Source organism: Cyclospora cayetanensis, unplaced genomic scaffold (genome assembly GCF_002999335.1).
Source record: "Cyclospora cayetanensis isolate NF1_C8 unplaced genomic scaffold, CcayRef3 CcayRef3_contig_110, whole genome shotgun sequence".
In the NCBI taxonomy this organism is placed as follows: Eukaryota; Apicomplexa; class Conoidasida; order Eucoccidiorida; family Eimeriidae; genus Cyclospora; species Cyclospora cayetanensis.
This window is the reverse complement of record NW_020312049.1, coordinates 1-132,750: the sequence shown is the minus strand read 5'-3', so window position 1 is coordinate 132,750 and position 132,750 is coordinate 1. Positions and strand designations below refer to the sequence as shown.

Below are 132,750 nucleotides of genomic sequence, written 5' to 3'. Positions count from 1 at the left end.
AGCAGCTCCACGCACTAGTTAACCCCCGCGCCATACACGCATTTGGTACAATGGCCAAAAATATAATATGACGCAAATAGGCGTGTATACGAATACACTGCTTCTGCTTCTTCACTACAGACTTACCGCATTTTGTTCTTAGGAACAAACTCGGTTGCCGTGTAGAGCACAGGAGCAGCAGTGTGGATGATGCGAAAGGTAATCCTAGAATCTCCCTTGGGAATTTCGTAGTTGGGGTTCTTTATGCTTTTGTGACATGCAGCGGTGAAGGATTCACTTGAGCCTACCATGTAACAGCCAACAGCTATCAGTACTCAAAGTTAGAGCCTCGCGAATCCCCCGACATGTGGACACCCCTCAATTTGACGATGCAACAAGCAACAAAGCGCTTGTTTATCACGCTGTACAGCCCTCAGAATGAGCGCTACAGTTATTTCTCTTTTACTCCAAAGCTAGCAATGAAGAGCTGCGAGGGTGGTCTGTAGGAGCAACCAGAGATTTCTAGACTACATTACCAGTATCAAGTGGATCAGGTGGCCTTACCAGTTTGAATTAGGCACTGTTCCTCCAAGAAACCAAAGATACCAGCCTTGGGCTTATCGAAAACCTCTAGCACAGATGCGTTGTCCGAATACACAATCATGGAGTGGTCAATTCCTTCAGCTTCGTATTCAGCTTTCTGAGTCATCATAAATGAATTGAAGAGAGCTCTCACCCCATGAGCAAACAACCTTGGGTATAGTGAATATTCTGCCGAAATTGGCTTTTAAGGTAGTAAGGCAAATTAGCATACTCATTTACTCCCGAGTCTGTTGAACCTTCTTATTATTTTGAGGGTCCTATTTACCTCTGCCTGGAATACTTGCTGAATGAAGAACTGCTGGAGCCTCTCATTTGCGTAGTTGATTAGGAACTGTTCGTAGCTATTAAGCTGGAAAAATTCAAAGCCGTAGATATCCAAAATCTACAAACAAGAGGAACGCACATAACGATGGAACGGTAATTCAGGAACTGCGTACAAAATTCGGATGAGAATTTCAGCTTTGCATAGCTTGCTGCAGCAGCATGCATTTTCTAGCGCCTCGCCATTCATATTCTTGCTTTGGTACACCTCCTTTAGCTCTCCACGGCAAGCCTTCACTACTCACTCCAATCCAAACTTTGTTTTCGTGGTCAAACTTGATCTTATCGTTGACAGATTCGACGATAAAATCGAAAAAAACGCTGTAAACCTCCTTCGCCATAGAGCGGCACATTACCGATGCCTGCTCTGCAGAAAGAGGGCTCTTAATGATATTTCCTCGGACTTCCACAACATTTACTGTTATGGCCTTCAACAATTGCAAAAAATACACACAACTGTGGGTAGTACAAGCTATGCCAGGATGTGAATACGTTTCGCCTTGTCCATAACGGAGACAGGATATGATGCTAGAATGTTATTCGCATTCATGAGAATCCAGACTTACCTCAAGCAGTGCCGCCTTGTCAACACCCAGTAGAGAAACAACTTGGTCAAAATCTGTCTCGTCTTGTAACTTCCCCGCTCTAATCGGATAGTAGAACATCGTAATAAGCATAATCTTATACCGGGAAGCCAAAACACATCCCTTACACCATTGGAACTCAAAAACTAGCCATATGAACTCTATGGATCACAGTCAAGCACAATTCTACGCAATGTATTCTAGAATGGGATTACTGCTGCCTTTACAAATTGTTTTCCAAGTAATATTTAAGGCGGCTACCAGACTGCCAACTGCCTCAAGCAAATGCATTTTGTAAAGAAAATGATAAGGACACATTCAACAGATCGGCCAAAAATGGCAGGGCAGACAGAGACACTACAAATGTACAGGTCTGTTGGTTCTAGCCATGCCCAACAGTGTTAGTGTGTCACAGCTCACTTGTCCGTTCCCATCGCCTGTACATTCGTAAACTTGATGTTTCCGCACATTAGGACTGCCGATAAGACTTGGAAATACGCGAGCTGTTCTTCCTTTGTGAAGAGAAGTCTGTGAAGAACATGCATCAGCCGTATAAGAGAGCACGTCCAAGCCGGGAGAAGAGTGGTATGATTGAAGTAGTGCACATATCACACGCAGGTATTTCTGCCACGCAGCACTTACTCAAGCTGCTTCCTAACGTCGGCAAATTCCTTGAGGTCGTTCACAGTTTCTACTTCGTAGCAACCACTTTTATTCAGGAACTCATACTCCTCAAGCCCCTTCAGGCCGCACTGCTTCTTTTCATCAGCCGAAAGACCCTTTATCATTTGGTAAAATATGTGATAATTACGCTCTCCCTGACCCTGGAACTCAATACGTGACAGTTCCAACATATAGTTGTTTATTAATCCGCCGTGAATACCCCCCGTCGGCGCGACTTCCAGCTTCACAAATCGACCGAAGCGCGATGAGTTGTTGTTCCGTAAGGTCCTAAGGAAAACGCACCAAAAAAACGTAAAAATCTGTATTTGATAACAGAAGTAGAAAAGCATGTCTCCTAGAAGTAACTACTACCACCGGGGATTAAGAAAACTGGATATTGTTTCAACCTGCGTTATGCAAGAACATGACTGCCTCACTTTGCGTTTCCTACGGCTTCTAACACAGGATTTGCACCTAAAATAATATCCTGAACTGTTGAGCCTCCAGCACCAGACTTATCACTGGCAAAATACTGCATGAGCTGCCTTGCGGTTTCGGTTTTCCCTGCCCCTGATTCTCCTGAAACAACACAAGACTGGTTTTCTTTGGTCAAACGCATTAAGTCCATTGCACACTGGGCCAATGCGTAAGTGTGAGGAGGAACATCCGTTGGAAATCCTCGGGATGTGTCGCAATTTTGGTATCGGGTAAGTGTTCCTGGCTCATACAAGCCAGGAATTGCCTTGAACGGGTTCATTGCAATCAACAGGCGTCCTGCATAAGTCTGCAAGGAAGACAAGGAATCGCAGATATGCTACCACACGTCTCTCTGGTGCTTCACACAGCCTTACACAACCATGTTAATAGATAAAAATAGTCCCATAGACGCATCAATACGAGAAGTGCGAGTCAATATATATCTCCGTTTTCAAAATTGCTAAACGAGAAAAGGGTCTGTCTGCATACGTAGATCATATCTCTGACGTATCTTTCCTTGATGATCTGCAACGCCGCCGCCTCGTTCGCATGAGGAATCTTGGAGAGATCATTACACGTCTCTGCCGTTATGCCAACATTCGCATTGAGACATTCACTCTGCTCGACAGTTTTTGTTCCCGCTCCTTCAACTTCCACGGTTAATGATGTGCCAGAGATAGCAGTCACTTTAGCCAGAGCATACAGCTCCTCCCTCTCTGGATCCCTTATCCACACCTGAGAGCCAATCAGGTATTCCCCGAGCTGCACTTCTGAGTATTTCCTCTCTATCTTCGGCTTGGGAGCGGGACCCCCAGCCTTCTTCCCAACGGCCTTAGTTGCCATTTTTCCAGATGAGAGGCTTGAAAGGGGGCAGTGTGCTGGAGAGATCGTGCGGAGCTATGCGTTCATCGCATGCCCGCTGCACGGAGCATTTCGAAAGGCCAATTCAAGTCTTCCATGGGGTACAGCACCCGTCTTCATAGCATTTCAGATATATCGCTTGTTCCAATCGCTATGATCAGGCTTAAGCACACAGATTTGGTAGGGGGGAAACAGGAGTCCACCGGTCCCCCAGACGAAATCCGGTGGTCCTTAGGCTCTGGCATGCAACAGCGTGCTCACTGAGGACCACCGAATGCAGGCTGGAGCCACAGCATTCAAAAAACAAAAAAGCCTTCAATTCTTGAGCGACTCTCAGGAGGTAACCAAGCTCGGATGGCAAAAGGGCTTCCCTCCGTGGCCGCTGCCGCCTCTCGCATAAGGATTGAAGGCTAAGTGAACAGGGCTAGCAGCACACAGGATTCTGGGTGCTCGAATTGCAATGGCGATCAACTGTAGGGTATTGTTTATTTATTCACTGCTTGAAGGTACTTTTACACCGAGTTCTGAACTTGAATTGGACATTTAAGTTACACATTGCTTTTCGCTAGCACCGGCTTCCACACAGGCTCGTGGAAAAAGGTGACATAGAGCTGCGAAGCTTCGAGTAACTTCGTCTTCGATTCAATCATTTCCAATAAATATATTTGGCTTGTTTTTTTCGGCTTGAGTTCGGTGGGTCTTTGCATTGTGTCTTGATCGAAAAACCAAGCTCGAACGAAGCAGTCCCACGCTATAACGAGCGTGGGTGTTTCATGGAAACAGTCGGCTTGAGAGTAAGTTTACAAAAAATCCTATAAGATTCATTCCTCTAATTTACATATAATGGGGTACAACTAAGAAAATTGCCTACTTCTAATTGTTGGGGCTGCTTGCGGGCACTCCGTATCTTGGCGAAATAGCGGCAGCTCGCCTTCAAGAACTTGGTCTCAGGTGAAGGCATATTTTGTCATTATCTACGTACCCGAAAGCCAATACACCACTGCATTGTGGTAACGTGCGGACTAATAATAAACAGGCACTCAGTACGTGGTTGTTTGTCCTTTACAAAAACGGCCTCAGTATCGGTACTGGTAATCTGTCTTGTTCATCCTAGAGGAAGACCATAAGACCCCTCATAAGTTTCCGCCAGAATTGTCTAGCTGCAGCGAGTTTATGGATAACTGTGGAATGGTCGCATTGCAACTCACACATCGCGAACGCCCCGATCTATCTGACGCCGTACAATGCTCGCAGAAACAAAATCAAAGGAAGGAGCCGCCCTTCATTGCTGGAAAGCCCATCGCCTTAGATGCTAGGCATCCGGTGCCCATCTGTTCGCTTCGAGGACTCCGCCACAGTCCAGTTGCATACATGCAAGGTCCAGCGCCCCGCGTTGCAGGCCAAGCTGCACTTGTACGAGCACAACTACGATATTCTATTTACTTCGTATTTAATAAGTACAGTATAGTAGTACCCCCGTTCTGCAAAAACAATAAATTTAGAGGAATCGCCAAACCATGGAATACTTACATATCCCGAATGCGCGACAGTACAGCAAGATATTTTGTGTAATTATTCGCGAATGCCATTAGGACTGCAGAGGCTGCAGTTACTTCCCACATGCTGTTGTCTGTTCTTTCATACCGAAATTTCGTGGGTTAGGGGCAAGAAGAGTGGAAGATCTTTGGAATAAAGGCGGGAACAACCTGTTCTTTGGTTTTAATCGTCTTTTAAGGCTGCAGGTATCCCTGTGTTGACCACAGTAGGATCAATGCACTTTCAGATATAGATGCACGCAGAATGGTTACTTGAGCAGATCTTATGTACATGCAACTACGGTTTTTGTGTTCGAAGGAACTGTGAACAACAATTATGCACAAGGAGCCAAGAGTTGAATCCTTGAAGTTGGCTAGACGTGTTATGTCTCTCTGAATGTACGATTCAGCTGATCTCAAAAAGACTAATATCGTCGTTGAAGCACAAAAATCACAGTCTCACGTAGTTGTTTGGGGGGCAGGATTCGAAGTGCAGCTCTGCGTTCCCTATGCAAATCCCATGGCTTCTGCTTGGTCTCTACCACCCAATGCAAAATGGAATGTTCATATTGTGCTGGCTCTTCTAGCTGTTAGTGACGATACTAGTTGTTCTGTGCAGGTGCAAATCATAATTCAGGCATAAAACGGAAGCCAACGGCACAGAATATCTCGAGTTTCCATATGCATACTTCGAGCCAGAAAGAAAACTACAGATCGCTGTTGACCAGTGGTCGAGGAGCGTTGCCGCGGTAACAGGTGATCCTGAGTTGTATAGGCCTGACTCTCATCTGAGAACATAAGAACTTCCTTCTCACCCATTTATGTTGGCTGGCATCCCGTATCCCTAGTGTATCTCACTTTTTGAGTTCTCAGAAGTTAATAGTGAGTGATAACGTGCAAAAGGTCTGTGCAGTTTCAGCGCCGCTACTAACGTCACAGCTAAAAATCCTGTATATACTGTCTGCTCTTTACTCAAAACAATGCTGCTTGCCAATGCCCAGTCCATGGCTTTTTCTACAGGTTCCCAGCATAGATCGTCATACCTGCCTTCAGGCTAACTTGCCAGGAAGTCGATGCATGATCATTTCACATAGAACTATTTGTCTACATCGCTCCATTCTTCTTTGCTGAATTTCTAAGCAGACATCAGCATCTCGTGTTCATGTTTTCACAGCATAACTTCTGAAGGATTGCTTTGCCATTAAAGGGATTCTAGAGCCCCTAGAAGGAGTGTGGAGCTCCAAGAAGAACGCAGAGAGCACCAACTAAAATACCAATTTCCCGTAAACTGCGTTACAGGAACACATCATGTGCTTGTAGTCAAGCAATAGCCAAGAATAATGGAACACTCGGAGCTGGAGAGCCTACCTTTGCCATGCAATTACCCAATACACTTTCAAGGGAGAAAATTGTTGGCAAGCGCTTGTTTCGTATGGCACCCAAGAGCCTCAAATGCCGATACTCTGCGCCGAACATTTTCAAGAACTCAAACATTGTAACTCCAAAAGATAACTCTAGCGCCTAGAAGGCAGCATGCTTGTCACTGCTTCAGTGGGAGCATTCATAGGAAGCGTTGCTACACATCTATACCATCGTAGTGGCAACGAATGTGTTGAGATAAACTTCAGCAAAAAGCCTTATGGGCATCAGACACATTTCATTAAAGGATTTTTTCGGCTCATCGCTTCCCAAGTTGTCTAGAAATGTGCTTGGTGCTGCCCAAGAAATATGATATTCGCAGACAGGCGCATTATTCGTTATCAGCTAACACTCATCTTAGGGCTCGGGTAAGCAAAAAGTGAAAACGTGGAGAGGTCCTCGCCTGACTGTCCATCTCTGTTGCTCTCGGCTCGATGAACCAGTGCTGATTATTTGATGGAATTGGCTGGATTACATGACATGAGTTTGTGCATATGCCAGAGATGGCGTTTTCCATCCGAGAAGCCTTTAGTGAAGGCCTATAAGCTTGGAGACTTCGAGAGGCCACCTGAAAGAGGGCAGCAATTCATTACACAGAGGTCCTAATCGTAGGAAACGCTCAAAAACATGTGCTCGAATTCTTCCAAAAAAGTGGGTTACTCTCACTTAACAAGATATAAAACCCCTCTCACCACTTGGACTCACTGTCATATCTTCTTGCTCGGATTTTTATTCAAAGAACGGCTCATAAGAGGCTGTGGGATTGGGGTTTCGCTTGCTAGCCTCCAATACTTCCCCAGCAAGCTCTCGTCCCTTAGCCATTGTGCCTCTTGTCTCTTGAAGTCTCAGATGTTAGCAGTCAGAGATAATTTATGCACAACGTTTATGCACTAAGGCTTATGCCTCAAGTCCACAAATGCCAGCTTCTCAGCCTCGGCATACGAGCTCGGAACAATTTTTTGCATTTCGACTGTGGCGTGGCAATACTTGCCAACGCGATGTTATGAAGGAGAAGCAATGAACCAGGGACTGGGCAGAATGGGCCTTGCTTGGGTCTCCAGAAGCGTATTTACGATGTTTCGTAGAAACCTGCCACAGCGACACGCTACGTACAACTAGCAATCCTAGACCGTCGCTAATAAGACTTTAGTCTCCGATTACCACCTATTATGGTGTAAAGCTAATGCAAAGGAATTCACTATTCTTATATTGCTTCATTCGCGGCAAAATTACTTATGAGATGTGCAGGGGCCGTAGCGGCCTTGTGTCTTTGGTACCACAGGGAGGCTGTATAAACCAGGATGCCGCCAGGCTGGGCACGTGTTAAGCGAAGCGCTGAATTTTCAGTCGCAGACTCATTGAATCTGAGACTGATAAAGCTCGACACTGAACTCAAACTTGGACTTGAATTGGTCCTTCGAAGTTCGAAAGGGGCAATTACTGTCCTTTGTATGCTCCGCGAGAGCCACAGGAACCGAATTGGCCAGACCCCACAGATAGGCTAGGCCTGGAGCCAGGGCTTATCACTTGCTTGACCTTGTGTTTGTAGAACTGCGGCAAACACATTTCCATGGTATCTTTTGACTTAGCGTAGACTTCTTTTGCTCCAAGGCTTCGCTGTGGCGGAAGCGCCACGCCGCTCGATGCAGCAGCAGCAGCACCAGCAGGACGGCTGCTGTTTACCAGTTAAAGGAGGGTCAAGCGACTGGAATCCTCTTCAAGACAATAGCCACGAGACGCATGCAACGGATATACAAGTGACGCCGTCACGTTTGAACCGTTCCAGATGTTGCTGCCTGCGCGCCTCCCGGGCCTGGGGCACTCCCACGGTTTTCACGGGAGCAGCTGGGGCAGCAGCAAGAAGCACCGTTTCAGCAGCATCAACGTGAGGCGTAATCATGTGTTTGCAGGAATCGTCTTCGTCCTGGGTGTTGCTTTGTTCCTGGAGCTTCCCGTCGCAGCGGCTGAAAATGACCTCGACTTTGTTAGCATGTGGCCACACGCCATAAGGCACTTGAATGAAGCTATTGGGAGGCCCCTTGGTCCCGTACTTAGCCTCAAACAGCCAGAAGCAACTCCGAATCCGGCGGAGCGCTCTTACCGAACGGACAACTCGCCAGGGCAGCAGCCGCTGCCACCCATCCATGCAACGTCAGGCACAGCACAGCAGCAGCTGTACCAACAGCTGACACAAGATCAGCAACGACTGAAACAGCCACAATCGCTGCTGCAGTCCCGGCTGATGGCGTGGCAGAAACCTTCAGGTCAGCAGTCGCATTTGATGCAACCGTTGCAGTTCATCCCACAGAACGACACGCCGCAACGATTTTCAGGTCTGCCACAGCAGGATACAACATCCCTGCGGCTTCGAACAGTTCCGCAGCAGGATACAACGTCGCAAAACTTTCTAGGAGACCCCCAGGCTGAAACATCTCGACAGTTTCTAGCAGACTCGAAGCAGGATGCGTCGTCACAGTCTCCAGGTGTGCAGCAGCAGGACTCTCTGTTGCAGCCAAACCCGCAGCCGCAGCAGCAAAAAAGGCGGCATTCTCAGTCTTGGCAAACATATCCCCCGCAGAGACACTCATTTGCCTCCGTTTTCGCGTGCGAGGAGAAAGCCCGGATTGCAGCAGAAGCAGAGGGTGTCATGCGTCAGATACGTCAGATTCGGAATTCCGTTAGAGACTTCGTGGCGGCTCTGAATAAGAAGGTCGCCGTGCGCGCGCCGACAGAGCGCGAGGAGTTGGAGCAGCAGGAGCGGGGGCAGGTGCTGACGCCACAGTTGGCCGAGGCGTGGGAGGCGTGGGAAGCGCATGAGTGCTTGCAGCCGTATGCCTTCGCTGCCTCTTTGCTGCACGAGCTGCAGGAACAGCGCTTAGAGGAGAGGCTTAAGGCGTCCAGGGAGGCTTTCGCGCAGTTTCTTGCGGCACAAGATACGGAGAGCGCAGGAAAGGACTCTGAGCGGCTGGTGCAGCAGCAGGAAGCTCCGGAGATCCCATTCAAGCCTGTAGATTCAGCACGGCTGCGTTTCACTTTTCTGGGGCACAAGCCTCTCTCTTCCATACAAAACGAGGGTGCTGAGGATCTGGAGGTACAGCGACTCGGGAACGAGCAGCAGCAGCAGAAAGATGGCCAGAGGGAGCAGCTGCATTTGGTTGCGATTCTTGATAGACAGGCACGGCGGCACTCCAAGGATATGGCGAAGATGAAGCGGCAGATTCAGGAGTTATTCAGCTGGTCAGACGCTTGCGCCATGGCAGCCGTTCGTCGCCTGAAAGCCGAGTTGTCCGAATGTGCGGCTGCTGCGACCGCCTTGCTTTCTGCCGACGCTGCTTTTGCCGCTTCCGCTCGTGCAGCGCTGCTTCAAGTGCTGCAGCTTCTGGGGGATAGGTCTACAGCACAAGAGGACCTCGAGAATTCGAGGCACGCCCTAGAGGCGCTCCTGGAGCCGGTTCTTGTTGAGCTGGAGGGGCAGCAGCTTGGGCTGCAGCGGCAGCGATTGCCGTTGCTCCAACGACTCAATCAGAGCCGCAGGCGTCTAGCCTTGTTGGTGGAAGCAGCCTCAGGAATAGCAAAGTCTGTTGACGGGGCAGCGATGCAAGGGGGGTCGTTCTGTGGAGAGCTCTTGCAGCAGTTGGACCGGCTGCAGGCACCAGACTCGGAGTCGCGGCTGCTGCTGGCGCATCAGCTGCATCACGAAAGGCTTCTGGAGGGCATGCGGGTTATCGCAGCAAGTCTCCGCTCCTTCCTGACGTTTCACACTGACGCTGCAGATTTGTCTGAGGGAGATCAAATAGTGCAGCCGCCGTGTTCTTCCAGCGAGCAGCTTGATCGCTTGCTGGCCTCGGCAGGCACGCTGCGTTCTGCGGCTCTAGAACTTGCAGGCGCTATTCGTTTGTCTGTTGGTCTCTTGAAGAAGGAGGAAGGGTCTTCGGAACCCCCATTGGTGATGCACAAGGAGGGGGATACCAACTCTGAAAGCGTGTCAGCGATTTCGGCAGAGGGCCTTTTGGAGGCCATGCAAAAACTGCAACACGAGGCGAAGCAGCAGATGGAGGCAATCTTGGAGACACACAAGCGTCTGGACGCCACAGCCGCAGCGCACTATGCCGCGAGAGGCGCAGCAGCAGCAGCAGCAAAGGCAGCAGACCTGTGGAGTATCGGCCCTCAAAAGCGGCAGGATTTTGATGGAGAGGCAACCTACAGCGGAGAGCAGCTCCAGCTAAGTGCCCAGAGGCCAGAGGCTGGCAACGAGAGCGGTATCGCTTCCCTTGTAGATCAAACGGAGGAAGCGATGGAGCTTGCACCCCCTCAGCATGCCACGAGTACCTCTTCGGCTACAAATGATGCTGATGCTGCTCCTTGCGTGGGTGCCTCTCCAAACGCATATGCTGGTGGGATCCCTGGATCTGATAATGCCCAGGCTGCGGCCGCTGCCGCAAGTGCGGCCACTGACGGGCTGTTCATGAGTGCAAGGACGTGTGCATCCGAGCTGAGGGATCGACTGGAGAACGCGATCGACATCTACAATAGCGCGAGACACCTGCTAGCCGTTGCATCTGCGGCTTCCGCCCAGCTTGTCGAAGTGGATGTGTATATTTTCAAGCAAAGGGAGCGGCAGGAGCGCAAGATGGTGGCTGAGGGCACCAGGGAGCAGCTGAGGCAGGATATCAAGAGACAAGCCGCTGGCCTCATGCGCCTGGCTGCGTTCGGATTGACAGGCACACGATAGACTAGATTGAGCGGTGGCAGGGGAGGTAGCACACATAGCAACCAGGGGGTCGCCTGCAAATAAGGAGCTTCCCCAGAGTCTTTCATATTGTGGATGTGCCTTTTGTCGCTCACGTCCAGAAGGCGCTGCCTCCTTTCATCCTCTCTGCAGATACTTGCCGTTCGACTCCTTGCAGTGTATGTAGATAAACCTCAGCGGCGGCAATACAGCAAGCGGTAGGGGCCAAAATAGAATTGTAGGTCTAACAGGGCGTCTATTCCAGAGAGGGCGCTGGAGCTGACGGAGAAACTTGAGAGTGTCATGACTTCTCCAAGGCCCGTAGTAGGCCCCAACCCTCCTCCGCAATGCGTCTTACTGCTACACAATAACCGTTTAACACGGAGGCCTTCCATCAGAAAGAGCCTGTATGGCAGTCGCTGCTGTTGCCACAGGTTGCGCGCCTACAAACAGACCCTTTAGGGTGTGTAGTGCTGCTTGTGCGAACTGTACCCGCATAGGCTGTGGCATTCCCGTCTCGGGCCAGAGTTTTGGCTGGCGCGACGACGTATCAGCTCCACGGCATGCATTCGATTTTCGGCTGCAGCTGTGTGGTATCGGGGAAAGGGATAGGAAGGCTGATGGCGTTGTAGGAGGTCTTCATTCGTAATGGTAGTGCTTTCATGCCTATCAGAGCTTTTTGGGCCCCTGCAACTGTGTGCAGAACTTCACACAGTATTGAGGCTTGGGATTCCAGGCACTCTAAGAGGCCTCTTGCAATGCAGTGCCACTCTAGAGGGCTCGATGTGCTTGTTGAACCACTTTCGCTGGAGCAGCGTTCGCCCGTTGGTTATGGCATTGTATTATCCCTGGCATTTGACCCGAGCTTCGCACGACGCCTGTGGAGGCCTTGCATTCCTTTCGTTGAAAAATCTAGGTCACAGGACTCTGAATTTGTCCAGTTCATAACGCAGGTTAGGGGCCTGAGCAGGTAGCTTAGGATGGCTGCCTCTTCGAGCAGCATGTGACAAGAGGTGCGGAGCCGCCTTCTTGGGGGCGACTGCTGTTCGGCCCCATCGACTTGCTGCACGACATCTCCATTGGTGTCTTAATAGCAGGAGAAGTTCCCCACGGAAAATAAGCTGGCCTGCTGGCTGTAGTACGGCTTTGCTCAGGGGGAGACAAAGCCCCTCATGGGGGCGTGGTGTGCACATTTTTCCTTTAGGCCCCCATGACACACAGAGATCTCAGTGGCGGCTGAAGGTTAAGGGGTATGCACAGCGAGCTAGAAGGACCACGCGCCGGGAGCAGTCCAGCTTAATTGCGGCTTAGAGGTGCAACTGCTTGGGCGAAAGGTGCATGCCTGGTGCATCGAAAAAGGAATTGGAGTTTGAGGTGTTTCGAGGGCTAAAAGTGGTTTGCGCTGTGATGGGCGCTCTCTGGCGATGCACATCGCCAAGGGACCTCAACTGTGGTACGTGGGGGGACGCAGCTTCAGGAATTCTGCCCCGTTCGACAAGCAGCTCTGTTTTTTGCTCATACGCTAGGTGATGTTTGTGATTTCCGAGAGCGCAGGGCTGCTCCTACAGAGGGCAAAAGCAGGACGCCAGGAGTCACTCATTGCCTGAATCGCAAAGCCCTAGGCCTACCAGCGGGTCTGTTCGAACCTACGCATCATGAGAAGGCGCAACCAATTTGCAGTGACGCATAACGGCACAGATGTTACTGTTTGCAGTATTCCTTATTCACGTACAGTACTTTCATGCCCTGGTGTAATCGCGTGAATCCCACTTTCATGGCTACTTTCTGGCTGTGGGCTTAATGGAAAGGGAGCTCGTTGCAAGACAACATGCACGTGTAGCAAACGACACACACAGAACACGACTTGGCAGAATATGCAACAAACGCGGAGCCAGCATGACCCTCGATACCTCCAAAACCCGCTGAGTGAAGGTGCTACGGGCGCAAAATATATAAATATGCACGATCATACATTCTGCACGCTAACCTGGACGTCAGCACTCCATAGTAAATCCGAAAATTTAGGATTGCTGAAGATGTGACACTTTACTTGAATTACCCCTCCCGGTTGTCTGCTCCAGACGGCTTAGATCCATATTGCGAAAGTCAACATTATGTGAGTGTACACCAGATGCGGCGTGCAGCCAGCTGCGAACGCCTGGAATGCTCTGACGGTGCAGTAAATCGCAACCTAGCTGTCACTCTCATTATGCCGCCAACCCTGAGGGGTTGAGGGCGCGAGCGAGAAGCTCTTCTGACAGGACATCCAACGGCAAGTCTGTATCAAGCGTTGTAATGGTTTTCGGCTAAGACTTTTTCATGATGGAGAGCCTAGAAGGGGAAGAACTACAGTAAGCTCCCAAGGGGTAGCAACTGTGCACAAGCTGAGGGAAGGCGCTCCACCAACAGAGTATGCACCGTTAAACGGTTTCAACTACTAAGCGATGTTGCATCTTTTCATCTGAGCGATTGACTTTAGGAAAGGTAGAACAACGCTCGCGCAGTACCCACGCCTCACACATGGAGAGCTTCAGGCAGTTTATGATTGGCCTGAGCATTGCAGGGGCCTCTCTTTGCCGTGTGTAGTTCCCTACCGTGGCAGGGAAAATTAGCCGGCAAACATTTTTAGCGTGGAAGGTATTGCCAAAAAACGCATCTTGAGCTCTGCCGTCAACACTTCGTGCCTCTTAAGCGTAGAGAATGAGGAACATCAAGACCAACGAAACGAGCCGTCCGTAACAACACAGGAACAGCAGTGGAAATAGAAACAAAGTGCTAAAAAGCAGCCACAGAAACAGCAGGTTTAAGGCCGTTTGCCGCACGCCTCTTGCCGCCCTGACTATACACCCACGATGCTCATAATTGCTGTACGCTGGCTTGTGAGCCACTTGCTGGCACTGTTCACAAGCGGAAAAAAACCAGCAATGCCAAAATGGCAGTATTAGAACAGGTGTGAGGCCTGAAGGGTTTCTGGTTCGAATGTACAGCTTCCTTACACAGACCTGCTTCCTGTTCCCCTTGTTGTTCCCTAGTCTTAAGCGAACGGGGTTGCGAAAAGGTAAGATAAGACCCCTGAGGGTGAGCGGAGCTAAAGACCCTTAGAACACGTAGACAACTTACCCCGTGGGCGCTGAGGAGAGCGAAAGAGTTGTGACGTGTGTCTGCTCACTACGATACAAGATCTTGGACAGTGTTTTAGCCGTGCGGCCTCTCCACTGCTACAGTACCTTCGAGGTACCCTCTAAAAGCATCCTAAAACAGCATAAAAGAAGCAAAACATTTCCGTCATGCTGGGCGCTAACCGCGAGAGTAGCAGCAGAAGCAGAAACAGCAGCAGCAGAAGTGGCAGCAGCAGCAGCAGCAGTTGGGAGCTGCAGCCCCTGCATCCTATACCGTCGGGTTCTCCATGCCGCATGCGCTGCCTTTTTGTTGCTATTGACCCTCTGGTTTTTTTGTCATTTTGTTAGGCCCATGCAGGCAGAGCGGCGCCTTATGCTTTCCTTATGGCGCCTCTCTCTTGCCGGGGTGCTGCCGCTGCACTAGTAACACTCCTCCGCGATTTCTACACTGCGTCGGTATGATTGTTCTCCATTTTCCTGCAGCTCCAAGAGGCCTCCACTTCCTCTAACATATTCCCAGTAGCTTTTCCACCCGCTGCTGCCGCTGACGCGGCATCCCTCGTAGCGGGGTGGACGGGAGGGAGTTGCAGTGGCGATTGCTCTGCGTTCCTCCCCTTGCAGCAGCGGCTGCTTCAGCTGCTGCTGCATCGAGAGTCCGTGTTTCCACTGTTTCGGGAAGCGTGGGTAGGGGCTGTAACAGCAGCAGCAGCGGCAACAGCAGCAACAATCAACGTAGCAGCAGCAACACGCGGCCAAGATGGCCACAGGAGGCGCATCCGCCCGCGCATGCGGCTCCGTGGGGTTACCGGGTGCGAACCCGTACAAGGCATTCTACTCCATGGTCCGGTCTAAGCCGGTAACACTTTTGAAGCAAACTTTATTACAGCAGCTGGCTCTGCACTTGCAACAGCTCCAGCAACAGCATCCGCTACCCCCCGGTGCGGACGCTGCGCAGCATTTGCAGCAGCTGCAGCAGCTGCAGCAGCAACAGGCGAAGCGTTATCTGTCGGATGGACCTGGCAATGCCACTGTGCTCTTCGAGGCGGCCCAGCGTCGTACAGACTCGGAGGCTCTAGAAGTCACGCGTCTTTTGGTGGAGGAGTTTGGAGTCGCGGATCCTCAGACCACGGATCGTATGCAGCAAACCTGTCTGTTTTATGCGGCAAGGGAGGGCCATGCCGAGCTATGCCGGTAAGTATGTGCATGTAGATGTGGTGCTCCCCCATGGTTTCTGCTCCCGTGGTACTTTGAGGATGTTTGTTTGCGGGGCGGGTGTGTGGGTGTGGGTGTGTATGTAAACACTCATGCATGTATTTACACTCTTGCACACGCTGTAGGCACACTGCAGAAGTGCAACCTGGTGCGGTCAGACACAAGGCCGTGGGGTTGGAGAGGCTGTGACGGTGGCTGTTTCTGTTTCTGCTGCTTCCTCAGATACTTGTTAGCTCGGGGACTAGATCCAAATCTACGCGACTCCGTTGGTCAGACGTGCTTGTTCTATGCGGCGCGAGAGGGGCGAACGGGCTGCCTGGTAGTGTTGCTTCAGGGGGGGGGCGATCCTAATGTTTTGGATATTAATAAGCAAACCTGCCTCTTTTATGCGAGTCGAGACAACAGAATCGAGGCAGTGAAGGCTCTCCTGCAGGCTGGCGCGGACCCTAATATAAAGGATACGCTGAGGCGCACAGCTTGGAGTTTTGCAAAGGGAAACAATCACACACAGATTTGCGCACTGCTCAAGAACGCATCGGCTACCTTCAACCCTGTGACGCATCACCCCTCACAGGCCCCGAGTTCAGCAGCTGCACTCGATCCAGCTGCAGCCACAGCGCAGCAGCAGTTGATGCAGCAGCAGCAGCAAGCGGCGGCACCTGTCGCTACAGTCGGAACTGTGGCAGGCTGCAGCAGCATGACCACGCCTCTGGATGCACAGCAGGTGCACGGGAGGAGCAGCAGCAGCCTAGGGAGTGCCTCTCTGGGGGGGCTGGGGGAGGACATGCATCCGAGGAAGAAGTACAGATTGCAGTATCAGCCGTTGCCTGCCGAGATGCCCGACGTTTGGGTAGACTGCCCTCATGAGAAGCTTGAGGAGTTCGAACGGTTGTTTCCTTCCCTGGCTGTGTGGCCCCCTGTCGCAGCCTCTGCATCAGCAACAGCTGCAGGTGCTCCAGTGCCTTCAGGAAGCGACCCTTCTGCTCCCGCTGGAAGCTCTGGGGGGGGCAGCCCAGTGATGGGGGGGGCGGTTGACTTGAGTGCGGCTGCATGCATTGGACGCTGCGAGGCGCTCATGCAGCAGTGGCAAGGGGGTGCCCACGCGTTGCTAAGTGGGCTTAGCAAGTATGAGGGGGCACACATCTTCGAGAAACCTGTGGACAGGAAGATGGCTCCAGGGTACTACGATGTGGTGACTCGGCCCATGTCACTGTCGTGCGTTCGAAACAAGTTGAAGAAGGGGGCATACAACCACCCCCATGCATTCCTCGCTGACGTCCAGCTCATTTTCGACAACTGTGCGCTGTATAATCAGCCGGGCAGCTGGGTCAACACAATTGGCAAGAACATGCAGCGATTCTTCTTGAACCAGGTAAGGTCTGCATGCCTCATGGCAGCGGAAGGTGGCTGTTTTCCCTCCTACGTAGGGTGCACTGAGTTCCTCGGTGTGGCTGTACAGCATGTTTGTTGCTCTCCGTTTGCATCCGTCTTTTCTTCCTGGGTCGTCTGCCAGTGTACCCCTTTGTATGTATGCGTGACACCCCTTGTTGCTCATGAGGAGTAAGAAGCGGTGGTTCCTCTCGAGGGAGGCTTCCCTCCATCGATACGCTCCAAGGCACTCGGGAGGGAACAAAAAGACTCCTCAAGGGGAACTGGCTGGCCAGTTCCCCTTGAGGAGTCTTTTTGTACACCAACGCAGCTAGCTAGGTGGGTCACTCCTTTGTTGCAGTCAGGTGCAACAACAACGGGCAGTGCGTGGGGTGTTGTTTCAGGTGGTTGTCATGCGTTTTAACGACTACGTGGCCGCGTTCAACCGCATCTACGCGGGGTTGCAGCAAGTTGCGCAGCGGAATGAACTACATCGGCAGCAACACCAGCCAACCACCCAACAGAACTCTGCACCCCTCAAGACAGAACACGCAGAGGAGGGGGCACCTTCAGCGGCCGACCTGCCATCTGCTGCAGCAGCGCCAACGGAGCCGTCAGCAGCGGCCGCTCCGACAATGGCAGCAGAGGCAGCTGCAGCCCTGGGAGCAACACCACCAACAGCTTCAGCAGCACCCGCAGTACCCGCCGCAACGGGAGAGGCGGAGACAGCGCCGCAAAGCTAAAGTTTCTAGCGATTTTATACCCCACTAGTGTTCCTTTTGTATGCACAGATGGGTGTTTACACGCGTCATCCAGTTGCATGCGTCGTTTTGGGGACTTGCACGCTTCAAGCGATGTCAATACTCATCGTTCCGCTTGCTTCTCACTGGAGTCTAGCACTGTGCAGAAGCGCCAAGTTGAGGCTGCTGGGAGCCTTTGCGGCTGCAGCAGCAGCTCTTGAGCATGTGCTGCAGAGGCAGCGGGTAGGACTGCCGTGTCAGCGGTGCGACAGTGTCTTTGTGTTACAGCAGTCGACATGCAGTGGGCAAGCACGGCTCTTCCCTCCGCTGCTGGGATGTCTCCGTCTCTCGAGGCTGGGGGGTTGTTAAAGAGGATTAACTGGAGCTTTGGGGTTGCGCCGCTTTTGGCAGTCGCGGCTGCCGTGCCGCGTAGAAATGTGCAACCTGGGGAAATATTGACAGAGAAAATTAGGGTCATGCGCAAGTGCATGCGAGGTTTGGGCGCGTCGTCCTAATTGGCTTTTCAGCACGAGATCACCGCTTCCTACGCAGTAGGTAACATGCAACGCATGAGCAGCAGTCAGTCTAGCAGCACGCTTACGTGTAGCATCCACTCCGCTTCGGCGTTCGGATCCTTAGAGGGCGCGAGGGAAAGTCTTTCCAGCTGTAAAGAGGAGTATTTACAGACATGAAAATACGTCGAGTCCACGGCTCGAGTGAGCTGTTTTTAGGGATATTTTTTGTCGGAATGCTGCTCCTAAGGTGTAAGGATGGCCAGCAAGGGAGCGGGGGAGCTTCCATGAAACGAATGCCGCCTAGCGACGCTTTCGGGTGAAGAAGTCTCAGACATCCATGCAGTAGGTAGGCGCTAGGGCGTAGGCTGGATGTTGCAACTAGGAAGGTATGCGTGTGCGATACGGCGGGTGAGGGCAGTTCAGAATTAACGTGTTCTCACTCTGAACTCGGCGAGGGCCTCGTGCTCGAGAATAACAGGATGTGGCCTCACGAAGACCGCGCAATACTTCGCGGTTAGCGCAGCCTCGAAGAGGGTAGCGTGCTTGCTGCAGCAGATACTCCTTCTCCCGCACATGCACGGAGCGGCACACTTGCAGGCGTTCTCCTGCTGCTGCTCTTGTTGGCTTAGCTGGGGCTGTTGCTGCTGCTGAAGCCGGTGTCCAAAGTCGAAGGCCACCTCGAGAGTTTGCGTTCCGTCGTCAAAAGTCAGCAGATTCGCCTCCTCGTCTACTCTGAGACAGCGAAAGCACACTGCCACACACCCTGAATGCTAGGCACTCACCACCAAGGAGAGAGAGTTCAGTTTCAACACGCAACAAGAGGCGCAGCAGCCTCTTTTGGAGGGTAATTGTGTAAGCAGAAAAAAGAGAGAGTTAAGTTTCAGCACTCAACAAGAGGCGCAGCAGCCTCTCTTGGAGGGTAAGTGTGTATGGAGAAAAAAGACGTTTCCAGCGGTGATGAGGAGACAGAACCGCCAGGCCACAACGGCCCATACGAATCGGCTTCCTGAAGGGCCTCTAATAGCTGCACGATTGACTCTTGCAGAAATGACAAATCTAGATGTGCGTTACAGGCCCCTAAAAGCCTGACTTGGTAATGAAGCCTTGCAGCCACAGGAGGTGTATCTCTTGGCCCCACAGAGCGAAGGCGATGCCTTTGGGCTTCTCCTTGAAGATGAATTCCAAGAGACGAATCTGCTGACACAGACAGACAGCTACACGTGGGGAGGCCTCGCCACTCCGTGGCAACACCTTATCTACCCATGGTCGAGCTGTGCATGCAGCGGTAACTCCTGTCGTCGGGGATGTAGCCGCTGGTCCTGCTGCTGCCTCGGATCCGGTTGGCGCTGTATCTGATGACTTGGCAGCCGCTGTTGCGGTGTCTGCTGTGTCGGTGTGTGTCTTGGGGGCTTCTTCGGAATTCGGGGGGGAAGCCTCAAGACCCCTCATGATATTTTAGCCCGCAGCAGCTGCTTGTGCGTGCTGAGAGGCAGAAAGGCCTTTGTTTGTTCTGCTGCTCCACATTCGTTCATCAGGAAACTCGCACAGCCGACCACCAGACATACGACTGACCCGGAAGATAGCCCCCAATCAATGGTGAAGGCTTCGGTCTCTCTATTAAAGAGGAGCCAGTTCGGAGGCTTGACATTTTACTGAACGCTACTACATATTTAGCCGCCTACAGCTGGCGAAACCGCTGGCGCGCCAGTACTACGGAGAGTTTTCTTAACCATGCGGCTCTGCATGCAGCATGCAACACTGCCACCAACACCAACGATCTTCTCCTTGCTGGTCAATGCTCAGAAACCAATGGGTAACAATAGTTAAAACATTTAGTTAGCTATGTGTGGTGTGCTTCAAGTCGAGCCGTCGGCGGCGAGCTGATATCTCCCGCTTGAGGAGGAACGGTGGCTGTCGCTCGCTGCCATTGAAAGCTGTGCTGCACTGCGCGCGAAGGCGCCGGTGCATGCGCGTTGCAGCAACAACAGAAGAATCGGCAGCAGCTGTAATATGGGACTGCCAGAGCTGCAACCGGGTATGCAACGGCTGCTTCTGCGGTACCTGGCCCTAAGCGACGAGCCTGCCGCATCGTATGCCTATCTCCTTAAACCAGAGCAACAGCAAAAACACCCCTGTGACGAAAAGGGCAGAGGGCTGTCCACAGTCTATCTGCAGGAGCAGCAGCAACGGCAGGTTCAGCAGCGACAGAACGCCACCATCCACTTGCCCAAGCTGCCACTGCTGCAGCGCGCACACCCCTCTCAGCAGGGCTCCTTGGTGACCGTCAGAGCAGCAGAAGATAGGCTACAGGATGCGCTCACATGGCGGCAAGATCACCAGCAGCAGGAAGAAGGTCAAGACTTTCTGCCGCCATCACCCCAGCGCTTCCCCTGGGAGCAGCGTCGCAACGCCCTAGAGGACCTTCGTTCTGCAAAAACACAAGTGCAGAAACACCACCACCATCAGGAGCAGCCGCAGAAACTTCCTGATGTTCAACATGCAATAGAAGGAGTTCAGTCTCAGGACAAGGCTCAGAACGGGCAGCCGCTTCAGCAGACAAGCAACAACACGGCGATCGCCACTGAGAGCCAGCTGCAGGAGCTGCAGCAGAAACTGCATCAGCTGCAGCAACAGCAGCAAACACTGCAAGTCCTAATAAAACAGCAGCACCCAGTGCACCAGCCCATGCCCTTAAGCGCAGCACGGCAGCCGCACCAACAACAACAGCAGCAGCAGCAGCACCAACAACAACAACAGCAGCAGCAGCAGCACCAACAACAACAACAGCAGCAGCAGCAGCAGCTTTTCCAGCAGGCGGGTCAGCCTGCGTTGCCGTCGGCGGCTTTAGTTGCTCTTTCAACTGCCGTTCGGCTTCCGCAGACGCAGCAACAGCAGCAGCAACAGCAGCAACAGCAGCAGCAGAGACTCCACCAGCAACAGCAGCAGCAGTTGATGCAACAGCAGCAGCAGTTGATGCAACAGCAGCAGCAGTTGATCCAACAGCAGCAAGATGCGCAACGGGAGCTGCGCCGCCAGCAACTGTGTCTCATACAGCTGGAGCAGCAGAGGCTACAGGTAAAGGGCCGAAAGCTGACGAATCAAGCAAGTGCACTGTTGCAACAAGAAATCCCACAACAACAACCCCACGTGGTGGTGGTCCGTCGACCTGCAGGCGCATGCGCCTTGGATTTCCAGCAGCCCCATGGCGATGCATGCACCGTCAACACCATCACAGGGGCAGGCCAGCAGCATTTGGTGCAGCTGCCCTCGGCAAGGAGCAGCAGCAGCAGCAATACTCCGTGCATGCACATGCCGTCTGCTCCGCCACCAGCTCCAAGTGCAGCCACACATGGCGACTCCAGTGAAGAGCTGCTGTTCTCTTCTCCCTCGCTCTGTCCTGTAAACTCCCCGCGGCAGCTGCCGCTTTTCGATAGTGAGAGCGGCGATGCGTCTGCCTTCGCTTCCCATTTGATAAACCCTAGGCCGTAGTCGCTCTTGCAACTCTGCCTCCAGACCCTGCCCTCCCGAGGCTGACAAATAAACCGAGGAGATGCAGCAGCTGCACCCTTGGCGGCGCGATCTGACAGCACCACCTCCATTTCTCGCAGGGGCTCCGCTTACAGGCGCAGTGCAGTTGGCTCTGCTGGTCAATCAGCTGTTTGCATAGAAGGGATGTTATTGCACAGCTCAGCCTTGAGGGGCGGCGTATATAGTCATCAGAGGGATGCTGGTGTACCTGCTGTAGCGGCTAGGCCTGCCCCTGCTCATGCAGAAACCTCGAATAGATTTTTGTGTGTCTACTACTTGTTTTGAGCGTCGAGCAGTTCTGAGATGCGGCGCCCTCGACGGGCTTTTAGTAGGGGTAGTAAAACTAAAGGTTCCGTCCCCCTGCCACTAAGGGCTTTTTCTTTGCCTCATATCTCCGCCGTGTAGACTGTTTCCTGTAAATCGCCGAGACTCGAAAACGCTTTCGTACGGAGTGAGGGCACACTCTTAAGTTAGCGGTATGAATCAGTAGAACTGTAGGAAGGTATCCATCCCCCTATGACTGGGAGGCATTCCTCAGGCAAGGGAAAATACACCAGTGCTATCGCTGCAGGGATGTTAGTAGTGCAGCAGCCTCTGAAAGACTCAGCGGAAAGGCTGTTTCCCCTAGCGTCAGAAAGCCTGTCGCTTCCTCGTCCTGGTAGCCTGTGTGTTGACCGCAACACCTACATCCATGATTTTAAGGGGACTTACGTGGTTCCTGCAAGCGACGCCTATACAAACATGCTCCCGCGCAGCAAAAGCACTGCCGCGCAGCAAAAGCAGTGTTCCGCTGCCACTAAAATAGGCAACACTGGTAGTGCTGCCCGTATGTATATTGGCCGGCTGCTCAAAAGAGCCACCGGAGAAGGCGCTGCGTTTCGGGGGCTTCTTTCTTTCGCCGAAAGGTGTCTAGTCACACCGAACTACTTTCGGGCCGTGCGGCGGCAGCAGAGACACCGTTCCTACGAGTGGTGCTGCCCTTGCTTTTGTGCAGCGTAACAGCCACTGGTGCTGCCTCAGTGAGGCGGTAGAGCAGCGGCGAAGAGTTCCTGTACATCGTTTGACGGGGGCGCCACTCTGGCGCACGCACTCGCCAAATCTTTTACCCACAGAGACAGAGGCCCTTCCAAAGAGCCAAGGCCCTTCAGGCTTTCAAATAGGCAAATGCAGTCTACACATAGCCTGTCTCCTAGGCTCCACAACCTACCTCCAGCAGCAGCCCCTCCCACGTCGGCGGAAGCAGCAGCATCACATGAAACGCCTTTTTCGTCAGCCGAGTAGGGCGTGCCCACCTGTGCACCACCCCGTTTGGCTTGGTCCTGAGCGGCATTACCGGGAGCGGCGGCAGCAAAGCCTTGCTTTTGCTGCTGCTGCAGCTTCGTACAGAACACCTCCGCCATCGCGTGAAAGGCCAAGGCGAAGAGGCGGCTGGTACACTCAAGAGGAAGCACTTTCACCAGAACCTGAGGAGCAGCGGCGGCATCAGCAGCACAAGAAGCTGCACATGCCTCCTCCTTGCAACTCAAACCCACAGCACTGCCACAGCGTGCTCCTCTAGTAGTAGCAGCAGCAACAAGAGTGTAGGACTAAGTCGGCTTGCCCGGTGCATTGAAGAAATGTCTTTAACCAGCTCGCGCAGCGCTTGGTGCGGCAAAGGCAGCTCTTTCTTCTGCGGCTGGACACCATCGGTGCTGCCGGTAGGCGCTTCTGGAACTGGGGGATGTGATGATGACACCCAGAGCGTTGCATGATACTCAAAGCGGTCCACGAGGATCGCCACCAGCTTGTCAAATACCTGAACACGAGGAACGGCAGGGGCAGGTGCTGCACAGACAGTCCCAGCCATTTTTTGTGCGGCAAAGGAGCTTCGCCCTTCGAAGAGCTCCTTTATTCGGTTCGGATCAACAGCACAGCGAGCACCTACAAGTGAGGCAGCAGCCACCGCCCCTGCTGCAGCAGAGGTATAAGCACCACGGAGCAGCGGCCTCGAAAATGCTCACCAATGACTTGCTGTGTGCAATGCCTTTCGCTGCTTGCTGCAGCCTCTGCAAGACGGTTCCACTCTGAACTCCGGAGGTTACGAGGCCGAGGTGTCTAGACACTGCACGCACCGCCTGTAAAGGCGCCAGTGGAGGGATGAAATGGCACGTTCCGTCTTTTAGTTCCTCTCCTGCCACGGCAGCCGCCGCAGCCGCTGCTTGTGCTGCACGTAATGGATCGGATGATAATGTGGTCGCGCTGCGTTGCTCTTCTCTTCGCACGAGGTGAAGGAATGCCGTGGCAGCGTCTTTCAGTTCTGTGTGTTGATGACAAGGTTGTTGCTGCGCTTCTGCTGCCGTTGCCCGCTGAACATCCGGCTGCTGCGTAGTACTTGTCACATGCAGAACCGAGAGGAGCTGTCTCTGCGGCGGCCTGCTCGTCTCTTCACTCTCAGGCTGTTGTTGTGGCTGCTGCTGATGCTGATGCTGCTGCTGATGCTCGCGCTGCTGCCGATCGACTTTTTCCGCAAGCCGGTCAACAAAAAAGAGGATACAGTCAAAAGATCGCGCCACCCTCGCAAGCGCGCCTGCTGTAATGCGTTGTAACCGCCCCTGCTGGACCGCACCGCCCTCCACCGTGAGGTGTACAGACACCCGAGCAAAGTGCAGGAGGAAGCTGGAGAGGGAAGAAAAAACGGCAGACTGTAGGGAGGGCAGCCAAGCTGCAAGAGAGAGGTAGTCACGGACCAGCTGCAGAAGTAATTCCCACACAAAAAAACGCAGGACGATGGCGTTCAAAGGGTCAAAGGCGCTGCTGCAGAGCATCATCACCACCATCAACCTTCCCGACACGGCAGCAGCACCGGCACCAACAAGAGCTGCTGCTGCCGCTAGTAGTCCTTACTGCGAGAGCAACGAGAGCTGACGGGGTAGCAGCAAAGTTTTCTCCTTCGAGAAGAATTCCCTGGGCTCCAATAGAGATAGAGGCAGCGCATATCCGAGACGGAGTGTCAGCAGCCGACAGGACGTCTCCTGTGGTGCCCTGTAGGAATTCCTTATGATGTTGCGCGTTATCGGTGCTCTCTGCTGCTCTATGTTTTTCTTGTTGTGCGGCTGCTCCTTCTGCAGAAGGTGTTGGAACCGAAGCAAAACGTAGAAGCTCTGCAAGGGGTTCCGCAAGGGATTGCTGCAGCGGCTGCTTCTCCCACGTTTCCTTGCGAAGAAGCACATCCAGCTGCAGGATTCTCGCTGCATGGGCTTCCTCCAGGACGCCTGAACGCAACGCAAGCTGCACACTCTCCAAATACATGAAGCCTGACCCTGCTGCCGTGGCTGCCTCCAGCGAAAATACCACTGTTGGGGGGAAGAAGGGGGAGCGGCTCCGCATCGATCGCCGCTGCAGGTGACCGAGCGACGCACGTCTGGCTTGCGACTGCACTTGTGGATAGAGGGACGCTGCCGCAGGAGCAGCGAAGTCTACGCGCAAGTTTTTCAGTCTGCTGCAGGCAACGGTGGAGCTACAGGCTGCCAGCAGCCTCAGCAAGCTGTTGCTGCCTGCAAAAACAAAGGTAAACAGTGACAGAGCTAGAACGTGTTTTTTCTCCCGTGTGGGCGCAGCAGTTTGTGCGCGCATTAGAAAAGGCGCAGCATGTCGGGAAGCAACGGCCGCTCGGTTGGTGCACAGAGCGTCTGTATCTCAGGCCTTCTTACCGCTGCATTCCCCGAAAAAAACCGGCTGCTGGCCATGTAAAGATGCAGCGGCTGCAGCTACGGCAGCTCCGTTGCCAGTCGCATGGCTGCTGTGGCTCATGCTGCTGGCAGAATCCGTCATAGTGCACTGGTTCTGCTGCTGTTGCTGTTGCTGCAGGAGGAGAACCGTAACGTTGAGGGACTGCAGCAAGATTTGTGCTACGCGCGTCCGCAGGCGCTGCTGCACGGCGTAAAGACACCCCAAAGCCTGAGGGTAACCGAGACAGCAGCAGCCAGCGCTAGAAAAAATGCTGCATGCATGCGGAGCCAACAAAGTCAGGAGACGAGACAGAAAGTGTCTCATCCTGCAGACGATCTGACAGGAAGCGCGTGCGCGCAGTGCAAATTAGGAAGGAGGCATGCAGAGCGACTCGGTAGGTAGCGGGACAAAAGGGCATTCTAAGCAGGAAGAGATATATATATATGTGAACCCTTTAATGCAGTAGAGGGATTGGAAGCGGCACGTTCGGAGCCTAGAAGGAAGATGAGGACAGAATTCCTCGGGCAGAGCAGCGCATGCAGAGCGCCTGAAGGTGTCGTGGATGCATCCCATGACACCGCGCTGAGGGAAGAGACGGGTAAGGAGAGAGGCAGCAGCCAGTCCAGACAGACAGTGGAAAAACGGACCGAGAGGGCAGTAAGAAGCATCTGCGTGAACTGACAGACACCCCCAATGGTCCCCCGATTGCATCGCGCCTGCAGAACCGATGCTATCTTCGCCATCAGGGTATCCAGGCACACCTGCGGAGGAACGCAGCATGCATGCATGCATGTCAGTGGTCAAACGAGAGACACCACCGCTGTTGCCGTTGTTGTTGCTGCTGCCGCTCCTCTCCCAGAAGAAAGAGAGCCACATAGGAGAGGAGGGAAAGAAGGAGCAGCATGTTTTCAATAGAGCCCTGTGCTGCGAGAAATCGGGAAGGACCAAAGGCGGCATGGATCGAGGCAGCAAACAGGCGGGCAGGCCTGGCAAGGTGCCTGGAGAAACAAAACAGTGGCATCGGCAGGGAGAAGGAGGCGCAGAAAGAAAGAAACAGAAAAGCGCATGGTACTAAAAGCCGGTAATTTGACACCGATAGGTTGTGTGCCTCACCTCCGCCACACGCACGAGGGCTGCTGCAACAACTCGCCAGTCGCGTGTGAGCGAGTCTGCACGCTGAAACAGCTTAGCGGCATCGTCTGTGTCTGCAGCATCTCCTTCGTCCTGGCGCAGTTGACCCTCTTGAAGAGACAGCCGGTAAGTGCCAAACTCGGCGGAGCGAAGCAGCACGAAGGACACCCACGTTTCCAAGCGGCAGGCTGCGCGATGCATCATCAGCAGTAGCGGCAGCCACACTCATGTTTCCGCAGGAAAAATCGAAGGAGTCTAAAACTACCGTCCACAGTGGTAGTATAGGCGCATATACGCAGCCTGGGGGAAGGCCGTTGCGGTCGAAGCTGCACCCGTTGTTGAGAAGTGTTGAACATAGGGGAGCTCTCTGCGACCACCTACGCTGTGCGGTTCAGGCGTTGAATAGGGGCATAGATTGGAAAATTTACCTACCGACAGAAAGAACGTGGCTGCAGACATCTCGGAAGACGCTACAAAACTCCCCGTGGCTCAGAGCCGCTAACGCAGCAGACAACTGAGCCGCACGGAGGCGCTGCTTCTGCTGCTGCCCCTCTGGCCTGTGGTCAGGCGCCTGCGCTTTTTCCGAGGGTGTGAAGGCTTCTTGCCTTCCGTCCATGAGGTCTGGCTGTGTATTTAAATCCTCCGAGGCTCCAGATTTGGCCTTTACCCCTGCCTGTGGTGTGGCCGCTACTACATCGTCGGATGGCGCTACAGCGGTGGGAGACGCGGTTAGTTGCCCTTTCGAATCTGCTCCAGCCGGACTGCCATCGAGCTTGTTTTGTTGCTGCAGATCCCGCTGCAAATCCTGCTGCACGTCTTTGTGTTTACATTCCAGCGGCTGTTGCAGCGCTCCCCTTTTGCTTAAGAGCAAGACTATGGTGCGTCTCATGAAGTCTCGGCAAAACGACGGAAGCCGCTGGCGCAGTTGCAGCAGGGACCGCTGCAGCAGCCCAAAGGGCAACAGAATCTCGAGGGCAGCACTCAGGCTGGACTCCGCTCCGATCTCCGCGCAGATTCTCTGAGAGACACAGCAGCAATAGCAGCAGCAATAGCGGCAGTAGCGATGACAGCGCCGGCACATGTATGGCCAAGCACCCGGAGATGTTTTGAGAGAAGCCGCCAAGGGAACTAAAGGCACTGGCATTAAGATAACGTCTTTCCTCACCTCTTCCCATGCAAAGCCCGCATTTTCCCCTCCCCGCTGCTGCGGGAGCTCCTGCTGCTCCTCGTCGAGCCTGCAGGCTGATGCCCATCCCTCGGCGTACTGCCCGTAAATCTGAAGTGCCGCTTGGTTAAACAAGGCAGCAGCGAACGAGGACGAAGTTGATACCCATGTGCCGCTGCTTTTCTCCGAAATTCGTGCTCCTCCAAAGGACTCGTGAGCCGCCATTGAATCAGCCCCCGTTTTCTCCTCAACGGCAGAGTTCCCTGCGGCAGCAGCTGCAGCCGCCACTGCAGTAGAAGGAAGCCTCAACAGCCAGCGATTGGAAGAAGGGTCATAAAGAGCTCGCCCTTCTAAGATTCCAGGCAACAGTGTACACTGCGTCCAGAACCAACTGCCTGCGCCTGCAGGTCTTCCAGTCGTGGCATCAGGGAGATGGTGACACGGCTTGGTGGTGATAAGTGTGCGTTCCAAGAGATCTCCGTCAACGAAATCGCGACCCTCTCTTTGCTGCTGCGCAAAAAAGAAGTGTAGCGACTCCGAGACGAACGCCGACTGGCTCGCAGTCTTGAGGCGCTGTCGATCCTCTGTGTACACTCGCAAGGGTGCAGAGCAAGGCCTCATATTACCTCGTGGACGCAATCTACGGCACCGATGGGAGAAAACTCGCAAGGTTAAGGCGCTGGCAGCGTCTGCATCAACTCCCCTGAGCTGCCAAAGGTGTGCAACGGCAGCAGTTCCAAGAACGAGGGTACTTTAGAGCTTTCCAACGGCGATCCCTCCACGATTCCCAGCAGCTCACCGTTAACCTGTGCCTTTAGCTGCTGCACGGCAGTAAGCCGCAGCAGATCAGGAGACAGCAGCTCTTCCGCACTGTGCAGCAGCAAGGCAGCAGTCCGCCAATCCCGCAGTTGCAGGAGCAACGGAATCGAGGAACAGAGAGCCCCTAAAGACTGCAGAGACTCCAGTTGTCGGTACAGCACACATTGTCGCTGGCGCTGTCTGCAAAAACAAGGGCAGCAGCCATGGAGGAACGCCTCCTCGGGTGCCATAACGGCGACTTCGACATGCACCAGCACACATCGAGCGTCCTAGTGCAGCGGCCAGCAAGGCTCAACAACAGAGGCTGCAAAGAATACACGCAGTCGATTCTAGAAGCACAAAAAGGCAGAGAGGCGCGGAGCACCAAGACACATACATGCCCGCAACACACGCACTTGGAAAGCGAAAGAACCTGCAAGCCCAACTCAACGCCGCGTGAGCGGACTTGCAGCAACTCCTCTCTGCAGCAAGAAAGACAGCGGCAAGAACACTCCAGTGCAGCTGCTCCTCTTGTACGTATACACATTGATGTATATATATTCGCTGGTACACAGGGGCAGCGCATCCGCTTCGACGGTAATCTGCGACTGCTACTGCTCGGCGACCCCCCACGAGACAGCAAACAGCGAACCGCGTGGCAGCTGCAGCACCTCCACCGACAAGCAGCATCTCATCTCAGCTGAACGGCAGAATCAGATTAGCAGCAGCAGCAACAACAACGCTATCTGCGCGCTGACCTGAGCTCGTGACACGAGGTGACCAGGCGCTGTGCCTGCTGCTGCATGCGGTGTATATTCCGAATGGAGGAATCGAAGAAGGAGAACGGAGGAAAGAGAAGCACCAGTCCAGATTCTACCTTATCCAGCCAGTCCGATAGCTAAAAGCACATACATCCATAATGCCTGAACCTTGATCCTGAAGCTCAAAGCGTGGCCTCTAGGTTGGCAGTGGCAGTCGAGCAACCCTTGCGAGGCTTCGACTCCTCGTTTCCACGCTTTAAACGACAACACCATGAACCCGCAAAGCAAAAGCAGGTGCAACAACTTTGCCTCACCTTTGCAAGCTGCTTAGGGAGCTGGTGAGAGTCGATGGAGAGGAGCTGTGAGACATCAAAGGAGGCACTGAAGAACACAGAGGGCATCTCCTGCAACAGCTGCTTTAGCAACAACTGCTGGCGGTCCTGCAGAAGCTTCTTCTGGTGATGCTGCGCCTCCTGCTGCTCTATGAGAGGCTGCGCAGGCAGTCCGATACCCCCTACGAGCAAATCAACGGCGGGACTGCTGAGACTGCACTCAAACGTAGCGTTGCTAATCGCTTTGCTACCGCTCTTGCTGCTGCAACTGTTGCGTTCAAAACGCGCGAGATCCTGAAAGAACAAGCCCAGACGCATCAAGCAACACACTGCGGCGCCGACTGTCTAGACAGTGCAGAAGCAGACTCCCCCCTGAACTCCTGCTCTAGCTCCCCCTCTGTAGTCTCAAGAATGCATGTCTCATGCCGTCCTTTCCCCCGCCGACTGTCTAGACAGTGCAGCAGCAGACTCCCCCCTGAACTCCTGCTCTAGCTCCCCCTCTGTAGTCTCAAGAATGCACGTCTCATGCCGTCCTCTCCCCCGCCGACTGTCTAGACAGTGCAGCAGCAGACTCCCCCCTGAACTCCTGCTCTAGCTCCCCCTCTGTAGTCTCAAGAATGCACGTCTCATGCCGTCCTTTCCCCCGCCGACTGTCTAGACAGTGCAGCAGCAGACTCCCCCCTGAACTCCTGCTCTAGCTCCCCCTCTGTAGTCTCAAGAATGCACGTCTCATGCCGTCCTTTCCCCCGCCGAGGCAGTTGGTATAAAGCTGAAGCTCTCAGACTTTCCATGTGTGAACCTACGTCGGAGAGAGAAGAGAAGAAACGTTCAAAGTCCGCAACACGGATACGCTGCTGGTGCTGTTGCTGCTGCTCACCCCCCAACAACAACAGCGGCATAAAGCTGCTGCTGTCTGCCGTTCCCAGGCTGCTGCTACCACTAGCAAAGGTTCCGAATAAGCCTCCACTCTGCTGCTGCTGAACAAGCGACGCAGCAGCGCATGCACAAAAGCCTAGTTGCTCTCCAAAATCGCCCCCCCTCGGGCTGCACAGCAGGAGAAGTACAAGTCGTGAGTTGCAAACAATACTCCAACAGAACCCATGAACGGCTGTCCATGCATGCTCCAACCTCTAAATATGAATTTGTAGCTTTCAGCCCTCACTTGCAGTCCTGCTGCGACGTTTACTACTGCACTAATGTGCTGAGCGTTTTCGATCTCCTGCAAATTCCTCTTGTGCGTCTCGGGTGCCAGTACTTCTGAGGCGTCAACGAACTCGCTCGCGCCAGTCGTGAAAGTACCAGCCTCGCTCCAACGAAGCGCTGCGCTTGACTTCGCTGAAGCAGCAGCGGGAGAAAACAGGGAAGGCTTCCCTGTTTTCTCGACAACAGGGGAGGCACCCGGAGACACTGAAGATTCGGAGCGTCGGGAGCGTCTCTTTTGGCCCCTCGCAGGAGCAGAACCAGGTTCTGAGGCGAGCTTTTCAAATGGGTGGATTCTGTAGGGGGTGTCTGCGTGTTCGAGCACAACCACATGGCTAAGACCCCTGCGGCTACTGCTGCAGGTGCTGGTGCTCGTGCTCGTGCCACTGCCGCAAAGGGCTGTACTGGGACTGCCATGGTGCGCGCTGTACGAGCTGCTGACGTTGCCACTATCTGAATTCAGGAAGGAAAATGCAGAAGTGCTGGTAACAGCGCCCTGCAGCCGCTGCTGCTCATGCAGCGGCGGCTCCTTCTCGGCCACCATGGGCTGCATCCGTCACTGCACCTGCCAGGCATGCTGCTGCTGCTGCTCTTCAAGCTTTTGCAGCTGCCGCTCTCTGTTTCCGCTGCTTTTGCTTCAGCTGTCGCTGCCTGCGCTGCTTCCTCTGCTATTGGAGGACCCTTCTTCGCCGTGACACCTGGGGCAACCGCCGCGTGCGGGATCAACGCAGCAGTGCTATGCGTTATTGCATGAGCTCTCTCAGACACACGATCTTGAATCTGCTCGTCCGCCAAGACTGGGAAGACTAAAGCAAAGCAGCTACTAGCGCTCCGTGTCAAACTACCACAGCGACAGGAGGCGTACTGCCTGATCGTTGGCGCTGTTGCAACCGCTGCTGCCTTTCGCGTGCCCCTAGTCTATTTTCATCAGCATCATCATCCAAACCTGTACTCAACGCTAGCTATTCACACACGACCCCGGTTTTGCTGCGGCTCCTGGGCTTGCATGAGTCGCGCGGATTCGGCTGCTGCTGTGGCTGCAGCCACAGCAGCAGCAGGCGGCTACTGCATGCGTTGCATGCTGTGGCATTACTTCTTGCCACCATCATATTTCTGGAGCCTGAATCTTTCTAGTTGCTTTCTAAGTGTTCCGGCACCGGGCGCAGCAGCAGCGATTGCTGCAGCAGTTGCGCCTGCTTCTGCATCGTCAGCAGCAGCCGCGCCAGCAGCAGCAGGAAATAACAGTAGAAAGCAAATGCAATGGCCGTACAAGGAGTACAAACAAGAAATTAAGGGCTCTAAGGTACTTTCTGTTTTAAGTATATTCTGTAGGGCCCGTAGGAAGGCTTCCAGCAGCGTGCTTATTCAAGGGGGTTGCTCCGCTGCCTGCCGCTGTAGCAGCCAGTTCTCAACTATATAGCATTGTTTTGTGGGTGTTGGTCCGTTTTCTAACGGACAAGCTTGCACGGGCCGCTGCTATTGCTATTGTTCGGCTCTGACTGCCAGTGGCTGCGGCAGCACCGCCTCAGCCAAATTCGCCACAGGGGCACCGAAGCACCTACAGGAGATTTGGCAGCAATACCAAAATTTCAGCCATATTTCAATAAACTTTGACTGCCGCAGCTGAATCGCCTCTCATCCGAGGAAGCGGCAGCGGTGGGCGCGGTATCTTTTTAGCAGCCGAAGCAGAAGCAGCAGGAGTAGCGGCAATCGTAGCCATGGCGGCTTCAACCTGCAAAGTGTTTGTGGGCAAGCTGCCTCACACGCTGACTGAGGTAGGTTCTTGCGTTAGATAGCAGCTTTTGAGTAGGTTCAAGTGCTGCAGCGTCTCAATAGCACCCTTCATTCCCTTCTTCTACTGCGGATACAACTCTGGTCCGTTGCACTGGGGGTGGAAGCACACAGGGGTCGGATAAACCTGCATAACATGCTTGTACGTCTACCCATGCTGTCACTAGACACTCCTGTCGCGATGGCTGGTGCTGTTGCTGCTGCTGCTGCTGCAGGATGCGCTGCGTACAAAGATGCAAGAATACGGCCAGGTGGCTTCTCTTTTCTACATGGCGGATCAGCTGCAGCAGCAAACTGGATGGGCTTTTGTTACTTTCTGCTCCCCCTCTGAAGCGCAGAAGGCCGTAGAAGCTATCGATGGACAGCTGACATTTGAGGTGACACTACAACAGCTGAGTTGCTCCCTTGAGATGGCTGCTCGCGTTTAATGTCGGGAAGACTGCTGGAGCACATATCTTCTTGCAGAATGTGTTGCGACTGCTGCCATTGGTGCTTATGCTGGCGCCGACACCTCTAACTGTGACTGTGAAGCCGCATACGCCACCCTTCAATGGATGCATGCGGGCTTGGGGAACTGACCTTTCGCCGACGTTGCCCTTACTGCAGGTGACGCTGCTGCTGAGAGCTGCAAGCGACGGCTTTCTCCGGCTGGCGTCAGCATCTGTTATTATTTGAAGCTGCTGCTGCGTTTAGGGGTTTGAAACTCCTGCCGAGTGCCGCATGGCCAATCAAAAACCTTCCGCCGCAACTGCGAAGAAAGAAGCAGAAAAAAAGGAACCCACCAATGCAGGTAAGCCATGCACTGCTTAGGCCCGCTTTTGCACTGTTGTTGGAAGTTGGAGATGCCTATGAAGCGGCAAACCCTCAACTGTTCGTTATAGGCAGCAGCGGTTCGTCCTGTGTTGTTTGCTAGATTGTGCGAAAGCTGCTGTTTTTGTGGCTGTTACTGCCGCAGCACCAGGACCAAACTCCCCGTGGCAACAGTATTTCACCCACGATGGCCATGCATATTATTACAACTCTCAGACAGGTAAAGGATAGCCTTCTGGCTCTTTCGTCCACGGACTGTTTTTTCTAGGCAGGTCTAAGCGTCGTGCTTGACGCTTTTCCCGTATATCCGTTGTCGCTTTTTAGCCATTTTCTTTCTCCCTCTCTTTTAACTCCGTGTATGCCTGCTAATGCCCACTTCCTTCCTTCACACACACTGGCAGAAAGCTTCCTCTCTCTGTATAGATTTGCACATGCATAGAGACCCCATTCTTCGCTCCCCCTCGTTCCGCAGAGCTGACTCCGTTTCGGTCCTTACGCCTCACTCTGTGTGTGCAAATTTTCCCCTGGCCTCTTACGCCGCCGCGTCAAGGCGTCTTCACTCCTGGCTGCCTAAGCTTTTGGTGTGGACTACTCCTCAGGAGTCACGCAATGGGAGAGGCCAGCTGAGCTAGACAAACCCCAGCCGTCTGCAGCGGCAGCTGCCGCTGCAGCAGCTGCCGCTGCAGCTCGAGCGGCAGCGTCGAGGGAGTCCGGCTCCCAATTTGGACCCCCTGGCGCAAATCTTTTTGTCTTTCACATTCCTAACGACTGGAATGATGTAGACCTTATCCAGGTTAGCTGTTCCCACGCACGGGGACGAGGAGGCCTGTATGACGGAATGGGGGGAGGGAATGAGGGAAAGAGTGATGACAACGGAGGAAAGGCACAAAACAGATTCGCCTAATCCAGAGAGAGACAGAACAAAGCATATAAGGGAGTGGGCAGCAGAGCAAGGCCAAGGGTGCCCAGAGCGGGAAATATGGAGGCTTCAGTTTTGTAGGGTGTACTTGTTTTACCGCTATCTCGTGCTAATGATTGAGAGGCCGGTACTTGTGTTGCTACTGCTGCTGTTGCAGCATTTCCAGCACTTTGGGGACATTGTTTCCGCCAGGATTCAGAGAGACGTGGAGGGAAGAAGTAGAGGGTTTGGCTTTGTCAGCTTCGCAGACCAAACCTCAGTGCGCTGCTGCTACTGCTGTGGTGTGGATGTTGGTGTGGCTGCAACCCTTCGAATATGCATAGGAACGGTCGTAGTGCTGTGCATGCTACAGCTGCTCTGTGCTTGCGTAATATTGTGCTCTGTGGTGTCGCGTATACACCCTGTGGCTTCAGGCGGTGCACGCCATCCGGGGGATGCATGGATTCCTTGTGGGCGGAAAGCATCTGAAGGTGCAAATGAAGAAGGGCGAGGATATTCGCCTTACACCAGGTGGGCTCAGAGGGCGAGGCTTATCCTAGAATGATCGGAAGCTTGAGGCATCAGCCTGAGCGTGTTCCGGTCCCCCATGCTGTCCCTCTCCTTCCCTCCATTGGCGTCTCCCTCCGTATTTCTAGCAGTGCTTTTCTGGACTGCTCAGTACACCAGTATCGGTGTGGTTTCGCTCTCGCTTCATGCGACTGTACCTGTTTCTCGCTGATTGTCTTTTTTTCTTGCCTCCGTGGCTCCGCTCTGCTTCCTCTCATGCTCTTTACTTGCCTGTCTGTGCTCGCGTCCTCCGGTATACGTTATCTCTCTGTCTGTGTTGTGGTGTGGGGGAGCGAGGGTTTTCGTCCCTCCTTCTCCGCCTAGGCCCTGTGCATCCAACTGCCTAGATCTGCTGCTGCATGATGCCTTCTCGCGTGCGTTCTCCCCCGGGGGACGGCCGTTCTTATGGCTTATAATTACATTATTCTGTATCGGTTCACACCTGTTTATATAGTTTCTTGCTGCGGCTGCTCCATTTGTCTTTGCAGCCCTAAAAGCCCTGCTGCCTGTCACCCATCAGCCGGGGGGATCTTTCTATGGCGGGGGGCCCTCTGTGGGAGGCAGTATGGGAGGTGGTGGCATGGGGGGGTCGCCTGCGCGCTACTCACCCTATTAGCCAAAATGTCCCCTTTCTCATATGCACGTTCGCCCCTCAACCATCTATGTGGCTCCTTCTGGTCACGGCCTTCCGCCTTTAGCCACAGCGGCAGCCAGTGCTGTGCCTGCTTTGGATGGAGTACACCTGTATGCTGTTGCATCCGGGATGTCTATCCACGTCGGGCCGTTACGTGCAGTGCTATGCAGTGCAGCGAACGGCTTTCACCTCTAGAGAGACTAACGCTCTTGGCTTATAAGACCAAACAAAATTGCACTGTCCGTTCACGAGAAGCAGAGTATGATTGTGCTACCACGGATGCTACTGCATGGCGTCGCCTCCCCGCCGAGCGCTCTTTGCCCTTGTTGACCGCTTGCATATCAAGGGAATACTCCGCACTGTCATGACCCTGATTCAGGGCAGTCGGGCGTGAACGGCGACGACACATTGTGGGCTGTGCTTCAAGGGAACTGGATACACGAGTGCCATAGGGGAGTGCCACAGGCAGAGCCTTTGGATGAAGGACCGGCAGAAGTAGGGGTAGAGACACGGAGAGAAAAGGGGCCGCTGTCTGACACACGCAGGCGCGATTATGCCTGGAAAGTGTGAGCCTGATTTAATGTGGCTGCTGTACACACGATACGCAAGTGCTGAGCCTGAGCGCCCATTGTCTGCCACTGTGCATAACCCGCTGCCTTTATGATGCAGCCCTCATGAAAGGCTTGAGGCCTGATGTGCGTATAGTGGTACTAACACGTTTGAGCAATTTATATTTGTAGCGCTACACAGGGTGTCGTCGGGATGCAATTTTCTCCCTGATTTTTGATACAAGAGCAATTCAAGAAGATCCGACGCGTCCCTCCAAGAGACCGCTCTTCGCCTCAGACTCTGTGCAGAGCGCACATGATAAGGTTCGTACCTGTCCCTCCAAACGTTGGCCACTCCCTGCTCCCTTCCGTTACCCAGCAGGTTCCGGTGTGGGGCAGGAGCGAAGTGGAAAGGCCAGCTGGTGGGCATGGCCATTGCTTCAGCAGCGCGCTTAGCATACCAAGTGAACTTTCACACCATCTGCGCTTTGCAACCAACTATGCTTTCATGCGCACAACGTCGATTATCGTTTTTTTGAGCTGATTTTACTCTGAGAGAAAAGCCTATGCCAACAACCGATGCGAAAATCTCGCTGCTATTAGCTCTACGCTGAATATAATGACTATACTAGAAAGTGTATATGGGTAGCAGCCTGGCCCACTGCAACGGGGGAGAAATTCAATGCATAGGAGTCTGGACGATCCTTGGAGTCAGTCGTGAATCCTGAAGTTGGAACCTACAGAGAATTGCGCTCCAATGGTAGAGCGCCTTTGTAATGTGGGAGGGGGATGTTTTCAATATTGGTTTACTTTCGTTTTATCCTACAGGCCTCAGCCTGCAGAGACATTGCACGCAGGGTTCTCGGCCTTCAAGCCACTCAAACACACACCTTGAAATAAACGTAAAACTGCATTTAATTAGAACTTTATTGACGTTGATATGAGGAAGAGGTGCTGCAAACGGTCCTGTGTACCCTCATGACGCACCGCGACCGCGGGTTTCCCATGGTCAGTACGGTGGGCGTTGTCCATCTGCAACCCTAGCTTCTAACCACTAAAGCCTTTACGCTCATATCTTAGCCCTTCGGAGATAATTTTGGCATTCGATAGGGAAACGTAAAATCAAAGGTGCTGCTAAAACCTCAAGGCTTTTTCTCTGCGTCCGACGTCTTCCGTCCGGTGTGCGGACTCACAGGTCATGCGCGTAGCCTGAAGGGTTCTCCAGCCCTCAGTGGCTTTCTGGCTAGTCCAATAGCCTAAAACTTGCTTCCACAACGCTATACACGTGCTGCATTGCCAATCATTCAGGAACTACACCACTATTAAGGATAAAGTGCAAGGCGCTTGCCATCCTAAAAAGGAAACAAAAGTGGGGAGGGGGGGAACGAGGAATCGAGAATACTTATGCTTTTCGCACAGCCGTACATGCAGAGAGAGGGAGTGAAGGAAAATGGAGGGAACAAGTGGCTTCGGAGATCCTTGCCCCTCAGCCGTCCCACTGCAAAAGGGGCCCTTTGCAGGAAGAACGAGGGAGGCCCTAGCTGCAACAGCAGGTCCAAACTTCCATTTGGAGCCGGGTACGAGGAGATAGAGACAGGTTTCCAGAAACAGGGGCAAAACGATCTAGCGTGAAAATGAGGGAGGGTAAGGCACGAGCAGACAGCGACTCAGAAAGGGAGGATGACTAGGTGAAATACTATCTCACTGTTAAGGGCTTCTACGCATGAGAGTGCTCTCTGCGTAGTCTTGTGTCTTGCCAATCGCTGAACAGCCCGTTGTTTGGAAAAACTTGTGCAGGGTTTGGATGGGTGTTGTTGGTGCTGATATTGGCGGTTGTTTTGCAACTCTTTTTTGCACTTAACGTGACGCGGGCCAGAATACGCTTTGGAGTACAGCCTCCCGATGTCTACGCCATTAAGGGTAAGTAGCAAATGGGTGTAAGGCAACTTGTGGCTCCAGATGCACGTGTTTTGAAGCATCTCTTGTTAGAGCAGGTGCCACGGTGAAATTCGGCGGAGGCATCTCCATGAATTTCGTGAACCTCTAAGTGGCAAAACAAAGGCCCATATAGAGCACGAGACCATGCAGCAGCAGGAACTGATGGTGCAGATTCACGTCTGTGCCTGCATGTGCATACTGGTGGTTACTGCGTAATTAATGTAGGGGTGACAGGAAGGGGAGGAACCTTTTCTGACGATGCAGCAGACTCCACGCTGCTGCGTCTGTCAGCAAAGGAGTGTGATGTCTTTAATTGCTACCAAAGGGCCCATCAGGCTAGTTCCCAGGCTGTTGCTTTTGCTGCTGCCTATGCTTTTGCTAATCTAAAAAAGGAGACTGCGTTCCTAGACTTACGATTGCTACTTCCATGCCTTGTGGTGCGGCTGTTGATGTCTCCGCATTAGTTCCGCTCGCCTATTGCTGCTATCGCGGCTCAAATGATGCGAAATCAACACCTTGGCAGTAGCAATACTTGAGCTCGTTGTATCTGCAAGTTTTCCAGCCTTTTTCTAATACACCTGTTACTGCTGCCGCACGCGTGGCCATCGTGATGTCATGTTTCTGCGTACAGCACTCAGTTGAGATGTACACGATTTTCATTCCTATGCTTTTGACGGGAGGCCTCGGCTTCCCGCTCACATCTGCCCTTGGAGGCCTCGTGTTTCTCCTAGGGACGTTTGTCTATGCCCTAGGATACTACACAGGTGAATCTACTTATTGCTGTGGCCGGCTAGTGAAGCATCACACTTCTTGATTTTTACTTGGCTACACAGATGGAATGCAGGTGCAATTTATAGGCCCTGAGCGATGGAGGCGTTGTTTGCTGGTCAGTTGGGCTATGAGAACGTCTGTTCTGTCCAATGTGGATCAGTGTTTTGTTGTACATTGGCCCTAGTGCATGAGGAGCTGACGACTCCCCGATTATGCCGTTCTTGCTATTGGCGTAGTTTTACGTGTGTCCCCTGATTGCCTCAGGGGAAGCTACCAACCGACGATGGGGTGCCTTTCAGGTCGTCGGATTGGTGATCTGTTTAAGTAAGCCTCCCATTGCCAGCGGGAGCAGTTCTAGGAGTAGCCACAGGAACCAAAGGGAAGTCAAATATGTTTTTGTGTGGCACTTCTCAGTTACCACTTTCCTTGAGGCCCTTCGGCTGATATGGCTCGGCTGAACGACCTATGCCTATGCCAAAACAGCAGTCGACCCAGAATCTGCTACAGCATCAGCCACGCTGCGGTCGTGGCCTTTTTAAAAGGCCAAGGAACTGGCATCCCACCACACTGCATGTTACGAACATTCGCAAAGATTCCTTCCTACGCAGTCGTGCATGAAAATGTAAAAATGGACATGCGTCTGTGAACACGCATGCCCGTAGGCTTAGTTGTATACGTGCGTACATTCCAGCATGCTTTGGTGAGCGTGCAAATACAAACACACATTGCGCTTACGACAATTGGTTTCACCAGAATGCTCTGATTTGTATGCAGCCAAAATTTTTGTACAAATATCAAATGAGTTTATGCATGCATGCATCTGTATTTGCTCATTTCACGTATATTCTTTGTTTTGTATGTAGGGGAAGCCTTCCCACGGAGCTCCTATGATTTGGGGCTTTTTTGTCACCGCTAGAGCACTTAAGCGCAGCTCCTCACATTTTTGATGCCTCCTGCGGATTCTTTATGGCCCCTGGGGATCCGTTCATCAACTGCGGACTCCTGCTCTCCCTGGGGCCCTTTAGTGACTTTTGGGGTCGTTGGGCTTCCTGAAACTCCTACAGTAGCGGATCTACGCAATCGAGGAAAAGCGAATATTAGATCAGAGATATATTGCCGTACAACATGCCTGGGGGCTCTATTCTATGTGAACAGGTATATATATATATATATATATATGTATATATATATATATACTCCAGTGAGAAATCAGGAGCTAACAAAAATTGCATATTCGCGAGATATTCCGTCCCAGCTAATGTCCACTGTCCCACATATGGCTAGCTCAATATCTAGCCAATTAGCTAGCCACACAACTACTTAGGGAAGGAAGGCGCAGAGGTAATACATGACCTCCAGAACCCAGAGAGCCAGTCCTTCCTAGCAAGTTATTCCGCTCGAGGAGGATTCTCACGTGTTCAATGTTTACATCTCTTTTAATACCACCCCCGTAACGCATTTTTGCCTTTGTTGGTTGCGTAAAATGCTATTTGAGTAAGCGGTTGCCCCCTCTGTGCCAGTAAGCGTTTGTGTAGCTTCTACTCAAGAGGCGGACACACCGCTTAAGTGTCATACCCTATTTTTCACGTGGTCGGTCAAGCGCGATAGGGTAGGTCATTATTGCAGCGGGCAAATCTACACTTAAAAACTTGTTTACTAGTTATGGTTAACTAAGAAAGAATCGAGTAACTGGATGCCCTTCGAGATTCGTTTTGCTGCAGAGTACAGGAAGGTCGATCGCAGAAAATAGAATATTGTGTGCTACATGCTCTACGCAGCTAACTGGGAGTGCTCCAAGTGTTTACAGGGTTCAACTATGCTCATTTTAGCAGTCGCTCTCCCCTCACGTCGAAAACTTTGGAAGCAGGCGGGGAAGGAGACACTGAAGTTCACTTGAGAGTTATTCAATACATTTCTATTAAGTTTGTGATGAGTCTAGAGTAAAGTATCTCCCTACGGAGGCCCTGGATGAGGCGGTACATCTTGACGCTCGCTACCCTCACCGTGCAAAACTCCAGCATGAGGCAGGAAAGCCAGCTATGGTGCGCTTTGCTGCACCGTATAAGTACTACGAGGATTCACTGCTAATTGCACACAGCATCTAGCGCATACGCGCCCAACATTGCGTCTTCTTGTATTGAGCTTGTTCAGGGATACGACAAATGACAGGTACGAACAACCGAGTTAGCTCGGCAATTTTCGCAAATTCTTAATCTAATACAGTTAGTGTCGTACGAAGTGTGTAAGTGTGGCTCTGTCCGCCGTATGAGGGCCATACATAAAAAATTTCACATCAGTGAAGGTTTTAAAAACCCCAGGCTTTGAATTTAGCTAGACTTTGAGTGCTGCGGTTATTTCTAACATTCATTTAAATTGAAGGGTTTGAGATGTTATCTGTGCGAATATTAACGAGTGTGCAATATTTTTGTGCCACAACCTGTGCTCCGAAGCTTCAATGTGGCCTCCTTCCTGTTCAGTGGAACAGTGGTAGGGAAACACTTGAGCACCACTACCATATCAAAAAGTAACTAAATCCATGCCATTTGTAAAAATAAATGCTGAACGCCTGCTCAAATTTCACCTCTACGCCAGCGTGCATCCTCAGTTGGGGCTTGACACTGGAAGATAATGCATGCGCGCGACGCAGTGAAATGAGAAAACTGTTTCCAAGATGACAAAAGAAATGAAGCACCAGCATGGTATTTTAAGGACATTTTGCATGTTTCTTACGGTATCTTCTGACAGCAACGACAGATCGCACTGCCTTGAAATACATGGCAATATTCTCACCGCCGGCGTGCCTCTCAGCTACACTTTGAGCTTGTTCGTTGTGCGCCATGCTTCCCTATTACTCTTGTAGTACACTTAAGAGAGGAGGTTTATCCGAGTGCCGGGGGAGTCGTGCTTGGTGTTGAAGTCCGTCGCTGACTTGCCAGAAAGTTTGCTTCCTTATCGATCAAAGGGCTTGGCAGCTTGATTTTTAAATTAAGGAGTCACATTCGTTAATTCAAGGCATACTTCTACTGCTGCCAGTAGAGTTGTCCGTGCACACGATCCTTTGTGCAGAATCGAGTACCTGATTCGACCGTGCTTACACTGATTCTGTCCCAAAACAGGTGTAGATGCCATCAAGGAGAGATTTGTAATACTTCTTGCGCGCAAATCTTCCTTTAAAGTCTGTGTGTTAGTCGTGTGGATTCTAATGGCCACGATGCTTGCACCCCGCTTGCCCGTTCTCCTTGAAAGCCCGGAACCGTGACCCAAGTGCCCTGCAAGACGAAAGCTTTTTTCATAAGAAAATGGATAGCTGCTGTACCACAAGCATTCACACGTGATAGCCCCCAACAGATAAACGTGAATAAGTGCCGTTCACAACAACACGGACGCACGCCGTACATGTCGGTGCAGTATGGTGCCGGCTTAGCTACTCAACAAACAAAGTATAATAGCTGCTAAACTGTACAGCCAGTATATAAATAAGCCCCAGGTAACTGTGCAATAGTTTAGGAATCGCTATTTCGAACTGTAGCCTCGCCCGGCAACACCCACTTTCCCAGCGTCTCCATAGAGTCATCAGGTGTTTAGGCTTCTTCAAACAGCCACTGTTGAATGTTCCGTGAGTGGGTGAATATCAGGCATTTCTAGACAGTGCAGCGCATTCTGCACTATTGTAACTGTCTCAACAACAACATCTACGGTTACGACGAGCGCTAGCCAAAATGCACCTACAATCCTCGACGCTCGCTATCGCACTCTCCTGACAAGCCTATGGGCAACCATATTTTATCATAGGTTTCGAGCTTATAGTAATCTTACAGAAATTCGAAGAGCGCCACATGCTCGGGGCTAATTGTAGCGTGAAGCTGGACGCGCTGGTGGCAAGCAATCCGAAGAAGCCTCATCGTCCCCGGGATCGAGCCAAACAACGCACGAACCGCGCTGCAGAGCTAGGGACACACACAGTCCGACTTATGAGATTGTTTGACAGTCTTATCTACCCTGTATTATACTATTCGCCCTTTACATTGTGACTTCCCATGCAACGGCGGTGTTTCCTCACGTGGTGACAGGGGATTCTCAACAGCTGACCCCTACGTTCCGGTGGTCGGCTGACCAGAGGTTCAGCTGCAGTATTGTCTTGAATTGAAGTACCTCCCTGAATTCATATATCGTTCTATTCTGCCTCATTATAATTTTCTATGCCCTTTAGTTAGCATTTAGCTATCCTACACTCATTGGACCACATCGACAACTGCAATTCACCAGCTGCTTATGTGCTACAACATCTGACGTTTTTCACAACCATGAAGCATACTCAACATGTGGCGGCGTTGGCTGCCCTTGCGGTTATCTCTTGTCTTCTGAAAGACGGAGAGGCCTGGGTAAATTCGAAGGGACGGTATAACGAGGCCAGTGAATCATTGGGAGCACCTGAATCGATGGTCGAGGCTCAGTGGGGTTCCGTGTACGTGGATATTCCTGGAGTAAAGAGGTCAGATAAATCGCTGAGTTTCGTTTTCGCGAGCCTTACCGGAGAAGTGGAAGAGGAGTTTGATCAACTTGACGGTTGTGCAGCACATCAGTTCGACGTCAGGCCCACCAAAAATGGATTTTTTCTAGCGGTCAGCGAAGTACATAGTGAAGATCAATGCCAGAAGACGTGCTCGGAGACATTGAAATGTGCTGCAGCAGTTTATCATCAGGAAACGAAGGTATGTAACTTAATGTCGGATGTGCAGTCACTAATCAAAAGCGCAACCAGCACTGTTGTTGTGCCAAATTGTGACGTAGAATGTCTTGCAGTAAGCAAGAAGTTCAATGGTAATGGGACTTATCTAGGCACTGTTCCCAATGCATTCATATGTCAAGTATTATGCAAAGGGAATCCTATCTGCCAAAGCTTCTCATGGTTGAAAAGCACACGTGATTGTATCTCTTATGGGAGTGGCCCCGATTTACAAGACAATGAAGATGCCATCAGCGGATATAAGAATAGCTGCTCCTCGAGCGTCAAACCAACCGACTACGCCGGGAGCTGCACAGTTGCCGATATTAGCGCTATAGGGACGAACATACACTACCTCGGAAATGTTCACAGCATCAAGCAGTGCAATCATTTTTGTCTACTCAACCGTGGTTGTGCATGGTTTACATTCAATTCACAAAGTAGATGGTGTTATCTCAAAGAATTTAATGGAACTGGATATCATGATTGGCGGGGAGATCACACCGGGCCCAGACTTTGTGACTCAAGTTGCTTGCAAAAGGATATTGAAGTGACAGGAACACCGGTCGCTACAATTTACGGAGTAACTCAAATGCTGAAGTGTCACTTTGAATGCTCTCAAAATACGACATGCATGGTATGGAGTTGGAACCCTACAACGTATGACTGTTCCCTGTTCGGTGGAGATGCCCCCCATAGTCGCCGTTTTGCTGAACGCTTCTGGAGCGGTCCTAAGGAGGCGTGCCCTCATGATAAGCTGTATGAGCTACCCGGCCCAAGCTGCGCAATCAGAGGGGTTAAATATGGCATGGAGCCATTTTCCGTTGCCAGTGCTGGCAACGCCGGGGACTGTCAGAAGAAATGCCAGCAGTCGTCATCGTGCGAGGCGTTCGCATATGATACTACGACGGAGAAATGCGAGCTGCATCTGGCGAATGCTATATTGAGCAAGCAAGAAAGTAACACTTTTATTTCTGGTCCCAGAACATGCGAGGGTTGCTATGACAAGGATTTCGAATATATAGGCGAGACTCTACAGGAGATAAGCAGCGGCTTTCTTTTACCGGATGAATGTCAACTGATGTGCCAGGCCACCACAAACTGCACATACTGGTCTTTTTCAGGGGAGACATGCAAGCTTCTTTCTAAAGGACATAAAAAGTCCAATACTTTGTTTATTAGTGGGCCAAAGTATTGTGATGGCGTATGCGATCTTAAGGGCATGCAAGCACCCCGAAAAGTACATGGTTACCTCAAGGAGCTGAAGAATAGAAGCTTAAGCCAATGCAGAGAAGCGTGCAGAAATGACAGCGGCTGCTCAGTGTTCACACGTTGGCAGTCGGGGCATTGCTATCTCAAAAAAAATGGCTGTTTTGTTAACCAAATGCCGGATGAGGCCGCAGTTACTGGATGGAATAATTGCTCCACCTGCTTCCGGCAAGGTGTAGGCTACGTGGATAATGAAGCCACTAAGCTTTGGAGTCTGATGGCGGATAATGCAGAAGAATGCCGCGAGCGGTGCAATATGATGGAATCTTGCAGTTTGTTCACGTACGACGTGAAGGCCAAGATGTGTTCACTGCTCTCCGGAGATGCCGGGGATGTGCAGGGAGAAACCCTCGTATCCGGTCCCGCGGTTTGCCAAGCAGATAATTCTTGTTTCTCCTACGGGATAGTGTACGAAGGCAGCAATTTTGAAAAGATAAAGTCGTCAAGTCCGGAGGAGTGCCAGGCACTGTGTGCAAGAAATAGCCAATGTAGGTTTTTCACCCAAGAAGACGGGGTTTGTTACCTCAAGAGAGGACATGACCAAGGCACCTTCTACACAAAGCCTAAGGCTGGCAGTACTTCAGGACCCAAGAGATGCACGCAGCCAGACGGATTATGCGAAGAATCCAATTATGATTACCCTGGGAGTGACCTGTACCCGAATCCGCCAAGGACATCCAATCCACAAGAGTGCAGAGTGGCATGTTATAAGGATCCGCTGTGCCGTATCTGGTTATGGCGCAAGCGGGATAACGTCTGCTGGCAGAAGAGTATATCTTCCTTCTCCATTCGGTCGCAAGTCTTGCAGAATACAGAAGGTGGTCCGCGTCTGGGTTGCGCGAAGTGCGTACGCGCAGGTATTCAGCTTAATGGAAACATCATCAAGACGGAAGAGCAGTCTTCATTCACTTTATGCCAGTTGGCATGCGAGCTTAATAGCGAGTGTAAGTTTTTTACCTACCAGAATTCTAGCTGTAAATTGATGTCGACAATGGGAACAATTTCATCGGCGGCCTATGCGACCACAGTATCTGGTCCAAAGCAATGCTAATATTGGCTCTTCCGAAAGGCGTCGGGGTAGCCATTATATCGGCTTCTAGCGTTATACTCACACAATAGCCGCGTACGGTGTGAAATGCATGAATACGATCTTTTGTAAAAGAGTGTTCGTATCCATTTGAGCTTCAGCTTCTTCGTGTGAATTTATATCTACGATAAACGGCAGGCAGAACTTTAAGGGAAGTAAAGTTGTGTCTTGCGATCTATTGTTCATACTGAAGAGCGCTCCTGGAGAGGTGCCGTGAAAGTGAGTCTTGTTGCACTTGAGCGTTGCTTTATCCGCCCGAAATCCCGCGTAAATGTTACAATGTGACTTCCTGCAATAAGCGTACTGAACCACGAACAAAAGGCGCTGCGTACCTACGGCGGTAGTATTCCGCCTTCTGGTCAATTTCCTTCACGTTAAAGATAAACCAAGGTTACCGAAGGTTGTGGCATGTACGTCAAAAACAAGGGGATTTGCGAACGCAGGGCTGCAGTAAGCACGATACTTGGCCTACAGGGCTTATGACCTGTAGATATCGAAAGTTGGTCAAAATAATGATTACCTGAGGAATACTAGCTAGAGCATCAATAGGCAGTCGATGATTGTAACACCGTGCCGCCTGTCTGCTCGTCGACTTCCTGGAATATGGTATTCCGAATGGCTACGCTATGTAGCTAACCCTTGCGACTTAAGGGGGTCGAAGGAGAAACTGAACTGATCTTTGCCCCCCTAGTTGGCTCAATTTAGCTTTCTGCAATCGGTTGGTGACACCGCACACCGTTGGGCCTGGAGTGGAAGGCTTCTGCACCTAGGGGGATAAGTGAACTGTCATGCACCCAGTATGCATGCGTGCTTTTCGGTTCGGACTCAGAATGGTGATGGTGGCATTTTACTGCTCTTGCGTGCCACATTGTTTCCTAGATGCCTTTAAGTACCCGTGATTTTAGTACTTTTGCAAGACGCTTCTATGGGAACTTTCTTAGTAATCTTGATCAGCCAGTCGGTGAAGCTTCGATCACACCATCGGGAAACAAACAGTGCAACAGTTGGTGTCGTGAGCAGGTGGTGAACAAAGGTTTTCTTCAAGCCATGCAGAAGAATTCTGTGGAAGCTGGAGCTCGAAACGCTATATCTACACAAAAAGACGTACGTATAGCAACGCATCGCTAAGCACTGCTAAGCAATGCTTCCTGCTGCTACTTTTGCTTTCTACGGGTATCCGGAGCAGTGGTCGCACTACTGAAGTCAAATGTGCCCAATTGAGAATATCAATCCTCTAGATATATATCTGTGTGGGGCTCATTATGCAGTCACTTTATGATATCAGCAGTAGCAACCTTGCAGCAGCAGCCACGTCTTCCAGCAACAGTGTTGCAGCTGGATAGCACTAGCCAAAGCTGCCCCGATAGACACACTGCACATGCTGTGTATCACAAGGGCACAGGCACATCAAGAGCTTGCACGCAGTTAGCCATCTAGTTGTAAGCTGCTCTTGTAGAGCGCCACAATGCACTTGGACTCTTTCTGTTACACGAGTAACACTTAGGTAAAAGTTGGTAAGGAATATATACTCGGTTTGTCCGTATTATATCTTATTCACTTCAGAGTACTGTTGGATCCATACAAGAAGACGTCACGCTGCATGTATTTTTACGTCCGGGGCTATGTGCACATTGTGAATGCTGGGATTGCATCAAGGGTGCAGCTAAACGTCCCGTAGTTGTCCCTTCCCTTTCATGCCGGGAACTATGAGGGACATGGACAGGAGAAAGAGGAAGTTCTTCTGAGTAGCACTCAGTAACGTTTGATTCGGTATTTATCGGTTATGGGGTTAACTGTGGCTCTATGGAGACCGTATATGGAGCGTTACTGCCGTTGTGCGCATCCTCTCAAAATGCCGTTTCCTGATGTTTTAGGGCTGAGAGCTCATGGCTCAAGAGAGTTATTGAACTTAAGCTAAATACATTGCATTTTGTGTTGTAAGGGACCCTTTGTGATTTTCGTTGCACCTAGGTAACAGCTCTGGTCCTGAAAAGCACCAGCCCCGCCCGCACAGCCCCAGTGCTTGCCCCACATGGCATGCCACATGTTCAGGGCCTACTAAGCAAAATTTACAATATACAACTTGTAATTCAAAGCTCTGTTAAAATTTTGCTGAATGCCTCTTTAGTAGAAACCAGGGTGCATTGAAGTGTATCAGGTGTGAGGTTTAGAATTTGGGGTTAAGGGCTTAGGATTGATGATCAAGGCACAAGGAATAAGGCTCCCCCCGCCTTCCACTGTTCTTCCCTGTCTGATGTATGAACTCCCCTTGTGTCGGTTCTTATGAGCTTTGACAGGCTGTTCTTCTGGTTGAGAGAAGCCTTCCCCAGAACTATCGCAGCAGATGCTGTCGGGGCATGGAGTGTAGGTTCGGGGAATTAGGGTCTCAGCCTTGAACAAAATGAGTGCGACCTTTCCACTAACAACGCGTCGGGCGGCTGCACGGGTGTTGTGCATCCAAGACCCTTGGGTTGCTTCCCGTCCCCTGGGGTTGAAACAGCAGATGAAGCCACAGGGTCTCTTGCCTTTTTGTGCACGTACCTCTGTTTTTATACGCGGTTTCTGCAGCAGCAGCAGCAACAGTGCGGAAGGTCGAGGTTCCCGAGCTCAGCAACAACAGCAGCAGCAACAGCAACAACAGCAGCAGCAACAACACGAGCAGGAGCACCAGGGCCGCCATCGCGCACGAAGCAGCAACACTCACCACACTGGCACCAGCAGTAGCAGTTTTATCCGCATGGTCCTATCTCAAGTGCAGGACGATTTGCAGAAAAATCCAGAACTCAGAAAGGCGGTAGAGGACCTCAAAGCTTCTGCCCTGTCGAGACAGACCCAAAGCGTTGGCTCACGACTGCAGGATGCCGCCACAGCAGCTGCACAGGCAGCAGCAGCAGCAGCGAGCAGCAGCAAAGAGCATACGGGGCGTGTGATGGAGCGCTTCCAGCGGGTGCAGCAGCAAGTCTCGGCAACCCAGCAGCACCTTAGAAGCAAGGCAATGGAGCATGAGACCTGCAGGACGCTGGGGAGACACAGCACGAAAGTATTGAAAGGTGCTGCCGCTGCTGCCTCCGCGTTGCAGCGGCTGGCAGCGAAAGCGGTAAATGTATTTCAGGACGAGCCGGTTGCGAAGCAGAAGGCGGCACAGTGGAGGCAACGCATGGCCATCCAGCGCTACAAGCAGCAGGAGGAGCAGCGGCAGCAGCAGCAAGCAATGGAGCAGCAGGACGCCTCAAAACAGCGGGGGCAGCAGGAGCAGCAGCAGGAGCGAGACTCCTTTTCAGAGGTGCCGCAGGAGACAGCCCTAGTGCTGTCCAATGAAACGGCTTGGGATCGATTTGGATCACGGCTACGCGATATGCCCTTCCTCCAAAACTTCTTCGGTCAGCCGCGACACCAGCAGCAGCAGTAGGGGCCCCTTTCCCTGCAGGCTGGCGATAGGAGCGCAACCGTTACAGTGCTTATGCAGCACGAAGGAGTAATTTAGTGGTTTTAGCGTCGCTTGTGCGTTGCAGAGAATCCGTTGGTGGGCCAGCTTTTCAAGGAGACGGAGATAGCGGCCTCTATTCGGGAGATGAAGGCCATAGATCCATCCTTCAGGTTCGGCAGAAGAGTTTCTTTTTGTGTACAGAACACCGCTCGCTGATATTTGTGGATACCGCTTCACCCCTTTTCGTGCTGTTTGTGCAGTGGTGTCGTCTCTGTGCGGCTCTCGATCGCTTGCACCTTATAGCTGTCCTGCGTTTCAGACGTTTTCCCGTCGTCGTTTTTTCTGCCCCTGAAAATAGTGCAGTTGTTTCCATTGTTACTGCTACTGAATATGCAAGTGCCGCCCCGGCTGTTTGTCGTGTTGCTACAGGCTATCGGAGCTGCATGAGTTGGTACAGAGCGTCGTGGCGGAACATATGGTTAGCGCTTACCTTATGGGAGACGAAGAAACGCTCAGGCTGGTGAGATGTTTTCTCAGGCCATCGTGGTCTTTATTGTGTGCTGACGTACACTCCAGCTGTTTCTCCTCTCCATACACCCTTCCGCTACATATTTTTAATTGCATCCTTGTGTTCAGCTGGCTCCATGTTTTTGTCCCTGTCTCTAAATCTGATTGTTTTTCATAATTTTCCTTCCCTGTCATCATTTGCTTTCTGCTTCCGGCCCCTCCCCCCGTCAGCGCTTCACCGGTAATATCGCTGGGAGGCACGCCCATCATGTCGTGCTCTCTTTTCGTGCCGTCGTTTCTCGTTGTGTGCTGCCCTTACCAGCCCCTCTGTCGCGTGAAGCTGCCGTCTGTCTAAGGTTTCTTGCGTATGTGTGTTTGTGAGCTCTATTTGTGCCTGGACTACCGTCTCGTCCCATCACAGGATATTGCTGTTGTTCAGGCCCAGTGTAAGTGTATGGTTTCCTTCATATGTGCTTATTGGCTATGTGTGCAGCACTGCGGAGACGGGGCCTTTGCGGCCCTTAAAGCCTCAATAGATGAGCGGCACCGGCTCCATCTGCAGCTTGACCCCTCCATCCTGCTCTTAGGGCAGGTCGAACTCGTGGGTACGTGGTTAGCGGTGCTGCGATCTATGGAATTGTGCTGCTTGTTGTTGCATCTAGCGTTTCTTACTGGAGAGAAAAGGGTGTGAAGTGCTCCTGATGCACGTCTGTTGTGTGTGATTTCGCTACAGGGGCTCGCCGTAGCGGCGTGGACTCGGGCGAGAGTCCATGGTTTGTGTATACGTTTGAGTGCCAGCAGATAAACTGCCTTCGCGCAGAAGAAACAGGGAAAGTTGTGCAGGGGGCCCTAGATGATATCCGACGGGTGGTTTACTCAATAGCCATCTCCCGGCATACAGCGCCTGAAACTGCAGGCCTTCTCTACCCGTGGATGGTGCGTCTAGTGGCATCTACCTTACTTGTGCTATCTGTTACCATCTCCAGTGGTTCCTTCTCCTTTATGGCATTTATCGATAACGTGGAAGTTTGAGCTGCTGGCCACTGCTGTTGTTTCGTTTCATCAAATCTCTCTCTGCACACGTTCTCCTGTCTCGTGTGGGGGCTATACGGTTCGCTCTGTCAGCAGTTTCTTGCCATTAAGTCCTCGTCATTTTTTTTGGTTCACAGAGCCTCAGTGCTATTTCAGGGCTCCCTTCTCCTGGCTGTGCTCTCAGTGTGTCTTCTCTCCCTGTCCCTGTTCTGCACTTCGTTCTCTATATCGTCTAAGCTTCCTCACAGCTGCAGTTGCCGCAGTGTGCCCTAGCTTCAGTGATCCATCCTCTGCCTTCAGGTCTCTCTTCGAAAGCCCAGCTGGCTCTTTTTGTGGCTTGTTTCTTGCAGATTAGAGAAATTGCCATTGTAGGGAATGAGCCTGTGTGGTGAGCTGGACGCCCACAACGGAGACGCCACACAGCCACACACACAAGTACACACTCACAGCCAATCTTGCGGGACGCTCACTTAGTGCTAGCAAGCTGACGCAGTGGCAGCGTCCGCAGAAGGTACTGCAGTAGCGTCCGTGATGACGTGTTGCAGAGGCACGAGGGATGTGTAAACCACGTGCTCAGGCGGCATGATGCATGAACAGGGTACAGCCTACGGTTTTCAGGAACTGTATAAATCGCGTTTTGTAGTTCTATTCTACATTCAGTGCGGTGGCATTCGTATTTAGTATGCGTAGACATTTTCCATACATTATGTAACCAGTGCTTCCAATGTTGGCGTGTACATCGAAACGGCGTTCCCAACGAAAACCCAAAGCCGTCGAACACTGTAGACTGCAGACAACCCACAGGCCATCTGGCTGCGACAGGGCCCGCCACCCACTAATAAGAAGCGCAATTTTAGATGCACCTCAATCGGATTTTCCTTTAGAGTCTATCAGCGGGGGGGGCCAAATGCACATGAAGTTGTCCGCGCCGCGGAAACAGCAGGACAGCATGCGACTGAGGGCACAGGCGGGTAATAGTTAGCAGAAGAGCACATGAAGGTGCCCGGCCCGACAGACAGACGAGAGGTACTTAATGCCGTTAGAACCTGCTTAGCGCACATCAGGTGGCGTGCATGCGGCAAGGTGACAAATTGTTCAAACACTTGTCGCTGCTCTTGAACTTGCTCTAAGCGCTAGGGCCACCTCCAGCTGTTATGTGCCCCAGCCTCCCTAGACTGCGCATGACAATAGGGGCTTCCCAAATAGTGCTGTTCTACGAGCGGAGGATGCCGACATCCTATTGGCGGCCTTTACGATGTGGGGGGTGCTGGAAGACGGACTTCATTCGTGTTCGCTTGTGTCTCTACCGCATTCAGTAGGCCGAGCCCATGTATAAAAGCACAATATCCAGAAAGACGCATCACTGCAGGGACTGAAAAAGCGGCTCAGCCCAAAGGACAAAAGACGCCGTCGTGCCCTGCAGCCTGTCCAAGAGCAGACGGCGGGCCACAAGGAACACTACCTCGGAAAACTTGTAGTGCAACAGCAGCACGATGCACTCAGTAAAAACAACGAATGAGCGAGCATCTGCCCCGAAGTGCACTGTCACTGTCTATCCCTTCTTCGAAGAAGACAAATATGCTATATGCCCCTGGGGCCCCACAACACTTCGGTTCCTGGGCCACTCCCTTGGCTGCTTAATGGGGACCCCGTGGGGGGCCTCCCAAACAATAGCTTCAGATACTTGAGGGTTGGTCCATGACTGTAAATCACTTATTCAGCGCCTGCCTCTGAGAAGCGTCAAATCGGGAATGCCAAGCAACCCAAAACTATCAAGATGCGTGGAAAAGCTGAACACCCGCGTCTAAGCTCACTGCCTTAAGAAGGCCAGAGCATATGGTTTACTTTGCAGGCGGGTAGCGAGAGCATCCAGGGTCCCTGAGGGCAACTGCGGGTTTTTACACATCTCTTGCAGTAGCTGCTGTGCTGAAGCAGTCAACTCGGAGCCTATGCGGCGGGCGGCACCAGGAAAGGAAGCCTCGCACGCGCAAGCCTGAAAAAACAATACAGTCGCAAATACAGAAGCAGTTCGATCCTACATGCCGAGCAGAGCCTCCATGTTGCTCAGAAACCCCTTGCGCCTACGGCCTGACAGCTGTCAGGTTTTTCGGTTTCATGTTTGGCCACATTGCGGGTCTACTGGCTAGTTTGCTAGCCTGTGCTGGTTATGTTCTTGTGGTGCTGGGTTGCAGGTAACGAACTTAAAAACTCACAAACATGAACTGCTCTGAGTTTTGTAACACGATATCCGACTGGGTCGCGGCGAGGTGTAGAAGAGCCTGTAAGACTGTCTTGCTCTCCTCTCTGTCTGCTTGAAGTGGTAGAGAAGAGAGGAAAACGCGGACTACATCACCCATGGGAAGTCCTGATGGGGGAGCATGCAACAGCATCGATGCAACAGCTGAGCATGCATTGTCCACGGTGCTTTGCTCCGACTTGTTCAGGTCCTACACACACACGCACAACACAAAGACCGATCCTTAAGGCCCTTAACTATGGGCATAAGGCTCTACTAAGTAACCCAGCGCGAAGGTGGATGCAGGCAGCTTCAGCAGAAACACAGCAGAAGAGGGAGCAGCATCTCCAGCACCAGCAGCGGCTAACGTCTCGGGGCCTGAAGATTGGGTGCATTAGCTGTAAAAGCTCCATCGATTTGCTGTTTACTGCTGGCGAGGAGCCTGCGACCTGAGGACCCCGCACCGCACATCATCACGCATCATATACCTGAAACGAATCATCTACTACTACTACAGCGAAAAAACCGGATTCAGAGGATTGAGAGGACTGTAACAGCAAGGGGGAGTAAGAAGGGGCAGCAGCACTAGCAGTGACAAAAGGAGCAAGGAACAACGCAAACAGTCACAGACCTCGTATATAACGCTGAGACAGAAGCAGGCGTTTCTCCTGCAGTCCTCATCTTCCTCTTGAGAGATGCCACTGCCCACAGCTTTTAGAACGGCAGGGGACTCTGCGTACTGCACTGCTGAGCCCTGCATCTCTCTAAACACCTGCGGATACAACGGAGAGGCCGACTGCTGTAACGGTACATGCACAGAAAGAACTCAAACAACATCCCTCTATACACAGGGACAGATACGATGTGAAAACGCAAATACAGAGGCCTTTTGGGTAACGGTATGACGATGCAGCAACAGCAGCACCCCCGTCAACCGACCTCGGCAAAGCAGCCAAGGCCAATGGCGGCGTATGTCTTCGAGTGCTTGTGAGCAGCGAGTGCGAGGATGTGCGGATGCAGCTGAGTGTACGCTGAGCAAAAAGTGTCAATGTTGCAGTTTGCTGCTGCTGCTTGCGCTACGGATGCTGCTGCTGGGTCTGCCACTGTTGCAGCAACTGCTGCTGTGGCTTGAGAAGCTGCAGCTGCAAGGGCGGCAAGGAAGGCAACAAGACCCTCAAACAGATACTCCTCCTCCTGACGAGAGTCGTCATCCTGAGGGAAACCGTGAAAGGAGGGCACATACCGTGACGTAAGTACGGTCAGCAGAGACCTCAGCAGCAGCGGCAGCGGATGAGGCCCATATCAGCAAGGGAACCGTAACATACTTCATCGACATCTTGATTAAGCTGGCATATATGTTTGCCACGCAGCAAATTGCTGCACTGCAGCAATAGACTCTCCCGCTGCTCCGCGCTGTATATTGCCGCTGGCCCCACTCCCTCAAGAACCGTCCCCAACGCAGAAAATGCGTCACCCACTGTCTCCTTATCCACATCCTGCAGCGACACCCCCACTCGTGTAGCAAAGAAAAGGCTAACAGCATCATTGGGGCAGCACATGCACCAGCGGCTAGTATGAATAGGACAGACAGCAGCCAGCGTAATTGCAGCATTCATAAGTTCAGCAATACGAGCAGCAGCAGCGGGATTATTGATCCCAGTAGTCTTCGTTGCAAGTTGATACCTCGCTGATGATGGCAAAGAGAAGGGGGTACAGCTGGGTCTTCCACAACTGCAGCACGTGAGGCTGCATGCACTGGACGGTGCCTTGCGCCTGCTGCTGCGAATGCTGCTCCTGTGGGTTTGCCAGAGTCTTGTGGGCTGCCAACAGCACCGCAGCAATAAGGAAGCTGGCTTGCTGCCTTGCAGCGTCGTGGAAATGTGTTTTTAGGACTTCTATCGCCTCGCAGGTCCTGAGCAGGCACACCCAGAAAGCGCAAAAGAAGTCGCAAAGAGCATAAGCGCGTGGCAAGCAGGGCCCACTTTACGCACAGGACAATAACCGCAAGGTAAGATCGAGACACGCATACTATACGATGAGGCGGCAGAAAAAGAAACGTCAGTAATTCTGAACCACAAGCATAAGAGGAAGCGATGCAGCTGCAACGAAGGGGGTATGAAGAATAGAGAGGACAAACGCGAAGACTGCTTGAAGAGCAGGTACGCAACGCAACCGGCAGCAAGAGGCACAGCTGCAGACACGAGCCGTGCTGTGACCTTACTTTTGGAGATACTTCATGCAGTGACCTCCGCAGTTCTCCCACAAGGAACGCAAGCAGAAAGCCGCCGAGTCCAGCTCGTCAAGATAGCCTATATAGCAGCAAGCCAAGCAGTAGCAGCAGCAGTCTGCTGAGAAGCCCGTTTGCAGCATTAATAGCCACAACAGCACCTGCAAGTACATAGTTCGCTACGCCTGAGGCCGCAGCAGGACAGGCGCTATGCACTATGGGTCCAGAAATTAATCGGGTATGCCATGCAGAAAATACCGTCTCTAATTTGTAATTCCCTGCCTGCCCCAGTGCTCTCGTCTCCGCTGTCCCCCAAGTCAAAATCGCCAGGCTCCTCTGGGCTTGTGAAACCCTCGCTGCTGAACAGAGAGGCCAATACCCGCACCATTACGTCCTGCATCAAAGCGGAAATCGCAGCAAACAAGCCACCTCGCTAGCCCCCGGATCCCAGTGCTGTTGTTGGAGCTGCTGTTGCTTTTTGGCGTTCTAGGCGTTCTAACAAAGTACTTATCGCTGCAGGCACTCGATGAGCTGCTACTGATACTGCTGCTACTGCTGCTGCTGCTTCTGCCGCTAACGGTGGCGAACCTCAAGGAATGGTACAAATTCTTCCTTGAGCGCAGAAGAGACGTCTCGGAAGCAGGCAAAAGCTTCGTCCCTAATCTCGTGTGCAGACTCTTGCGCCGCCTCTCCCTGGCCCTCCCCGCCGTCGACCTGCTGCACCACGAGCTGCAACAGCTGTCGGAGCTGTTGCTGGTAGCACTGAGGAGATAAACCTTTTACCAGGCCCCCAATAACTCCGATTGCTCGGGCCTTAGTGGCTGGGGAGCATCCCGCTGCAGCCGTGCCTGCTCCTCCTGAATTGCCCCTTGGTACTGTCGGAGACCGTATAATATCTTCCAGCAATCGGAACAGATCGGCAGCATACGGGTCGAAAGGGCGGGGAGTCCCCTGGGGTCGTGCTTCGCCGTCATCCTCTTCGGCTACACTTGCAACAGCCGCAGAACGAATAGCGCTTAGGCAAACCTCTCGCACGCTATCGCTTGGGGCTGCAATAACATCAGCACATTCGATAGGGATAACCGCAATGGATAACACAACGTTTCGAGTTTGGACGCTATCCCTTCACCGTGGCTACTTGTGAAAATACGCAGCCAGGCCAAGAGACTGCTTGATCACCTCGCGCAGAAGAATCTGGTCAAGGCATGGAGCAGCTGCACTGACACGCGAGTCACAGCAGCTGCAAGAGCAACAGCCAGAAGTGCTCCTTACTTCTTTGGAGAGTATCAACAAGTTTCTGCACCACAGGACCGACAACTGGAGCGAGGTCATCAGGGCCCATGCTCTCTAACAGCACATCTAGGGCTAAGGAGCGCAATCCAGAGACAGCACACACACACACATACACACCATGAAATAATTGGCAGGCAAGGACAGGGAGCCGCCGGAAAGCGCCTGTAAAAGTGTGGCTTAGGCAATGCACCCAGAAGACACAGAGTAAAAGACGCGAAGGACTGAACTTCTTGGGCTCAGAGGGCAAGCTCATAAGCCTTACACCGTAGACTTACCGTAGCATGCCTTATGCTGTACTAAACGGTTAGGGTTGTCCAGCTGCTGCAGTAGCAACGGAAGCACCTGAGATTGATATTGCATGATCTCGGGCTGTAGGTACTCTGCAGCAGACACAGACACGACAGGAGCAACAACAGTACGCATAAAAGCCCTGTAAGCGCAACGGGAAGTAAAGCAGCATCGTCAGACGCGGCAGGAGGCAGCAAAACAACGCCATCCCGCTGATGTGCGCTAGCCAGTGGACAGCGGCTTAACTTCAGAACACAACTCAACATCCTGACTGACCAGCGAATTGTCCGAAGCACAGTGCTGCGGCTGCAGCAACGGCTGGGTGACTGTGTTGCAGCAGGGGAATGAGAAAGGGCATGAAGGCCTTCAGCTTCCCTCTCAGCGCAGCCTCACATCCCTCGCTCATGATGCCAATACAGGTAAGAGCTGCGCGCTGCTGCAGGACCTCTTGTTCTGGCGTTCGGGGAGCCGTGGGGTGTATGTACGCCTCTAGTCGCTGCAGGAGAGGCTTGCATATGTGTTTGTTGGGCAACGCCACAGCTATGGCATCCACCGTCTGGCACGCAAGTCTGTGGGGGTTCAGCTCCTCGTCTTCGTCATCCTCATCCTCTAACACGGCACAGCCCGGTTCGTCCGGCTGTGCGGCCATCTCCACCAGCACATCTAACAGCTTGGGCACAAAACCCCCTTTGCAGAGCACTGAGAACAGACGCACAAGGCAAATCAAAAACGGATTGCGGGGAGATCATCTCAGAAACGTCCTGGCGTCCGAGCAGAAAATTATAAAATTTGCCTATTCGGTGTAGCGGGAGGTAGTTCATATTGGCCATTTACACCATATTACGAGAAAACGCCGCTGCATCAAGCTCCTATACGGCTAGCTGCTCTATTCCAACTCCCTTCTGCGGAGCCCTTCGTCCGGCAGTCTGCGTGTTGGGTTCGAGACAAATGCACCCTGCCTCAATACCTCGGCAGTTTCTCTCTCTCTCTGCACTATAGCGATCTAAAATGCCTGTCGGCACTGCTCAGACAAGCGAAACTGTATGTCTCTAAACGGGGGCTTTACAAGAAAGAAACATGATGAGATCGTGCAGGAGGCGCTGTGGTGGGCCTTAGCCCTCCCCCCTCCCCGGTTTTTGCTTGGCTGCCCAGAGCAGGGGAGTAAAAAGGCCCTCTTTCTAGTATCCGCTTACACCTTCTACCCACCCAAATCCTTAACGTACTGCACTCTACAACCTCCCTCCTCCAGCCCTTCGTCTGCGTACCTCGAGGCTTCTGCTTGGCTGCCCAGTGTATGGGAGCGAGGGCCTGCTGCCTGACACCAACGTCCAGCGCAGGCCGTGCGGCAATTCCCAACAGAAAATGCAGCACCGAGAGAAGCTCCGACTCGGACAGCACCAAATCATTGCATAGCTGCACGGCGCACAGCAACAGGGCAAAGATGACAAGACCCCGCTCATGCACCCGAAAACACAGATAGCATGTGCGAAGCACCGCACGGCAAACACAAACAGACACAAATTCAAAAACAAAGGCAAATACAAACAAAACAGCGCTGCTGGGTGTGCAGAAGCGGTTACAGCCAAACAGCTTTCACCGGCACCCAACAAAGAGTCTTGCTGCGAAAAGATTCAATGCACACATTACGCCAAAGTGACCTGACCAGCAAAAGCCCACGACGGATGTACGAGCATGCAAAAACAAAAGCCCGTAGGCACGCCCCTACTAATCCACAATAAGAGAGGGAACCTTTATCCTCTTTGTACGATAACAGGGGGAGAGGTCGCGCAGGAAGATAAGCCAGAGAAACACAAACTTTCATCACAGACACGAAATACCCCACATCCCACAACCCACACACCCCACCCTTTCCCCCAACCCCAGTACCGACCAAGTCGTCAATAAGTTCCAAGGCCCCCATGGCTACACTCTCATCGCCTTCAGGCTGGAAGGCCTTCTCTATGACAGCGGTCACACCGGGAAGCAGAGCAAATAGCTGCACGACAAACACGCGCACACAGAAAGCTCTTAGCCCTATGCTGTATGCCAGCTGCACGCTACCCAGCCCACATATGAACTGCCATAGGTCCCACACATCAGCAGAGGCACCCCAATGCAGTCGCACTGCACACTTTGCAGCTCGACACCCCTCGAATCGAACCCCACAACTAATTTTCGGATCCCCCACTTTTGTCCTAAACACCAAACCCCATATAGAAGCGTGCTGCCGACCTTCTTTTGCTGAGAAGGCTCCACGGCGTCTTCCGCAAGGCCTCTAAGACCCTCGAGTGCCGGGCCGGCTAGGGCTGGGTTGTTGTTGCTGATGGTCAGAGCTGAAAGCACACCGAAAACGAATCTGCCCCTTTTCTTGCAGTGTCATACCGCGAAAAGTCTCTATTTAAAACACACGGGTTATCAGCCCAAACGCTGTATTGCGGCATCACAGAGAGAGACGCTTACACTTCAGAAACACACGGGTTATCAGCTCAAACGCTGTATTGCGGCATCACAGGGAGAGACGCTTACACTTCAGAAACACACGTACCTTGCTGGAAGATGTGGAGCAACTCATCAAAGAAGGTCTCAGTGCCATCTCCGCTCTCGACATACGCTGCAAAGACTTCCACTGCTGCCACCTGCAGTTGCGGCTGCTGCTGCTCTAGAATGGGAGCAGCCAGTAGCTGCAGCACATGCTTAGTTTTCGCCTCGTCGAATTGCGGGAGCCGCAGCAGAGCAGCCAGCAGATGACCTAATGAATGGCGTACGGGCTTTGAAGGCTCGCAGCCAAGGCGCCCCACCAGAGACTCCGTGAACTCGGACTGCAGAAGCAGACAGCACAAGAATTTACGGACTCTGGAAGGAAGAAAATCAAAGAAGGGAGAGGGGGCCCCCTGTCCCAGCCAGGCGTGGCTGTAATTTGTACGAAATCGTAAAAGGAAGGACCTCAAAACACGTAAACGACCGCCCTAAATCCTCCGAGTACCTGTTGGTTAGGCTGCAGAGAGCTAAAAAATTTTGCGGCCTTGCGTCTCAGTAGGACAGCGGCAAGTTGTCTCGTCTCCTCCTTCTCTCCTCTGAGAACCTCTTCTGCTAAGAGCAGGTACACAGCCGGCTGCTGCTGCTGCTGCAACAGCTGACGCAACTGCTCGGTTGCTGCCTTTGCCTTGGAAGGGTCCAGGGCAGCTTGAAGCAGCTCACGCAGCTGCTGCTGCTCCTGTGCTGTCTCTGCCATGATCCTTAAACTCAAAGCCTACAACTCCTCGATCGCGAAACGCGTCTTCTATTGCAGGCCTGGTCCAAAGCCCCTGAAATCCGCACAATTCCCGTTGAACTGTTTTTCGTCTAAATCCGTTTACAATTATGAAGCAAGTGGACTAAGGGTGGCAGAAAAGCAAGCAGAAGCACAGGGGCCTAGATGCCCCCTGGCAGCGGCGATTTGCGGTGCTCGGGCAGCTCCGGGGAGTCACCCCACAAAAAGGCGGAATAAAGGCAAGGCCATAAAAATCAGCACAGTCTTGCTGCATCCTAATTGAAGCCAAACCGACAAGGGGAAACGCATGTAGCACTGGCACCAGTAGACTGCGGGGAGCGGCCCCACGTACCCAGGGCCCCCCAGTGTCCGCTTTGCTTTAGTGTTTTTGAGGACAAGGTTTATTGATTGGAGCAGATGCTCTCGATGAAGAATGTGTTTGCAGCAAGAAAAACAAGCCAGCAGCGGCAGGCTCAGTAGACACCAAATGCAAAGCACGAAGACAGTTCATGCTGGTCCAGACACCGTTGATCCTCTGCTATAGCCGTAAAGTTATCCCTCCTGATCGCGGACGGGGAACACGCAAGCAATGTCGATATCCTAGCACAGCGCAAGACCTAGAAGGCTTTGGCCCTTTGTCTTCCCCTGTGGCGGTGCTTCAGGGGGGCAGGCATTTTCGGGGTTGCCTGTCCGCAAAATAAACAAAGACCAGCCTGCCACCATAGGACAATGCCACAAGTATTATCTGTACTGCAAACACTCTAGTTTACCCGCTTCTGTCGCTGCTCCTGGCTTTTAGTGACTTCCTGCCCCCCAAACCTCCATCCTAATAATTTGATGCGCCGTTAGGTGTAGTTCATGTCGTACTACGGTAGGTCACTATGTGTGCCCGACAAGATACTATCTAGCTATAGCAACGCCCAAGGGGGCACATTATGTATTGCCGTATGAGCGTCTATGCGTCCATGTTTACAACTGCGCTACACAGTGGCAATTCCCACTCCTCTGTGTATACACACCTAAGAATTAGCAAACAACTCACAAACTATCTGCTGGTTCATAATCTTCGCTGCACGGAATTAGAGTTAGCTCGAAACAAGACATAATGTGTTGGGTGGGTAGGCGTTCGGCGCATGCTGCAGCCAGCAGCGAATTGTCTGAGTATTATAAACACGGTGCAGCTACCCATATGCCAGCTGTCCCTCTCCTCTAGTGAGAATCTGAAAAGCGAGGGCAAGGAAAAGGATCAGCTTCTTTCGGGGAAAACTTAGTAACTTTCTATTGAGTGTCCTTGGAGTGTAGGGGTCAAAGTGTCTGCTGACGACGATATTCAGTGAAACGCCACCAACAACTGCACCAACAGACCAAATGTAACGTGGCATATGTACTACCCCTTTAAGACTAACGAAACTAAGCTCGACTAGAAATATCCTACACCTGCTGTTTCCTTCCCGTGGTCTATTCCATTTTACGCATGTCGAAAGCACTGCGCCACAGCCGCGGTTCCTGTGAATACTGCCATGGGTAAATCAGAGTGTAGAGTGTGCCCTGCTACTCTTGCCTTCGGTTTTCATTACTAAGCAGCGATGTCTCGTCTGTACAGTACGGGCTGCAGCTACCGCTTCACGACCCTAATACGCCTGCTGCAACGTATAATGTAGAACTACTCCCCAATGCAGCATCACCCGTAACAACAGCTGTGGGGGGGCAGCCTGCCGCCTCACATTTGCAGCCATAACGGCATATCATGCAGGCTGCTGTTGCTGCTGTAGTTCCGCAGCTCGTTTTACTGCAGCCCGCTGGAGGCGGCGGTGCAGCTCTGCTTTCTTTCTTTCCCTGCGTAGCCGGATCTTGAACTGGTGTCTCTCATCGTGTATCCTGCAGACAGCAACGCACACGAGTTACCAGGCACTAATCTACCAGATCCACAAAGTAGCAGGCAGAAAGCAGCCACAACAGCGGGTGTCCTCACTTGTAGGCATCCTTGCTGCGAGACCAAGTCTGGAGTTCTTCAGGAAGAGGGTCTTTGTGGAGCCACCGATCTATTTGCTTCTGCGTCTCACTATGGACACACAGCAAGGCTGCCAGCAGCGCAGTCATATTGCAGCCTACTAAAAGACAGATGCAAAATGCAGTAGCCTTGAAACCACCGACCAAGCCAGCAGCGACAATACAGCACACAGCCGGGGCCTACTCTGGCAGTCGTGGTTTTCCCTCTCTCCAGTGTACAGACAACTCAGCTTCCAGCTTTCCATGCAGCAATCTGCTTCCTCTCTTGAGCAATACATCAATATGCTCCGGGGCAACCAGGCGAGGAGCGAGCAGCAGCTGCTGCTGTTCGCGTGCTGCTTCTACTGAAGCTGTAACGGGAGCAGCACCACTCTCTGTCTCCCGATCAGAATCTGCGGCGCAGAGAAAAAAGCAGCACGAGCAGTACTAACAGAGCAGCGGTTACACGAGAAATTGGTTGCTTTGTGTCTTTCTGCAGCACGACCAGTAGCTTTTGTCATTGCATGCTAACGATGAGGTTCCCGCTACTGCTGCGGCTTCGTACTGGGCAGTATCAAAAAGAATTCATTAAAGGGCTCTGCCTCTAGAAAAGCCCGCCACGATTCGAAGACGAGGGCCACACAGCTTTGGGCATCGCGCCACGCCCTTCGAGTGTAGGGGACTGAGCGATCTTCACAGAATCCACGAACTAAAGCCGTACGCCGTAGACTGGACAAAGACAGCGGGCGGCCTTCTTGCAGCAAAGAGAGGTACATTTGTCTGGAAAAACAGGAAACAGAAGACAGGAGAACAAGTAGACAATGGAGGAGGACGGTTCTGGTTGACAAGAGCGAAAGAAGGATAACAGCTGCAAATGCAAGCTTCAGTGCAATAGCAGAACATCCTCTGGCCACTGGTTCGAACGGGCGGGAGAAGGGTAGGAGAAGGGCACACGGCGGTCCAAGAAGAAAGCGCAAAATTTAACAAAGGAAATAACTGACCTCGCAAGAAAGAGGAGGCTTCTGTTTGCATGGAGTTTACGATGTATGTAAAGATCATCGCTGCAACGGCCTGTTGCCAGATGCCGGAGCCGCAAAACTTTGAAATGAAGGGAGGCAGGAAGTCGGACAGGGAGGCGAACAGCATGCAACGCATGGAGGCGACTGCATAGAAAAGCGGCAGGCAGGCAGGCGAAGAAGCACACGGCAATTAGACGAAGCAGAGCTCCTGCAAAGACAAGGAAATGGGGATGAGACTTCGCGACGAATGGAAGAGGGGATGCAGATACCGGCAGAAAAGAGAAAGCAGGGCAGCCGGAGGTGGAGGCAAGCACACAAAGAGCTATTGCAAGAGGCAGATAAACGGAAAGCGAGTGATCATACTAAGGAAGGACGGAGGCTGCGTATCGATAGGAGGATTTGGGGAGGCAGAGGCAGTCCGCGCCACACAGAGCAAAATAACGATACGTTAACTCTGGGGCAGATACAACAAAGAGAGCTCGAGCCAAGGAACAAAGGCGATACGTGAGGCAAGACCAGCAGTAGAGGAGCGTGGACCTCGCCAAGAAGTCGAGGGAGAGTAGCGGTGTCTAGCCACTCGCAGCATGGTGTAAAAAGTAATGAAAACATGACCAAAGGGCAGCCCTAATACGCTTCTGCTTCGTAAGTGGAACAGCCCAACCCTCCGCAGCCTCCTAGGAGACACGAGTAACCGAGACTGTAGAAAAGGCTTTAGACAAGGAGAAGAGCACGGAAGGGCAACGGAGAGTATAGCCAAAGACAGCAACGCATGCAGGTGCAGTTGAGGAAGGCGGAGGTGTGGAGACCACAAACGGTGGCGTTTGAAAGGGTAGGTACCGCGGCACAAAGAGGAACGGGCAGACACCAGAGGAATTGCGGAGCGAAGGAAGAGACTGGCCTTCGAAGGCCTCGAGTGTTTTTTTCTGACTTTTCAAATGCCACAAAGGCCTTGCCATTTGTTTGGTAAGGATCCAGTTTATGAGGCAGCACGTGAACAGACTTCACCCTGCCAAACCGAGAAAAATAGCGCCACAAACGCTCCTGTAGAAACTCAGGCGTCCGGCCCATAGGCAGCCCCTCCACGAGAACCGTCTCAGGGCCGTAGACGGAGAGAGGCTCGTAGCTGAGAAAATGAAAAGGACAAATCGGCCTCAAGCGAGTAAGCTCCGAGAGAAATGATGAAGCCGTTTTTTACATGGCTTTGCACAATGCCGCTACCAACGGTGTCTTGTACTACAGAAGCGCCTTCCTGCCAACCCCCCGTCAATCTGCATTTGTAGTGCTGTGCCTCGCTCGTGTTATTTGTCCTCCTTCGCCCAACATGCCACCCCTGCCTCATCCAACATCCCCAAACTAAGGCCACGGAACGCCCGTTTCATAGCCGCTGCCAGAGCGGCTCCAATAGACGAGAAAAATCCCCAGCGTCTCTCACAAAAGACCCTCTTGAGGACTTTTAGGCCCCTTCTAAGCCTTGAAATCGCCTCACACCACAGGCCTGTCTTACCCAGATTCGGGGGCCTCATAGAGCCAGTTTATAGGCTCGCCCGTTTCTGGTGACCTTAAGGGCCTCCGCACCCATTCCCTCCAATCTGTTGCTGCTGCCGCTGCTGCTGCTGCTTCCGCGGCTTCTCGGGGGGGCTGATACGGCCAGCGCATTCGGCTGGCGCCCGGTACATGACGCATACGGGGATCAGACAGACTTAGAATACCCCTGCTTAGAAAGCTCCAAATCAAGGGCTTGCTGTAGCTGCTGGAGGACGGGAGGCCGTTGCTGCTGCAGCGCAAGCCAACCGGCACAAGCGCCCTCGGGGAGCACAGCGTGAGTGGCCTCTGATGAGCCCACATTGCTCTGCATCCATGCAGGAGGTGACTCCAAGGTAGAGGATGTCGCTTCTGTGTCGGTTTTTGCTCTTCCTCTACGTCCTGTTCCTGCCCCTCTCCTACTACGAATACATTCACACCGTCGGTATTGTTGCTCCCAGTGCTATCTGTGTGCTGGCCTGCCTGGACCCCCAATGTTCAAGAGGATGGCGAGGGGGGGACAGTTGATCACGAAATAGCTCAGGCTGCCCCGTTTTGCACGTAGGGGCCCCCCAGGGGCCCCTACGCGCAAAATTAGCCGAGGCAAGACTTGGAGTGGGGTCCAGCGTGAGGCCCCTGGATGTCATTGGATTAGAATTTTAGATGCATATACCCCGATGCGGCTCCAGAATCAACACCAGGCGTCTTACACCCCCGGTTGCCGTGGGGGCCCCTGGCTCTCTGGGGCCCCCTCTCTACAGCGAGCCCCCACTTGGGGCCTACGGGCTGCTGTACGATAAATGGGGGGTCGGTTTCAAATGTAAAATCATATAATAATATGTTTCTCAGCTACGCATGTCTGATGCTCTCTCACTTTGGACCCACTGGTACGCTGCATTGTGGCTGCGTCCGACAGGGCATTGCACAGCCTCTCTGGGTGGTCCTTTGCATATTGGGAGGCAGATACATACACTACTAACTAGAGCACCAACGTCAACAGCGGCTCCTGCGGTATTTTAACGTGCAGTAGCTGTTGGAGGTTGTGCGCGTAGCATGTTGTGCTAATTTCAAGCCATGGATTAGGTCATTTCTCCTTTCTGTCTGTCTTTAGTACGTTGGGCGTTAGTCAGCGTCAATGTACAGGCACTTCCTTCATGAGCCTGGCTAGCTCCCTAGTGAGCAGTAGTGAGCTGTTTTGCTTCTTGTTGAGGTCCTCATCGGCGGCAATCCTTTCTACCATCACAATGCGCCGACTAGGATGACCATACGGGGGACTGCCTGACACCGATACAACACTTAGTGGACAGTTCTGAAGTATTCCCTGAAAAATGTCTCTACTTTCCCCTGCCCCTGACCCCAAAGACCCCCGGCTGGACTGAAGAGGGACAGCACGGGTGCACGGTGATTCATGCCCTTAGCACCTCAAGCATTCGCACACAGCAGTAAATATCAACTTGGCGCACAGACAAGCAGTGTTCACTGTCACTGTAGTGAGCTAAGCCTCCAATGATACCAATGGTATATACTAATATACAACCTGCAAATAGCGAAGAGGTTAGTATTTGAACTGGTTGCAACTGGTGTGGCAGAAAGTGCCCAATTGTGGCTTGTCGCATCACAACCTTATCACCCTACTGCTGGGTTAAGCTGGAGGGTCTAGGAGTGGGCTGCTGCTCCTCTGTAAGAGCTAATAGGAAATGCAGATATTACAAAGCAGGCAGACTGAAGTAGAAAGCAGAACAAGAGTAGAGACAAGCTCCATCAGTTCCTTTGGATTCCTTACAGCCGTGCGTTTCCCGCCTATTACCAGTGTAAAAAACCATAGTATTTTGCACCTCTACTCTTATAAGACAGAGATAGATAAGGACACACCACAGAAAAGGCAGAAAGCAATGTCTTCGTTTTCACTCGCCCCTCCACAAAAACCTCCTGTCCATGTATCTCTCTGTGTCCAAGCTTTCTTTTACTCCACTTTCTGTGTTCCTGAGGCGGCTGTACCGTATCTGCCCAATAGCTATTTTTTATAGGCAGGAACGAGCGTGAAATGCATCAGCACTGACTTATCATAGCTGTCGTTGGCCTGTATGTGTTCGTTCCCAGGATAAACGAGGTAGGTATTTTCTTACAACAGCAAAGCGCCATAGTGCACAAGGGTTCAGCCGCTGCTGGCTATAATAACCTGTGGGGACGGTACTTGCCAGTCTCCTGAAGGACCTATTCTCTCCAAAGAGGTTCTGTAAGGGGTGCTCTCCACTACTTCCTCACCCACGCTGCTTCCACGCAGAAAACTGCATTTCTCGGAACTGCTTCTGAAGCTCTAGCTATGTCATAAGTCCCAGAAAAGTCTCAAATACTACTAATTATGACTCCCCTCCCACAGTCCACGTATTAACAGGTACGACCGTCCTTCTTTCGCAGGTGCCTGAAGGCTCAGAAGCTAGCGTGTCTAGTACTATGGGCGTCTTATTGTATATTACGGCTGACATGCAGGTGAACGGAGATATTTGCTTATGTGCAATAGTATCATGTTGCTGCAACGATCAGTTTCTGCGCCTTCCCTTTGCTGCTACAGTACCTGTAGCGAAAAACATATCTCGAATTTAGGGATAACGTCAAAAAAAGATGGCCAACTAGCTGACCGGCTTGTCGTCTCCGACTACATTCAGAGCGTGTTATGCTGCTGCCCACCAACACAAGCTGCATGTCTATCCAGAAAAATCCGAGTCTTCTCGAGAACAGCGGCTGGGTAGGGAAAGCAAATTGTCTAGTGACACACTCCCATAGATTCACTCTCTCCTCTCCTAATTGCGTGATAGTTGCATGTATGCAATCCGGTGGTGCATGCAAGCATTTACTACGGCCCACAACCATTAGTGCACTAGTACAATGCGCATATAGGCAAGGCACATATGGTGCATGCACTCTACTATGTATGAAAGCAGTGTCACATCCATGCAAACAATCTATGCTATGCATGCATACACCCAATACCCTACACTGCTAGCCTTGACGTCCACAACGTATTGTTCACATGAGACTTTTGCTACATCGTCAATCTCACACAGTAAAGGCACAGGCTTCCACTTGTGAATGCGCCGCTTATGCACGTGTTACCGTGAAAGCTCTGCTCACCCTCAGTAGCTGCATTCAGCTGCGCGAAACGCTTTGAAAGCTCTGGATCCCCCCCTCACTACTGAGTGTTTCCCTCCTTCGGCTTGGCCTAGAAGAAAGCCTGGAGCTTCAAGAGCTTTGCTGTGAGCTGCATTTGGTGTTGCTGCACCTGTTGCTGTCCCCCATAGAATCCCGACTTGGTAATATGCGCTGCAGAAGTTGCTGCAGCCGCTGCAGTGTCGGCTGCAGGCGCACCAGACCCGAAAACGTCTCTCTGAGACCAATGCTTTCTTTCCAGCTGTTGTTGCTTCTGTTGCTGCAACACAGTCGGTAGCTGCGGCTGGAACGTCTCTTTGGCAAACCCTGGGTCTGCCATGCGGTTGTTCCCTCCGATTGGGGTATTGCACCGCTTACCACCAGCAGCTGCAGCTGCATGTGCTGCTGCTGCTGCTGCACGTGCTGCTTCTGCCTCCATCTTTGCTTCTGGAGAAGTTGGAGCGACGCGGGGAGAGGATTTCGGGTGAGCAACAGCAGGCGTTGCTGTTGGTGTTGCAGGTACGGCTGTCGAGAGGTATACCGATGAGATCAGAGCATGTGTGCCCCCGTCCCCAGCACCTTTGACCTCCTGCCCGCGTTCTATCTGCATTGGTGCTGCCGTTCTGGCTGCGCCTACCGTTGTGTGTGCATCAGTGCGCTGCTGATACAGGCCCCTCGTTGCGTTGTCATGCAGGCTAATGGTGCCAAGCAGCGAGGAGGCAAAGCCAAACGGCGTGCTTGGAGCTTCATGCGCTTTCTGGTGCTTCTGCTGTAGCAGTTGCTGCTGCCCCTGACATGTCTTTCCACCATCGTTCATGCTGTTGCAATTTTCGATACAGTGGTGCCGCATCTGGGCAGAAGGCTGTCTCGTTTCCCTGATAGATGCTGTTGGTGGGGTTCCAGAGTCATCAGCAGGAAGAAAGGCTGTGGGAACTTTGCTCGTAGAGTCACAATGGTTGGAGGGAGCTTCAAGAACGCGCGATGAGACAACGCGTCGCTGCTGCTGGAGAGGCATCAGTTGCAGGGGTTCAGGCTGCTGCAACTGTTGGGCGTGCTGGTGCACCCGCTGCATCTGTTGACAGAGCTGTTGCTGCTGCTGCGTAGAGTCCTGCGTTTGTCTTTGAGGTAATTGTACAGATTCGTGCTGGTGCTCGTGCTGCACCCGCTGTTGCGCGTGCTGATGCTGCAACTGCTCTTGGCGCTGCTGCGGCTGTACTTGTGTTTGCTGCTGCTTTTGCTCAGCAGTGCAAACTGCGGCAATGCGCTTGACAACTTTCCCCAGCGACGCTTCATCAACGGAGAGAAGCACACATCTACTATCTGCTTTTGCAGCAGCTGATGCAATCAGTACCCCGTTATGAGTCGAGACCCTGCTGCTGGGGCAATCCTCAGGAATGGCGGCATCTCCCAGGAAGTCCGCATACAGCAGAAGGCGATCGGCAGGAGTGGACATAGTCGACCGGATGCTGTGGTTGCTATAGGAGCAGCTGTTCCAGCTGTTGCTGCTGTTACTGAAAATGTTGCTGCCGCTGTTGCGCATGCTGCCAATACTGCCACCATTGGTCATCGTGCTGGTGGTACTGCCTGTACAGCCGCGCAGCCGCCGCTGGTGCACGAGTAGACGGCAATCCCCCTCTCCAGATAGCTGCTGCTGTTTCCTGCTGCTTGTTCTCGCTGGTCGCTTGGGCTTCTGTTTCTGTGACTCTCGCTCGCCGCGCCAAAACGGAGAAGCCAGCAATACACTATCACCGCTGGGCGAGGCTTTCACTGGGCCTGCTAAAAAGGCCGCACAGGACGGCATGGTCACTGCTGCCCCCTGGCCTGTTGCAGCAGTAGCTGCTGCTTTTGATGAGCTTTGCTGTCCAGCATCGCGCTCTAAGATTGGTATTGTATGGGTACGGGTGAAGCGGCCGTTTTGCTGCTGCAGCTGGTGCTGCTGCTGTACCTTCAGCGTGTGCCGCAGCTGCTGCTCTTGCAGTGTCAAGTCGCTCCGAGGGTCGCCTGCGTCATGTGATAGGAATTCTGTGCTGCGGAAGTGTTGCATGGGGGGTGCAGCAACACCAGGCAAAGCTGCAGCACGTGAATCTTCGCTACTGCTGAAGACGGACTTCCACAAAGTGACAGCAGCATCTGCTGCATGTTCTGCCGCTGCTGCGGATTTATTAGAGCCAGCAGCGCGAGGCGCATCCAGCTCTTGCGCTGCTGCTGCGGCTGCTGCGTCTGTCTCGGTAACAGCCACAGCTGCCAGGGCTAGTCCTACGTCTTGGGCTGTGACCATCAGATCGGCGTGCATTGCTGCAGGGGTTGCCGTAGATGGTGCACACATAGCACATGCATCAAGAGCAAGATCCTCGGATGCTTCCGTGGGAAGTGGCTCCCCGCAATCAAGATGCAACGAACTGGTCACAGAATCAGGAACAAGAACTAGGGTAGACGCCCTTTCGGTTCGAAGGAGTGACCGCCCCTCTGCGCTTGCTTCCTGCATCGTCGGAGTCTGCACTTGCTGCTGTTGCTGCGATAAGGTTTTGTTGCTGGTGCTGCGGCTGCTACCCGTTGCGCCTTCAGCTGGAGGAGAAGCAGCTGGCTGCCCCCCTGTGGCGCCTGGCGTTGCTGTGTCGCTTTCTTGGTGAGTGCCACCTGACCATAGCAGTACTAGCACATAAAACCCAATGTAACGACCACGAACACACTGACAAGGTGCTAACATATCTATCCTCTTTTGGATGCACCGCCTCACCAGATACGTGTTGCTGCCTTGTCTGCCTTGCTGCTGCAGGTAGAGCAACAGGCACAGGTAAGGGTCTTGGCCTGATTGGCCTCAGCACCTCACGAGCTGTGTGCTCACCCACAAGGCCTTCCTGCAGCAGCGGGGAGACCCCCCAGTCTCTTAGCGAGAAGGAATTGGGGTTCATGCATAGGCTGCAGAAACAAGAAGGGCCAGGCGAAGCTGCAAGGAGCCATGAGTAAGTGTCGTCCCGCCACGAAACATTCACACGCATCCATTCGCGGAGGCAGATGCTGGACACGCAAAAACGACGTCCAGGAGCCACAGGGAGAGGAGCACCAAGGTAGAAGAGGAAGCGAAATTGTCATGCAGGCAACAAAAAGAAGGTAGAGAGCCCTGAAACTAAGGCACACACTGATTCCTAAGGTGGGGGGAGTGGAGATGTAGGAGGGCTGCGAAGAAAAAGCAAGGTCTGATAGGCGAGAGAGCGAGAAGAGGGGCAGATAGCGATAAAAGAGACGCCTCGGACGAGAGGAAATGAGAATTTCGAAGAGATAGGCGACAGGAGAACTGTGGGGAGACCAACGTAATCAGCAAGGGGTCACAGGACCCAGATAAACGCATATTGGAGAGAGGCAGTACCTAGTTGCAGCCTCCTTTAGGCAGCGCAGTTGTCTGACAATGCATTGAAACGAGGGCCGCTTCGTGTCGTCATCTTGAATGCAACTGTAACAGCACAAACGCCCATATTCTCTTACACGTAGCCTGCCAACATCCCCCAACTTCGTGTATGTAGCAACCCCACTCTCCGGGCTGACACCCAGTCTGCAGCGCGACACGCTTGGTCAGAGGCCATGTGATGTCAACTCCAATCACCTGACGGCAATCTCAGCAAACGCGTGCAAAACTGAAGACGGGAATCCAGCTTGGGGGTCTGCGGCCTTTGTGAGGCGCGTGAAGTCTCTAGCTAATAGCGCCAAGACGAATGTGACAGTCCCGTCCGAATTCTGCGGGTAGGGATAGCACAAAAGGAAAAAAGAACCACGAGGAAAGATGGAGGGGATAGAACAGATACAAGCGCACACACCGCACAGGAGACAGGCCAGATCACACGGCCACCAACGGGCGTAGGCAAATTGGCAAGGAGAGCCCAACAAAACATTCACATCCAAATATACATTGTTATTAGGTTGCCACCTAGTGTTGGGAGTGCAGGAAGCACGGGATCGAGAGCACTGCAAGCAGCTCAATCAACAGCAAGAAGCGAGCTCACGATGACCACTGGGGGTTTGGCAGTTAGAAGCTCAAGCATCACCATCCCCAAGGAGTAAACCTCCGCCATCTCCGAAACCATTGAGCTGCAGCAGCATCCGCAGTCCCACAAAGGGTCAATCAAAGCATGCAAATGGCGCACTCCCCTGTACATCGCACCGCAAACTAAAGGAAGAACGGAGGAAAGAGAAGAAATAAAATGGAGAAGGTTTACCTCACCTCGCAATATACTTCGGATCAGCATACCCAACGGTCCCCGCTGTCTGACGCACGGGGAAGCGGCCCTTCCCCTTTTTTGCAAGACATGCCAGTCCAAAGTCAGACACCTAAGCAGCAACAGCAATAGTGGCCACACGAGCCGGAGTAAGCAGCGCGCATCACATGCAGCAACCAGCCCTCGTGCTACACACATGCCCCTGCGGCCACTTTTTCTCGTAAGTAGGCACGGAATCTTGACACCCGACTCCCCAGTCCTTTGCATGCAGGTACGAGAGTTCCTCTGCTCGAATTTTCGCAAAACCCGTAGCCCTTATTCACTATTCTACACTGCGACAAGCCCTAAACTCTTTTGAAGACCTACCTTTGCATGTTTGTGCTTGTCAAGGAGGATGTTGGCGGTCTTGATGTCTCTGTGGTACACTGTGAGGCAGTGTCGGTGAAGGTGAGAGAGCGCCACTGCCGTATCCAGCGCAATACTTAGACGGTCATGCCACGTCAGAGTCCCTGTAGCAGACATAACAACAGGAACACAATCCAAGCTCGTAAAGATGCCACTGCAGCCTTAGCACAGCAGCAAAGCGCGAGACCGACAAGGTCAGGAGGCACGATGCACCATGCGTTAAGGGCTATGACGCAGAAAGGCAGCGAAAGGAGCAGCAGAAGCAGTAGCAGCAGCACTAAGAAGAAGCAAGAGCAAACCTCTCTGGAGATGGCCAGCGACATCGCCCCCAACCATCATCTCATAGATAAGAAAGCGGTCCTTTCCGTGCCGAGCAAAGCCCAAAAGAATGACCAAATTAGGGTGCCTATACACGAGCAACAAACAAAACAGGAGGAGAGTAAGACTCAAAGACAAGAGCTCCAAATACGCGGCAGGAATTACAGCAGCAAGAGCAGCCCTATTCCCAGAACCACTAGCACCCAGAGCAACTGAACTGAAGGTGAGGACGCTCCCATGCGTGACAACCAAAGCAGATGGTGCCGACTGACCTAAATTTGGACAAAACAATGACCTCTCGCTCGAAACCTGCTTCCGACGGATCGTTGAGCCTCTTCACGGCAACTTCTAGACCGTCTCGCATGAATCCCCGGTAAACGATCCCGTAAGCCCCCATACCCAGCAAGTGGCGAAACCCGTCTGTAGCAGTGTACACCTCCTAAGCGAACCACAAGACACAAAAACTCCAGACCACAGGGCTAATCCACATATGAGAAATATAATCATCGAGCAGAAAGGCCTACTTGTCTGACGGTTTTATAAGTAAAAATATACCCAACCGGGCAGAAGAGTAAGCCATGTGCCCTTTTACGCCCCAAAACGTCGTACTTCATAGGAATACTCTAGAGATATGTTGTTGAGAGAGGAATCGTCGGCCGCTGCTACGAAATCGCAGAACTTCCCGCTGCACGCCTGCGGCGAGCTTGCCCTTTCTCCTGAAGATCCAGCTGCGTTATCCGACGGTGTGGCGGGAGCTGCAGGTTCAGATGCAGTCCCAGCTGCCGCCTCTATGAGGTGCGTCGCTGCTGTTTCGCACGCTGAAGCTGCTGTTGTTGTTGCAGGAGTAGATGCAACTTCAGCTGCTGCTGTTGTTGCAGGAGGAGATGCAGCTTCAGCAGCTGTTATTGCTGCAGGAGGAGATGCAACTTCAGCTGCTGCTGTTGTTGCAGGAGGAGATGCAGCTTCAGCAGCTGTTGTTGCTGCAGGAGGAGATGCAACTTCAGCTGCTGTTGTTGTTGCAGGAGGAGATGCAGCTTCAGCTGCTGTTGTTGTTGCAGGAGGAGATGCAACTTCAGCTGCTGTTGTTGTTGCAGGAGGAGATGCAACTTCAGCTGCTGTTGTTGTTGCAGGAGGAGATGCAACTTCAGCTGCTCTTGTTGCAGAAGGACACGCAGCTTCAGCTGCTGTTGTTGTTGCAGAAGTAGATGCAGCTTCAGTTGCTGTTGTTGTTGCAGGAGGAGATGCAACTTCAGCTGCTCTTGTTGCAGAAGGAGATGCAACTTCAGCTGCTGTTGTTGCAGGAGTAGATGCAGCTCCAGCTGTTGTTGTTGTTGCAGGAGGAGATGCAACTTCAGCTGCTGTTGTTGTTGCAGGAGGAGATGCAACTTCAGCTGCTGTTGTTGCAGAAGGACATGCAGCTCCAGCTGTTGTTGTTGTTGCAGGAGGAGATGCAACTTCAGCTGCTGTTGTTGTTGCAGGAGGACATGCAGCTCCAGCTGTTGTTGCTGCGTTGGTGTCTGCGGGAGTGACAGTGCACCGGGCACTGTCAAGATTGTCGGCCATAGTGCTACGGTAGCTCCAGTTGCTGCTACGCGCCCTGGAGGTGCTGTAACACCTATTGCCTGCATATTCGGAGTTCATTTGCTGTGCGAGCTGAAAGAAAACGCTGCCGCATAGTTCTCCCGGATCTAGGCAGCTTGGTGACGGCGGATCAGGATTGACCTGTGCCGATGCAACCGAGTTAGATGCCACATCCCTGCTCGGGGTTGACTTTGCTGCAGCGACTGCTTTAGCCATAGGCACTGCAACAGGCCTTGGGCCTTGAGCGTCTGCAGGTGAAGTGGGGTGTACCAGCGGAGAAGACTTGAGCGTTGTTTGTGACTTCGCTCGTGCGGCAGCCAGTTCATCCTTTGACGACGCCTCTCCGAGCGGAGGCTGGGAGCAGGGTTCTACTTCACTCGCGTGTTTTCCTGGCTCTGTGGTGACTTGAGCAGCCGTTCGCGAAGACGCTGCGGCAGCATTTGCAGCATTCCGTGAGCGTTCGCACGTGTTAACGTGAGCTTCAGCCTTGTTCCTTGGATCTCGCTCCAAAATTCCACATCCTTTTGCTGTTTGCAGAGTAGTGGATGCACAGGACGCATTTGATGGCTCCGTGGAGGGGCCTCCGAGGACTCCACCGCCGTTTGGCCTTTGCATCATTTTATGGTGGCATTCGCTCCCGCTGTCGCTGCTACACTCTCTGCCAGTGCGAGCTTTTCCTCTGACGCAAAATACGGGTGCGCCGATGAAGACAGACCGTTGATAGTCTCCCCTAAGGCTTCTCTCCAGCGACCCAGAGAGCCCTCCAGCAGCAGCAGCGACGAGTCAATGCCACGGATGCAGGGGCTGGATCGCTCCAGCCTCCGGTAAGAGGCAAACAGCTCCAGAGAGTATCGGCAGTCTCAAGTGCAAGCGCAGTCTAGAGCAAGTGACAGCCGGAGAAATGGGGGCGACAATTCCAGGACTTCAGCAGTCAATCTCAGACAGAGCAAAAAAATCCCGAGATCTCCGAGACACGCGAAATGGGGAGCTGCCGCTAGGAGCGCACAATGCTCTCAGGGTGTCAAAAGAAAGCACAACCCGGGGAAAAGAAGGCAAGGGTACTTCGTAGGAGACAGTGCGATCCCCACAAAAGCCACAGGCGATCTCACAGAGGGACGGGTGATCCCGGTCCTTCCTCGAGGGGTCCGGCGATGGTCAAGAGGCAAACAGGAAAGTACTCTGATGCAGCTGGATGTACTAATTTAGCAGCCGCAGCTGTTGTTTCCGCTTGGGCAGCGGCAAGCTGCGTGGGGCGAGGAACACGAGCGCCGATCGGCATGCCTTCGGTGCGGACAGGATTTACGGGTCTGTGAAAAAAGTGAAAAGGTTGGAAACTGGACTACTTGGCCCTTAGTGGCGGGTTTTGCTACTTCTGCTAGTACTGCCAGTATTACTTGTACTGGTGTTGCTGCGCGTCAGCAAAACTCCCCATGGTAGCAGCAAGCCACTTATCTGTCCGCATCTGGGGTTGAAATAATCTGTTAGAAACCTGATGGGCTATCGAAGCAATGATCTCTCGATTAGCAGAGGTGGCTACTGCGGCTGCTCCAACGGAGAAGGATCTGCACGGAAGGAACGCATAGGAGGCAGGGCTCCCCCGCTCCCCGCCACTAAACACAGAAGAGGCAATGACCAGTTTTCCACTAGTGTGTATTCGATGCACTAAGACTCATTGCTTCTCCCCACAGCTAAATTAGGCCTTCAGGATGAGTCTTGCGGCTGCTGCTGGCCCTGCTGCTGCGTGCCCGTTTTGCCGTTGCTGCTCCTGCATAATGCTCCTTCTGCTGAAGAAAGCGCCTCCAAAGCTTTGATTGTGTAATGGCATTTGCCTTTAAATACATCTTCTACCACAAGTAACATGGACTCAAAAATCTATTCAGACACGTCGCGTAGGCGGGTAGGGCAGTCGATTCCCGATTCCCCCAATACACCAACAAGGATCATGTCCTTCAGCCCGAAATAGGAGTAAAGACTTATGCGTAAGCTGAATTGTGTGCTGTTTCGTTTTTCTGGGCTTTTTAGTGGATGATACAAAATTAAGGCCGTTGGGGCTGCTGTTGCAGCTATTGGTGTTTCCCCTTTTGCTGCACGGTGTCAATACTGCAAAGAGATCGCATCGTCTGTGAGAAACCCGCTTTGCTTGCCTACCAGGCTCAACTTTTAAGTCCGTTTGATAGCTGGCTGGCGGTTTAAAGGGTCACGAGCCAATGTAATTCGAGGAATTTGGGGTGACGCGTTGCCACTTTGAAGAAGGCCACTAGAGCCAGTGGCTGCAGCACTCAGATTGACCTTTGGTGGCGTGTATGTGCAGGTCCTGTATGCATTCTCAAGGTAGCGTGTGTATATTTGACTACACAATCTGCGTGGCGTGGTGCGGCTACCCGCTATGCTGTCCAGGTAGGGAAAGTGTAGCGGGTTAGGCAACGACAACAAAACTTCTATTACACAGATTTTACTTACCTACGAATAAGCAAGCGATTGACTAGCTAGCCTGTCTGTTCGTATATCGTCTCCGCTACGGAGGACTTTATTTTGATACAAGAAGACGCAATGTTGGGTGCGCTCGAGCTCGAAGCCATGTGCAACTAGCTGTGAATGCTAGGAGTGAGTGGAGAGTGCAGCTAAGCACATCCTAGCTATTACTCCCCCATGCCCCATGTCAATAAATATGAGAAGCGAGGGCAGGAATAGGAGAATGTATTTTAGGAAGAAAATCGGCTAAATCTGATGTAAATTATCCCCCAAAGGGAACCTTGTATGGAGTCTGACAAGTACGCACCATAAACCCTAAAACGGCCCTTGCATATGCTTCAACCCATGGGGTCCAAGGCCTCGCATCACTATGGGGCTGAAACATACTCCTGCATAGCACAGCATTTTGCGCTGCACTTCTGCATCTGGGCCTGGAAAACACCCGTAATTACGCCGTTTATAATTTAATTTACAAATAAAGTAAACTAGAGACTAGTAAGCATCCTAGTTCACTCTATACACGCCGGCAATGCCAAATAGGTAGCATCTGGCTGTTTGTGCTGCTATTACGGCTTCCTGTTGGGTGGTCGCTTCTGGTCGTCTACTTTAGGAAACTTGTCCACTGAGGAAAAGTGAGCACCCATGGGAAGAGAGGTGCAAGGAACTTTTTTCGTTTCATGCGAAGGGAAGTAAAGTAGCACAGAGACAAAAAAAGGGGTTTTCAAAACATGCGCGCGTTCTCAAAAATACCTCAAAAAGCGGCAGGGATTGAGGAAAATAGCAAAAGCGGCCGGTGATAACTCCCTGACATAGTCCTGTCGCAGCTTCATTTGGCTAGCTTTAACACGGGTGCATAATGTGCCGAGTTAAGCACTTGTGTATTTCTTCGTGAGATTTTCCTTCTATAAATTTTACAATGTGAAGCACGAAGATTTCTAGTTTAGTTGGCAAGCTGTGCCATTATGCAAGATCTGAATACCAATAGGAACCTGCCAGCATCGTTCAAATCAAATAGTTGCCAGTTTTACTGCTCACGGACCCTTGTGATCGTGCAATGAGGGACACTGAACCCTTATAAGCACGTGGTCACAGGCCTATAAAGTACCAGTGAGGAACCTAGGAGACTTAGAGGGCTTCCAGCGAGGGCCTTAAAGAAGGGGCAAGCCTTGGTTGCATGGCAAAGTCCTAGATCCCTTATCTCTACACAGATGTGACCGCAGGATCATATTTGTAAGCCTCCTCTCATCAATATAGGAGGCCCCAAAAGTCTGCTGGCGGACCAAATAGAAAACTCCAGTGCCTGACTATGTAGACAAGGGTGCATTTTTATCGTGTCTAATAGTTACAGTTACCACCAGTAGTCGCAAAGTGGTGTGGTAAACAGAAACTACTAGTCTAGCTGCCTAATGGCGCGTTCAGTGCATGCACATCCGGGCAGAGGGAAACTTTGCCTCAATGTGAGGCACCGACAGGAGGGACACCTGCTTTTGCTATGGTTCCCAAGTTTCCCTACGAGCCAAGAAACTGGATAATCTGCTGTGCTCAAGCTGACCAAAGCTTTCTTCCTCCGCTCTTGCGTAGCTGTACATTGCGTCTCCTACTTGAACAAGTGGGAACCAATGTCACGTTCAGTTCCAGCCCTGGCTGATGGCACTCTGAAGCACCCTAGAAACAGGGTGTCATTTTGGTCCATGTGAGCTTGCATCAAAGTCTTACTCTAACAACCTAATCCCCTTCTCCCATTCAGCTAGCTTGATACAGACCCTTATACCGACTCTAGGTGACTCTCCCATTGTCAAGATAGCCACGGTATTGGGTTCCAGTTGCGTAGGGATCTTCAGGGAATCTGGATCTCTGTCCGGCTAACCATCAGCCGATCCTCAGTCGGCCAAGTTCTTAGAGCAAAAGCCAAAATGCTCACGAAAGTGGCAAAGCTACATGTGTTTGCAGGCTCCGCCGTTATTAGGACTGCAGTAGCTGCTGCGGATGGTGCCGGTACTGCTGTTTTTGAGTGCGAGGCTCAGGTGGCAGAAGAATTAAGTATTGGGATCATGAGGGCGCTGCTCAAGAGTGACTCTATGGCCTGCTAAACGAGACGAGAAATGAATAGAGGTTGTTTTACGTAAAAGTAGCGCTGTAGTTATTGTTCTTATTCCTAGCGTGTTCTAGCTCCGAGGCAGGGAGTCACAGACTGTAGGCTCAGAAGGCTTATTGGGGGCGCATGGTAGGGAAGAGGCTGGTTGAGGTAAGGACAGGTGGACTAAAAAAGGCAGGTGGAGAAGATGTGGCCCAACCAGTTACTTACGGTAGTATCAAAAGACGCTAGGGAGGCGTAATGGGGGTGGCAGGTTGCCGTAAAGGCAGCGAGACGGAAAAACATAGAAGTAAAGGGACAGTAAGTACAGAAAAAAGGGCAAACTAGAGAAGGACGACCCCTTCAAAACGCAATGTAGATGAGAGGACAAGGAGAGTGCCTGCAGGCGTCAGTCCCTGTTCGAGCCTTTTAAGTATTTGTTTAATGATCGGCTAATTCTCACATTATTTCGCTTATCTTTCTCCTCTGATCTTAACCTAAAGCTTCGGTTATATGGGTCTTGATTTTGATTGAAAATGAACGCGCCTGGAAGGAGCTGATAATGCAGTCGTGAGCCCTTAACAGTCTAAAGTGACCTCTGCTTACTGGCGCACAGCCAGGGGATGGCGAAAGGAGACTGCCACAGGAAGTGGAAAGGGGGATGTAAGACAGATACCTAAGTGATTGAGCCAAATCGCCCTCTTTTGCTGCTTTATAAAGTTTGAAGCCTTTCTTCCGAAAACTTCGCCACAGGGCTACTACAGGAGTCGCAACCTCCAGAACTGAGGGTCTCGGATCCGGGCTCATATCAGTAGCAGAGAGCCCCACAGAAAGCCATATTAAACTTGAAAGCATGAAACACTGCAAAAAGCAGTGCATTATGAGAAAGACTAAAATTGATCAATTCCACCCTGGGACTGAGGTTGCTCTTTTTGTGATTGCCAAGCCAGCCCGTGCTCCTATATGCAGAACCTCATCCCTATTGTGGAAGCCTACATCTCATCAAAAATTTTATACAGATTAAGCGAGATGTGTCTATGCTCTGCGCCTGTCGCTGACGATCCTGCTCCTAGCAAGCCAAAACAGCAATAGGTTCTGATGCCGTTGTAGCATATGATGCAACGAGCAGCAGCATCGGGGGTCCTCCATCCTGCGGCCCCCGAAGCTCCTGAGGCTTTGGGGCGACTGCAGTGCTTGCTTAGCAACAAGGAGAAATTGTCACATGGGGGGCCTTGCAGGGGGCCCCCCTGCCACTGGGACAGCAGCACCCAAGGTCCTCGAGGGGTCCATAGGGCCTGTCAGCCCCTTCTAGTGGAAAGAAGCCTCAAGAAAGGCCTCACAGACCCCAAGGAAAGGACAAACAGACATCGCCTAAACACAAAACAGGATGCCAGTATACCTACTACTCTGAAAATATTATTTCGCCTTCTTCTTCTGCTTCTCCTGCTTGATGCTGCCTTATGTAGCCGCTATTCTGCATTTCACTCTACAAAAAACCAATGCAGCAGAAAAGCTTGTTCGCTGCTGCATTAGAATGGAGGTTGCGCCTATTGCTGTTGTAGCGGTTGTTGCCCCCGCTAGTATTATCGCCGCTGGGACCTCTACGTTCTACATCGTGCAGGTGGAGGCTTCCTTACGGCAGCAACTACTTCGTAGTATCTACTCCATAGTAGAGGACCGCTCAAAGTCTACATTTCCCCCTGAACCAAGTAGTCTCTCCATTAGAGCGGAGGCTCTACATCGCCGTGCATTGGCCCGGGTGAGGTACACAAAACGGAGCACCACAAGCTTCTGCTGTTCCTCATGCCGCAAGTGCAGTTTTGGTGCTGCGACACGAAGAAGGCTACTGAGGTAGAAGGGGCGCACAATTCTACATGCAGCTCCTATTTCTTCAGCCCAGCAGAGACTGTGGCTGTACGAACAGCTGCAGGCAGTAGTAGTTGCCGGGCATTGTCCAAAATCACATTGTCTGGAGAGGATGTTTTAGCTACGGCAAAGGCAAGCGCTGTCGGTGCAAGAGGCGGGCGTGATCATGTGTTTATGATGCCTGCTCTGCGATTGATGTGGTTGCTGATGTCTCTGCAGTTAAGACCTTTAAGCGCTCTCAGTACTGAGCTCGAGGCGACGCAGCACTTGCTGCAGGATGTGGCTGCTGACTTTGCAACCTTGAATGCAGAGGGACGTCCGAATAACAGCACCAGGAATGTCACAATGCAGGCACGTCCTTCTAATACCTCCAAACGCAGTCGGTTGCTCTCCCATTAGCAAGATAACGAACTCGCCAAATCTTGCTTTTCATGGCTAGCTTACCAGTCATCAATCGTACTACTGCGCTGCATGATGGTGACTGTTGATACAACTAGAAGATTTCGGATATGGGGAGGTCAGATTTGTATCTGAAAAGGTAAATTTTTGTAGGGAGCCAGACGGAGAGACCCCTGTGATGCCTCACCTTTGTATGCCCTCACTGTTTCCTCTTTTGTACTTAGGCAGCAGCTAAAGCGGCAGAACGAACCCTAGAGCTCTTAGCTGCTGTTACTGGAAGGCAGCTAGAAGCGCCTTGCCCCCTTGTTCTTAGCCTGCACGCCCTTAGGTCGCCCTCTGCTGAATGCCTTCCTGAGGGGAATACAGGGGTACCCGAAGTGCTACTTCGTGAGGAAATGGGGAGAGCCACAAGAAGAGAAAGGATCAAATAAAGAGCTCTGACATATAGAAAGAAAGACATAATAAGTTTCTCATGCGTGTGGGGATAATAAAAGGGCAGTGGGAGGAGAGGCCACGCATAATTCCTCAAGGTTTTGCTGAGCGAGCTGCTATTGGTACATCTATGCGGCTGCTCTTGCAGAGGAGGACAGTGACATAGTGCTGCGACCTCCATTGTCTTGGGCAAGGCGCAGTCGATTTGCGTAGGTGACAGAATGGAAACGATTAATTCAAAGAGCCACGTATATTGGGGTTTCATATCCTGTCATATGATGCTATGCTGTAGGGGAGGCTATTCTTGATTGCATTAAGGGCTCAGGCTGTGCGCATCTTCTGTAGGCTGCTGTTCCCATGCATAGACTAACACGCACTAAGCTATCCACAGCTGATTGCTCTTATTGCCAATATTAGTGCTGCTGCTACAGCCATCTGTTCCGCGCTACCCCGGAGATCCGCCTTTCATACAACTCCATACGGCATCTCCCCGAGGCAACAAAACCCCAAGCTGTATCAACAAAACCAACAGCAACAACGTGTGCTTGTGACACCGAGCTAAGAATTCCCCGCGAGCCACAGTCTCTCCGTTGCGCCGATCCCAGTGAAGAAACACTCAGGCTTGTCGGGATGGTAGGGCCCCCAAACGGCCCTAAGAACAGGAGAGGCGTGCATTATAGCAGCAGCGATGGCGTTTTTATCACCGATTCAGTCTGCACTCTCGATAAAGATACCTGCTTTTGCAGCACCACCGGTGAAGCAAGTAACAAAAGCTGCCTTCCTACAGAGGCACCTTACGGGGCGGCTCCCCTCCAGGCCGCAAGTGAACGCGCTAGATCTGCCTCTAGGCCAGCTGCCAGCAGTCGCTGCAGCCTGAAAGGGGAGCAAACTTGCATGTCTCACAAAGATAGTGAGGCCTCGGCCCTAGACGACTCAGCTCACAGCTGCCGCAGAAGCCAGAAAGGACCTCGAGACACATTGACAGTTGACAGGGCAATTGCTACAGCCCTAATGCGCCTTACTGCTGCTTCACAGCAAGCTGCTGCTGCTGCTAGGAATAAACACCGCCGTAGTGCTACAGCAGAGCAGCGCTGGCCGCGGCCCTCGACTGCGTCTAGTAGCGGAGGAGTTCTGTACATGGGCGAAAGTAAAACTAGCTCTTCAGCATTAACAACAACAGTAGGAATTGCTAGTGTTGCAGGTGACGGTACTCTCCGGGGGCAGGCGCGAGGCCGCCGCAGCTGCAGGTGCATATCTACTGGAGGGCGCCTGCAGACAGACGCACGTGCAGCCAACACAGCACGTCGTTCGCCAGAAGCCACAACTGCACTGCAGAAGCATCAACAGTTGGTGAGGGAACAAGTTTTAGAACAGCTGAAAGCCACCCTGGAAGAGGATGAGCCCCCACTGGAAGCAGTGATGCAACTATGCAGTGGGGAGACCACAGAAGAGCTCCTGATCCCATGTATACGGTGAAACAATCGTTGCACTGCTGTATGAGAATGCTAAAGTGACCCTTTGCCCTTCTGTTCATGCATTGTACCGGTACAACACTTTCTAATGCAGCTCGTTAACGCCAACGCGGCAGCACGGTCATTCATGTTGAGCGGGTTGTGGGCTACGATTGTTGTTCTCCCTGCTTCCGCAGAGAGCTGCGATCCTTGCTGAGACTCGTGGTGGAAGCGACGGGACAAGATCGAGCAATACTGGCGGAATCCATTGTTTGGTCCCTTACTTCACTGATCAACGTACTGGACACAGATATCGCATCGTACGAACGGTAAGCTTGCTTTGGGTGCGATGCTGATTTCAGTTCACCTCAACACACTCCCTATCTACCTCAGTTCCTAAAATTTCTGATTGCTGGATATTTCTAGAGCCCCCCGGCTTGCTTCTAAAGGCCAACTGACAGTGTTAAAGTCCTAATAAACGGCATCTGCTGGAATGGCTCAAAAGACCAGATGGGATGCGTTAGAGGCATATTTGGTGACCTACGTAGCTAAGAGAAATAAGTTGCATCAGGGGTATACGCAATGTAGGCAGCTAGGGGAGTGCAGCTCCCGACGTGTGTGTAAGTGCGGGAGTACCCTCTGCCTGGACGCAGATGTGCCCAGCTGTCCACATGCAGGTTTTCCTCTCTTCATTTCCTTCGCTGTCTATTTGACTGCCACATTCTCTTCCATTTCCCATTTAAATAGTGGAAAGGATATAGAAAGGGGAATGTACATGTGGTCTCTAGATTGGGTATAGAGACTTGGTCCTCCTGAAAGTTGTCTGCCCCTCAGTTATGTCGAAGACCTTGAAGCAGCGTTATTTCGATGGCAACAACGCGAAGTGGCCCTCCAGCAACTGTTGCAGCAAATAGAGCAACTGCAACGACTTGTTGCCAGCCACGAGCGACTGCGGGCCGAAGACAGAAGGAAACATGAGGAAAGTGTTACGGCGCTTACTGAGAGAGTAGAGATGCTGCAGCAGGAACTGGCCAGACTAGACCCGGACGAGAGTGTAAGCTGTGAAATATCTTTTTAATCAATCTATACTACACCATAAGCATAAAGGCATATCCTACGCCCGATTTTCGTTGGCTCTACAAGGCTGTCATATAGCAGACAATCACAGCAAAGGGTTGCTCTGGTTCCTGAGGTTGCTGCTCCCGTTGCTGCCACGATTGAGAAACCTGTCTGCCACGGAGAAGGGCAAATTGCTTTTCCGTTGAACGAAGCAAAGCTGTCACAGAGCAGAAACTAATAGAGCTACTGCACCCTTTAGGCGCAGATACTAACAACAGTAGATGCGCAGAGCAGCTTTTCGCATAAGAGGCATGCCGTGACAGTTCAAGCCTGCCCCCCGTGCGCTGCTTTCCTATACCCCGTCAACCTGACGCCGTACTGATTATTACCTAACTCTGATTCAGCGCATCACAGAGGCACGGGATCAGCATGAAGAGCTCGTGGAGCTGCTGAAGGAAAGAGCAGCATCTCACGGAGTACAGCAGCAACTGTTACTGGAAGCGCAACAGTTGCTGCAACAAGTAGCCAGCAGTGTGCAACAGCCCATGGACACAATAAGAAGCAGAGACAGTGGAAGGGTTTACGAAACCAAAGAAGGGGAACTATGCTTCAGGCTCGTTTTCACATATGAGAGCTTGCTAGTACTTCTAAGGCACCCAAAAATCAATAGCGGCAGCACTTTCGCCAACTTCGCCAGCATCAGCAATAGTAGCAGCAGCTATTGCTAGTTGAAGTTCTAGTGGCGCTGTGTAGATGGCTCTGTTATCGGCACCAGCACTAGCAAGAACAGATTATGAACTACAACTATGTGGACTATGCTGATTTGATGTCCGTATGGCTGCACAGGCCTTGCGCAGTGGCAGAGTTGGGGGTCATGGTAACCCCGGAGTGTCTCAGCAGCGCACCTGAGGGTAGTGAAGCTCCTCCAGTGTCTCTTCTACATCCCCGCCTCCGCCTCGCCCTCGCCAGAGAGACCACAATCACGCATGTCAGTTTTGAACCTAGCTTCGGTGCTTGTATTGTTGCTGTTGCTGCTTTTGTTGTTGCTGCTGCGTAGGGGCTTGCCGTTGATGCTGATGCTGTTGCTTCTGCCTGCAGCCGCACTGGGCAGGATGCGTACTGCGATTCTTAGGGTCCCCCTCCAGCACTCTCTCTAGAAGAGGTCTCAGCTGTTGCCATGGCAGCGTATGAGGCAAAAACATCCGAAGAGGCAGCAGCAGCAGATCCATCCCGAAGCCGACCGAGGCTGTCTCTGGTAGAGGCTGTTGAGAATGTGCTGACAATTAGACTTTCGACAGACGATAAAGTACAAAGGAGCCTCGCCGGTGTTGCGCGAACCCTGCAGATATTGCAAAGGCAGCATCAACAACGATTGCATGAAGAACTTCCTGAATCTCCACTGCTTCGCAGAGTTCTTCGCTTTGGCAGGTAAAAGTATGCGCGTCCTGCTGCCTCCATTCTTTCCACAACAGCAATCTTAGGAATGGAGAAATCAAGAACTACCGCAACATTGCTATCCACAGTTGTAGTACAAGCTGAAATTGAAATCAGGGGTAGAGAGAGTCGCTGCTTTCGAACCTTTAGTCCCGGCGTGCCAGCGCCACTTAGGATGTCGCTTGGCTCATGTCGCTAGACCTTCGAATTCTGTCCATGCAGGTTCCTGGGCGTCTGTACACTTGAAAAGTTTCTGCCACGCCCTTGTCTCAATGTGTTCCTCTTCGTCTGGCGGCGCGTGCAGCACATTCCCTTCTACAGCCCTCGGAAGGACACACACGCCTCACCCGCTGCGGCAAAAGGGGCTCTCTATGTTCCTACAAATCGACCCGCAACTGCTGCTCCAGCAGCTGCACAGTCTTCGATGGTCGGAAAGACCAGCGGCGTATTGGAAAGACCCCCCATCCATCATAGCAGTTGCAGTAGAGCCACGAGTGGGAACTGCTTTCTACATGCAGTGACACTCTTTGTGTTAGCTGCAGACGCTTTAGCTGGGGCAAAGGAAACAGCTGCTGCTGCATTACTGACGGGTTTCGCGTCACGAGTTCGGATATGGGGCGGGGAAGGCACGGCTGGGGAAGTGTGTGGACCTCGCTACCACAAGACACCAAGCCCTTCACACACCCCAAGACAGCTTGCATCCTCAGGAGCAGCAACCGCAGCAGCGACCGCAGCAGCAGCAAGCGGGATCGAGACAGATAGGGGGAAAGCCCGCCTGCTGCTCTGCGGTCTCCTCCATTGCCGATTGCAACAGGGGAAACTAAAGACACTGCAAAGGCACTTGAGCTTAGTTGAGGCGGATACGCACAGGTGGATGGACCGCAGTGAGAAGCCACCTCCAAAGCCAAATCCACTCTTGACTGCTGCCCAAGTTCAGGCCGTAAGGAAGACTTGACAGAATTTGAAAGACGGGAGGGAAGGGAAACACACGAAGACAGGCAGAAATCCAGGGGCAGACACCGGCAGCACCAGATTAGAGAAGGCATGGCCGAACGAAACAAATAGTCACGCACTGAGGAAGGGGGTTACAGGCAGAAGGCATAAGCACACGGGCACATCAAGAGACCCTGAAGCACACTAGGAAGCCCATGCCGAGGGTTTGAAGCTGTAGAGACGAATGCTGGTGCCAAGCTGTGTGAGAGTTTTTCTATGGCTGTGCCCGCGTGTTTGTTCGTTTCGCCGTGCCTTTTGGCCTTCCACCCTCATGCGTTTCCCTCTGCTTCATCTGTTGTGTTGCGCTGTCTGTCGCTGCATACCTTGGCTGTTGTGTGTTTTCTCGCGGTTGTCCTGGACGATTTATCGGGTGTCGCTTGCTTTCACAAAAGTCTTCCCTCGACCTCCAGGCATTCGTGTGCAGCGCCTCCCTAGAGATTATGACGATGCTCCCTCTCAGTGTCTGCCTGCTCTCCTGAGGCGGTCTCTTCAGATTCTTCGAGAGGCTGCACTACCCCTTCCCCCCGCGGTGTGGCAGCCGCTGCTGAACGGAGAGAGTCATCCTCTTCTGCATGCATCCGCACTCTTGCCCGTAGGGCCCTCCTCAGGGACGACCCCAAGGCCAGAGGGCCTCCAATTTGTGGAGCTGCAACATCTACCGGAACCACCACTCCGTTTGTCACAAAGCCCTTAATTCCAAACCACAATCCTTCAACATCAAGCCCTGGTGCATAGAAATGGGCCTGCCATGAGAGCACACAAAAAAGCATAGGAAGAGGAATAGAGGCGCAGAACTGCAGCGCTTTCGCATCAAGGGCTCAGACATTCGAGGTTGGAACGCTATGTTTTTGCAGTGGTTATGGAGACGGAGGATTTCTACGACGTTGTGCTGGAAGCTTGTGAAGCTGACTTTGCGTATGGACCCTAGATACCCTACCGCACACTATTATGTGTTTGACTTAGCTTCTATAAATTACGTTCTTTAAGAATTTTGGCTGCACTGCTCCCCGTCGTAGCCCTTGGCGGCGCTCCTTTAGGTGTGATGCCCCTGTGCTGCCACTGTTGTCACTGCAGTACAGGATTTAGCAAAGTAGAAGACACGCACGACGCACTGGTGTCTGAAAAACAAAAAGAGTTTCCCTTTTCCTGTTTCAAAGCTTTTCAATCCCTCCTGTCCTCCCTGGTTCCCCACGTGAGCAGCATATTCCTTAGGTGTCTGTATCTTTCTCCACAATAGGTGTTGCTTTTAGCCCCTACCCCTGACCAAACTCTATTCCTGGATGCAACTTGGTGCAGCCCACCTACCCATGGATCTTGTCTAGCGTGTCTGTCGTGTGTGCACACGCGATTGCATGCATCTCAGCTTCTGCATAGCTTTCTGACAATTTCATCTAGGTGCCCCTCTGCCTGTACGCACTACCACCAGTGTGACCCTCACCCATGTGTTCCGTTTCAGGCAACGCCCTTGGACTGCCTGCAGCTCTACAGAAATGTGCAGCAGCTCGCTGCGTGGTGTACTCAAGAGCAGCAAATCATAGACGCCCAAGGGCCCCCGTCTGCGGTTCCCGTTAGAGGGGCCCTTTCACGGGTTCTGCTCCGCTCAGCAGCAGCGAATAGCGGCTGGTTTTACTCAGCCTCTCTAGCGACAACGGGCCTTCCCTCCGTTCCTCCAGTTCCATCGCAGGCAAGATAAGATCACAACATGTCTACCACTGCGGTAGCTCCACAAATTGTTGTTGCCACCATTGCTGTATCTGCCGACGTCGCCGGTTGCGCACCCAATGGCAGCATTAGGACTTCTCTCTGCCCCTGGCATCAGCTAGACACGGCAGGCCGCTTGCCACAGCCGTCCCTAGCGCCGAGAGGTCACCTCCACAGCTGATTGCGCTGCTAACCTTGTTTCTGCTGCAGAAGCTACATGACCGACGCGTAAAGAAGGGAACTGCTGCTCCCCACAAGAGGAGCCATAAGAAGGGAAAGCCAGCAGCGTCTGCTGGCCGTCCCAGCACAGCGGCAGGACCAAGACGCGCTGCCAAACCGGCGGCTGCTGCTAAGCAGAAGTAAACGGCGGATGGCAGGGCAGTCCTCTCCTGCCGTGCGTTAGTAGTCCTTATCGCCATCTACAAATTGTTTTGTTCGGTGCTATTTTCCTGCCTCTAGAAAGAGCTAGATCAGGATTCCGACACCTCAGAAGGGGATTTGGGATTACCAAAGTGTGGAAAGCGCAAGACAGCGTGGTAGAGTGCAAGGTTGCCACAAAGGGACTCAGAGGCAACAGGAAATATATATAGGGATAGTAAGACAGAGCAGCGAATACAATACAACAAGGTGGGAAATATCGATAGGGGAAAACCCAGAACCAAGGGGCCACACGCGGCCAAAGACGAACATCATAAGACACATGAACATGATAAGACATAGTGGCCACTAGCTCGACAAGCATTGACTTGCGCATTTATGTGTCGTAAAAGGGTCTTTCTTTCTTTGCTACCGAAAGCCCAGCCAAAGGCCTTGTGGGGTGCCACAGACAGCTGCGGAAGAGCACGCTAGTGCTCCCTGCTGTCCCTCTCCGCCTGTGCCTCAGTACCCCTGCAAAGCAATGCAGCTTATGCCGCAGCATTAGCAGCATATCCCGTTGCAAGCGCAGACTCAGAGAGTGGCCAAAAGAAATTGTCGCTCTGCGTATATCCGGTGCTTCTTTGCGTATGTCAGTCTGTGGCTTAGAGCCGTTCGGGTCCAGAGGCTCGCTATCCTCTCCAGCGAAAGCCTCTCTTGCCCCTTTGCAAAGCCTTTTATGTATTATATCGAATACCACCCTTTGCTTTAAAGTCGATCGCCATGCCTTTTTACTGGATCCCCCCCTTCTTATCTTGGGGGTTTGGCTGTGTGATGGTCTCGTCAATAGAGAGGATGAGACAGGCGGCCTCCGTGGCTGCAGCAAGCGCATGCTGCTTAACGATCGCCGGCTCCCAGACGTGGGCTGCCATAGAGTCAGCGACCCCGCCATTAATGCAGTCTACGCCGATCCAGCAGACCTCTGCATCAGAGACAGTGAGTGAACCTGTACAGGAGCTGCGGTTCAAGAAAAGAGTGCTTATGTGTATTGCGCCACACGCACGCAAGTACACATCGTATAGACGCTTGCAGATGTGTGCTCGTGGTGGGTAGCAGGTGAAGGCCCTCTTGCCCTGTCTAGAGGTAACTTTTAGTAGGCATGCTTGCAGTACATAAAATAGTCCACATACGTACCGGAAGAAGTGGCATGCTTCTGCCTTAGCTGATTGAGGACATCTGTAGCGTCGAAGCCCGCATTCCGAGTGAGGGCTCTAGGAATTGCCTCAAGAGCTCTCGCGAAGGACTTGAGGACCAGCTGCTGTTTGCCAGCTACCGTCTTGCTGTGCTCCCTGATATAGCGAGACAGCTCCATCTGCACGCAAGCACGCCATCCTTGGCACCAGCCCCTCGCCTCCCTCCCTTCTGCCTCCGCGAAGCCACCCATCAGGGCGGGAGGCAGCAGCTGCATTTCATGTAACTGGAGGAAGCGTGCAGCTGGCAACGGCGAGTGTGCAGCGACAAGGCAGCAGCAAATAAAACATGGGCCACTGCCGGTCCACAAAAAACGCGAACAGCAGCAGAGAAGCTGCGCTGAGCCCTCCAAAATCGCAGGCCGTTTTCTGTTTCACGCCTCAAGGATCAAGCGTCTCACTTCGATAGCTCCGCCTCCCCCAACGACCGCGTGAGACCTCAAGGCCCTCCTGACGATCATGATGGCGTCGTGCAAAGACCTCTCAGCTTCATCGAGGAACTGGGGAGCGCCGCCACGCAGCAGGATTGTGGCAGACTCTGCCTCAGGGCACTCGGAGAGAATGTTGTATCGCTCGCTTCCCACCTGCGCCTCCTCGAATAGGCCGCAGCTCCCTGCGGAGCAGCCAACGCGCACGCGCGCGCGCCACATGCGAAGCGCAGCGGGATGTGCCGGGGGACCGTCAAGGGATGGACTCGTTAAAGCTTTCATTCAGGAGATAGGAAAGCACACGAGGACACAAAAAACCGGATCAAGGGGGGGCATACAAAGGACCAAAGAAACAAACGTCTGCGTTCCTACCCAGGACGTCGGGCGTCAGGCCGCTGACTGTAGACTGAACCTTTGCCCCTGTGGCTTTCGCTGCCCTCTGCAAATCTGCATCTTCAACGCGACCAGCGCAGAATATGTTTCTGTCGGCAAAGAACTGGGTTGCCAAGTCTCCTGCAGGGCGGCCGGCCACATAGAAGGGAGAGGGGCAAGGCAGGTGAAGCAGCGGGAGGAAGCTTGCGGGAAGAAGCCTTCAGGAAGAACCCAAGGCGCGGCATGGGGAGGGAGCACAGAGAAGGCGTGGGTAAGTGGGCAGCACCAGGAAAGGGCATCCAGAAAAGGAGGCCGCGAAGGGTTTCCAAGAGCGAGAGAGAAAGAGAAAGAAAGAAAGAAAGAGAGAAAGAAAGAAAGAGAAGACATGGCAGCGATGCACCGAGCAGCCACCAGCGAGAATGCAGCGCACACAAGGAAGGCGGTATAAAGGCACGAACAGCAAGACGAGAGACTCTTCAGAAAAACGGGGGTGTGGAACGAACCAATAGGGAGTTTGGAGAAGACAACGGTGGCCCCACTGTCGGCGATAGTTTGCAACTTCTCGTAAATAAGATCCCACTCCGCATCCACGATGGACTGATAGTCCTGGGGCATAAGCGACGCAAAACACAGAAACGCGAAAAAGTGCAAAGCGCAGGGGCAGACGCGAAGCGCTATACAAGGGGCAGCTTGCTGCGACAGGTACCCATGCTGCCATGGAGAGGGCAGAACGACGGGTGATATAGGGACAGACTTTTGCGGGTTGCAGAGCGCAGCGAACACCGTCAGGGAAGAACGAGGGGCAGCGTGCACAGAACTCCCTTCACGTGGCTCGCTCCCACCCTCCCCGAAGCGCACACTGTTTGTGCATCCCTCTACGTAGAGTCTTAGAAGCAGCGGCACACGCTTGCGGTCGTCTTACATCTGGATTGTCGAGCCTGACTTCCGCGTTTTCTTTCTCGGCCTTGAGCTCTAGCTCCAGGTTGAGGAGCAGGATCTTTGGATTTATCAGCTTCTTAGGCTGCTGCTCGAAGCCAGCATACGAGAAGGTCTTTTTGAAGGCAACGCCACGCACCACACGACTGTCTCCATAGCTGCCGCCCGCCTCCTTTTTCAACCCCACCATCGAGATGTCGAGACTCGGACCCAACAGCGTGACGGCCTCCACAACCATCTGACACGAATGCGAAAAAAATATCGGAGACAGGACAGGAAGTTGCACAGCGCCACACGGAGGCGGAAGAAGGCGTACAACGCCAAGGCCCCACTAGCGCACGAGGTGTCAAGAGAAGCGCGTTGGGGGGGCTAAGCAAAATTATGCGTCGGCATTCCGCAAGGTTTGGCCAGCGCACAAGAAACCCAAACACCCGTGACTGACGAGCAACTGAGGGCTGTTGAAGCCAAAAAATGCTGAGAGAGCGAGCCAGCCAGCACCCTGTAAGCCGCAGAAGCATGCAAAAGCATCCACGCCAGACTTGCCTCTGCGAAGAAGGTCTTGTGAGCAGAGAGAAGCTTGGAATTTAGGGAAGTCTCAGCGCATCGAAGCAGCAACGCGCGCCGACTCCTGCAACAAACATTGAACACCAGTCCAAGGGAGAACACTCACGCCTCTTGAAGCTAGCTCGCCAGACTCCCGGGCAGTCGGCTACACATACAGCGGCAGCTGTTCGACCTGCTAGCCAGCCAGCCCAATAACTATCTGCACGGCAAGAGGGAAGTAAAAACACGCGGATGCTCACTCTGGGGCCTTGTCCGCCAGAGAAAGCTGCACCTCATCGATGCGCTGCAGCGCCTGGCACAGAAAGAAGAGGCCGCACACGGAAAGGCACCCGTCGAACAGAGAGACACTGAACCACGTTCGGTGCAACAGGAAAAGCACGAACGGGAAAAAGAAGGGCCGCCTTTTGCCGGTCTGGAGACGAGAACCACAATAGACCAGTCTTAAGGCGAGCTAAAAAGGACAGAGGGTTGCTCCCGTTTTTCGATCTGCCTTACAAGATCGCGGCCAGCCCTCAGCCCCTTGATGATCACTTGCGTTGCCATGCCATCCTCAACAAAGGCTTTTGCCTCCTGCAGTAGTTCTCCAGCAAGAACTACTACGGAGGTGGTGCCGTCGCCAACCTATGCAGAGCACAGCCCACCCCGAAAGACAGACACACACACACACACACACACATACACACACAAACCGAGATACTCTAGCCCGCTGACTCCAGGCCTCAGGCCTCTTTTTTAAACGCGCGCACGACTTGACATCGAATATTTTCTACGGAATGCTACCGCGCAAGGACAGAGGGCAGTAAACGCTGCCGTCAACACGCTCCAAGAGTTCTTTCAAGAGCCAATTAAACGCTTGCCCTCTTCTCCTCCCACCCCGGCCCTTGCGCCTGTCGCGTACCTCAAGGTCTTGGCTCTGTGCCACATCCACGAGAAGCGCGGCTGCTGGATGTTTGACCTGAAGAAGGTTCAGCACTGTCGCTCCATCGTTGGTGATAGTCGCCCCACTTTCCGTCTCGATCAGTTTGTCCATCCCTCGGGGTCCTAGAGACGCAGAACGCAGCACACGCATACACAAACAACAGCAGGAGTGTGGCAGGCGGGAAAATGCCAGAGACAGGCGTGATTCGCAGCGGCCAGCTGGAAGCAGGAGACAATACACTCAGCGACATTCGCTGCCCTGAGGAAGAAGCGCGCGTGACACAGCGAGAATCGAGGAGCACACAAGTGGCCAGACACACCGGCTCTTTACCGAAACAAAGTAGCAGAGAAAAGCCACGTGAAGCGGGGAGGGAGGAATAGCTCGGCACGCACCAAGGGTAGATCTGACGATGTCAACTACCACTTGGCAGGCGTTGATGTTGCTGATGATTTGGCCTCTGCCCTGAGAGGTGTCTGCCCCCTCCTTCAAGAGGATTATTGGAGCGTGCTGCAGCAGCAAACAAGACAAGTCGCGACAGCGGCGCGCAATGACGCGGCTAAAGGCAGATGCGAAGGCTCCCTAGACACGACAAAAGGGCACTGAGGGCCGTGTCAGGGCATACACCTCCGCAGCTCGCGCAAAAGCGTCGTCTTTGGAGGGAGCTGCGGCACAAGTGCCTCTGCATCGAGGTGGTGCACAGAGGAAGGTAAGACTATCAAGCAGCGAGACACACATAGAGCGCGTGGAGGGCGATGGGAGAACCGCGGGAGGGGGAGGGGGGGCGGGTGTGGCCCCTACAGCTCGAGGGTTGGCCAGCTATATACTGACATAACGCACCAGTAGGTGACTCATTTTTCGTGCTAGTGCAGTCCTATCAAAGGGTTCGAATGGGCAAACAGGCCGAAACGAGCGCTTTCCTGCAGTTGCCCCGCAGCGGCAGACACCAGCAGCGACAGAAACTGCAGCGGCAGCAAGAGCAACAGGCAGACGCGTCACACAGCACCGACAGGAACAAAACAGACAAAACACCTCAAACAGGATTACACCTCATGCAGCAGTAACAGCAACAGCAGCAGCCGCGGACGCCTATTGGGGCTGGCGGCCCCCCAGCTCCCGCGACTGTCGCACGAGGAGCAGCAGTGGCTGCTCCTCTTCGCGTATATACACACGACAGGCGACCTTCCATAGTCTTCTGTGTACAAACACTGTTTGGTTAGGAGATCTTCGCCGGTGCAGCGCCTGCAGCAACCTCAAGCGACTGTTAGCGCTCCCAGCGGCAGCGACAGCAGGCGACGTGGTTCTTGCAACCCTGCCGCTGCTGCCAAAAACGCCTCACTCGGCCTACACTTGAGGCTCTTTTGGTGGCAGTAACTCAAAAGGCCTCGAATCGCAGCTGCTGCATTTCTTGCAGCGGCACGCGCGCGGAGGCAGCTCGCAAAAGCATCCGTGCAGCACCGTCGCCACCGTCGTGTAGGAGCAGTACACTACAGGTGCACCTACTGTCGAAGTGGCTGCAGTTTGAGCCCTTAGGCGCTAGCAGCAGCAGCGCCGCTGTCGCATAGTGCAGCAGAAGCGAAGCAGGGGGATAGCAGAGGAGCACGCAAAGCAGCAGAGGAGAGCGCCCATATCACAGAGGGGGTGGCTTGCGCTGAGCAAGAGCTATCGGACTTTCTTTTGTAGAAGCCGTGGAGTAGCGCTGGGCTCAACGCTGCTCTATGGCGGTAGCGCTACACGAAGACCGTAAACGGAGAAGCAAGACGGCTGCGCAGCAGGAAGGCCACAGCCTTTTCAGCGGAAACAGAAGCCATGGATATCTTCCCAAGATCCGAAGTGCGGGAGGTGGCGGTTATTGCAGGGAGTCAAAAAGGTCAGTGGCTACGGCACAGGGGTTCCCAGCAAGAGTGCAAGGGTTGGTGGTGATTGTGTGGCGAGGGGTGTGTCCTGTGTTGGCGTAGAGGAGGCTTTCTTGCGGGAGCAGCACCAGCTGTATGGCATTGTCGCGAACTCCGGAGAATGCGGCATCCCCGCGCTGCTGCATTCTCCGGACTTCCTGCTCAAGAATACGGCAGCCATTGAAGCCAACAGCGGGGATTATACATCTTGGTACTTAAGGCGCCGTTATTTCTCTCTAAATCCAGAGGCTTTGGATGAGGAAGAACTGCGTGAGCCAAGACTTTCGAGTAGCGTGGCTCTTTGTTTGCTGCAAGCGAACCTGCTTGCACGCGCGCTCCTGTGTCTTTTCATCCATGACCTCCTGTCGTTCAAGTTTGTGATGCGGCAATCTTCATATCTTTGGCAGCGCAGCACGCATGCACCGTTTTTGTGCATTGTCCGATTATATCTGCCATTTAGCCATGCTCTCTGTCTGCTTGTGTTTCCCCTTTTGCGTCCTGTGTTGTCTTCCCTCACAGCCGTTCACTTGTGTGTTCCTCTTTCAGCCTCTGACCCTGTCGTCCATTATCCATAGTGTGTATGTATGTGTGTATATATATGTGTGTATATATATGTGTGTATATATATGTGTATGTGTGGGTGTATATATATATATATATGTGTATGTGTATGTGTGTGTGCATGTGTGTGCATACTGTGTCGCAGGGTACTGCCGTGAAGTATGCCTCGCGAGCATAAAGAATTACCAGGCCTGGTTTCATCGCCGCTGGCTTCTACAGCGCTTGCCGCCGTCTTGCTTTTCCATAGAAGAAGAGCTGGACAGCCTCAAGGAAGCCTCATCGCTGGATCTTAAGAACTACAGTTGCTGGGCGCACAGGTGCCGCTTGTTCTTTTTAACACTGAGAGCTTGTGCAGTCTATTAGTTTGTCCTGGTTTCCCCGAAGTGTCCTTGTGGCTGTCCCCTTAACCCCCTACCCCCGTAGGCAGGCATCTGGCAGTGCTTTCTGATATGATTCGCGCATATCGCACCGATTCACTCTTACGTATCTCTGTGGAGGCGGGCGGGCTTGCTTTTCTTTTGCCCTCCGACTCGCACCATCTGAAGATGCCCCTTCTTGTCGCTCTGTGTCGAGAACCATCTTCTTCCTTCTTTGCCTCCCCCTTCTGTCTTCTCGGTCCTTCCTTGCCCCCCCTTCCCCCCCTCCATCCTCTAGCCTGCTGCAAGAACCGTGTTGCTCCCTGTGTCTTGCACAGGGCCTTTCTGGTTGATACTTTCAAGCTCTCTCTCGAAGCAGAGGTGGAGGACACAGAGAGGATTCTGCAAGCGGACTGCTTTTCAAATTCGGCCTTCTCCCACCTCTTTTTAATCCTCAAGAAAATGGCCGTCAAGGCGCAGCCACAGGAGGCCCTTTCTATCTGGACTAAAGCGATTCAGTAAGAAAGAGCACCACCCTCGTGTCGTCTTCAAGTGCCGCTCCCCGTTCCCTGACACCCCCGGCGCTGTGTCTCTGTGCACCCCCTGTTCCCTCCGCCACACCCTCAGACAGAGACGCGTTGTAACTGGAGTTTCGCCCGCCTTCTTCCGCTGCGTTGTTGGTAGAAGTGCCTGAATGGCTCAGGTTTTTGTGTGGCACAGGCGTTATGCGCGCGTATTTGAGGCGCAGCCGTCGAACGAAAGTCTTGTGCGCTTCCTCCTCGGTTGCTTGAAGGCAGCAGCAGCAGTGCAGGAGCAGCACGGTTTATCTCAGCCGGAGTTTCAGGAGGCTGTAGACACGTTGCTAAACGTGGCAGCGCGCGTCGCTACAGTCGCAGAAGGAGGTGAACGGTTTGCCCTTGAGGTCGGGGTGGCAGCCGACTGTCTACGCCACAACTATAGGGCGGCACAAGCAGTAAGGCTCTGTCTCTCTCTCTCTCTCCCGCCCCTCCCCTACCATGTCCTCTCTCCCCCCCCTTTGCAGTCGGTTCCACCCGGTTAATCTATGGGTCTCTCTCTAAACCCCCTCACCCGTCCACCTGCGCGAACCTCGCTGATTTTATGCCGCCTTGTTGCAGAAATGTATGCGCCTCAAGACGACTGACCCCATACGGCGCTTTTACTGGGCCTGGAGGGCCATGCTTCTTGGCAAGAAGGACCTCGCCTTGCAAATTGTACCATAAGAGCCACCCATAGTGTTTCACCCATAAACGGCGTGCACATGGATAGCTGTGCCAAGTTACACGTCTCTGCAGAGCTCTCCCCACTGCGGTAGCAGCCGTACTAGCGCAGCCCCCTTTCGAGGCGGCCACGGGGAAGAGTGCCAATCGGTAGCAGTAAAACTAAGCACTGGGCATCGCATCCATCCGCCCTTCTCGTCATTAGCTCGCTCCATATGCGTAACACTCTTCGATGCGCCGTACACCCAGCGAAGGAACTACCTGGCCGAATGTCAGGCCAGGTAGTTCCCTTGCCACCCCTCGAAAGCAGACAGAACTCGTTAGGTGCTAAACGGCAATACACACGCCTCAAACGCCCTATGGCCTTCATGGGTTATGAATCCCCAGCCTCGCACTACGAAAGCCTAGGAAGTGGGCAGAAGCGAGGTCAAAACACTTGGCAAGCTGGAAGCGGGCCGGCCCCTACAGCGCGCCCAACATTCAGTACCACCCAAACGCTAGACTATGTGCCACACAAAAAGCTCGGCCGCAGCCAGAGGAGGTGCAATACTTGGTAGAGTCGTGTGAAATGAGTGTGAAGGTGACTCTAGCAGAGGGCAGCTGTTCGCGTCGTGTAGACAGCGCCCGAGCCGCCGGTTATGGCGCTGTCAGTGCAGCAGCTGTTACCGAGTACAAAAGACGCCACCTCGTCAAGTGTCTCCCGTGAGATCTTAAAGGCAGCAGCGGGAGAGCACTCCTGATGCACGCCCCTCGATGCACCTGCCCTGTTTTAGCTGGCCCTGCTGCCGGCGCTCACTTGTTACCCCCACTCACCCCCTTTTGTGTTTCTAACCCTCTGCTCTGTTTCCTAAAGCTCCTTGCAAGCAATAATCTTCTCCTTTCCGCATGCGGACAGGACGGTCACCAGGATGCCCTTGCCTGCCTTGAAGAGCGTCTGAATCTGTTGGGCCGCTTCTTCCAAGTTGTTCTCAGAGTCCTTGGGGAGCGTAAGATCGCTCTTCAGGTCCCCATTCTCGAGAAGAAGAGAGCAGTATCCGTCATCGGACAAGTCGACGAGCTGGTACTCCGTCCTCTTCACGTTCGGAATATCCATGTTGTGAGATGTGGGGCAAACATCCTCGTACTTCTTCCCAGTGAAGATGTCAAGACCTACTAAGTGTATCTTGGCGTGACCGTGCTTGCCGGTTTTCGAAGTGGAGAAGTCGACGACTTTGCACGGGTTCCCCTTCAACATACAGAACCCGTTCTTCCTGATGGCCCCAGCCTGCATGGGGTAGGTCATCGAGGCACCCGCATCTGCGGTCTCGAAGGTGACATCCTCAGCGTCAGACATTTTCACACTAGACAAATTAGAGAAAGGGAACAACAGACAGAAAAACACAACCAAACAAAAGACAGACTGTAAACCAAAGCTGCAGCAACGACAACAGCAGCACAGGCAGCAGCTCCGTCAACCCCCCTGCTGCTGCACCCACAAGGTCTCCGAAGGAGAATGGGAGGAGATGCTGGAAAAGAAAAAACAGCAAAGCAGAGTAGGCCGGCAACAAACCCCAATTTTCAAACGGGAAACCCCGAACCTAGCCCCTCCACAGCAACCCACGTGGGGAGCTGGTAGACCACCGAGCAGTAGCGGCCCCCACTGGCGCAGCAGCAGCCCCTTTGCACCCCAGCCAACATCCTGTGGGGAGAGGCAACGCTGCGGCTTCAACTGCCGTAGCCTCTGCTGCTGCTGCCTGATGTTGCTGCTGCTGCTGCCTGCTGCTGCTGCTGCTGCCTGCTGCTGCTGCTGCTGCCTACTGCTCAACTTGGAACTGCTGGCATGGGTCTGACATAAGCCCCGAAAAAACGCCTTCTGCTTCCTCCGCTAGTAAACGGTTACGTCGCACGTGCTGCCTGTTTAACCCTTTGGGTAGGCCTTTATTTTGCTACTTTTGGGGGGGAAAAAATGCTTTCGGTAATGGCATCCAGCAGCACCCAGTTCGCTTCGATATGAAACGAAGTGTGATCACATACCCCAAACGTGTTTCTATGCTTTTTCGTCCAAAACTGTTGAGCCGAAGTTTAGGATATATATATGTATATATTCCCTCATTAACGTTCATTAAAGTCTGGCTTTCCATCCCGCCTTTGCAGGTTGTATTATACGCCCTTTTGACCTCGCTGGTGCTCTTTCACGTAGCGCACTCTTCGGCAGTAGCAGAGGAGAGGTGCAGAAAGAGCAGTGACAGCTGCTTCTTGTGGCTGCGCGTCATGGCAGCTGACAATTCCCTCCTGCACCTGGAGGAGGTCCTCACAGAAACGGATGCAGGAGCACGTCCAGCTCAAACATGCTGCTTGCCCCCAAACGGCTGCAGCAACAACAGCGGTGATGCTGATTGTGTGGTGCCCCCTGTGCTCACGGAGGTAGCAGCGCGGGCTGCGGCGATAGCAGCTGCCGCTCAGGCAGCCAGTCTCTCCGAACGGTGTCGGTCTTTGCTGCCTCTACTGGAGGGAGCAGCCCAGAGCGGCAGCGGGAGAGAAGAGGAAACACCTGCTGACGGTAGCAGCGGCAAGGGAGACGATAGCAGCGCAGTGGAAAGGAGTCAAAGACCCCTTACTGAGCGGCTAGAGCTAGATTCCGACTCCGAGGGCCCTGTGGTAGAGTTGGGTGCGCACCACACTTCAATTTCTCGTGTCTCGAGCGGCATCCACTGGCAGCCGTAATCTGGTGACGTGCTTCCCATCTTTCTTTTCCTGCTTTGTGGTTGCATGCGTGTGTATGTATGTATGTATGCAGAGGTAGGTGTAGGGGTCCTCGACGTAATGGGCCAGGTTCCAGATGACACGCGGCTAGCGCAGATGGGCATCCAAGTTGTGGAACTCCCTGAGGATTCACCAGTGCTACTGGTCAGTCTCTAGCACACATGAACTCCGGCCCCTCCTCCCCGCATCATCTGTTCTGCTCAATGGGCAGCACTGCGTTCTCGCATCCGCATACTGCATCGCTTGCCTACGGTTGTTTCAACCATCTGCTTTCGGCCCTGCCATCCGACTGCTGCACGCTTTTTGCCTGTCTGCACTTCTTTCTTATGTGTCTCGCCTCCCTATCCCGGGGGTCTAAGGGGTGCAATGTTTTCCTTGTCGTTCTGCGAATTTAGGGATCAGGGGGCCCTGGGCCTCCTATGGACGCTTTACAGCGTGCGCTCGCAGCGCGGAAGCAGTCAGTTGGTTGTAACGGCCAGAGACTAGTGGTGTCAGTTCTCTCTAGCGGCAGCAGCAGCAGCGAAGGAGAAGAGGACAGCGACGAGAGTTCCGAAGCCTAGCCAGCCGCAAGCTGCGGTGGGGTGGGCTACCCCCATTCAGAAACGTTGAATGTACTAAATAAGTGCGCCAGACGCTAGGTAGGTACGAACTTTTTTGGTGCTGCGAATTCCTTACAGCAGCGATTTCGGTGGCTGGCGGTTGTGCATAGTTTGAAGGCGCATAAGCCGCGCCACAAGGCTACTTTGGCCGTTTATTTATGTATCAGAACCCGCTTCGGTGGAGTGTCTCTCCCCATGGCTCCAGGGAAAGGCAGGAAGCAACTACTGCGCTACTTCCTGTATGTACATCGAGACATCTGAATAGCATTGATACCTCTTCGTGGGAAAACTCTAGCCTCCAAAAAGGCGAGCTGTAGTATGCAGTAGACATGAGCATCATCAAACTGATACCGTCGCATATGTTGCTTAGTTCTGGCAGTGAGCCATTGTTCACCCGAAGTTTAGCCCTCCAAGAAGGGCTTCCCGTCGGGCGCCTCTAAAAGAAGTGGCCTCCAAGAAGACCCTTCGTAAGAACTGCTGCTTGATCGGCATGCAAATGCAGGTGCCCTCTGCCAAGGCATGAGGCCATCTTGCTTGCCCTCTCTGGCATGCCCGAGAGCCTTCTTTGATAAAAGTTGCTGTCGCCAGCGCACAGTTTGGCCTTGAAAGGAGGTGCGTGGCAGGCCTGTGCAAACTATGCAGAGACGAGGGCAGCGGCTGCCTGCCGTACTGTCACTCCACCTTCGTGCATTTTGAGGCCCCTGTGGGGTATTCTACGAAGGAGGCTGCCGCCGATCAGCAGCACGCTTCTTTGGGGAGAGGTCGCTATGCGGCGAAACGCTCAGAGCGTAGTCTGCCAACCGTTACACGATTACTTGGGAACGGGGTTCAGCCACTGTCCACCCTGGCCGTACGCTGCAGCAACGATCTGGGCAGCTGCGTTCACACAACAGGTGCCAGCAAATGCGTAAAGGGGAGTGTAACGATGACGCCTGAATTCGCACTGATCGCAGTTCGCTGCGCTGAGTATACCACACACAGCATTGGCCCAGCTGCTCTACGAAGAGTAGACGGAAAGGGCAGAAAGAGCCTCACTTTTCTTCTGCTTGCGAACCATGTAGATCATATGCCACGCCTTGTATCCACCGTAGAAGACGAGGCCCATGCCGAGGGGGTTAGCCCACCACCAACGCCGGTATTCGGAGCTGAAGCGCAGAAACCCACATATGAAAGCAAAGAACCGCGTTTTTTGACATGCAGAAAACAAAGTAAAAGCAACAAAAACGACTCCTGCTCGCAGGCTGAGCATAAAGGAAACGGATAATCCGTGAAAGCAAGTCTCCTCCTAAATTTCACATGCATAGACGGCATCTCCGTTGCAGCTCAACTGCAGGGAAGCTCACGCCAAGACACGAAGAACACGTCACTTGCCATGCATTGTTTTTTCGCCTTCTCAGGCTAGGATGTTACGTGACAATGAACGTAGCTAGGCGAGACAATCATATGGAGGGAAAAACTGCAAGACCACTTGTGCCGTTCAACGCAGGGAAACGGTGCTTCCTGGGAAGCGATGTAGAAGGAAAGTGAGGTCGCACAAGTCCAGTCAAAGCTCACAGGGAGACAGTTAATAAAAGTACGATGTATGCGGTAGCGGTAATCACCATGAATAATAGCGATAAGCACACAACGCGCATCAGAAGTGGGAAATAAATGTTTCACTCGCAATCGCTTCAAGCGTTCTGTCTGATGATGAGTATAAGGGGGATTAATCTGAAGATGCTGCCTTCCACAGGAACCTAAAGGAGATCACGAAAAGAAATTGGGAGAGGAAAAGACCAGGGCGCCGCCTCAAGTGCATGGCTGCAGCGCCACTTGCTCGCCAAAGTCGCAGGGTTGTGCACCAGTTTGAAATTACCCAGGGATATCAGCTTATTTTCACTCGGAGACTTACCAACGAGCAATCTGAGCAAACTGTTTGTTTGTCCATGCCATCATTTGCGTCGAAACGTCACTAAATTGCCGGCCCTTCATCTCATGCCACTGTCGTTTCCACCGCACGGGGTTTATTGCCCGCCCAGCCATGGCAATGTAGCTCTGAATATGAAACCCCATCCTCCTCTTCTAAATACAAAACGAGGAACTGAAACTCATGCAGGACCACCAAGTGGCCAGCAACGAAAAGCAACAGAAGGGCCCTGACTTCCCTCTGTCTGGAGGTGAGGCAACTTGCTCCCCACGACAGATTGTTGAAACAGCTACCCACAATACAGTGCAATAAACTTTCTTAGCAACATTAGGGAGGAGCTGCTTCAAAGGAAAACGCGGAGAGATTCTTAAAGCCCCGGGATGTTCCTTGTGGCGCATGCAGATGACCGCAGCCGACAGCATTCGACCTGCACCCTCCCTAGAAGCTCGTTCTTTTGGTTGTATGCAGTTGGTGGAAGAGCGAGGATCAAGAGAAAGCCTAGTGGCCCCAATAACTATCTGGGGCGATTGCGCAACTGCCGAACAACAAACGTTGTAAAAGGCACTGCATGCCACCAGAAGAGGGATGCTTGCATCCTTCAAAGCTGCAGATGCACGCTTGGTGACAACAACCAGACACAAGATCTCACCGTGTGCCACCTTGGTATATGCAGTCTTTAGTCCTAATAACTGTATAGGCCTTGAGGCCTTTAGCGTGAGATGCAGCGTCGGTTGCTTTTTGACAAAACAGAAGCAAGGAGAGACGGGAATAATCCCACATACTGTAGGCCCTCGGGCTGCTCGCGCCTAACCATTCAATTCCATGCTATCTTTCAGTGTACTTGGTAGACTGGCACACCTAAATGCGCTACAAAACTAGAACATTCGCTTGAGCATTACTTCTATAAAATGTTCGTCGTTGCGTTGGCCTCCATCCTGCATCAGGATGCTGCCAGTCGAAGAGCCCGTACAGCCCTTCTGTGAAACAAATATTGGTGGCGCGGTCGGGTGAAAAGTACGCAGCCACGAAGCAGCAATTGGGTAGTGCCGCACGCAATCTGCATGACCATAGCCCCTCCGACTTTGTCTACTAACTTGCGTTACGTCGTTCGCTTCTCATCATATCTCGAGCAGATGCAGCAACTATGCCTAAGCAACGTCTTTTCTCCTATGCTTTATTTGGCTATAGCTGCTGCTTTGTCTCTCTTGCTGCCGCGCTTCTGCTGCTGGTTCTTTGCTGCAGCAACAGCTAGTCACGGAGACTCCGCATACGTGCTGGAAGAGGGGAATAAAGGACTTGCTGGTCCCTCCTCTAATGGCTTAGGATTCGCAGTATATCGCGTCTCTACAAAGCCCTGCCCAGGATAGTAGCATCCAACGAGGTTCATGCTCATGCAGGAGTTCATGCGTGTTCCTATGAATAGGGCAAAGACCGTGGCAGCTTCCCTGCCGTTTGGTGCTCTGCTAATACCGTTCCACCTGAATCAGGCCCTTGTTGAGAAGCACTACACAGACGCAGAAGGCCTCAAACCCATCCGCGCAGGGCAGCTCAGCGACCTGGGAAGAAGAGTAAGCACACAAGGGGAACACATGAATAAAGGTCCTCAATCCGAAAAGCACAGTAGAAGAGATAGAGCTGCTACACAGCTGCTCAGTATGCCAGAAAAAGACAGAAAGGTAGATGCAACGCGACGGGGAGCAGACAGACATATCGAGGGCCCCACCTCTATTGGCTCTCCTTGAGCAAGGACTCTCATTACCGCAGAAGCCGTGGGACAGATCGGCAGTCGCAGTCTGCAGCCACGGATACAGCCGTATGGAAGGCACAGGAGTCCGTAGCGGGGGCAACGCTGTAGCATGAATGCTGCAGCACTACTGGATCTGGTTAGCTACAATCCTGTTCCCTCTCCAGCGCAAACAGTACAGCATTCACAAGAAGACAACTTTGGGGGCAAACGTGTCTAAGGACGGTCTATGCCTACGGCGTCAACTAGACGACCTGCAGTTTAAAGAAGCAGCTAGTGCCTCATGAGGTGTTTCCTAAGAAGCAGATTGCGACGTATTAGCCCGGGTCATAGAAATCGTGGTGTCGAAGGGAAGACTGGCCCTCCGAAAGAATGCCCAGAGGAAGTGAAGCTTACACTGCGGTCCCCTTTGTGAAAATAGCCGTGCTGCTGTCTTCTTCACATTCACAGCTAATGCCTGCACAAATAACCGAACAGTAAACTGTACAATCGTCCCCAGAGCCTCTGCTCCATGCACGGAATATCTCTCCCTCCGTAATGAGTGCCTCCAAAGGTTGCCACTTTCCCAGCAAGCTCCCCAGAAGTGCCTGAGGCCACCGACTTTCCTGCGCATCCTCGTTCGTGTATATAGCAAATACAGTTGGGAGCCCCTGCGAGGGATCTGCTTTCAGCGAACGCCCTCAGAGCCAAGCAAAACTGACATGCACCGCAAAGGCAGTCGGCCAAGGAGATATCAAAAGCAGTAACACTTGGGGTTTGGCGACTAAGATTCACCATCTTGAAGCCTGACAACAGAGTGCCAGTGGATGGGCAGCTTGACCGCGGCTTCTTGCGATACGCGATATTGAGAGCATTGCATCGCTGTCAAGCTGAAGAGACACCCACGAAGACAGAAGCAGCCGAAGTAAGCACATACAGGAATGCAGCAACCAGCCGCCAGCAGCACCAAAGCAATGGCTAATGCCAACGCCCCAACACAGCGCACTTAGCCGCATGATCATCGCACGCAGCAAGAAGGCCTTCGTAGTTCAAATGTTTGTTCACGTCTTCCAGCAAACGCTTGGTCATCTCCCGCCTCCTCTTCTCTGTTTCAGGGCCCCCCGCCAATCGCGGTGTCTCCTAAATAAGTAAAACATGCTCGAATCTCCAAATACCCAGGCATGCACAGAAAACAGTGCGTGTAAGGTGTCCGCTGAATCATTCGAAGACTGCATGATTCCAAGGACTGAATCGCGAACTATGCAGACTTGAGACCTGCCTTGATGATTGCTTGTCTTCCATGGAGCTCATTCTCTGCCAGCAGGCGGTGCTGCGTCAGCAGGCGTTTTATCAGCCTAGACGCCATTATGCCCTATAATAACGCACCAGCGAACGCATGAGATACTTGCTTGCGCTGATGCTGCCTCCTGGTTGTGACGGTGCTGCTGCTGCTGCTCGCCATTAGGCTGCTGCAATCCAGATGCATCAGTATGCGTGGGGGCATATTGCTGGAGTGTGGGACTTACATGACTAAACTCCGCAGTGGGAATGGTGATTGTCACGTGCAGTGATATCTCCTCAGCAGTTCTTCCCTTGTGGGCCATTCTAGGTCGTCACAAAACCACAAACCCCTAGTCCTCGTGCACACAACTCATCAAGAAGGGCCTCCAAGGGGGAATTCGCTCAGTAGCCACAAGCCCAGCCCTATGAGAACAGAAGAATTCACTTACCCTCTAGGTATGTACAGGATGTCGCCCGCATTCAGGCAAAATGACGTGGGGGTACCCAAATCCTGCAGCAGAACACAGAGCACAAACACGCGTGAAGCATACCTCCCGCGCGTTTGCATGTTTGTTGCCTCCGTGCGTTCGCCCCTTAAAGCCAATAGTCTTCCCCTCCACCACCTTCGTGTTTCTGCTTCCCACTTCTTGTACACTGTTCGCGTATTTTGCATCGCGCTGCATGTGCCTCTCACGGTGCCTAGCTCTCCCTGTGTCTGCTCCTAGCTCTCCCTGCGTCTGCCCCCAGCATCTCTCTCTCTGTCTCTCTCTGTCCACCACTTCTATACGTGGTGATGCGTAAGTGGCTCTGCAGTTGAACTCCTGTTTCCGTCTTCCTCTGCATAACGGTGTTTAGTGTCTGTGCATCTGTAATGCGGTCTCTCAATACCACTACTCCCCTAGCGCTGTCTCTACCTCGCTATCCTTTGTTTTTTTTCCTGTCCTGTTCGTCCCACGCTTGCCTGCTCAATTGGACCCTTCTTGCCAAGCATCTCGGAGCTCAGGCAGAGGCCCAGAGGCGAATTGTAAATATCCCACTCCTTACATCCCCACAGTTGCAGCAAGAACACGTCCTGCGGCATTCCACCGCAGACCCTTGCAAAAAGACGGCTTCTCCGGCCACAAGAAGAGCAGCAACAAGGAATGTTTAGGAGAGAAAAGGCGCTGGAAACAAGCCCTCTCGTGGCCCTGTGGTACGCTGCACAATCCGAATCGTATGATAATAAAACTTTCTGCGGCGTTACCCCCCGAATAATTCAAGGATCCTGCAAAAACGGGAAACTGTCAGGGTTTTTTCTCCTCGTACCTGTGCATCTGTGTGAGCGCCAACCGTGTACGACTTCGGGGGAGTAAGGTAACCAACAGCAAAGACATGGTAAAAGAGCTTCTCAGCCAGCCGCCGGCAGAAGGCATACAGCATCGGAGACCCCCTGTCAGCCTGATTCAGGATATACGAAGTGGTCCCCAAATAGGGACGCAGCAAACACCCCCAAACAGCGAGGGCAGGGCCCTCTACGCGGCTCCCTGATGGCCAGGAGGGTGGTACTCCAACCTCTATCGCCGTCCCCTCCTAAACAAAAAATAACATGGCCACCGCACAAGCGCACATACACATATATATATATATATATAAACACACACACACATATATATATACATACACACACACACCATGAATCCTCCAGGGGCCGTAAGGGCCGCCCGAATATTTACCCTTCTCACTCCACGATCCTACAGTGACGTGTCAACGAGAACCCATAGGCGACCTATCAGAGGCTAAAGCCATCATTGAAAGTGTGCATGGGTCCTATGGGATCTGTTCAAAAGGGAGAGCCTTGCTCGTGCAAGCAGCCAAGGATGACATGAGGAAGCTGCATGGCCTGTTCGCAGGACGCCTGGAATGTGGAGGCTTGGGGCCTGTGCCGACCTTAAAGAGAGCGAGGTTGTTAGCCATCCAAACACGGTATATAAGCTCCGCAAAAGAAGACTGCGGAGACAGGAGGCAGAACGGGAAGGCACACGGAGAGCGAAAATGAAGGAGGGCGAATGAGGGTAGCTTAGGGGCCTGCAGGGAGGACGAGGACGTAGAAAGGAGGTGGAAAGGATTTACATGCGAGGTGCAACGATACAGGCAAAGTGCAGCAGCAGGGACTGAGGCGCAGGGTGCAGCTATAAGAACGCAAAACTAAACGCAAAGGATGTGGAAACTGAGAAAGCCGAGGAAACTGCAGGCTTATTGAAAACGGTTGGTCTCCCACATCCCCCGACGTGCAAGGCATCTGACTGGGTTAAATAAATTCGGTCCAATCGAATGGCTCTTAAGTGCATCTCTCCGCCATATGTGGTGTTTCCGTTCCCATGTGTTATTGAAGAAGTCGTCGGAGAGACATTGAGAGGCAAAACAATCAGCAAGACGCGCGCCCTCTACTTCCTGCTGTTGTAGCTGCGCGTCCTGGTGCATAAGCGGGTGCTCAGAGGGAACGCTTTGCGGTTGTTGCTTCTCTTGAGTGTGCGCTTCCTGCCGCTGGCGATGTTGGTGCTGCTGATGCTGTGGCTGAGGTTCATTATTTACCTGCTGCTGTTGCTGATTCGAAAATCGCTCCTGCTCCTGCTGCTGCAAGAGGTGCTTCTGTTGCTGCAGATGCTGCTGCTCCAGCTCCTCTTTTTGTTGCTCCGTCTCGCCAGCAGCAGAGGTCGCCGTTGATGTTGAGCAAGACATGATTCCACGACGCTTCCTGTATTTCGAAAACGCAGATTCGGAGATTCGGGGTTTCCCGCTGCCTCGGCTGGCGGAGGGGGAGAAGGGGGGAGAGCAGCTTTTGCTGTTGTGCTGGCTGTGTGTCTGTTGGCGTCACGGCGTTCCCAGCGATGTAGTTCCGCGGCGAACTGCCATGAAGTCCAGACATAAGCCCCCTTCCCTAAGCTTGAATCTCCGATCCTACAGTGCTAAATCTATTGGTATTCCCAGGAAGATGGCTATCCGAGGAAGCTCCGGTTGGAGGGCTCAGGACCCGGGGACGACGCCCCCCTCCAGTGGTAGCTTGAGCCTCTGTAGGGCACTGAAGGCTCTTGCTGAGAATGCAAAGCACGTATCCGTGGGAGGCCTTAAAACGCATGCACATTAGCAGTGCTATGTGTTTTACGGATGCGAAAGTCGGGCCCGTGCGGTGCATGGTTCCAAGCGCCAAGGGGGTAGCCACGCACATACACGGGGCCCCCCCTACTCGGCTATGGCAGCTGCACGCCTGGGGCGTGGAGCCTCACAAGGGAAGACCAAAAATAACTTCCCTACTGCTCAGTTTCTGAGAATCTTTATGGGAAAGATGCAAATTGTGCGAAGTCGAAGAACGATGCGTAGTACTTCAATGTTTGCGCAAGAGTGTTCCATCGGGCTCGCTGGCGCCAATGCACAGTCCCGCACGATTCTGTCTCTTCTCGTGTACGGCATCTTTGCAGGTAAATCCTCTTTCTGTTTTTCTAACGCGTAAAAGAGCGCCATAGGCGCCCTGCCTCTGTATATCCTGCGCGACCTGTGGCGGTCTCGTGTGCCCTCCACCGGAGTAACCCGTTTTAAAGTGTCCGTCCCCCTTGTTCCGTGCTTTCCACTAGCGTGGGAGGCTCTGCCCGTCCTTTTAAACAAGCAGCGCCTTCGGCAGCAGCATCGGCTTCACCCGAGGGGTGGGCGCCGCAAAGGACTGAAGCCACAGCCCTGGCCAAAGTCGTATGTGCAGCCTCGTCACGTACAGCCACGATGTGCTGGGTCTGCTTGATAAGTGTCCTTGTGATCGTGGCGGTGTTGGTCGGCGGAGGCCTCATTTTGGGCCTGGTGCACAACAGCAGTGGCGATTCTCTGTGGGATCAATTCCTCGCTTGGCTGGATTCCATCGTTCGCAAGTAGCACACGCCCCTGACGAATGCGCGACTAAGGCGCCACACCCAGAGGGCATTACAGACGCGGTAGGAGTGCCTTGCATTACCTTCGGGCGTCTGCCGCACACTTCCAGGGTAATTCAACATTCTCTCTGTTGCCCCTCAGCCGTGCGGGCAAGAGGGGGCCCCAACGAAGTAGGCCCATGGCTTCGGAACGCCTCCCCCCTCTCGCCCCCCCCCGTACAAAAACACCAAGCTATGGCCTCATCTCGGTTCATATAATTGAAAGACTTCCGACACTGGGGATCAACAGCGCAAGGGCCTCTGATGGACAGAATTTCTTCCCAGGTGCCCTTCAAACAGCGCCCAACCGAAGCGCTGGAAACTTGAGGGCTTTGATTCTCACAAAGGGGCTTGCAAGCAGCTCCTCTCCGTTTTATACACACACACGAAGAACCTTCTTCCTCTTGGCGCACATATGGGGGCTCCCTGACTCATAAGAGAACGATCTGAATTGACGAGCACTTGTATACACAAACCCACGCAGCGGCAGACAACTCGCTGGGTCACTAGCCGTCCGGCCACTTGTTTGGCAGAAACTCTGCAGAGACAGTAGATAGCCACTAGTTGGCTAGGTAGCCGCGTACGTGTCCCCGTAACTACCGGGGTTGCTTTTGTATCTGCGGCCTTGGGTCCCTCCCAGCTCCGTCAACGAGCGGTGCCCGACGGAATCTACTGCTCCCTCTTTTGCTGCTGCCCCACAAGCAGCTGTCTTCATAAGCTTAAAAGCGAAGTCTAGCCTTAATGGCGCTGTAAGGGCAGTTTGACCAACTGTACGGCTGGCCAGAGCTACGGGCCACACAGCCTACGGAGGGCTAAGCCGCTGCGCTCCCTCAGTCCTGAGTTGTAGTAGCAGAAGCAACTGCATGCACCCACGCGCCCAGAGCGGGGGTCCCCAGGGCCCTTACAGACCACTGGCCATCGCCGCCAAGCCACACTACTCTCCCCTCGCCGCTGGGAGTCTTACAACTGCTGCTGCTTGGCGTGTCACTACAACACCCAAATAGCTCATCTCTGAGAGACACGCGGGTCTGGGGCAGTTCCCACAAGGCATCCGTCTCCTCACAAAGCCCTAAAGGGCCCTCCAGAGGCGTCTCTTTGCAAAGACTCCCTGCAGGGGTGGGGCCTCGGGGATCGACGGCAGTGCTGTCTACAGCGACATCCCTGGCACCTGAAGGACCTCCACTGCCAGGCACTTTGCCGTCCGCCTTGCACTGTTGTTGTTGTTGCTGCTGCTGCCATATCGCCTCTTCCCAGCGCTGCTGCATTGCCCGATACTGCTGATCGGCCGTAGCACTGAAGGCTTGACACCCCATGAGAAGGGGCGAGCAGACCGGCACCAGAACCAGGGGGTTCAACGAGGACTTCTCAGGAGCACCGCGGGAGCTCCTCAAACGCATTACAAAATGAGTCCTGCTTCTTACTAGACAGTCAGCGGCGCGTGGCCAAGAGGAACGCCAGATCTGAGCATACGACTCATGCCCTAGATTGAATATTTTATTTCGCGGTCCATCAGGGGCCATGGAAGGCACACACTGCCAGTAAACAAGCGGCAGGAAGCCTCAGCGGCGAAGCAGACGCAGGACGACACACACAGTTTGACAGCGACAGCCGCAAAAGTGGTAGCAATGCCCACTGACCTTTTCTCGGAATTCTCTAAAGAAATGCGTAGTGGACCCCCCAAGACCTGCGGCACAGTTTTGCTTTGGCTGTTGAAGCTCAAGCAGCGAGTCCGTCAGGAGGAAATCTCTCACGGCTGCCTTGTCACCGCATCTGCACCAGCCAGGGAGCAGAACCCGTAAGAGGGGTGCTCCTCTTGCAGATCGTGTTTCTGCTGCGGAAAATGATCCGCCTTCTGCACCACTGCTGCCACATCCGCTGTTGTTGTTGCTGCCGCCAACGCGATGTTTCAGATGAAGAATCAGGGCGCCATAGGGTGGCCAGAACGTTATCTGCACACATCCATACAGACACAGGCATCCCCCAGGCAAGCCTGGTGCTCCTACCGTTGTATGCGGCCGATACCAGAGCCGTTTCTGTGGATGAATGGGTGGACTGCTAGTAGGGGGGGCCACTGCACCAGGAAAAAGGAGGCCACGGGCTAGAGAAAGCCGCTTACACGGTGCAACCGGTGATTTGGATGAAGCCGTACAACAGCACAGTGCTGAAGCAGGGGACTCGCTTCTGCAACAGCAGCTTGCTGCTGCCGTTGCTGCAGGCATTCGGGTGTAAGGAGACGAAACCAGTCTAGCAGGAGCACGGGTCCACCCTGTTACAGTGCGCCAAGAACGCAAGGATTCTTGCAAGATGCATATAAAGCCGAAGCCTCAAGCGTCGGCAGCAGTCACGCCAACAGAACTGGGCAGCTAGCCATCCCCCCGCCATCAGCAACACCACAGCATCAGCAGCACAGACTGGCGAAGTACCTCTGCAGATGCCAAAGCCACGAGTTTCGTGCCGCAAAACTCCCTTCCAAAGGCAGCAAACAAAAGGCACGGAGCATTCGGAATGCGCACTGCAGCCTGTACACTCCAATTCTGCTGCGGCTGTAGCGGCTTCCCCTTCTGCCGCTGTTGTTGCTGCTGCTGCCTGTACACCAGCCATGCAAGACCCCACCCCCCCCCGTGTAGCTGCAGCAGCACGTGCAGCCCATGGCCGTCACAATGAGCAACAAGGAGGCTACTAGACGGCTCGCACGCGGAATCTACCCCTACGAGACCCTTAGAAGGCCCTCTAGATGGTAGTTTCAGTGCTGTGAGGGCAGCAGCGGGCATTTCTACCACAGGGGCCTTGCTGAAATCAACAACACACACGACCTCAGTACACGCGCTGCTGCTGCTGCTGCTGCTGCTGGTGTACTGTCGCACTTGCAGCCGATCATCCATCGTGTGCGCAGCAACCACAAGCTCTTGCTGCGCCGCTGCGTGGCTTTGGCAGGCAATACAATAGCTGCTGCCGTCTGCAGCTGCCGCTGCCGCCTCTGGGCACAGCAGCAGAGGCCTCTCGATTTGGGGTGCCTGCTGCAGCAGCCGCCTGTAGAACCCCCGCAGGTGCAGCAGCGTCAGCTGCTGCCCTAAGAGGAGCCTCAAGGAGGAAGCAGCAGGCCGGGAGAGGGGGAGAGCCGACCGCAGAAGTAGCGCACGAGTTTCTGCTGCCGTGCTGAAGTAGCTGCCGCGATCTGCTGCCGAAGCCGCTGATGCGAGCTGTGTCGGCATTGCTGCAGGCTGTGCAGGCTCACCAGGAGGAGCTTCACCTGACCGCCGTGGCTGCTGCGCTTGCTTCTGCTGTTGCTGCTGCAGTGCAGCAGCACCATCGCAGCACGCGACTGCAATGCGTTCCGCTGCTGCTGCTGCCTGAATATTTGCAGCGGTGCTGCGCCTCACCAACAGAGCGGCCAGGTCAGTGCCAACAAGGCAGGGGCCTTCAGCCGCAGCAGCGCCTGCGAGCAGCGGCACTCCAGTAGCAACAGCGGCTGCAGCACCCACTAAGGGAGGCCACACGACGAAGCGGAAGCCACACCCCCAAAGCTGCTGCAGACCCGCAGCAGCTGCAGCAGCCGCCGGACGGCAGAGCACACACACTGCTGCTGCTGCTGACACCGACTCCCTTTGCTGCCGATGTTGTTGCTGCTGCTGCTGCTGCATCTGCATCTGCTTCTGCTTCTGCTCACACCGCTCCCGCCCACAGGCAGCAGGGGGCCCTCGAGGGGCCTTTGGCAGCTGATTCTTCTGCCAGTGCGGTCCCGTGCTTGTGGACACCAGCACAGGCTCCCGCCCCTTCTGCTGCAGCGCCGCTGTGAAGGTGTACGTCCACGGAGCCACTGCGAGCAGCGGCGGCAGAAGACGCATGCAGCAGCATGTGCCGCTGCTCTTCGGAGAAGCGTTGCCGCTGCTGTCGATGAATTCCAGCGGCTCCAGCGCCAACGTAAAGGGCCCCGAACTGGTGCAGGAAGGCCCACTGCAAGGGGCGGTCCAGGTCCCCTGGGAGACACCCGCCGCTGAGAGGTCGCTTCTTCCTTCATTCGCATGCGCATGCAGCAGAACCAGTTCATGTTCAGGGCCTTCTGCAGATGGCGCTCCGGCATGGGAGATATCGGCCGCTTTCCCCAGGGAGGGCTGTCCAATAAGGCTTTTCACGGCTGGCTCTACTTCTGCTGCAGCTCCAGAAACACCCGCGGTAGATTTCACCGAGAAAACGGCAGCAATCAGCGCATCACGAGGCTGCCACCAGCTGTGGTAATGTGCCTGCTCCTGCTGAAGGTCCAGCATCCAGAAACGTCTTGTCACGTCGTCTCTAAGGCACAAGAAGGCGTCCCCAGCTGCGAACTGCATGCAGCTCAGACCTAAACCCGTCGTGGAAGAAGCCTTTGAGGGGCCTTCTCCACAACGGGTGCAGCGCGCCGAGCGTTTTAGGGCACTGCTGCTGTCCCTAGAAGGTGACCCACCCATTAGGCGCCAACCGCAGACTGCACGGCGAGTCATGGCATCGATCACGAAGATGCAAATGTGCCTCCCGTTGTTGCAGCTGGAAGAATCTGCTGAGAAGGAGCTGTCGGAGTCGGCTGCTGGTGGCTCTGCTGGTGCTGCAGGGGTGCGTGGTGTGTGTGGCGGGCTGCTGCCTTGCAAATGGGCAGGAAAGAACGTGGTGCAGGTAGGGCCCCCTGGGGGCCCCTCCATCTTGCGCCTTTTGGGGTTTTGATGGGCGTCTTCCGCATTCCATGATTCCTTGCAGCTGCTGATGCTGCTGCACCAGCAGCCGCAAACAGTGCAGCCGTTCAGCGCAAAGGCGACGGCCACGGCGGATCTCGCCTCAGAGACAGCAAATGCGTCTGGCGATTGCAGTCGTGCCTGCAGCAGTTCCCTTAGACGGCAAGTCCCCGGGGGCTGTCCACTGCAGCCTTCAGCGGATCTAAGAGGGGGGGGCCCCGGGGGGCCCCCCCCTTCTTCTCCGTGAAAGGAAACCAGCGGTTCATCTGTAGATGGGGTCAGGTCCAGGTAGGGGTAGCGGCACAAGTATAAGAACTGTTGAGACATGTTTCGGGGGTAGGCCTCTCCACTTAGCCGTAGTGGACCTTACGCCTTCGGGCTGCCGGCAGGGTTCCCCAATATATTGAGGGTGAAGGGCGCGGGAACGGAGGCCCCTGTCACGGTGAGAGGTCCAAGAGGCCTTCAAACTGGCTCATAGGGAGACACATGGAGTCTGCCTTCTAGGAAGGGCTGTTGAACGCAGCGGCTTGGAAACTGCTGTAGATAAGTTGGGGCCTCACTGTGCACCCCGTAAAGGTGCGTAAGGGCAAATACCAGCTTCTTCAAGGGTGTCAAATTCATATATATTCAGAAAAAGGCTAACGCTCTGGGGCGGTGCAGCGAGGAGGGGAGGGGCCCCCCGCAGGACTCTGTGTGACCCGGATCGGCACGGGGGCCCTGCGTCCTTGAAGGCGCAGAAGGAGGGCCCCGTCAGAGCTTTCGCATTCTTTACGATTGATCATTACTTTCTCATGTATAAACGCAATACGTGACAATGGGCAATTGCTTATTTCCTCACACTGCAAAGAGAGGAGAAAAGGAGAATACCCTCTGTAGGCCGTCGTCAACCAGCCCAAGGGCGGTGACGGTAAACGGTAGCCCAATGCCTGCGGGTTCGGCAGTGGCCAGCCTGAAAGCTTAAATAAATGCAGCAACTCCGCAGTTAGTAGAGAAGCATGGCTCTCTAGCCGGTACAGTGTGCATGGACGCATCAATCAGGTAGCGATGACTGAAAAGTATGACGCCCGAAAGGATTGGCAAGTACTCTAAGATTTCATTAGCCGGTCGGGAATATATCTCGCAGGCCACCCCCTAGATATAGAACAGTGAATCCAACTTGCGGCACGGGCTTGGTGCATGGGTGAACATGCAGTCTGAAGTCTCTTTTTGGGAGCATTGGCCAGTTGACAAGGAAGCACACTGCAGTTACCGTTGCGTATCTAGGTGTTTGTGTGACCCCACAGGTTCTCGTCGGACTGTGGTTCCCGTTAAGAGCCCCGGAAAGGGAGCACGCCTTGGACGAGTTACGAGCACAAATTGGCTTTGTTGTCGCTGGTGCATCCTATATCCCCGCACGTGGTGCAGTCCCTATGGGCCACACTTCCCTGCATGGAAACAAGTTCACCCTCTCTTGCCTATCGCATCTCCTCCAAACAGAGGGAGACCCAAGGGGGAGGAATAAAATGGCTCATAGCAAGTGGGCTGGCAGAGATGGACACGCCAGTGGCATGCAGAACGCATGGGCAGAGGCCATCATGCACATGTTTGGTGCAAATGAGACCGAATCGCGTGTGGTGAAATTAAAAATGATCAAGTCATGGTTTCAGCTACTAAATCACATTTTTTAAATTTTAGTTCCTCTTCCACAGCAGGAGCTTCAGTTGGCATCGTTATTGCTGCATGAATACGCACATGACGAATCGACCTTAAGGGGTGTCTGCCGCTCCGCTGAGCCCCCCTATTAGGCAGATTTTAACGCATTTGACTATTCGGCTGTGTGGCTCTTGTTTAGCGCGCGCGACGTGAGGTGAAGTGGTGTACGAGGTGCTAGTCGCATCTATGAGGGGGCCCTTCAAAATCGTAAATCTACGACTTTTTGCCCTACTCCGAGTCCTTGAACCTAGACCATGAGGCTTGTGGGCTCCCCTTGGGCTGGCACTGCCTCGGCCGTCGGCGAAATTGCCCAGGCAGAATTCGAAGGCAGCAACATTGGCAATGAGACGGCCTTCGGGGATACGGCAGGCACGCGGAGCCGCTCGCTGCGACAACAGCGGCACAAGCAGCAGCACCATGACCATTTTTCACCCAGGGGTTTGGGCAGCTGCAACCGGGCACGCAACATCGACAGCCGCATGTTGAGCAATCGCCAAAGAAGCAGCTGCATCCGCCCAGCAGGAAGTTTTGATACGCGGTAAGTTTGGTATTTCGGTACAAGCCATATATCCTAAAGCTAGGGGGTTACATTATTTGCCGTCTGTGATCCTGGCTCAGCTGTGAAGAGGAATGGCATCCTATTCTGTTGGTCAGGCGGTCGGTGGAGAGCCTAAGCCCCAAATCACAACACTCTTCCTAGTTCGCTATCAGCAGAAGTTACTGCAGAGGCACGGCTCCACGCTTCGTTCGCTTGTTTGCATCCTTTACAACTGGAGTGAGTCTTGAAGGGCGCTGCTTAGGCAGAGGAAGGCGTGGGTTCGGAGCTGACCTTCCTCTAGAGGCTAGTGCAATGCTTCTGTTCTCTTGCAGAAGATTGACTTCTCTTTTACCCGTCTCCGGAAGATGGCGATACGGCACTAGCAGCAAGAGGGCTCCCACCACCACCGACCCCAAGCCACAAGCCCCACAGATCAGCCACTGCACCCCTGTTATGCCCTAATTAATGACGCACACGCATTGGCATAGAGCCTCTGACACTGCGGCCCTTTGCACGGCCACCCCCCCGTCTCCCCCCGTCCCCCTTGTCGACCAGCACACGTATCTTAAAGGGTCATGCCAAGCACGTTCCTGCATGCAGGAGCCCTTACTTCTAAACCTCCAATGTTCCCCCCCCGCCCTCTTGCTCTACACCAGCAACCGAAGCCACCCCTGTACTGACCCCAAAGGTGCACGACATGGGGAGTCCGCCGAGCTCAACAACGAACGCCTGGAAACCAGCGATGAAAAGGGCGATTCCCAGAAACATCTTGGACCGTAAAACTCCCTTGCAGAGATTCAAAGAGGACCCCGAGCGACGGGCGTTGAACATGTTTCCCAGCTGTGCAGAAACACCTCGCACCACACAAACTGTTTCTTGCCCCCAAATCCAGCCCCTACAGCGGCAGCTGTGAGCCTCTTTGCCCAATCTGACAGGTTTACGCTGGAGCAGGACGCGCGGACTACAGTGAGGCAGCACAAAAAAAACTGTGAGTTTCATGTAACACAATATACGGCATTCATTTTTGCCGCATGCACGCCATGCTGAGACAGCGGTCTCTGCCGCGAGGGCCTCCTCGCATCGCTGCTGGTGCAAACATGCCACTTCGAGTGCCGCTACAGCTGCATATCCTGCTATCGACGTTCCTCTTGCTCACCTGCATGAGCACGAAGGCGTTGAAAACCACCGTGTAGTGCCGGCTTGGGCCAATAGTGACACGCCAAGAGCCTTTATAATCCTCCACAGAAGAGAAGGGTACAAATCGCCGGCCAGAGCGCATCAAATGGGGTTTCGCAGTCCAGCAGTCTAGCCACAAAGCACACACCCAACCTCCACGAAATGCAGCCACCACGTAAGATGTTTGCCCTGTCCCATTCCGTAAGTACTCCAGTGCTAAGACAGCACTCTACGGATCTAGAGCCCAGGTAAGCAGAATCAAAGGCTGCTTATAAAGTACCACTAAATTCACAAAAGTCTGGAAACTGTCGTCTTGTCTCGTCTGAAATATGCGCCCAGGTCTCTTCGGGGATGAACTTCTCGCCCGCGAAAATCAGAGTAAACATCACCACCAACTGATAGAGCGCCTGCCCTATGATATTCCTAAACATCTTCTGAAGCCACACGCCAACGGGAGAGCATGAGGCAGCGGTTTCGCACGTGAACGGATAGGCAAACAAACTGAGGCGTCTTCATAGTTCAGCAGGAACAAGGTGGGCTAAGTACTCAGGGCTTCAACAAGATCTTGACACATATGCTACTTCACAGCCCATTCCAACTACGCACTGCCACATTGGCGTGCTGTCTGCTTGCCCCCTGCCTAGGGAGGGATAGGTAGACTACCTTAGTGACGAGATATTCTTGTTTCGTGTGGGGTTTTCTCCTCAGGAGTTCATCAGACGGTGGCTCTGTGGCCAGCGCCAACGAGGCAAACGAATCCATTATCAAATTCACCCACAGCATCTGCACAGCGCTTAAGGGCGACTCGCGCAGGGTCACGGCTACAAGCAACCACAAAAACCACAATGCATGCAAAGCCCTCAGCTGCATATTTTTTTCACGTTACTCGACCTATGAACGGGAAGGACTGATGAATTCTCAATCCCAACGCCTTGAACACTTTCAATAGCTTCATCGGGCTACAAACCGCCTCACCGCATACGAGCGCAGTAGCCACTGCGACCACGTTGACGGTCAGCTGGAATTCAAGGAAGCGCTGGATATTTGTATAGATGCTACGACCCCACTTTACTGCTGACACCAAGCTCTCGAAATTATCGTCCAAAAGGACAATATCAGCCGCCTGCTTTGCCACTTCCTTCCCTACGGCGCACGCTCACAACACGCACAGAAAGTCCTCTCTTTTGGGCTACTTACCGTCGCGTTCACAAGTTTTGTGTGAGCTTTCTGAGAGTAGCCGGAGGAAGGCCGAGTGCTTTTTACTTTGGCAGTAGAAAGCTGCACAACTCTCTAAGAACCGCTATGTGCTCTTCTGCACCACCGCTTTCCCAAGCTTTAAATGGACTCAGACTGCAGCCAACAGCCTGGCAGCCCTAAAACGAGGCTGTGTTACAATCCAGGAGTATAGACTGAACTGTACCGGTAATTCCCATGGCAAAGCCCACATCTGCCGTCTTGAGGGCAGGGGCGTCGTTGGCGCCATCGCCAGTAACGGCAACAACCGCTCCAAGCTGTTGCAACCCCACAACGAGTGCAAACTTATCCAGTGGCTGTGAGCGGCCAAGCACCTCCAATCTGAGAAGCATCCCCCGCAGATGCACGGACTGCGAACCGTGAAAAAGGCCTTCACTCACAGCCGCTGCCCCTTCAAGAGAAGGCGATTCGGCGGCATCGCCATGTGGAGGCATGCAAGCAGGACTGCCGCTGCTGCCGTAAACATTGAAACGTGAAGGTGCTTCGCGTTATTATGTCTGCACCCCGAATAGCCACGCTAGACAGGAACCCCACACACTGGCGATAGGGCTGTACCGTGGTGCAATACGCCTGAAGGCCTCTAAGTCTTTGACAACGTCCTTCCTGAGTTTTCGGCCTTCTCTTCGTTCTCCCGTGGTATTTGTTGGGCAGTCGCAAGTGCGCGTAAGGCAGACGCTGCACACGACGCCACCGACCAAGCGCGTGAATTCTGCACCCGTCATGGCGAGCCCGTCTAAATCACAAGGCACAAACTTCGCATGCGGTGTGTTCTTGCACGCAAAATGGAGCAGCGTCCAAAGACTGCCGCCGTCCATCTGTTGCGCTTGGTTTGTAGCATCTAGAGAGTAACAAGTGAGCCCTTACACGCCCTCCGTTCCCCCCGCTTCCCCCTGCCTCCCTCGCACAGGCCTGCACTGCAGCGGTTCCAAGCAAGCAACAGGTAGAGCAGCGTGGACGGAGCAAGAGCCTAACTCCCGAAGCTCCTCAAATAGGAAGCATTTCCTGACCTTCTTCTGGATGGAAGATGTTGCACTTAATGGCAATCTGCTTGGCAGTTTCTAAGTTGTCGCCCGTAACCATTCGCACGCGGATACCAGCCGCTTGGCAGGCCCTCACTGCGGCAGGAACCTCTTCCCGAAGGGGGTCTCTGCAAACCCCAGAACACAACACCGCCCTAAAGGCTCTAGCGCTTTTTCGCAGTGCTCATGCTTCAAGGAGCATTCGTTTTCCTTAGATCCCTAAATAGCGCTGACCTGATGCCGAGAATCGCGAGACACGTAAGTCCTGTTTCTACGTGTTTAAAGGGCGGCTTCGAGCTCATTTCTTTCCACCGAGAATCGCTCTTGGGGGTCACAAAGTCTTTGTAAGCAATGCAAATGGTGCGCAGTGCCTGGCCAGCCATTAAATCGATCACCTTTCGCTCCACTGTAGCAGCTGTCTCGGAGGTTAGGGGAAGAGCACAGAGATCGGGAGGCAGCAGCTGCTCGCTGCTGCTGCTGCTAGCCGATGCTGTCGGTGTTAGTTTTCCAGTCAGCAAAGGCGAGGCAATAAAATGCGAGCAGAGACGCAATACTGTCTCCGCTGCGCCCTTCACGTACACCCGATACATTTGAATCTCGTTTTCTGTCTCCTCAGAAGTGCTGGCTTCTCCTTTGGCAGTTTTGGGAAGCGAGAGGCTCTCCACTTCTGCTTCTGTTGGTCCCCGTGCAGGTGCTCTAAGCCGAGTACTGGCAGTGGTGGTGCTACCAAGTCGGCTGTTCGTGCTGCTGCTGCTGCTGCGACGACTGCTACGGCTGTCTCTTCTGTTCTTTCCCTTCGACTCCACGCTAACACTCGGCGGCGCAACAAGAACGGTGTGCTGCTGCTGCTGCTGCTGCTGTGGGTGCAGCGAGATGATGGTCGTCATTATCTTGCGGTCGCTGGTGAAGGGTGCCCTGAATATCGGCTGAAAAATTGGCAGAAAACAGCGCAAAACGCATATCTATAGCTGTGCGGGAGAAGATAGAACAGACAGCACCATCGACATTGAAGGCGCACATTGGGAGGTGCGCGTGGAATCGGGTCGAAGCCGACATCCACGCAGCACCTGACAGGCGACAAGAGGATAGCAACGGTGAAGAGATAGCTAGCGTGTGAGTCTCTGTGCTTAATTGTGTATGTCTATTTAGTGCACGCCTTCGTGCCTCAGCGAAGCGGTATGCAGGCCCTGGGAGGCAACCGGGGAAGTGAACCGAAGATGAAGCTACAGAAGAGTACGCGCTCGAAGCCAGTCAAATGCAGGCGAATATAAAGGACTCAAACGAAGGCTATAGAACGAAGACTACGTGCGTTGTTGTGTCTCCGTGTTTGCCACGCAACGTACATCTCCATAGACAAGCAGTTGCTGCTTCCTAATGTCTTCAGCACCATAGCCCAATTCGGCCGCCAGCTCTAACAAGGCGCACTCTGTAGGACTGCCCACATGCTTTGGACCCTTCCCTCCTACTTCTGCATCTGGAAATTCCGATGTAGTTTCTGCTGCAATAGATGTAGAAGGTGTGTGGCGGAAGCAGCGTGCGACAAGGCCCTTTTTGCTGCCTACATGAGGGGCGGCATCTACAGTGCTAACTGCAAGGCTTCCTGTGCTGTTTAAAATGATAGCCGTGGAGAGCAGCTGACGGACAAAGAGACATACAACCACACATACTTACAAGCGGACTCAAGAAAGCCCTCAATTAGGAAAGCGTATGCACATAAATCAAAGTCCTTCTCTATATGTACAGCATATATAGACATGCTGTGCTGCATTCAGCCGCCTATGTGTTAACACGCAGAGAGAGACTCTGGAGATGCACCTCCCACTGTGATTGCCCTCTATTATTCACAGGGACAGGGTTAGACACAGAAAGCCGCAAACAAACTCATATCCTTCCATCTATCCATCAGCGGACGCAATATATGAAGTAAGGCAGCTGGGGAATATGGGGGGAGCGTGCTTCAAATAGGCATGAAAAAAACCGGAGAAGCAGAATATTTATGCCCAACAAAAGAGGAATAGAGAGCCGCAAATAGGTACCAAGGGAAGGTGATATCACGAGGCTATACGAGTGCAGCTGTGCATTGCGATGCCTGCCACATGGTGAATGATACAAACCCCAGCCTCGCCTTACGTGAGCCCATTCTCTGTGGGTGAGGCCCTTCTCTAAGGGGACATCCCTCATCGCCTTCTTGGTGTTGTCACCTGCGCCAAGTGTTGCATTTGCGGCTGCTTCTAGTTCGCTGGTGCAGCAGTGCAGACACCGTGGACGCCCTCCATCGGTAGGCACTGCTGCTTGCTGGATCATGGCATCCCACGCTGTGTCGCCTCTACTGGCGGTAGCAGTCAAAACACTGTCCCTCCATCGCACTGCCTCTAACGTCGCTTTCAAAGGCTCGTTGTGAGACCCTCCTAGAGAGGGGGTGCTCCCCAGAGCAGTGAGGCTGTCGAACGGTCCAGGAAAGCCAGCGTATCCTGAGGAAACTGCAGGGCCTCCCCCCCTCCAGACGGCTTGTACCTCCATCTTGTTTTTCGTGAGCGTTCCGGTCTTGTCACTGCAAATTTCGTTAGCTCCACCCATTGTCTCGCATGCCGCCAGGCGGCGCACATAGTTTTTGTCTTTCTGAGAACAAACCCCGTGTTCTAAAGCCCCGAGTAGTCCAATGCCTCGAGCGCTGGATGCATGCATTGCATGTCCCCGATTCGAGACGGGAAGACTGAGGGGGATGACGCGGGGTTTCATGAGGCCTCTGTCTAGAAGCTGTTTTAGGGGGATTCTAAAGTGTTTGTGGCCTTCCCTACCAGCATTCTTCCGACAGAGTACGCGAGCGAAATGGTAACTGCAAGGGGCAGCCCTTCTGGCACGGCAACAACAACGATGGTAATGGCGACAACCAGAAACTCGAGGTGCTCCTTCCCCGTGTTCGCCGTTGTGGGTCTCTCCCCTTCAGGAGTCAATCCAAACATTATCCAAAATCTACGCACATGTCACACAGCGCAGACACCGACTCGTGGGAACCCCCACCCCCGTAACGGCCTCGTTGTTCAGGTACTGAAGGAAGCTTCACAATCAGCATGGCTTGGGCGAGTTACACGGGCTATGACCAGACGGCTTTGCGATCGATGATTATAAAAGGCCTCAAGTTTAGTTCACGGACTGGATGAGAAGGACGAAGAAGGTGACGCAGGCTGCCAAGAAGCCCAGCCTTCCAATATCCCTGGCAAGGGCATTCAATTTATCTGCGAGCAGAATACAAACAACCGGCGGACGCTTTGTGTGTCTCCCCCGAGACAGGGCAGGAAGGGAGCACTCGGGTCCGATTGAGAACTTAGGCCTCACTTTGTAGGGGTGTTGGCTGAGCATCCACAATAGTTAGGGTTTGGAAGAGTTGCCCTTGCTGACTGCGTTTCCCTACGGCAATGACTAAGGCTGAGCAGCTGCCAGCGACAATGGTGCTGCCGGCCACAAGAAGGGGTGAAGCAACGAGGTGGTGCTGCGGAACCCCTCCAAACCCCACTTGTTGCTGCTGGTGTTGCTGCTCCTCCGCCTGTTGCGTTTGCTGTTGTTGTGGCTGCTGCTGCTGCTGAGATTCTCGCTGCCTCTGCAGTTCTCTGGCCTGCTTCCAGCACTCGGCTTCCGCCTGCTTGGTGATTGACTCGCTCTCTCCCGTCATGGCACTTTCGTCTGCCTTCAGCTCCACACACTGAACCACCAAGGCATCTGCAGGAACTTCATCCCCTACTTCTAGACGCAGCAAGTCTCCGACCAACAAGCAAAAGACGGAAACCTCGACCTCTTCACCGCCTCGCACCACGCGACAACGCTTTTCTTCTGGATAGAAGCACAGACGCGTGGCATGGAGGCTGCAGGGCTGGGGGAGATGGAGGAAGGAAGGCAGATATATTGAAACAATGATGGGACGGCCACAAGTCCCACCCCAAACATCTCTACCTAAAATAGTTACGCATGCATAAACATGCTCTTGTATCTCTTCTTTAAACAGCGCTTCCCTACATCTGCACATCATGCCCGAAGGGCTCAACCACATAAAATGAGGCGTGCCCTTCATCCTTGCAACTGCAGTGGTGCACCGTCAACTCTTTCTTCCCCCCGTAGGGGCCACGTTGTGTTCTCTCACCCCGAAGCTTAGAAAGCTTTCTAAACTGCTTCTCCTTGCCCCAGTCGTTCAGAGCCGTCACGGAAACTACCACCATCACCGCAACCCAAATGGCAAAGCCCTCGACCCACTCTACCTCGGGATGCTCCCCCATCTGACACACACAAACACATACGACATCAAGACTATGGGGAAGCCGCGGAGGCGTCAGCGGAAGCAAAAGGGCAGCAAAAACAAGTAGGCAGATCCACAGGCAAAAAAAAAGCAAAATCGAGCGCATCGAGTATGCAGTTCCTAAGCCAATTCGGCTGCAGGGCTCTCTCTATTATCACACATGGAGGCTGCATACAGATACATATATATATATATATGCATGTATGCTTGGTGGCGCAGCTACTCTGGATTTCTCTCTGAACGCATGTCTATACTTCCGTAACCCTCTAGACGCCATGAAACAGGCATTTCGATGCCAACGTTCGCATGGAAGGTGGGCCATTCATCGAGATCAAGCAATTGATGGGAATCCCCCATTCCCCTCAAAAAGCGTGTCTGGACGTGCTGGTACTTTAGGGATGGTGAGGCTTTACTGTGACGCCGAGGACGATCATGACGAACCCCGCAACCATCAACACCCGTAGAGTAAAATCGGACGCGGCGTCCCAACAGTGCCGCCAAAAGGCTGAAGAGGCCGCATGGACAAGCCGAAAGCAGTAGGCACTAGGCCTTGTTAAGGCCAAGCAGCGTTTGCAGAAAACTCACCCAGATGTACACAGGCGGCTTTTGTGCAAGCGGGGACGCCGACACGGCCACACTTCTGACGAAGAGAGCTACAGCGAGGGGCTATTGCTAAAATGCGGCTACTGGCAGAGCGGAAAGTCAATAAAGCCGATTGCATAAGGCCTTGGGCTAAAGAACAGAGCCCTACGAGTTGGGGGCCTATGCGGCAGTACGTTCTCTCCAAAGTCCCTTTTCCTTTCGGCCAAAACCGCCGCATCGGCTTGGCTCAAGTCGGCTCCCTCCTCCAGACCGATAGACTCTCCGACTGAAGCAACGAGTAAGCCCTCGCCATGCATTTTCTTCGCAGTTTTCCCATGGTTAACTGCGTGGTGAGTAGCGCCAGTGGAGGGGAGGCCCATGCGCAGGTCCGTCCGCAGGGCCCGCGCCAGACCAGCGACTCCTCCCAACTCCTGCAAGGCTACTAGCTCTTCGTACTGAGTTCGTGAGACGTACAGAGTTACCAACTCTGCAGCAATAAGAAGAAAGGGCACAATCCACAAATCGACACGCCTTAAAGGCGACGAACACGATGAAGGAGGGTGTCATTGGCTGTAGATTGCGTCGTGCTGCTGCTGCTTCTTCTGCCTGCCTCTACGGTCGTATTACAAAGGGACGTCGGAATCAAGTGCCGTAGAAGCAGTGTAAACAAGGAAAGCTGAGCAGCAGAATCGTTGGCAACACCAGCTAAAAACACTACAAGCAAAAACATGATTAGAGCAACCCAAGCGGAGGCAGCACCTGCTTTCGCTTATCCCCAATATCCGCAGTTGCTCCCTAGCCTGTAGGGGCCTCATAAGTCATGACTCTGCCCATGCCAAGTACTAGCGTGTACCTGTGAGCTGTTCGGGCGTAATGCCAAAGATATTTCCGTTTTCTGCTGTGGCCCCTCCAGGGGGGCCTACGGGTACGCCCTCCTCCTCGCCTCTCAGTTTAGAATTCAGAAACCTAAAGGAGCCCTTACAGCCCGAAGAGGTACATGGATCAGCTGCAACCTCTGCATCAGTTGGCGCTGCTACTGCTGAGCGGGTAGCAATAGCAGGAGAAACACCTGTGCTGTCACCCGAGGGCTCGGGAGGGGGCCCATGGGAAACAGCTAAAGAGGAAGGAACTCCTGCAGCGCTGAATGGCACTTCGGAGTGGGGAAGAGCATCCTCGAAGGCTTCCTCTGCATCGAATATCCCATTCACCTGGGAAACTGCGGGGCCATTTTCTGTGGGCCCAATTCCTGAAACCTGTTCCTGCATCGCGGCTATCGGCAAATCAAAAGATTCCTTCTTCAGCTGTACGTACAGTGCTGCCTGATCAGGATTTGTCGGGGCATGCTGTCTTTATACGGGAAACTGAAGAAAGCCCAATTTGGGGGCTTCAAAGGGGCCCCCTGACCTTTTGAGGAAATATAAAGAGGGCGATATGAGTAGTTGGGAACAGTTCTGGCCCTCAGAGATAAGGCTTGTGCTGAGGGCCTTCTCTGACATAGCTTAAGAATGCCTTTAAGCTCTAACCTGGCCTTCCACTGCAAATCGAAGGAGAGAACAATACATAGTAAAACCTTTACACCTGTTAGTTTGAGCCTGTGATTATGGCCGAGACAGCAAATTTCCCTGTCCTAGCAATGGCACAGGTACAAGGTGGTGCTCATAGCACTCCATCAATACTTTTTTGAACTAAAGGATGACCAGAAGTCCCTCAGCCTCAGGTGACCTGGCACCTGACGTAGCAGCCACAGGTGGTCGACTGGCAAGGAGGAGCTTTCCGGGTAAAAGTGCGGGCATTAAAACAACACCGAGGTCCTAATAAAACTGGAAATCATATTTAGAGTGATTTGAAAAGGAAAAGGCACATAAGGTCTCAGAGGATAGTCCCGACGTCTATCATAAACGCCCATGCCAGGCCAAAAACACGGTCCAATGTGGCTGTTATTTGTGGATGTAAACCTGAATCCCGTAAACGGTTTATAGATCAAGTGAGGCTAGGAGAAGGAATCTTCTTGTTAGAGTCAGAGAAGAAAGGCAGCCACTGGAGACGGCAGTGGGACCGTGTGCAGATGCGACGAAAGCCATTGAATGGCCATTATGGAAACTAAAAACAAAAAGATAGTGACTCGACTAATAGGCTGAATAAGTGTTCATTTTTGTTCATAGGGTAGGGTAATATGATCACCATTATCTTTTAGAACCACATTTCAGCTTCATTCGGTGCACCCCCGTGCAGGAACAGCGCACCACCGGTTAGGACCACAGTAGGAAAGATGCAGGAAACCACAAAACGAATTGATGCTCAGCATTTAAAGATGTTCAAAGACCTTAAGACTGAAAGGCGGGCGAGCTTTGCGCAACCTTGCCATAAACCATCTTGTCACAGTTCTGGCAGCGCGTTGGATGTTTTTGTTTGCCGCCTATTCATATGCAGCTGCATCCCACAAAAGTCCTAATACCGCAGTGGCGTTTAGCTGCTATGTCTCATTGTGGCCCATGAAATCTCTGCAATGCCTCTCTTTCAACTGGACTGAAAAATTTGTACTTGGCCGTTGAACTGATTGAGAGATTTGAAATGCCGGGACATACTGCATTTTCCGCCTCTAAGGCCGAGCTTGCCCCTAGAGTTTGCTCCAAATCGGTCAGAAAATCAAGGTTCTGTTGTTGCTGAAGAGTACGTAAATATATTTGAAAACGATCGTCAGAGCCAATTGAACAGCATATCGACATGGAAGATGAGATCAAGCTTACACTGCCCATTATCTCCTGGAAAAATCCACGTTTCCGATGCATAGCATTTTCAACTTCTCGCTGCCTGCTGCGTTCTTGATGCAAAAACATAGACATATCCGTGTGCACGCCGTCAGACACTTCTGCTTCATCTAACAAAGATATTTAGGACTAGCTTAACCCAACAATACAAAAGGCCTACCTAGATGCACATTGATTATCGGATATGGAGGAGGCGTCTGCGAGAATATCATGGTGCTTCGTTGCAAAAAAACTAGTGAGGTTCATGCGCCGTACTTTATCTCGGTCCAGTTGTGATTGGCTCTGTGCAAATCGGTGGGGGTGCAGAGGCAGAGCAACAGAAAAAGGGGAAAAGGACAGTAATGAAAGAGCCTCAAACATACATAAGAAAACGAGCATTTTTACATAACAAGGTATACCGTGGGGCTGCTTTCCGTGCAGCTTAACAAACATGTACTTGAACATGTCCACTCATGACCGGTGAAAAGTTCAATGAGAAAGGTGCACGTACGCTCCAACCGGTTGGTACATTTATCGAAAAAAAGCTTTCGCCTCTTCAGTGAAAAGTTCTTTTCTGAATCAATTGTTTCATAGAGGAAGGCAAAAATGCATGCTTTTAATTTCAAAACCCGCACTTTTCTCTCGGATTTCTGGAGCATTCACATAAATCTGTCAACTCACTAGTCGTGTCATTATGGTTGTCGACAGTAGACCAAAGAAATATGGTGGATGTTCTATGTGCATTTTCCCCGTAAAATAGCAACCCTTTTTCGCTCAGAAGGGCTATGTCTGCAAGGTGCAAATGGAGCAATAAATTTCTCTGTATTATGGTGGTAACAATCGCCCTATGGCATTACTTCCCCTGAAATTCCGGGAAGGTATATCCGATGCAATTCCACGACACCTTGGACAACAAATGTTTGGGTGTTTCTGTCCAACTTGTGGCTCGCTGAGCTATGCGCAACATGGGTTAGGCGTTAGAGCTGTCTTGGCTGTAACCGCCCTGTATCGTGCGAACCGACGGGCTAAGAAACCGGCACTTAAAATTCTCATATACAAAGAAGCAAATATCATCTGCCGTGGGCCATTTATCGAAATTGGAAAAAGAGAGGATCCTCCAATTTGGTAAAGGACGCGGCCCAGCTCGGCGACGGCCGTGGGGGGTCACGGTGTCCAGTAACACTCTCCCCTTGCTTATCCAGGGAAATCCAAGCCCAGATTGAATTATTATTTGGCAAAGAACTACCAGCGCAGTGCAGCATGGAAGGCTGCCGCATATAACACTGCTACCGGCTGCATTCTTCTGGCTGACTTCAGCCCCAAAGAGTGCCCGAATACGAGCTTTTGCAGCTCTAGCGCCCCGTTGGAGCCCCTCGTGTCTCGCATTAGACTCTTCCTCATCCATTCCAAGTCGTGCCTTACCTCTCGGATGACAAGGAGAGGGGTGGCTCAAGTGCAGGGGTTGTGAGCAGAGTGTCGGCCCAGCCAGCCAGGCGGCATGAGGCCCTCTCCGTTTCTTCTAGGCTGCTGCGAGGAATCCTTCCTCCGCGCTTCTCGATGCTCATTAGTGAAAATAGACCTGTTGTAAATCCTCCAGCTCCAACTTGGAGAGGTCTTGGCCTTTGTGCTGAGGTGCATGCCACCCGACCGCGGGCACACATTGCTGCAGCAGTCCACGCCTTCCTCCCTTTCACCTTCTGTCTGGGACTGCATCGATTCAGGCATTTGTCGCCTTTCGTGAATTCATTCAGCTGCCATTTTAGCAATGAGAATCGAGGCGAGGAGGCTCTTTATTCAAAGACCCCGAGCAGTAGGCCCAACATTCCCGAGTTGCATGTGCATCCGCTGGTCCGGTTCGGCTACTCGCTTTTCGGGTTCAGCAAATTTGTAGAGGATCCAGAAGCCACTGTAGTGTTCCTCGTAGCGTTTGCCATTCTTTTGGGGCCGCAGCGCTGCGCACAGATGCTGTGTCTCGCATCGCAGCCCCCATCCGCAGCAGGTGATTCAGAGACAGCAGAGCTGGATCGGCAACTGCCCTGCCTAGCATTCTTTGCTTATCGACAAGCCAGTCGGGTGTCTTGAGAACGGCAGCGGCAGCAGCAACTCGCGCAAGTGCAAGGGAAGGTGGACTGGGAGCTTATGCAGCGCGCTCCCAGTCCAGGAAACCCTTGAGATCGAACGAGATGGCGTCTCAGGAGGGCAACTCTCTGGTGCTCCCGCAACAGCAACATCACCAGCAAGACTCGCGTAGCGCTGGCTTTTGCGGCGTGTCATAAAGAGCCATCCTCCAGAACAGCAAGGTTGCACGCCACGTTGTTAATGCCATGGCAGCCGCTGGGGGAGGGCGCCTCCCTCCTGCAGCAGCGAGGGCCCCCCGAGCAATGCTGAGCGGCGGAATGCCGCTTACGGCCAGGGGGCCCTGCGGGTCTCGCGTCATCCACATACACACCGGGAGGGGGCCCCCCTTCAGCGTCAGGTGTTCGGACCCTCACGAAGCCACTACTGGCTGGTTGCTCTCTCGCGTGCTGCAATGCTTGACAGAGTCAGGTAAAAGCGCCGAAATTCACGAGACCTCGGAGAAATGGCGTCGTTTTAGCCGTTTTTTCCAAAAACGTACCGCTGCTTCACCGCTGATCCGGGCAACTGACTCCCTTCCTCGTACCATTTCCACTCCCCCTTTCTAGATGCATGCACCGCTCAGCGATTCTCCAAGGGACCCGACCGCGGGAACTCTTTGAGCTCTCAATCCTCTCCTGTAGTGCCGTGCACTGTGCATGCTGCTGTAACTCGCCATGGCGCTGCGTGTGCCTGTTGCTGCTGCTTCGTGCCTGTTGCTGCTGCTGCGTGTGCCTGTTGCTGCTGCTGCTTCGTGTGCCTGTTGCTGCTGCTGGTTCGTGTGCCTGTAGTTTCCCTACCAGTCCGCAACATGCGCTTCCGCTTGTTAAGGGTGTCTTTGTTTCCAGGAGATGAGGAAGCAGCCTCCCGCGCAGTGGCGCTCAAATGCTGCTCCCCTCATGACGGTAGGAGGCCTCTTCCGTCAGGTGCCAGGGACTGGCTGGATGCTCTCCTCCAAGACGGAGACAGGCCCCTCGCTCTCCTCCCCGAAGGTCTACATGTGTGCTGCTTCTATGCGACCCCCTTTGAGGAGCAGCTGCCTCGTGAAACTGAGCCTGGAGATGTTGACTCCGCTGCTGCAGCCTCACGTGTTGTCGTAGAGGCGATCCAGCCACCACTCCTTCAAGGAGCAGAGGCCCCTTTGACGCCATGCAGCAAGGAAATACATGCAGATGTAGCCGCTTCTACCCCTGCGGGTACAGGGGCTTCTCTTGAAGGGGCCCATAAGCTCTCTACCCCAACGCAACCAAACGGCTCTGAACACAGCCGCGCCGTCGCACAAACGCAAGCTGCTGTAGCTGTTGCTACTGCTGCCGCCGCTACTGCTGCAGCTGCTGCAGCTGCAGCTGCTGCTGCGGCTGCAACACCCACCATCGCCGCAGTTGCAAGGAGTCCCTCCGGATCCTCTAGTCAAGACGGAGACTCTACAGCCTCCTCTCTCAGCTCTGCGCACGTCGTATACCCCATGAGCAGCCTCAACAGCAGCGCCAGCAGCAGCAGCAGTCAGCTCCCAAGGGCGCGAGGGCTTAGAGCTTCCCCCTTCCCAACACCCTCGCCGCTGAATGACTGCCTTGTGGCCTCTAAACCTTTCTCCTGCGCTCCAATGGGTGGCTCTTTAGAGGGGCCGTTGGTGGCTTCTGAGGCTTCTCGGACGCTGCTGCGCTGCTGCCTGTGTTGCTTCACATTCGAGCGTCAGATCGGGCGCGGGGGATTCAGCAGAGTGTTTCGCGTGAGGAGCAACAAGAGCGGGAGACTGCTGGCCATTAAAGTGCTGCAAAAAGAAAAGATTGAGAGAGACCCCCAGCGATTGAGAAGGGCGCTTGCAGAGAGGAAGGTAATGGCCACTTGCCAGTCTCCTTTCATTCTCCAGCTACTCTGCTCCTTTCAGACAGAAAAGGAGCTTTTCTTTGTTACGGATTTCTGCCCGGGAGGTGAGCCCTTCAGGTTCAAAGTACACTGTCTGCCCCTGAGACATGTGCATGGAGCGGTGATCTCTCCTCTCTCTAGGTGTTGCTTTCACTTCGTGCGTCTCCTCCTCCGCCTTGCCCGTACGAATCATTCTGTGCCTGTTGCGTGTCTATCCGCATCCCGCTGTGCTGTCTTTCTCTGTGTTTCGCGAACTTTGAGGCATTTTTCGGGGTCTTCCTCCCTCTGCATTAAATCTGTGGTGGAGAGGAGGGGGACAGGAAGAGGGGAGGGGCAATTCAATTCTGAGGGTAGTTGGAATTTGTGTCTTTAGCTGTTGATGCGTCAAGTAGAGAGAGAAAGCGAGACAAGGAGACTCACAGCTAGACTAAGAGACAGATGGAGAGGAAATCAGCAAATTATTCCACGGGGCGGATATTGGGCTAAGGGAGTAGTCCTCACTACAGAGAGCAGTGCAGTTGAACGATTTACTCGGACTATTTTTTCTGCTGTTTTTGCGACTGCAGGGGACCTGGCAGCCCTACTACGCTGCCACAAGCGCTTCAGTGAAGAAGTGACGCGCTTCGTTGCAGTGGAGGTGCTGCTTGGGTTGCAGCACCTCCAGACGCACCATGTGGTGTATAGAGATCTTAAGGCAGCCAACGTGCTCATAGACCTAGATGGGCATTGCAGACTTGCCGACTTTGGATTGGCCAAGAGGCTCACGGGTGAGAGTCTGAGGCAAAGCGGCGATGCAGCTTTGGAGGTTAGGTGCTGCTGGGTTCAGTGGCTGCCAGTGTGCAACCCGAGTTGCTGTCTTCGCAGGGCAGCTGAAGAGGACCTTCTCTTTCTGCGGCAGTCCGGAGTATTTGAGTCCAGAGATGCTTCTCGGCACGGTGAACGCTAAGGCTCAATCTCGGCCCGAAACGCGCGCTTCGGAAGCATGCGGAGTTTAGAGGGGGCAAGAGGTTCATGGCTGTTGTGACTAAGGCCTTGCGGCATTGCGCCCTTTGTTTGGCGCCCGCCACGAAGTCATTTTCGGGGGCGGTGACTTAGAGAGGCTCTGTGTTTCAAGGGGAGAACTTGCGATGGGGGTCGCTGCTTGTGTTGCCGGGCGATGGTGGGTGTGCATGCAGGGGCACGACCACAGCGTAGACCTCTATGGCTTGGGCTGCCTGATTTACGAATTGTTGGTTGGGGTCCCTCCCTTCTTCTCCTCGAACCGGAACGTGATGTACATGAAGATCATGCAGGGTTAGTGTCGACTGAGAGCTCCGTTAACACGATACGAGAATGTGTATACATATACTGAGCAGCCAATCCCAGTGTGCCGCGTCGCTCACTGAGAATGTAAATGCATATATATATGTATATGTACATATGAATGTATATATATGTATATCTATATTTATAGGGCGAGAGAGAGAGAGCGAGAGAGAGAGACAGAGAGAGAGACAGAGAGAGAGAGAGAGAGAGAGAGAGAGAGAGAGAGAGAGAGAGAGAGAGAGAGAGAGAGAGAGAGAGAGAGAGAGAGAGAGAGAGAGAGAGAGAGAGAGAGA

General features: G+C 53.0%; 21 protein-coding genes and 1 pseudogene across 21 annotated transcripts in view; 12 read left to right on the top strand and 10 right to left on the bottom strand.

The window, feature by feature from the left end:
* LOC34621165 (myosin-A) overlaps window positions 1–3,470 on the bottom strand; it is a 10,026-nt gene extending 6,556 nt beyond the window's left edge. The window contains exons 1-9 of the mRNA XM_026334966.1: window positions 3,117–3,470; window positions 2,588–2,934; window positions 2,130–2,438; window positions 1,908–2,015; window positions 1,470–1,548; window positions 1,149–1,331; window positions 848–964; window positions 544–679; window positions 127–283 (exon numbers count right to left, since the gene is read on the bottom strand). Coding sequence (XP_026190751.1) covers window positions 127–283; window positions 544–679; window positions 848–964; window positions 1,149–1,331; window positions 1,470–1,548; window positions 1,908–2,015; window positions 2,130–2,438; window positions 2,588–2,934; window positions 3,117–3,470 — 1,790 coding nt within the window. The remainder of the gene's footprint in view (window positions 1–126; window positions 284–543; window positions 680–847; window positions 965–1,148; window positions 1,332–1,469; window positions 1,549–1,907; window positions 2,016–2,129; window positions 2,439–2,587; window positions 2,935–3,116) is intronic.
* A 5,434-nt stretch (window positions 3,471–8,904) lies between these two features.
* Window positions 8,905–11,174, top strand: LOC34621166. Its single transcript, XM_026334958.1, has 2 exons — window positions 8,905–8,925; window positions 9,054–11,174. The coding sequence occupies exons 1-2, from the start codon at window positions 8,905–8,907 to the stop codon at window positions 11,172–11,174; spliced, it is 2,142 nt and encodes a 713-aa protein (XP_026190743.1).
* Window positions 11,175–15,047: 3,873 nt separating this feature from the next.
* LOC34621168 lies at window positions 15,048–18,125 on the top strand. The gene is made up of 5 exons (XM_026334947.1): window positions 15,048–15,481; window positions 15,725–16,083; window positions 16,189–16,694; window positions 17,275–17,493; window positions 17,913–18,125. The coding sequence occupies exons 1-5, from the start codon at window positions 15,048–15,050 to the stop codon at window positions 18,123–18,125; spliced, it is 1,731 nt and encodes a 576-aa protein (XP_026190732.1).
* Window positions 18,126–20,446: 2,321 nt separating this feature from the next.
* On the top strand, window positions 20,447–21,938 carry LOC113146731 (putative cyclin-dependent serine/threonine-protein kinase DDB_G0272797/DDB_G0274007). The gene is made up of 3 exons (XM_026334936.1): window positions 20,447–20,506; window positions 20,592–21,366; window positions 21,673–21,938. The coding sequence occupies exons 1-3, from the start codon at window positions 20,447–20,449 to the stop codon at window positions 21,936–21,938; spliced, it is 1,101 nt and encodes a 366-aa protein (XP_026190721.1).
* A 731-nt stretch (window positions 21,939–22,669) lies between these two features.
* LOC34621170 lies at window positions 22,670–31,854 on the bottom strand. Its single transcript, XM_026334929.1, has 16 exons — window positions 31,815–31,854; window positions 31,400–31,554; window positions 30,710–31,244; window positions 30,352–30,548; window positions 29,531–29,842; window positions 29,214–29,353; window positions 28,872–28,937; window positions 28,457–28,656; window positions 27,658–28,241; window positions 26,925–27,510; window positions 26,475–26,680; window positions 25,343–25,589; window positions 24,537–24,904; window positions 23,654–24,382; window positions 23,254–23,448; window positions 22,670–23,116 (listed from the first exon to the last, which is right to left on the bottom strand). Exons 1-16 carry the CDS (start codon window positions 31,852–31,854, stop codon window positions 22,670–22,672), a joined length of 5,007 nt encoding a protein of 1,668 aa, XP_026190714.1.
* Window positions 31,855–32,466: 612 nt separating this feature from the next.
* Window positions 32,467–35,430, top strand: LOC34621171 (CUGBP Elav-like family member 6). Its single transcript, XM_026335006.1, has 8 exons — window positions 32,467–32,523; window positions 32,755–32,916; window positions 33,233–33,329; window positions 33,495–33,569; window positions 33,949–34,142; window positions 34,426–34,527; window positions 34,682–34,778; window positions 35,303–35,430. Exons 1-8 carry the CDS (start codon window positions 32,467–32,469, stop codon window positions 35,428–35,430), a joined length of 912 nt encoding a protein of 303 aa, XP_026190791.1.
* A 2,016-nt stretch (window positions 35,431–37,446) lies between these two features.
* Window positions 37,447–39,163, top strand: LOC34621172 (microsomal glutathione S-transferase 3). The gene is made up of 6 exons (XM_026334921.1): window positions 37,447–37,573; window positions 37,794–37,916; window positions 38,160–38,269; window positions 38,566–38,698; window positions 38,970–39,029; window positions 39,120–39,163. Exons 1-6 carry the CDS (start codon window positions 37,447–37,449, stop codon window positions 39,161–39,163), a joined length of 597 nt encoding a protein of 198 aa, XP_026190706.1.
* Window positions 39,164–43,009: 3,846 nt separating this feature from the next.
* On the top strand, window positions 43,010–45,751 carry LOC34621173 (micronemal protein 4). Its single transcript, XM_022734397.1, has one exon. It carries the CDS (start codon window positions 43,010–43,012, stop codon window positions 45,749–45,751), a length of 2,742 nt encoding a protein of 913 aa, XP_022589381.1.
* Window positions 45,752–48,362: 2,611 nt separating this feature from the next.
* Window positions 48,363–51,145, top strand: LOC34621174 (mitochondrial import inner membrane translocase subunit tim44). Its single transcript, XM_026334988.1, has 6 exons — window positions 48,363–49,167; window positions 49,300–49,384; window positions 49,644–49,734; window positions 50,215–50,326; window positions 50,455–50,657; window positions 51,104–51,145. Exons 1-6 carry the CDS (start codon window positions 48,525–48,527, stop codon window positions 51,143–51,145), a joined length of 1,176 nt encoding a protein of 391 aa, XP_026190773.1. The 5' UTR covers window positions 48,363–48,524.
* Window positions 51,146–52,563: 1,418 nt separating this feature from the next.
* On the bottom strand, window positions 52,564–60,029 carry LOC34621175 (importin-4). Its single transcript, XM_026334977.1, has 17 exons — window positions 59,781–60,029; window positions 59,343–59,616; window positions 59,030–59,130; window positions 58,689–58,793; window positions 58,063–58,210; window positions 57,074–57,496; window positions 56,785–56,889; window positions 55,805–56,265; window positions 55,475–55,610; window positions 55,211–55,298; window positions 54,673–54,901; window positions 54,315–54,485; window positions 53,929–54,201; window positions 53,621–53,761; window positions 53,358–53,438; window positions 52,967–53,200; window positions 52,564–52,746 (listed from the first exon to the last, which is right to left on the bottom strand). The coding sequence occupies exons 1-17, from the start codon at window positions 60,027–60,029 to the stop codon at window positions 52,564–52,566; spliced, it is 3,402 nt and encodes a 1,133-aa protein (XP_026190762.1).
* Window positions 60,030–67,539: 7,510 nt separating this feature from the next.
* On the bottom strand, window positions 67,540–75,517 carry LOC34621176 (annotated as a pseudogene).
* A 7,908-nt stretch (window positions 75,518–83,425) lies between these two features.
* LOC34618068 lies at window positions 83,426–87,346 on the top strand. The gene is made up of 7 exons (XM_026334903.1): window positions 83,426–83,587; window positions 83,732–83,986; window positions 84,396–84,569; window positions 85,124–85,419; window positions 85,648–86,365; window positions 86,912–87,092; window positions 87,273–87,346. The coding sequence occupies exons 1-7, from the start codon at window positions 83,426–83,428 to the stop codon at window positions 87,344–87,346; spliced, it is 1,860 nt and encodes a 619-aa protein (XP_026190688.1).
* Window positions 87,347–89,264: 1,918 nt separating this feature from the next.
* On the bottom strand, window positions 89,265–93,794 carry LOC34618064 (T-complex protein 1 subunit eta). Its single transcript, XM_026334892.1, has 10 exons — window positions 93,780–93,794; window positions 93,335–93,449; window positions 92,922–93,064; window positions 92,519–92,644; window positions 91,446–91,697; window positions 91,027–91,129; window positions 90,524–90,664; window positions 90,125–90,336; window positions 89,668–89,845; window positions 89,265–89,455 (listed from the first exon to the last, which is right to left on the bottom strand). Exons 1-10 carry the CDS (start codon window positions 93,792–93,794, stop codon window positions 89,265–89,267), a joined length of 1,476 nt encoding a protein of 491 aa, XP_026190677.1.
* An 863-nt stretch (window positions 93,795–94,657) lies between these two features.
* LOC34618063 lies at window positions 94,658–97,695 on the top strand. Its single transcript, XM_026334881.1, has 7 exons — window positions 94,658–94,682; window positions 94,766–95,104; window positions 95,541–95,712; window positions 96,472–96,724; window positions 96,888–96,983; window positions 97,039–97,139; window positions 97,377–97,695. Exons 1-7 carry the CDS (start codon window positions 94,658–94,660, stop codon window positions 97,693–97,695), a joined length of 1,305 nt encoding a protein of 434 aa, XP_026190666.1.
* Window positions 97,696–97,836: 141 nt separating this feature from the next.
* Window positions 97,837–98,322, bottom strand: LOC34618062 (eukaryotic translation initiation factor 5A). Its single transcript, XM_022731406.1, has one exon. The coding sequence runs from the start codon at window positions 98,320–98,322 to the stop codon at window positions 97,837–97,839; it is 486 nt and encodes a 161-aa protein (XP_022592787.1).
* Window positions 98,323–99,239: 917 nt separating this feature from the next.
* LOC34618061 lies at window positions 99,240–100,291 on the top strand. Its single transcript, XM_026334871.1, has 3 exons — window positions 99,240–99,636; window positions 99,766–99,875; window positions 100,127–100,291. The coding sequence occupies exons 1-3, from the start codon at window positions 99,240–99,242 to the stop codon at window positions 100,289–100,291; spliced, it is 672 nt and encodes a 223-aa protein (XP_026190656.1).
* Window positions 100,292–101,141: 850 nt separating this feature from the next.
* Window positions 101,142–102,382, bottom strand: LOC113146690. Its single transcript, XM_026334816.1, has 3 exons — window positions 102,222–102,382; window positions 101,366–101,475; window positions 101,142–101,206 (listed from the first exon to the last, which is right to left on the bottom strand). Exons 1-3 carry the CDS (start codon window positions 102,380–102,382, stop codon window positions 101,142–101,144), a joined length of 336 nt encoding a protein of 111 aa, XP_026190601.1.
* A 1,317-nt stretch (window positions 102,383–103,699) lies between these two features.
* Window positions 103,700–105,563, bottom strand: LOC34618060. The gene is given in 8 exon segments (XM_026334862.1): window positions 103,700–103,792; window positions 103,960–104,029; window positions 104,377–104,437; window positions 104,496–104,743; window positions 104,939–105,096; window positions 105,224–105,362; window positions 105,364–105,410; window positions 105,486–105,563. Coding segments are annotated over 8 exon segments (894 nt in total).
* Window positions 105,564–107,819: 2,256 nt separating this feature from the next.
* LOC113146700 lies at window positions 107,820–109,137 on the top strand (the record flags this gene model as incomplete). The annotated part of the gene is made up of 3 exons (XM_026334854.1): window positions 107,820–107,885; window positions 108,365–108,651; window positions 108,849–109,137. Coding segments are annotated over 3 exons (642 nt in total), but the record flags the coding sequence as incomplete, so codon positions are not given.
* An 865-nt stretch (window positions 109,138–110,002) lies between these two features.
* On the bottom strand, window positions 110,003–114,202 carry LOC34618059. Its single transcript, XM_026334845.1, has 5 exons — window positions 113,853–114,202; window positions 111,596–113,750; window positions 111,352–111,438; window positions 110,924–111,121; window positions 110,003–110,704 (listed from the first exon to the last, which is right to left on the bottom strand). Exons 1-5 carry the CDS (start codon window positions 114,200–114,202, stop codon window positions 110,003–110,005), a joined length of 3,492 nt encoding a protein of 1,163 aa, XP_026190630.1.
* A 1,418-nt stretch (window positions 114,203–115,620) lies between these two features.
* LOC34618058 (plasma membrane calcium-transporting ATPase 1) lies at window positions 115,621–125,689 on the bottom strand. Its single transcript, XM_026334836.1, has 23 exons — window positions 125,278–125,689; window positions 125,093–125,192; window positions 124,594–124,955; window positions 124,256–124,347; window positions 123,690–123,822; window positions 123,168–123,382; window positions 122,891–123,044; window positions 122,709–122,790; window positions 122,353–122,527; window positions 121,685–122,173; window positions 120,898–121,188; window positions 119,789–120,480; window positions 119,543–119,682; window positions 119,091–119,268; window positions 118,702–118,856; window positions 118,257–118,424; window positions 117,942–118,102; window positions 117,562–117,712; window positions 117,262–117,410; window positions 116,787–116,945; window positions 116,397–116,563; window positions 116,203–116,237; window positions 115,621–115,919 (listed from the first exon to the last, which is right to left on the bottom strand). Exons 1-23 carry the CDS (start codon window positions 125,687–125,689, stop codon window positions 115,621–115,623), a joined length of 4,959 nt encoding a protein of 1,652 aa, XP_026190621.1.
* Window positions 125,690–129,133: 3,444 nt separating this feature from the next.
* On the top strand, window positions 129,134–132,450 carry LOC34618056 (protein kinase 3). Its single transcript, XM_026334826.1, has 8 exons — window positions 129,134–129,189; window positions 129,317–129,418; window positions 129,642–129,718; window positions 130,135–130,490; window positions 130,602–131,217; window positions 131,719–131,919; window positions 132,017–132,087; window positions 132,328–132,450. Exons 1-8 carry the CDS (start codon window positions 129,134–129,136, stop codon window positions 132,448–132,450), a joined length of 1,602 nt encoding a protein of 533 aa, XP_026190611.1.
* Window positions 132,451–132,750: the final 300 nt, after the last annotated feature.

Bases quoted from the DNA above. Each gene is read 5' to 3' on its own strand.
- LOC34621166 (XM_026334958.1), top strand. From the start codon at position 8,905: ATGCGTCGTCACAGTCTCCAG. The intron at 8,926-9,053 runs GTGTGCAGCAGC...TTCGCGTGCGAG, and splicing joins TGCGTCGTCACAGTCTCCAG to GAGAAAGCCCGGATTGCAGC.
- LOC34621168 (XM_026334947.1), top strand. From the start codon at position 15,048: ATGGCCACAGGAGGCGCATCCGCCCGCGCATGCGGCTCCGTGGGGTTA. The intron at 16,084-16,188 runs GTTCAGCAGCTG...GAACTGTGGCAG, and splicing joins TCACCCCTCACAGGCCCCGA to GCTGCAGCAGCATGACCACG. The intron at 17,494-17,912 runs GCCGCTCCGACA...GTCGACATGCAG, and splicing joins CAACGGAGCCGTCAGCAGCG to TGGGCAAGCACGGCTCTTCC.
- LOC113146731 (XM_026334936.1), top strand. From the start codon at position 20,447: ATGGCGGCAAGATCACCAGCAGCAGGAAGAAGGTCAAGACTTTCTGCC. The intron at 20,507-20,591 runs GCGCTTCCCCTG...CACCACCATCAG, and splicing joins TTTCTGCCGCCATCACCCCA to GAGCAGCCGCAGAAACTTCC. The intron at 21,367-21,672 runs GCCAGCAGCATT...AAATAAACCGAG, and splicing joins CAACACCATCACAGGGGCAG to GAGATGCAGCAGCTGCACCC.
- LOC34621170 (XM_026334929.1), bottom strand. From the start codon at position 31,854: ATGGTGGCAAGAAGTAATGCCACAGCATGCAACGCATGCA. The intron at 31,245-31,399 runs GCAGCGACAGCT...CAGCGGCTGCAG, and splicing joins TAGCAGAGGAAGCAGCGCAG to GGCGCTGTTACCAGCACTTC. The intron at 23,117-23,253 runs GCAAGCCGACTT...GCTGCTCCTCAG, and splicing joins ACATTTCTTCAATGCACCGG to GTTCTGGTGAAAGTGCTTCC.
- LOC34621171 (XM_026335006.1), top strand. From the start codon at position 32,467: ATGGCGGCTTCAACCTGCAAAGTGTTTGTGGGCAAGCTGCCTCACACG. The intron at 32,917-33,232 runs GTGACACTACAA...TGCTGCGTTTAG, and splicing joins ATGGACAGCTGACATTTGAG to GGGTTTGAAACTCCTGCCGA. The intron at 33,330-33,494 runs GTAAGCCATGCA...TTACTGCCGCAG, and splicing joins AAAGGAACCCACCAATGCAG to CACCAGGACCAAACTCCCCG.
- LOC34621172 (XM_026334921.1), top strand. From the start codon at position 37,447: ATGGAGGGAACAAGTGGCTTCGGAGATCCTTGCCCCTCAGCCGTCCCA. The intron at 37,917-38,159 runs GTAAGTAGCAAA...TAATTAATGTAG, and splicing joins CGATGTCTACGCCATTAAGG to GGGTGACAGGAAGGGGAGGA. The intron at 39,030-39,119 runs GTAAGCCTCCCA...GGCACTTCTCAG, and splicing joins CGGATTGGTGATCTGTTTAA to TTACCACTTTCCTTGAGGCC.
- LOC34621173 (XM_022734397.1), top strand. From the start codon at position 43,010: ATGAAGCATACTCAACATGTGGCGGCGTTGGCTGCCCTTGCGGTTATC.
- LOC34621174 (XM_026334988.1), top strand. From the start codon at position 48,525: ATGGTCCTATCTCAAGTGCAGGACGATTTGCAGAAAAATCCAGAACTC. The intron at 49,385-49,643 runs GTTCGGCAGAAG...GTGTTGCTACAG, and splicing joins GCCATAGATCCATCCTTCAG to GCTATCGGAGCTGCATGAGT. The intron at 50,658-51,103 runs GTGCGTCTAGTG...TGTTTCTTGCAG, and splicing joins GCCTTCTCTACCCGTGGATG to ATTAGAGAAATTGCCATTGT.
- LOC34621175 (XM_026334977.1), bottom strand. From the start codon at position 60,029: ATGGCAGAGACAGCACAGGAGCAGCAGCAGCTGCGTGAGCTGCTTCAA. The intron at 55,611-55,804 runs GTTCGCCACCGT...GCTTTGATGCAG, and splicing joins AATTTGTACCATTCCTTGAG to GACGTAATGGTGCGGGTATT. The intron at 55,299-55,474 runs GTATTTTCTGCA...GCTGCTATATAG, and splicing joins GGAATTACAAATTAGAGACG to GCTATCTTGACGAGCTGGAC.
- LOC34618068 (XM_026334903.1), top strand. From the start codon at position 83,426: ATGGCTCAAAAGACCAGATGGGATGCGTTAGAGGCATATTTGGTGACC. The intron at 84,570-85,123 runs GTTTACGAAACC...TGCGATTCTTAG, and splicing joins GAAGCAGAGACAGTGGAAGG to GGTCCCCCTCCAGCACTCTC. The intron at 86,366-86,911 runs GTAAGGAAGACT...CGGTCTCTTCAG, and splicing joins CTGCTGCCCAAGTTCAGGCC to ATTCTTCGAGAGGCTGCACT.
- LOC34618064 (XM_026334892.1), bottom strand. The intron at 93,065-93,334 runs GTGCGTGCCGAG...CTGCGTCTCTAG, and splicing joins CATCGTCAGATCTACCCTTG to GACCCCGAGGGATGGACAAA. The intron at 91,698-92,518 runs GTAAGGCAGATC...CATTCGTGTCAG, and splicing joins TGAGGGCTGGCCGCGATCTT to ATGGTTGTGGAGGCCGTCAC.
- LOC34618063 (XM_026334881.1), top strand. From the start codon at position 94,658: ATGGCGGTAGCGCTACACGAAGACC. The intron at 96,725-96,887 runs GTAAGGCTCTGT...GCCTTGTTGCAG, and splicing joins ACTATAGGGCGGCACAAGCA to AAATGTATGCGCCTCAAGAC. The intron at 97,140-97,376 runs GTAGCAGTAAAA...ATGAATCCCCAG, and splicing joins ACGGGGAAGAGTGCCAATCG to CCTCGCACTACGAAAGCCTA.
- LOC34618062 (XM_022731406.1), bottom strand. From the start codon at position 98,322: ATGTCTGACGCTGAGGATGTCACCTTCGAGACCGCAGATGCGGGTGCC.
- LOC34618061 (XM_026334871.1), top strand. From the start codon at position 99,240: ATGGCAGCTGACAATTCCCTCCTGCACCTGGAGGAGGTCCTCACAGAA. The intron at 99,637-99,765 runs GTGCGCACCACA...GTATGTATGCAG, and splicing joins GGGCCCTGTGGTAGAGTTGG to AGGTAGGTGTAGGGGTCCTC. The intron at 99,876-100,126 runs GTCAGTCTCTAG...CTGCGAATTTAG, and splicing joins AGGATTCACCAGTGCTACTG to GGATCAGGGGGCCCTGGGCC.
- LOC113146690 (XM_026334816.1), bottom strand. From the start codon at position 102,382: ATGGGGTTTCATATTCAGAGCTACATTGCCATGGCTGGGCGGGCAATA. The intron at 101,476-102,221 runs GTAAGTCTCCGA...TCTGCGCTTCAG, and splicing joins TTTGCTCAGATTGCTCGTTG to CTCCGAATACCGGCGTTGGT. The intron at 101,207-101,365 runs GTGAGGCTCTTT...GTGTGAACGCAG, and splicing joins GGTTCGCAAGCAGAAGAAAA to CTGCCCAGATCGTTGCTGCA.
- LOC34618059 (XM_026334845.1), bottom strand. From the start codon at position 114,202: ATGTCTCAACAGTTCTTATACTTGTGCCGCTACCCCTACCTGGACCTG. The intron at 113,751-113,852 runs GCGCAAGATGGA...CACCCCTGCAGC, and splicing joins GCCCATCAAAACCCCAAAAG to ACCAGCAGAGCCACCAGCAG. The intron at 111,439-111,595 runs GTACTTCGCCAG...GCACTGTAACAG, and splicing joins TGGCTTTGGCATCTGCAGAG to GGTGGACCCGTGCTCCTGCT.
- LOC34618058 (XM_026334836.1), bottom strand. From the start codon at position 125,689: ATGCAGGAACAGGTTTCAGGAATTGGGCCCACAGAAAATGGCCCCGCA. The intron at 123,383-123,689 runs GTGAGAGAACAC...GCTTCTATCCAG, and splicing joins AAAGCTTTCTAAGCTTCGGG to AAGAAAAGCGTTGTCGCGTG. The intron at 120,481-120,897 runs GTACGTTGCGTG...CCAATTTTTCAG, and splicing joins AACTGCTTGTCTATGGAGAT to CCGATATTCAGGGCACCCTT.
- LOC34618056 (XM_026334826.1), top strand. From the start codon at position 129,134: ATGCTGTGTCTCGCATCGCAGCCCCCATCCGCAGCAGGTGATTCAGAG. The intron at 129,719-130,134 runs GTAAAAGCGCCG...CTTTGTTTCCAG, and splicing joins GCAATGCTTGACAGAGTCAG to GAGATGAGGAAGCAGCCTCC. The intron at 131,218-131,718 runs GTGAGCCCTTCA...TTGCGACTGCAG, and splicing joins TACGGATTTCTGCCCGGGAG to GGGACCTGGCAGCCCTACTA.